This window comes from Pinus tabuliformis, chromosome 1_2, assembly GCF_031772625.1.
Source record: "Pinus tabuliformis cultivar Carrire ecotype Pingquan chromosome 1_2, CPIR1, whole genome shotgun sequence".
In the NCBI taxonomy this organism is placed as follows: Eukaryota; Viridiplantae; Streptophyta; class Pinopsida; order Pinales; family Pinaceae; genus Pinus; species Pinus tabuliformis.
The window spans coordinates 943,222,492-943,366,670 of NC_142298.1; the positions used below are offsets into that span (position 1 = coordinate 943,222,492).

Consider the following 144,179-nt stretch of genomic DNA (forward strand, 5'->3'; position numbering starts at 1 on the left):
TTGTTGTGTACATATTGTATTGTGTGCATGATGGATATGCGATATTGTGTGCATATGGTGTTGTGCGCATGTTGGATATGGGGTGCTATGTACATGTTGCATATGCAGTGCTATGTACATATAGTGTTGCATGCATGTGGTGCTATGTACATATGGTGTTGTGTGTGTGATTGTACATATGGTGATGTGTGTATGTGGTGTTGTGTACACGTTGTACATGTGGTGTTGTCTACAGGTGGTGCTGTGTACATGTTGTGCATGTGGCGACGTGTACATGTGGTGTTGTGTACATGTCGTGCATGTGGTGTTGTGTACATGTGGTATTGTGTACACATTGTACATGTGGCATTGTGTATACGTTGTGCAAGTAGTGTCGTCTACATGTGATGTTGTGCACACGTTGTGCTGGTGGTGCTTTGTACATGTGATACTGTGTACATTGTACATATGGTATTAGTGTACATGTGGTATTGTGCGGGTGTCGTACATGTTGTGTTGCGGACATGTGTTACTCTATATTGTTGAAATTTCTAAGTATTACCTGTTAGAAATTTTATTTGTATCCTCTGGTTTATTTCTCCTACTTGATAATTACAAACAAGTTATTTAAACACATAAATATCGCAATAAACCCAATACAGTCTCAACCATCTACAGATCAACAACTGAAAGAAATAGCAAACACACAAGTGACATCGTTATTTTTGGACAACTCGTCCCTAGAAAAACCAAACCTGGGAAAACCCGTACAACAACTATGAGGGTTATTTTATTATGCAGTCTATCTGAGTACAACTGCGTGCCAAACCGGCTCACCCGATCGAGAAAATAATCTGACAGTAATACCTCTCTATTCGGAAGCAGATATTCAGAAAATCTGCTCCACGAAACCCTCTCCAACAACTTCTAAAGCTTAGCGTCAGCCTGGAACCCTCTGCATCAGTCCTCTGAGGAATTGCATAGCCTCTACAGCCCTCTGCATCAGTCCTGCTGCTCTCTACGTGGATGACGCAGGCCCTTCTGGCCTCTGCGTAGTCCCTTCTGCCTCTGCATGGCTCCCTCTGGCTCGTTGTCTACATCTCTATGCTTCTGCATTGGTCTCTCAATACTATCTCTGCTTTTTTTGTCTCGTACTCACTGCCTCTCGCTGCAAACTGATCACTAATTTGACTTTTCTTAGCAAACCCCACTCTAGAAAATATAATGACTGATCACTCTAGTGTGTTCTCCAACTAACCCTCAAGCCTCTTCTTATACTTTTCCTGTTGGTCCTTCAACAATCGAGATTACATATCTAATCAACAACTAAGATTAGATTTGGCTTGATCCATGTCTTTTGGAACCCCTTAACCCAGTTTTATATTAATACCCATTAATATTTTATTTTTCCTAAGTTTAGACTTAGGAGTTCCATTAAAAATATTAATTATTTAAATATCTCCTAAACCAGGTAGAATATGCCCAAACCATTTATGGGTCTTGGAGATCTCATGTGCTTTAGCCTCTCCGCCAATTTCCATGGCTAAAGCACATCTGATGCTACCCCAAATCAACATGTATGTGCATTATGTAGTCGTGGTATTGTGACATATGTATTCATTGTGTTATACATCACGTGTAGGTGTATGTATTGTGTAGTCATGTACACCGGGTGTAGGTGTATGTATTGAGTTGTGTTGTACATTGGGTGTAGGTGATCTGAAAATCACTCGTGAATGATCTTAGTTAATTAATGAAGGTATTACAGACACATGTGCTGGGGTGTGCCTACGTTATTTTAAGCAACAGATCGATAAGATTGCAAAATACACAGGCACTTGAAATAGTAAGAGAAACACAGTAAGCAAATACAAAAACACAACAAATTTAATAAGGAGTTCACCCAATCCTCCTGGGCTACATCTCCTGGTCCATCCTTCAGTGGTGGCCTTTTCTATTGTGTCTTAAAGCAAATTTTTTACAATAAGGAGCTCAATTTGAGTCTCACTTAACAGATGATGATCAATAGGGTGGTACTTGGATTCCCCAAGCCTCTAAAGTACACAGACTCCCCCTTACTGAGTCTTGACCTCAACTGGTCTCAGTGGTATGAGTCCAATTTGGTACTCAATACTTGACAGGTATACACAGAGGAGTTGCTTGAACCTCTCAAGCCTTCTCTAGAGTTCATAGACTCTCAGACTCTCCCTATTCTATCTGTTCGATGCCGCCTTTGCTCTGCGGGTCAACTCGACTTCTTTGTTCTTTGTAATTCACTTCTTTCTCTACTTCTGTCCTCTTTGCTCTTTGTCTGTTCGTGGCTTAAAGCCAATCTGCTCCCTAACTGTTTGTTTCCACTTCTCGACTCTCTGGATCGCCTGCCTCTGTCCGCTAGAATTCCCCTGCTCTGCGTCATCATCATTGTGTAACACTTCACAGAGACGTGGCCACCTATTTCCTCAGAAACTGAGTGTCAGTTCTCTTTGAACGGTCATTATTTACGTTGATCCAAGATCGCCCGTGAAACTGATTCCTTTGCCAACTCATCAGTCATGTCGGACCTCAAATCTCATGTACCTCAGTCTATTTCCCCATCAAATCCGGTCTTCCATCAGGTTGATTCTCTGCCATTGATCTAGAGCCTCCAGATCCTATGGTCTCCGTCTATATCGCACGGGTAAGTTGCTCGACCGTTACTCACGTGATGTAAGCGGTTTTCTCTCTCATCCGCTGGATGTGTGTCACCCGGTGTGTGGCATCGCGTTGAACTCAACCAAACCCACTTACCGCTCGAAGTGCACACGATATCATGCCGGTTTTGGGCGCGGGACCCGCCTTCTGACGGTTTTTGCATGGTTTCCTGTTTTACTCGTGACCAAGCGCTTGGGGCTTTCCTTCACTGAGAGTTTTGCCCTGCGATATGCGATAATCGCGTATTAGAAACTGCCTTTGTTTTTGGATCTGGGCTTCCGATTGCCAATTTGCATCCATGTGTGGTCTCTATGGGCCAACGGTGAGCGTGCTTTGACAGAGGGTCCTCGTTGTTCTGTGCTGGCCACAAATTGCTATTGTCGAAAGGTCAATTCTGATAAGCTCGTTATTCATAAGATTTTGAAGCCTGACATAATTTGAAACTGTCATGGAAATGTTTAAGGATCCAATTCAGATCAATAGGTGTATGTGTTGTATGTCAGGTGTAGGTGCATGTATTGCATAATGTTGTATGCGTGTGATGCACACTGTGTGTATGTACACATGGTTGAGGAGAAAGAACTGGGTGTTTGTTAGGTTTGGCAATCAATCCAGAGTGCATATAGAATAAGGACAAAGGTAGAAGCTAAGGATTGATTAAAGGATAAGTATCAATATTTTATTTCAATTTTATTATGCATGTGATTTATAATTATGGTCTATGATGATTACATGTAATCTATGATTATGGTTTATGATGGTTACATGTGATTTATGATTTTGATCTATGATGGTTGTGCTTTGAGCTAACCTAATGTGATATGTTTATACATGATGATTTGGTCAAGATGATAGTTTGACTTGTTGTGACAGGAAGTAAACAAGATTGCAAGTGTACCTTATTGACAAGCTACGAATGAGGTATGGGACACTGGTACTTAATAGTGTCCATTGATTTCCATGAGCATGCTATGATCGGTATGATGGTTTTGAGAAAAGTATATGCCTTGGTTGTTTAACCTTCCAATGCGAGGAAGCCTTGCCAAGGGATGGATCCTCCCAGATAAGGGATGTCGGGGAACTTGGAATGTGAGTGACTACACGGAGGGGATGATCAGATTGCCCGAGGGATTGTGAAGCAGAGAAAGGAAGTCTAGGGATATATTTGTTTTGGTCATTAACATTGCCAGACAAAATCAAATGCACATTATGAGTGTGCCCTAGAACAATGAGCCAATAAATGTTCACTGAGAGGACAAGTGGCGTTGGATTGTAGCGTTGGATATTGGATGCAAATTTTACCTTGTATTGGATTATGGACTTCCTGGGAAGGAGGTGAATCCTGGGATTACTTTGAGGGTGGAAGTGTGAGCCTCTAGATTCCCTTGTTGTAGATGCAAATATCTTATCCTTATATTTGTTGGTTGAGCAAATGTACATATGTGTATCACTGTAAATATCGTAACGAGATGGATTTATAAAGCTCCATAGTCAATATGATTATTCGCTGGGTGGAGCAAATGTGTATGTGTGTATATGTGGTTATTATTGTAAATACTGTAATGAGTCATGTTATAAAGTTCCAGTAAACGATATGCTTGTCATGTTTTAGCAAATGGTCATTGTAAATACTGCAATGAGCTATGTTATAAAGCTTCATGGGAAGTATGTTTTGTTTTCAGCAGTCTTGTTGGTTATACGTGACATTGAACATCGAGGATGGTGTTCCCCAAGGGGGGGGGGTTCTGTAACAACCTTGGTTAAAAATCCATGTAAAATATATAAGACCATGGTCATGGGACATGTATTCCAAGTTGAATGGTGGGCAAAACATCTTAGTGAGTGTTCATTTCGCTTATTATGGCTAAGGAAATTGACAAAAGTAATGACAAAGGTTTTGGAAAGGCAAGAGGCATTAATTGGAATTTTATTTATGAAAATATTAGAAATTAGGAGAAAAGGAAGGTGAAAGGTCACATGTTGCATGTGAGGAGGAAATGAAGGAAAATAATGGAAAATGAAGAAAATATGAGCCTCACTGATAAAAAGGCTTCCAAGGAATAGTTGGAAAGATTTTGCTCAGACTTTTACCAGTTCAATTTTGGAGCTCTCTCATTATTCTCTCTCTCTCTCTCTCACTCTTGGACACTTAGAGTTTTCTTGGAGCACTTTGGTATTGGATCAAGAAAGGCAAAGAAGGCAAGAGGAAGGAAGGAGCAAACAAGGAAGAGTAAGATCAAGCAGCTGCAACAAGGTTCTTTGCAAATATCGATTTGCATGTGTGTTTTCCTTGCTAGATTTGGCATGCATGGTGTTGCATGCGATTCTTTGTTGTTATGGCGTGGGTTTTTCCAGGTGTGAAAATGTTTTCAGCATAGTCTTTCCATTTCTGGATAGCCATGGTGTGATGGGTTTCTCATGTTTTGGTTGAGCTGGATTGCCGGATGGATTCGAAGCTGAGTGAGGTGGATCTCCATAATGACAGAACAAAAGGCCTAGCGATCCCTAAACTGGATTGTGGTTTGTGGTAAAGCCAAATTTTGAGTTGCCTCGGTGGGCCTAAGAATCCTCGACTGGTGAATGGTGGGATATACGGTAAAGCCTAGAGGTGGTTGCCTTTGATTAGGCCTAGGAATCCTTGTCGGTGAATGACGGGATATACGGTAAAGACTAGAGGGCAATGTCTTGGTTTAAGGCCTAGTGATCCTTGGATCAGAGTGTGGATTGCCTAAGAGACTGGGAGACATGAAAATTCCTCACGGTGTAGGTGGAGAAATCCGGTGGCATCCATGCTTGTTTTGGCCTAATGATCTGGTGGAGATCATGGTAAAGCCTGTTATTACATGTTTATTGTGTTGGCCTAGTGATCCAGTGTGGATTACAGTAAAGCTTGGTTTCTATTGATGAGGGTGAGGTGGTTTAGCCTTGGGATGCCCTGGTTGGTTCTTTTGGTTTGAGTCCCACATTCATGCTTGGAATATGGCACGAGGGTTAATGGCTAAAGAGAGAATTGGCTTATCCTTTCTATTGTCTGGTGGAACGTGGTAGTCCCATACCGGGTTGGCTTTTGCATTCATTAATAAGAGGTTCTTCCCTTGGTATCTTATGTGTAAATGTACTGGTTTATATGTGGATTTTATGGTTGATGTATCCTCGATATTTCTATTGTTATTATGATGGTTATAAGCTTGTATTATGACGTCATGTTTTAATTTGTAAATGAATGAACAATGTATCTATGACCTAATAGATGATAATGCAACTAATGATATAAGGGAACAATGCTTCTTAGCGATTCTCAAATAAGTATGAGACCCCTATGGTCAAATCTATTGTTTAAACCCGTAGATTACATATTTGTGACATGTTTGATGAAATGACTATCATGGCTAGTAGGGGTATAGTCATGGGCTTGTTTAAGTAATTGCATTTGTATCAACATTCCACTGTTATCTTTCTGTTCTGAAGTTGTCATTGAGTTTTGGGCAGTGACTTAGGCTCTGGGCCTGAAAAAGTGGCTCAAATTTGTAGAATTTTTCCTACAAATCAGCTAGCTTTGATACCATGTAGAACTTTTTCTACAAATCAGCTAGCTCTTATACCATGTAGAAATTTCCCACCTGTAGATCACCTGGTAATGCAATGTACTAAAGAAAAACACTTGATCTACTTCTACAAACAGTATAGTGGAAGCTTAATCAACCATGAGCATCATCAATAAGAACACATATAACTGATAAGAAGGAATAAATCACACATAACACAGAAGAATTTACCCGGGGAAAGCATCTGCCCAAAACCCCATCACTGTATTATCATACAAGTGGAAATATAACCAAATTACACAAAGCCTTAGCTCGGAAGCTATCCAGCTCTTAGTACAATCCCTCTGTTGCTCATAGATAGTGAAAGGCTTCTCACAAACCTTCTCCTATGCTCTCCAAGCCTCCTATTTCTATGCACAATTTTTCCTGGGTCCTCCAGTTGCAACCTGTGTGATTCTCACCTCGCACACAACACTGATTTATGAAATAACTGCACAAACCTGAAGGAGATAAATTCTCATCATGGATGAGCTTCCTTTATAGGGAAAATATTCATCCAACTAATAGTACACTGTCCCTTCTCTGATCTCAGCTGGGTCTCTGACAAAACTAACATGCAACAGTTATCCATGAGTGAATGCTCAGTTATCTGAAATAAGAGTTGTGACATGCATGCAAGCATTAACAAACTATATCTCATTATTTTAGCTACTTGTTAAAATAATCTAAGTGGACTTGACTAGTAAGAACTAAGTCAACTGATTCTCTCATTATAGAACTCATACTTATTCCCTCAATTAGTGGAGGAAATTAAGGATAAATTCCTCAAACAGTGGGGCAACTCATGTGCATGCTCACAAAGACTTCAAATTTGAATTTCCTTAACTAATTAACTCAACTGAATTAGTTAATTAATATTTCCAACTGCTGTTAAGACTAAGATTAATTTTACTTCCTACAGATAGACTAGGGGCTGCTATAAATAGGAAGGGACCCAGAAATGTTATTTTTAGAACTTTCTATTTTTAGCAATTTCACCTCTCACCCAATGTGGCCAATGACCTCACTGGCCAAACTACTATTTTTAGACATGCTATTTTTAGCAGGTCTATTTTTAACACATTCTAGATTTAACATTTCTTGTTGCACATTTTTCAACACTCCCTCTCAACAAGAAAGGCTTTCTCTCGAATCCGATCCTGTAACTCTGGAATGTTCTGCATGCAACACATCTACCCGGTCCACTTGCTCCAACAACACTTGGAATAAAAACACTCCCAACTGACCACTCTATTGGGCTAGGAACATACTCTGATGTTGAAGCTCTACTTGCTGCTGACAAGTGCTCCCTCTCTGACATCTGTGCTACTAAAACATCTCCATGCATATCGCACCATTGCACACCTCTCTGTGCCACCTAGCACTGTGCAAAACACTTGTGCCTCTTGCATTGCTGCAGTGTGCTAGCTATGCGTTGTCCTGGGATTCCCTGCACTATAGCTCTCTCTGACGCTCCATCCGCATCTACCTCTACCCAATCAGTCAGTTCCTGCTACTCCACATCGAGGCTCCCGTAGCAAGGTGTCATCCAAGAGGTTGGGTACCTCAAGGATCCTACCCCTCCTCCTTGGGAGAATCACTCTTTATCGCCCCACCTCCTACCTAGAGGTATGGCTGCATGTGATCCCTCTGCCCACCTGGCTTGAAGTTTCCTCCTACTGGAGGTCTTTGCATGAGTGGATGCCTCCACTCTGTCTCCTCTCAGCTTCCCCAGTTGTGGTTGCTCTACAACCTCCTGAAGCTGCTGCACCAATTGTGGCTCCTCCACAATTGTCTGAGACTTCTTCTGGCTCTACATGTTGAGAGGTAATTTACTCTCCCTCTCAACCACCAAGTATCTAACCTTTGCCTTGCTCCTCAAGGCTTTGCATGCATCTTGTACCTCAAGTGCATATAGGTTCTTGGCTAGCACACAGTTTATTTCCACTTTCCCACCGTCACGAAATTTTCTAGAAAAAAGAGCTGATTTTAAATCAGTAATATCTCCCTCATCCGAACTCCGATTCAGCCGATTTTTTTTTTGATTTTGGGTATTTTTCCGCAAGGAATCCAAATCTGCTATTTACCTATGCAAATTTTGTATAGAAATTTTCAGATCTGTTCTGCAAACTCTCGGCCCAAAGCTCAAAACTTTGAAATCTCCTCTCAGTATACTATTCTCTCCTTGATCACATGTGCTCTGATACCATGTAGAATTTTGTAGAATTTTTCCTACAAATCAGCTAGCTTTGATACCATGTAGAACTTTTTCTACAAATCAACTAGCTCTGATACCATGTAGAAATTTCCTGCCTGTAGATCACCTGGTAATGCAATGTACTAAAGCAAAACACTTGATCTACTTCTACAAACAATTTAGTGGAAGCTTAATCAACCATGAGCATCATCAATAAGAACACATATAACTGATAAGAAGGAATCAATCACACATAACACAGAAGAATTTACCCGGGGAAAGCACTTGCCTAAAACCCCATCTCTGTATTATCATACAAGTGGAAATATAACCGAATTACACAAAACCTTAGCTTGGAAGCTATCCAGCTCTCAATACAATCCTTCTGCTACTCATAGACAGTCAAAGGCTTCTCACAAACCTTCTCCTCTACCCTTGAAGCCTCCTATTTCTATGCACAATTTTTCCTGGGTCCTCCAGCTGCAACCTGTGTGATTCTCACCTCACACACAACACTGACCTCTGAAATAACAACACAAACCCGAAGGAGATAAATTCTCATCATGGATGAGCTTCCTTTATAGGGAAAATAATCATCCAACTGACAGTACACTGTCCCTTCTCTGATCCCAATAGGGTCTCTGACTGAACTTACATGCAACAGTTATCCATGAGTGAATGCTCATTTATGTGAAATAATAGTTGTCACATGCATGCAAGCATTAACAAACTATATCTCATTATTTTAACCACTTGTTAAAATAATCTATCTGGACTTGACTAGTAAGAACAAAGTCAACTGATTCTCTCATTATAGAACTCATACTTATTCCCTCAATCAGTGGAGGAAATTAAGGATAAATTCCTCAATTAGTGGGGCAACTCATGTGCATGCTCACAAAGACTTCAAATTTGAATTTCCTTAAGTTATTAACTCAACTGAATTAGTTAATTAATATTTCCAACTGTTGTTAAGACCAAGATTAATTTTAATTCCTATAGATAGACTAGGGACTGCTATAAATAGGAAGGGACCCAAAAATGATATTTTTAGAACTTTCTATTTTTAGCAGTTTCACCTCTCACCCAATGTGGCCAATGACCTCATTGGCCAAACTGCTATTTTTAGCCATGCTATTTTTCGCAGGTCTATTTTTAGCACATTCTAAATTTAACATTTCTTGTTGCACATTTTTCAACAAAATCCCAGGGATGCGGGCATAACATTAAGCAAAAAAGTCCATAGACGGTGACACACCATGCTGTGGGAGCATCCAGAGCCTGTTGGATGCATGCATGTCCATATTATGGGAGCATTTAGGGGTTAATTAGTCTAAAAACTCAGTGGGGCTCAGGGGCTGGTTACCTGAGAGGTTGGGATGGTTCATGAAAGTCTAGTTGTTGATGTGGAGGGTTTGTATGGTGTGTTTCTGTCGGTTCCACTTCCTTAAGGTGACTTAGGAGGTCGAATCATATCATAGTAACTTCTCGTCACATGTTTATCGTGGTTGGCCGGTTACTTGGGTAGATATGGAGGGTGTTACATTAATTCAATTAAATTACAATAAAAATAAAAATAACTCTATATAAATAAAATAATAATAAAAATAAAAATGGCCCATGGTATTGAGAACCCGTGGTATTGACCCATGGCATTCATGTGGAATGCAACCTATTTAAAGGGGGAAATTAAACCAACCTAGATCCCTCTTAACTCCAAATCTACCAAGCACTAAGATGGATCAAGTCTCTATATGCAAACCTCTTTTACAATGAAAAGAGATTTGATCCCTCTTGATGCTTAGTAGAACGAGAGTTAAGATGGACCTTTGCTAGTGCCATAACCCAATTCTACTATTGACAACTCTCCGTTACATGCACAACGAATTAAGGATGGGTGGTCATGGCTCTTCATACTTACAAGTGGTGACATGATGACACCCTATTCAAGAGAGAATACCAATAATATTATTTTTTTTTTACATTTAAATTTAAGGACAATATATGAAGCAATAAATAGTTAGAAGATAAAATAAAATTGAGATACTATTAGGAGGTAGTCATCCCTAATTTAAAAGATGAAAAGTGTATATGTGTTTTGACTAGCATAAATAAGAAAATCAATATTGCTAAATAAAAACATAGTGAAACTAGGCATTCGACAATTTCAAAAATGCTTTGTGATAATGAATTTGTCATCTCTATAACACTAGAGAGTTCAAAATAAAAAACACCTTTTCTTAAAATACCACACATACCCATATTAAATTACAAATTTAAAATATTTTTCACAATATTAATTTTCTTAACCTTCTAAGTCATGAAAATTATGGTGATATTGAAATGTGCAATGCTTATCATGAAAATTATAGTGATATTGAAATGTGACCCTTAATGCTTATGGAGAATTAAAAAAAATACAAATAATCTCTTACTTTTTAAAATAAACTAATTTCCAATAAACATTAATCATACCACCTACAAAATTTATCATAAAAATATCACATTATTATTAATTAAAAGTAAATAAAATATTAGCATATTAATTTAAAAATTATTTTATTTAAAAATTAAAATTTAAAATAAATTTAATTTTATTTTAAAATTAAAATTAAAATTTTAACCATTTTATTAAGTATAAAAAATAACAACCAAAGTATAATATCATACGATACTATTATCAACATAATATAGTTAAACCGTTATATATATTTTTAGTATAGCATCATAAGTTTTATAAAAATAAAAAATAAGTTTAATAACATAACCAATCAATTTGAGATATTAATATAAATCTTTAATTTGAAAATGTTGTTAAATAAACTCTTAATAATATAATTATTATTATTGTTAAACTCTTAATAATATGATAATTATTAATTTTATTAATTCATTGCCGGAAAAATTAAAGACCATTTCCAAACCATTTCAAACAATGGGGCAATCCATTTTAACCTTTTTTCTAGCTACGTATCACCAGCTATAGAACGTGTCACAGGTGCCTCGGTCCCTGACCTCAGGTCTCGAGATCGAACCTTCTCAACGGCCCCCATCATAAAATCACAAAACCAAGTCGGCCGCCGCCCCGGAGGTGTGGGCCTCCAGCTTGGGTACCAAATCTCCAGGTTCTGAGCCGAGCCCCGCTCTGACCCACCGCCCTTTGGACTATTCTCAGCATCTTTGGTCCTCCTCTCTCACTCCGCGTTTTGGTGAACTTCACAGCATTTATCGATCAAGAAGTTGCGGGGAAACAATTCTTTCACTGAATTCTGCAGAGCCTCACGATTCCAAATCCGTAATTTTCCTTCCATTTGGTGGCGAATCGCCCTCTTTTTGGACAAAATACGCAGAAGCTCATTTTTTATTTTCTTCTCACTTACCGATTTTCATTTTGAGGGTTTGCGAAAGTGAAAACGAACGAATTTGGGCTCGGATTTTGGGTGCTGTTGCTGCAAATCGTGGGATCGTTGAGGAGCGAGGGTTAAGAAGGATGGATGCCGAGCTCTGGGCCGCCCGATTGGCTGCTGCAAAGAGGCAGCATTCCTTGCACCATTCTCAGCCCCAATTTGGTGTGTTTCGCACCCTCACATTTTTTATAAAACGTCTATTTTGTATACGTTAATTACCTTAGCTTACATTTTTGTCAAAAATGAAGGGTTGGATTTTCATGCCATTGAATTCAATGAAAGAAGTAACCCTTTTTATGCCAGGTTTTCTTTGATGATCGGAATACAAGTTGTGAACTTTATTAAACGTCTGAAAGCTAGCAGCTTCATCTTGGGTGGGTTTCATTTGGTTGGTTTTTTGGCTTAAAAGACAAACTGCAAAAGAAAATACCCTTTTCTCTGATGAAGAGAAATATAAGCTCTGAATTTAAAAAAAATTGAAGAAATAGCAAATTTTCTGGTTTGTTTTCGTTCTACAATTTAGAAAATAGATTTAATAGAGGAAGCGACATTTTTAGTGTGGTTTTCTTTGGTGATAGGAGTCGAATATTTGAATTTGTTTAAATTCTAAAAGTAAGCAACTTCATTGTGGGGGTGGTTTTCTTTCTCATTTTGTTGGTTTTTCGCTTTAAAAACGAATTGAAAAAGAAAAAAATTCCTTTTCTTTTATGATATCAGATTGCAAGCTTCGAAATTTCTAGAAATCTGTAAATAGCAACATTTTCTGGCTGTATCATTCTAAAACTTAGAAATTAAATTTGATGAAGTAACCCTTTTTGTGTCAGATTTTCTTCAATGATATGAATGCAAGTTTTTGAATTTATTTAAACATCTGAACGATAGCATCTTCATGGTGGGATGGTCTCTCATTTGACTGGGTTTTTGCTTAGACGATGGAAATTAAAAAAAAGAAAGGTATCCTGTATTTGATTATAGGAATGCTAGTCCCGATTTGATTCAAAAGTCTGAAAATTAGCAAATGTCTGTGTGGTGTGTTTACGATGTAAAATTAAGTAATTAATTCTAATAATGGAAGTATCCTTTCCTATGTCAGTTTGATGTTCCCCTTTTCTCATTTTGTTGGGTGCTCACATAAATGATATAAACTGTAAAAAATAAAAAATCCTTTCCTTCATTATAGAAATGCAGGATTTCATTTATATATATATATTTTAATTTTCCAAATTTTTATCTGTGTATTTTTAGAGTGAAATTAGAAATCAATTTTACTAATGGAAGCAAGCCTTTTTATGTTGGGTTTATGTCGGCCCTTTCTCCGTTGTTTGGGTTTCCTCTTAAAGGACTGAAAAAAAAGCCCTTTCTTTAATTCTGGGAATGCAAGTTCTGCAATCTTCAAAAATCTGGAAATCAGCAATTGTTTTTGTTTTGGGTGCAAAATTAAATAAGCAAAGTAACCCTATTTGTGTCAGATTTCTTTGATGCTACATGCAAGTTCTGATTATTTTTGAACTTCTGAAAGTTATCAACTTCACAGTGGGTGCGTTGTTCCTGGAATGCCCCGAACTAGTGTAGATTTTTGAATATTTTGTCTATAATAAAAATTGTATGGTATCATTTGTTGGGAAACAATGAAGACATATTATGATGATTGTCCCTGAATTGGGTCGTATATGGTTTGAGTGTAGACCGATTGAGTATTGATGATTTCGAGGTTGATGAGGATGTTCGTCCGGATTTCTCATGCCCATACTGCTTTGATGACTATGACATTGCTTCCCTCTGTTCCCACTTGGAGGATGAGCACCCTTTTGAATCTAAAGCTGCTGTAAGTGTTTTCTCATAAGTCTGTTTTGTTTACTTCAAACCAGAGATTTATTTTTCAGGAATGTTGCAAACGTTTGGAGATTACTTGTGGTTTAGATCAGTGTCTATAGAACATATCTGAAATAATGAGCACTTTTAGTATTGGTAAAAGCTCATCATGTATATATAATAGTTTTCTAGGTATAAATTTTATCTTAAAAATATTAGATACGCTCGTAGGAACAGTATAATTTTTTCTTGGTCCAACAGAAAAGACGTAATTTATATTCAAAGAAAGAACTAAAATTACTTTTTTCAGGTGCCTAAGCACTGCTAGCACCCAAAAAGAGATCCAGAACTCTAGATATAAAATCAGTGAGACTGTTCTTCCTCTAGGAAAGATATTTGGATTTTATGCATCTCAAACTATTGGAGATTGAAAACTATTCCTTAATGAGTCACCACAGGGTCCATGAAGATCCATGAAATGTTACATTATAGTGGAAAACACAACTTGTAAGCTGCTCCACAATATGCACCACCCTAGTGAAAAACTAGACAAAAAAACTATGTATGACTGGACATAAAGATGAAGAACAATAGTGAACAAACTTCTCTAATTGGCTTCTAACAGAATCTACCCAGATAAGAGGAAATTATTTTATTGATGTCCAATAAATGACAACTAAAGTAGGTCAATGGGACTGCCAAGTACAGTGGTGTCAATCTGAAGTGGGAGCATAAAGATGGTTCCTAAAAGAAACAAGATGCAGAAACTAATGTGCTGAACCAAGCCAATTCCTGAACCAAATTCAAAAACGGAAAGCAGATATGGGAGAAAGATGCACTATGGGAATGGATCTAGATTCAGAGTACAAATAATTCAAGTGTATTAGGGTCCCATTAGAGAAAACCTCGGATAAAGGATTGTCTTGAGGAGGAACTAGAGGAAGATTTCAATTGTGCACCGTGTTTGCTTCCTGAAGAGGTTGTCCATTGTTGGGGCTTGGGTGATATCATTTGAATATTGATGGAATTTGGATTGGCAATGTTGCTGAGGTCTTCGAGGAGATAGTCGCTTGGCCTTACAATTAGAGTTAGAATTGAGGATTTTATCAATTTGTCTCTTGGTGCTCGTAGCAGATGAGGGCACTGTAAAAAAGGAAGTGATAATCGAGGTGGACACTGGTAGCGAAGGTAGCCAGAGAGTAGTGGAATTGAATTTGAAGGCCTTTTGCATGTATAAGGCTAGTCATCTTTGGTTGGCTACCCAAAGGAATGGGAGAGGTTTTGTGTTAGCCTAAAGAGACAATGGAAGGACTGTTGGAGCTTCTAGTAGATGGGGTAGTGGAAGATGGCGTGCTTATTTGTGTTAACCTTTTGAAGATCATACAATTGGTAGATCTGGTTTGATAGATCGGGTTGGTGCTCCACCTCTACCTAAATTTCTATGTGATGTTGCTCCAACTTGTCCCAAGTAATACAAAGAGCATGCATCCTACGATGACATGTGAATGGAGGTTGGACAATGAGTCCGCCCCTCACCTCCATGAAGTGTTCAACATAAGAAGCCATTTTTGAAAGTAACTTGCATGGTGGGTTTGTTCAAGTGACATATATAAACTTCATGTAAATGTTGTCTTGGGTAATCTTGATCAATTCTTGCCTGGTAGGTAGGAGGTGTTTAGTTACGTCAAGGGAGTAGTTGAATGGAGGAGACCATTCCATCGAAATAACCACATACTCCAAAAGGTCTGAGACTGTTAAATTTTGGAGTTAACATGTTCTTGCTTAGGTCAGATACTTAATTATATCATTAGCAATTCTTATTTCATTAGAAATCACAGAAACTGAAGAGAGAACATTGAACATAAGAGCAGATGACAAGCCAAGACAAGAGAATACAGGAATTGGCTCAAGCCAAGGAAAAACCCTTGGTCAAATCTTCTTATTATTAATATCAAATGTTCAACAGAGAGAGAGTACAATAACTTAAAGTCAACATGACTTGCCAATTTTGTAGATCCAATATCGTTGCCTTAAACAAGTAGATGGCCCAATGTTTTAGAGATCAGATGGCACCTTCCTGAAGTGAGGTCTGGTTAGGTCCTACATTTCTGTCCTAGGGTTCTGTGCAACTTGAGCTCTGGTTAGGGCACACCAGCAGCCCTAAATACTTCTCTAATAACTATGGTTCCCTTCCAAACTAGCTGCCCCTTTTAACTGTCTCTTCTAGGCCTTCTCCAGACAGTATTTAACCTTGGGATCCTCTTCAAGGCTTCCTACAGCCTGCGGTCATGCTACAGCAAGAGGTCCGAGCCTGTTTTCAAAGGGAAATCACCCTCCATTCACCTGTGCTGATCTCTGTGTGGCTGCAGCTAGGATAGTAGGCCTTCATTAGGCCCCTTCGACCCTCCAAACAAGGTCTCACTCACTTCTGCAATACACAGAATCCCTGCAGCCCAGAACAGAAGACAAATACACTACTAACTGTCCACAGAACCAGCCTTACTTACCTCTGAAATATGCGGCCTCCTCAACAAAATAACCTGCAACAGAAACCATCTCAAGAGATGCCAAAAGACCCTTCTTCCTGCCTTCATCTAGCTGCCTCAGTCCTGCGCATATTTCAGAGGGATATATCTTGATGTGATAGCCCATTGGATGTGTCTCATGAGTTTGGAGGATGCCCATATATATATACAATTAGACATGACGTTTTGTCCTTATGGAGGTGAAGCCGACCTTGACACATGGAGGCAAATTCAAATTTCAAATTTTAAATTTTTCCCGCCTTGATAAGGTCATGCCTTATAGAATTCCTTTTGAATAAATAAATATTTTTTCTCATCCAAATTTGGTGATCTTTAGGTTGATTTTGGTCCTCTTGAAAAGAGGAATTCAATGCAATAATCATTTCCAACAGATGAGCTGTCCAATAGTGGAATTTGGCCCTAGTTGCCAATTTTAACAGAGACCCTTGCAAATCAACAACCGACACAACCATGTGGCTAGCCAAAGTAATGGACTTTGATGAATAGGAGGCATTGTATGAGTATTGTCCCTAGCCCTCTACTGAGTCAGCTAAAATTTGAACACAATGTAGAAATGATACTAGGTTAAACATAGTCTCAAGTTGGAGGGGCTGAGCACCATATGTTGGGTTGAGGGATTGTCTTTTTGCATTTAATAATGCATTGAAGGAGGAGGGATGACACTATCTCGACTAGAGCTCAATCAGACCCTATAAGGTCCTAAACTTCTAAACCATAGAGAATTGTGGGTCAAATAAGGTTCTCCATGAGAGACACCTTGGATGAAATGTCTTGAAGATGGTGATTGCATGCCCTCATTGTATTCTTCTATCATCTAGGAACCAACCTCCATTTACAACCGGTCCTTTGAAAGTGTGTCAACATCTTCATTTATTTCTCTATATCTATAGGAAAGATTATTAAGTTGATTGGTGGCAATCACTTACAACTACTTTCCCAAGGGAACTAAATAGTAAGTTGATAACTGACTTTTCTCATTCATCCACTTGACTACCAAAGAGGAGTCATCAATAATTGGATTTTAGAACATTGCTTGTATTTGGCTAAAGACAACAAAAGGTTCAAGGCCATGAACTCCACTAAATGTTTGACCTCGAGCCAAGACCAACTCTGAATTTGAAATACCAAGAATACAAAAAATATCATAAACCCCTAGCATTGCTCAGAATGGCAGATTCTTGCCTTGCTCCATCAAAAGAGCCTCATGGTTTTGACTTGTCTATCAATAAATCCCCAACACTCGAGGGATCCTTTACTTAGGCAATAGTAAATACACTTATCCTAGTAATCATAGACTGAAGTTGAGCTATAATTTGAAAATTAGGCACATACATGTCCTCAAAGATTCCATCATTTCTCACTAACCAAATCCCCCACAAGATGAGACATGGCAACCTTTGCAATTCTTTTTATTCTTTCATTGGAAACCATTGTGTTAGGCATGTCTCCATTAAGGTCTCTTTCCAAATGTTTTGAAAACTTACCAGGGCTTCCATTTTCATACGAGCAATGAATAAGCAAATGAGATACAATTTCTTTACCACTTAGGCCTTACAAATATCCGCTTAGGGCTTGGCCCAGTGTGTTAGCTCTGAAATATGTTCTTGATGGATATCTACAGAAAGACATATGACTTCTTTGGGATGTTATGCTTCTAGATTTTATTCCACCAGAGACAAGGTTCTTGAATCTCTCCCTCCACCAGTACCTTATAACCTAGCTTTGGTGTATATTTCCCTGTAGTTTTGTTTTTTGCTCAAGCAAGAGAATCCATCTCTTCTTTTAGCCTAATATGACTCTTTTCTAAAAATGCCAATAAAAGTTGACCATCTCATTGCACTTGCACTAACTAGTCTTATCTCCTTGGCAAATTCACTCACTTGATGCCAAATGCTTGATGATATAAGATCTCCCTCTTGTTGTCAAGTAAAAATATTCCCCTCCTGAAGCTCCATGGTCAAGAAAACTAACAAAAGAAACTCCTTTCCACATCCCAATATAGAATCGACACAAAATCTTATCTGTTCATTTGAACCTACCCTCAAAGACAAACTGGAAACAATGATTAGAAAGGACCACATCTTCCATTAGATAGATAATTTTTTAATACGATTCCTCAGGTTCCTCACTAAATCTATAAAGTACTGAGGATTAACGTATTTTTGATAATTCTTTTTCTTCTGAAAGCCCCTCGAAAGGCATAGTTTGCCATATTCTTTTTATTGACAAAGCATAACCAAACTGATGGATGGTTTTCATGCCTTAACGAACCCAACTTCTTTGGATGAACAGTGCTTCTCCATTTAACCAAAGGAACTTTTTCTGTATCTTTCTTTTGAGACCATGGAAATTTAAAACAAGTTTCTCTAATCTTCTTGAGAACCCTTTTAAGAAATGTGCTAATGTGTGCCAAAAACAAGGATAACCTCCAATACTAACTTAACCATTGTCAATATCACTCCTACTTGAAGCCATTTGTTACAAGAGATTTGTGAGCTTCCACCTTTCTCAAAAGCCATTCCCTGTCCCTTTTACTAAATCCACTCAACTCAAAAATTAAACCCGTCTTGGAAATTTAATTTTTAAAATGGAAATATCCTTGTAAAATTATACTCACGTTCAACCTCTGTTAAGTTTAGGTATGTTCTATGCTTAGAGCAATTTATTTCAATTTTCACAGTTAGCTCAATATCTTTAGCAATCACATCAGCATTAAAGTAAACTGCAGATAGAACATAAACATAAATTGCAGAAGACAAGCCAAGACAAGAGGACACAAGATGTGGCGCTAGCCAGGGACAAACCCCAATGTGGGGAAACCCTTGATCAATTCTTCTTATATGTTCTTCAATAGTTCAGCAGAGAGAGAGAGAGAGATAGTACATTTACAACAGAAGTCAATACTTCGACTAATATATTATCTCTACATGAGATCAGTTGAAGACATGCTGCTTCAACTAATATATTATCTCTACATGAGATCAGTTGAAGACATGCTGCTTCAACTGATTCTCCAAGGTGACTCATTCACCTATCATGTGCTGCATCTCGTCCATATGCTGCACCTCACTGTGCTGCACCATGCTGCACCCATCATCACAATACTGGACCTCATGCTGCTGCTGTCCCAGTGTTTACCTAGTGCCACGGCTGCACCATGCTATGCCCATGTGCTTGCTGCACCATTGCTGCTTTGTGTCCTAGCTGCATCAAGTACTATACTGCTGTCCCATACAGCACTCTACTTGCAGCTGTCCATGCTTTACCATGCTGTTGCTGTCCATGATTCTTCATGCTTGCAGCTGTCCCATGTTGCATCATGTTTTACCATGCATGCTATAATACCTCATCATTGCCATGCTGTCCCATTGCAGCACCTATGTCTAGCAATACTGATCATATGTATTGCTGCCCATTGCTGTTATGACTGTGTTCAGGTTAGGGCTACCACACAGTCAGGAGATAAGTCCTTTTAGGACTGCAGTTTATCTTGAAGAGCTTTCCCTCATGCCACACTGCCCTTTGAAGGTGCTGTCCACCCTTGAAAGTCCTTGACACAACCTCAGTTGTGTGCTCTCGCTTGCAGCCTAGCACAACAGCTAGCTGTGGCACTCTGCCTTCCGAAATGATACCCAAACAGCAGCGTTTCTTTCCTCATGAACTCGGGCAAACTGACAACACTTACCTGCACTCAAATGCATACATATACAGCCCTGAATCTCTCCGCCTTTTGACTGCGGTTTCCCTGTGTTGCTGCTGTCCATGCCCACGTTGCGTCATGCTATGATAAGGTCCCTTCTGCTGCGGACGAAGTCCTTCTAATGCTGCGGCTAAGGCCTTGACTCAGGGCTCTTCTTGACAACAGTTTAGGGCTTCCTCTTGACAGTGGTTTAGGGATCCCATTAGCTACGTATAAGGGCCTTCCCTTTGCTGCGATTAGAGCTCCCTTTGCTGCGGATTAGAGCCTTCCCTTTGCTGCGGATTAGGGCTCCCTTTGCTGTGCATTAGAACTCCAATTTACTGCAGCTAGGGCTTCTTAGATCTGCAGCCAGATCTCCTCCAAGACTGCGGCTAGGGCTCTCCTAGATGACTGCATCTACAGCTCTTTTAGATGACCCTCTCCATCGTGTCTTCCTTGAGAGAAGACAAACCCAAAACAAGTGGAGAGAGGGAGATCATGAGAGTTGTGTTCTCAAATGATTCAAGGCACCTTTATTTATACAAAAACGTGGAGCACATGAGGGGTTTATTTGGTTGCTGGCCGACCTTGACGAATTGTCCCGTGGGCCGTAACACAAATAAATTCATATCTTCATGAATACTTATCCGAATCGGATGATCTTTAGATCAATCCTGCACCTCTCGATGACATCCATGTAGTTATTCCATAAATATTTAAGGTTTGCATTAATCCTTCTACTTCTATATCATAACTATTAGAAAGAATAACACATCAGCAACGAATAGTGAGTGCATTAACTAAATCCAACCCCCTAATACTAATACCTGAACTAATACCATGCCTCTGTATCATGACTACTAGAAAACAATAACACATCATCAACAAATAGTAGGTGTGCTACCTGAATCCAACACCCAATACTGATACCTGAAATAATACCATGCTTCTTGGCATAAACCCTTTACTAGAAACAGGAAGAGCAAAGGGGACTAGGACATATTTGTTGCAATCCTTGCAAAGGTTTAAAGAAAGCAGCCATTGAGCCATTAGTAGGAACAACAATTGAAATTGATGAAATACGCCCTATAATCCATGAAACTGTTAATTTTTCATCACTCGTTCTATGCTGCAACTATTACTTCAGCAATATTTAATAACATTCAATTTCTCAATTTCACTTCTTCAATTTTCCAATGACAGTAGAGCAATAGTAGATAGAACAAATAAATAAATGCACATAGAAAGACAGCCAAGAGACAAGAAACACAAATTTGGTCAAAGACCAGGGCAAAATATGATGTGGGGAAACCCCTTGCAAACCTCCTTATTAGATTGTTTTCAAATGTTGAGCAGAAAGAGTACATCATCCAACATCCAATGTCAATATTCAATATCAAACTATTATCCAAAGCAGAGACAAAGTAAAGAGATGTAGCCAACAATGGTCAAATCTGAACCTTCTGTAATCTGATTCGGTCAACAGCAGTCAACAACATTAGAGTCAACCCTAACCAGTCAATGGTCAAGGGTCAAAACTGTCCTCCAGCAGCTTGGTCAAAGGGCTTTCAATTTGGCCTCCTTAGCAGGTCAAAAATCTGTCAAAACAGTGCCAATCTGAACAGTCAAACTTGGTCAACGCATAGGTGAAGTCTGCGTCAAATGTCTGAGATAAGTCTGCAGTCAAAGTGCCCAGATTTCCTCGGATTCTGTGCCCTCCAATGCAGCCTCTTGAAACAGAAACAGTCCCAAAGAAAACGCAGTCAAAGCATGTCAAATGTGCCCAAGTCAACGCAGGTCAATGCCCTGAAACAACCCTGCAATTCGGCCCAGTCAAAGGTGTCTTCTGTCCTTCGCACGTGTGAGAGGAGTCCTTCCAAGTCTGAGCTGTACAAACCAATAATAAGAGGAGAGAGAGAAGATATGTTGTGTTGCTTGATGCTCCAAATGAGGTGTGATGTCTCTTGTATTTATACCAATCCGAGTGGGTGAAAAGACATGTTGAATGGGCATCATGAGCCTACATAAATGTGTGGCCGACCTTAACAATTGTACATGAGTGAGAATAAATTAAAATTCCAACTTTTGCTTGTCCAAAATGGGTGATCTTTAGGTTGATTTTGGTCCTCTTGAAGAGAGGAATTTAATGCTACAATTATCTCCATCAAATGAGCTGTCCAAAGTGGAATTTAACCCTAGTTGCATAATTTAACAAAAACAACCATCAAATTGAAACCCACATGCATGAGCATCACCTGCAAATATAGCCAACTCATCCTATCATATGATTTGGAATGGTCCAAGTTCAACAACATACAAGGGAGTTGTTTTTGCTTTGATGGAGTGAAATCCCTCCTAGGTTTCCTACATAGCCTTAAAAATTTGCTTTCATGCTAAGAAATTGAATTTCTCTTGTAATATAACATTAGAAAATATCTTTATAAGTCCAACAAGGAGGATTTTAGCTATGAATTTTTTACACACAATTTCATAACGAGATAGGCTTATTCATTAAGTGAAGATGGCTTGTCTTTTTTAGGGATCAAATAAAGAAAAGTCGAATTGATTGCTCCTAGAACCTTTCTAGAGATTTTCTTCCAATAAATCATAAAAGCCAAATAGAGAACTCTACATCTCTCTTGCACTGGCCCAAATTTATATCTCTTTTAAATGAAGCCAAGACAACTTTAAACTCGTCCTTAGATATCTTTACAATCATCTAATTATTGTCTTCTTATATAATGAAACTAGGGAAATAGGATGTAAGCTTCAATATCCAATATTAATTTGTGTTAGTTCCTTGTAGAGAGTTTGGCAGTGATACACTCCCAAAACAAATAAGCCTAGAAAATTATTAATTAGTTGTGCTTTTTGATTATGACGTGCTCCCAAAGTGAATTTATCCTTTTCCTATGGTTTTCAAAGTTATGGAAAAAAATTCTTGAGCCACATAGCTCCACTCTTCATCTACTGCTTAGTCTCCCTCCACTCTAGAAGCTTTTTGCTCCTTCGTTCCAAATCCTTGAATCTAGCCATCTTTTCCTCTTTGATGCAATTGTTTACATTTTAGATAAACAATTCATAGATTACACCTCCACTAACTTTAGATCTTGATCCTTCTCCTTATTTTTACAAACAACCCATTCACTAGTTATTTTTTTGACCTTCTTCAAGGACTTGACAAATTTATAGCTTGCAGTCTTCCCCGTATTAACGTCAGAGGGCACCCATTCCATTTTAATTAATCTCTAGAAATAATCTTCTTTGAGCCATTGTGGGTTAAACTTAAAGTCTAATAGGCTTGCGGTTTTATCTTTCCATTTGAATGAGAATAAGGCAATCTAAACTACCTTTAGGTTCAACCCAAGTTCGAACTTTGTCCAATCATTATGCAAATTCTTTGAGATAAAAACTTGTCCAACCTCTCTAAGATTCTTGCCTTTCCAACCTTCTTATTCCTCCAAGTGGCCAAGAGCTTCAGAGGTTCCAAATCAAGCAATCCTACTATTAGAATAATGCTATTTTAGTGTTTACTGCTCATCTATGATTGTAATTAGCAGTGTCTTGTTAGAAACTTGTTGTTTCTATATTCTTAGTAGAAACTTGCTGTTTCTACTTTCTTAGTAGAAACTTGCTGTTTCTGTAAATACAATTGTATTATTTATTGAGCTTTACTGCTCATTGTAAATCAATTCAATTCTTCCATTGATTATGGTATCAGAGCTTGGGTATTTTTTTTGAAATAAGTTTTCATTGTTTGAGAAATTTTGCTTCATTTCGAAATAGCTCTCTAGGAGTTTGAATTTTTATTTTATTTTACTGGGCGTCAAAATTTCTGAGCCGCAGTAATCAAAGGATTTTTTTCCCGCTCTTGTTCTGAGATCTCCAGTGCCTCAGTACGACCGTCGATGAACTTGGGAAAGGATCAGACAGTGCACATTCTGTAAGTTATTGCTCGCCCTCGAACCCTAGAGAGGTTCGTGCCGCATAGAGGCAGTTTGCCAGAGGGCTCATTGCTCTGGTGATTCACCGGCTCCATCCACACAGGTTATAAGGGCCGAATCCATCATTTTGATGGCTGGATAGAGTGGTCGAGGAAGCCAAAATATATCAAGACAATTTTTGCTGGCACCGAGTTTCATCATTTACGAGGGCAGAAATAATTAGAGGACGAATTTGCTCAGTGCGAGGATCACCGTGTTCTGTCCAACATCGCAGGCACGTCCGACGCTTCACGCAGGCTCTACAGCGGGCTCCACGTGAATTTTTTTCCCGCACATCAATTCCGGTGGCTGGTGTTGAGATTCGAACCCACCCCCATCGTCTCAGACACAACAATCTCCACGCTTATCCATTCGACGCACCTTCCATATTTCTAGATGGGACATATAGCCGAGTGGAATCGAAACTCTTGGAATTAAATCTGAAGCCATGTACTGTGCAATATATTTATCAGTTTGGTGGTCTATCTCTGCAGCCAAGTTTAGTGTCTTCTTTACAAGATTTGGCGTTGAGTTCTGCCTGTCGAAAGGTTATCTTTAGGAGAAGATCGTGTTCATTTGCAGAGGATAGTTCCAGTTTATTGTCAGAACTCAGAAGTGTGATCCCAGGTTCTTGCATTGTAATATCCCCAGGAGTTGTTTCGTTGATTCTCGAGGAATTGAAATAATAATAAAGAAACGGTCTCACCAGGAATTACTGTATCGTTAGAAGCTGTTCGTTGTGCTGCAACAACATCATCAGTAAATGCCTCCGCAACATTAACACGACCATCCTTCGTGGCTCAATTTTTATCGACCAAGGTATTTTAAATTTCTTCCGATTACAGATTTGATGTGGGTTTTGTGATATTTCAACTGGGTAGTCGTCATAATTTTCCAGGTGCATCGTTTTCCGTGCCTCGATTTTCGAGTCGGCGGATTTGAATTTTGTTTTGAGCACCTGTCAGATTTTGTCTGGATCAATTGGCATTTGCATTGAAATTTGTGCCAGACTTCTTTGTCATTTTTCGTGTCTTGGGAAACGTGCAGATGGCCTCATTAACTAATTTGATGTTGGAAGGCAATCAACGCTTTAATGGCACCAATTATAACATCTAGAAACAAAGAATGTTGACTATTTTTGAATATAGGCGTCTTGATCGGCTTGTTTTGGGCAAAGAGCTTAGTCCTGGTACAACTAGTGTTGATCAAGACAAATTTGATGATCGAAATCGAGAGGCTGTTATGCTTCTCAAACTCTCTGTGAGTGATGATCAGTTACCACAGATTCCTTCCAACAAGACAACTGTTGAAATCTGGCAACATTTGAAGGAACTGCATGAGACATCCGACAAGAGCAGATCTTTCTTTCTAAAGAATCAATTGTTATCCATCATGATGGAAGAACATATGTCTTTACAGGAACATCTTAACAAGATTAAAGACATTCGAGATTAGCTCGAAGCCATTGGTAGGACCATGGAGGAAGAAGATATAGTAGTCATCACTCTGAAAAGTCCACCAAAAACTTATGAGCACTTCATAGAAACACATTACCTACACTAATGTTGATTTGAAGTTTCCAGAGTTATGCACCAAACTCATGTAGCAAGATTGTTGGAAACAGCAGTTTGGTAGTAGTGCTTCATCAGCCTCCTCAGAAAATGCTTTTTCTACCAAATATCAGTCCTCTCAGTGCTTTCAGCAGAAAGGTTCTTCTCAGCCTTATGATCCTGCTAAGAAGAAAAATGTGCAGTGTAATTACAGTCACAAGTTCGGCCACATGAAGAAAGATTGCTGACAGATGATTGCTTCTGAACAGAAGAAGCAGGGAGGGTCTTATCCGCAAGCGAATGTTGCAGAACATTCTGAGCAGAAGGAATTTGTTTTTTACGCCTTTACGGCTAAGAGGTCCTCAGATCATGCCCCGTCTTCTGCTTGGTACATTGACTCTGGTGTATCATGTCATTTTTCTCACAGGCGTGACTGGTTCATTGACTTCTCACCTTTTAGTGATTCTGTGGTATTCGGCGGAGGTGAAGAGTACATAGTGGTTGGCAGAGGTACAGTTCAAATCTAGTTTGGTGGGCGCACACTCATCTTCTTGAATGTGTACTATGTTCCTGGTATGGAATCAATTTGCTGTCTGTTAGCTAGATTTGAGGAACTCTTCTCAGCTTGATGTAGTGTTCAATGTGCACAAGTGTTCCATTATTGACAGGGAGACTCGTCTTACGGTTGCTGTTGGCCTAGAGGATCATGGTCTATATAGGGTTCTTGACACTGGTGATTCTCCAAAAGTGGCTCTAGCAGTTCGTGTTTCTCCCATCAGCACTCTGTGGCATCAACGATATGGGCATCTAAACATTCAGTATCTCTCTCAGCTCTCTCGGGAGGGACTTGTCAGGATTACTTGATATTTAGACTCAGCAGTTGGGAGTGTGTGACGCTTGTCAAGCTGGCAAGCAACATTGGTCTTCATTCAAGGATGGAGAATCTTGGCGAGCATCTAAGGTACTCCAGTTAATTCATGCTGATATTTGTGGTCCTATGAATACATCTTCAGTTACTGGTTGCAAATATTTTTTGCTTATTGTAGATGATTTCGGTAGAAAGATGTGGGTGTACTTTCTAAAACATAAATCTGATGTATTTAGTATCTTTCAGAAGTTTAAGTCCTTAGTAGAAAAAGAGTCTGGCTATAATATCATAACTCTTAGGACAAATAACGGGGGGGTGGGAATTTTGTTCTTTTGCTTTCTCCAACTTCTGTGATACCCATGGCATCAAACGCCAGTTAACTACACCCTACACTCCTCAGCGGAACAATGTTGTCGAACATCGCAACCGTACAATTGTTGAAATGGATCGTTCCATGTTACAACACAGGAGTGTTCCGAACAAATTTTGGGCTGAAGTAGTGTTTACTGCTGTCTATCTTCTTAACGATCACCTACTCAGGCTGTTAAGGGGAAGACTCTAGAGGAGGTTTGGTCTGGCCGTAAGCCTCAGATCAGTCACCTCAAAGTGTTTGGCTTGGTTGCATATGTTTGGATTCCATTTGCTAGGCGCTCTAAGTTGGATTCCAAAAGCCAGAAACTCATGATGACAGGGTACAGTGACCACCACAAGACCTATAGGCTAATAGATATAAACATTGGTCGTCTTAGCTTCAGTCAGGACGTAGTGTTTGATGAAGACAGAGGATTCTTTCAGTCTCCTACTTTTGAGCAGTGTTTTGAAGATCAGCCTCACAGTGTTCTTCTTCCGTTAGGTCCACCTAATGGGAGGGATGATGCAACATCAATATTTAATGATGCACTACCTGAGCTTCCTTCGGAAAATAATCCTCCTCTTGCTGCTCTTGTTGTTCCAGAACCTCCTCCACCCACTCTTGATATTGGTTCTTCTACTCTTTGGCCTAAATGGTGGGCTAAAACTATTGGTGATCTCCGGGATAATGAGCTCCTTGAAGGTAGAACTTCCTGAAATAAGAGCAAACACCAGCCTACAATAAATTTTGCTCTTATGGCTAACTTACACAGTGTTTTTGAGCCTCAAACCTATTCAGAGGCTAAGGGTATACTTGAGTGGGAGCAGGCTATGGAAGCAGAATTCCAGAGTCTTCAGAAGAATCACACTTGGACCCTTTCTAATCTTCCTACAGGGAAGAAGCCCATTAGCTGCAAATGGGTGTATAAAGTAAAATACAAAGCTGACGGGACCCTCGACAAGTATAAGGCTCGCCTTGTTGCTCGAGGATTCTCACAGAAGGAAGGCATAGACTATGAGGAGACCTTTGCTCCTACAACCAAGATGAGTACCATACAGATTGTCCTTGCCTTAACAGCTCAGTTCAGTTGGAAAGTCCATCAGATGGATGTAAAGAGTGCTTTTCTCAATGGTGACTTACAGGAAGAAGTCTACATGACGCAGCCTCCAGGATTCAAGGTTGCCGGTCAAGAACAAAAAGTTTGTAGATTAGTCAAAGCACTCTATGGTCTGAAACAAGCCCCTCGGGCTTGGTACATGAAAATTGATAAGTACCTAACAGATCATGGTTTTCAGCGGAGTCCATCTGATGCAAACCTGTATATCAAACATACTGGTGATGATATTCTGTTTGTGGTTGTCTATGTGGATGATCTTATCATTACTGGCAGTTCAACACATTTGATCCATGAGATCAAACAGGATTTGTGCAACACTTTTGATATGACAGATTTGGGACTTCTTCATTACTGTTTAGGGGTGGAAGTTTGGCAGACTGAGAACAACATATTTCTCTTTCAGTCCAAGTATGCCAGAAATCTTGTGGATAGGTTCAGAATGCAGGATTGCAAACCTACCACGACTCCTATGGAACCAGGGCTCAAACTTTCAGCTCAGTCATCCTCACCACTTGTGGATGAAACTTTATTCAGGCAGTTAGTGGGCAACCTCATCTACCTTACTGCCACTTGACCTGATATTAGTTTTGCAGTGAGCTACATTTCACGCTTCATGTTAGCTCCTAAGGCTGATCATTGGATAGCAGCAAAGCGTGTGCTACATTATGTCAGAGGCACTCCTGATTATGGACTTCTGTACACTCGGAGTTCAGATCCTACACTCAGTGGTTATACAGATTCAGACGGGGCTGGTTTGGTTGATGACCGTAAATCTACAGCTGGGTATGTGTTTAGTCTGAGATCCAGCGCTGTCACATGGGCTAGTAAGAAGCAGCAGGCAGTGGTTCTCTCCTCAACAGAAGCAGAATATTGGGGAGCAGTTAAGGCATCGTGCGAGGTAGTTTGGCTTCGACGTATGCTTGCGGATATGCATGTTTCCCAGGCAGGTCCTACTCCCTTGTTCTGTGATAATCAGGGAGTGCTCAAACTCGCCAAGAATCCAGTCTTCCATGAACGGACAAAGCATGTGGAAACTCATTGCCATTACATTCGACAACTTGTTGAAGACGGATCCATTTAGTTGCTATATGTTCCCACAACGGAGCAGCCAAGCCTCTTGGTCCTGATAAGTTTGTAAAATTCAGAGGGTCTATAGGTGTTGTAAATAGATTGAGCATTAAGGGAGGGTATTAGAATAATGCTATATTAGTGTTTACTGCTCATCTATGATTGTAATTAGCAGTTTCTTGTTAGAAACTTGTTGTTTCTATATTCTTAGTAGAAACTTGCTGTTTTTGTAAATACAATTGTATTATTTATTGAGCTTTACTGCTCATTTTTAATCAATTCATTTCATTCATTGATTACCTACCCCTTCGCTTTCATACTCGAACTAATTTGCCATAGAGGCAACTCTTATAGAACCCCTCCCTGCGACAACTTAGCGTTGCTCAAAGTAAAATTGAGATCTCCTCCGATTGTGACCTTGTTCTCTTAAGTAGTCCAACTCAAAAAAATTCTTGCCCTCCTTAGGGCCATAATAGTTTAAAACTCAAATCTTGTGACTAATATCATTAAAGAAGAACTTGTTCCAAATACTTGTAGGAAAAATAACAGATTGACATAGAGGATAAATATTTCTTCCACCTTGTAAGCATTCCACTAGATTATTCAAATCATCTAAAGCAATGAAGTCTGTGTCCCTAGATAATTTACTTAACCTATTTACATGCTTGTTATTTTGCCCCATTATTTCTTGAATGAAGAATATATATCTATTATGAACTTCCACTCACTTAGATAAAGCCAATGGTTAACCCTCTTGAGTTGTAGGACAAAGCAACCAATTTGAAATCCTTGAGAGGATTTGCCCAGTCTAAGGACTCCCTTAATGGACTTTTGCTTTCCCCATCAAATCTCAAGTAGCGCTTCTTTCTGTGTATGATGCCATAGGGATTTCCTTATAGTAAAGGATGGACCAATATCCTTAATAGGGTCTATATCAATACCCGCTGGCTTCCTTCACCCTTCTCTCTCTATTTACTTTCTCTGGTCTTGGAGAATACCTATTGGATTCTTTGGAGCCAATGTCTATCCCCTACTCAGACTTAGCATGATGTAAATCCTCTTCAGTAGGAGGAGTTGCCAATGAACCATTTGTAGACATTACAATGTTAATTTCTTTTCTTGTTTTTGGGCGAAGGGATTCCTTCCTTTGACTACGCTCAATATCATTGGTCTATATCCCCTTTCAAGACTTTATAGGGATTGTTACCTCTTGGGTAGGTACCCAAGTACTTTTCATGACAACACCATTATAAGACCAAAGAGATTCAAGTTAAAAGGCTTGTAGGCCATGCGATGATTATGTATATGGTATCTCAGGCCTGTGATGGTTGGCCAAGCTCGGTCCCTTTAGTCCCTATTCTCAAGTTCTTTCATCTTGGATAGGATTAGAGGCCTTGACTTGGATCTATTGGGACACATGCTTTAGGGGAGCCATTGGTTTTGTAGGGGTCATAGTACTATGTAGGGCTTGTGTAGCCCATGTCAGAAGTGCACCTGTCTTTTCCACATTGTCATTTGTCATAGAGTCTATATGCATCTCATTTGGCTATGGTACAATGTAATTTAGTTTTTCCACATGGTAGTCTCATAGTTTATGACATTCCATGCTTTATGGGGCACTACTTCGATCCCAATGCATAGGGCTCTGGGGACCAAAATTTAACAGTGGCTGAAAATGTTCATCAAGAGGCATACTTCACATGCCATGTTGAAATTTTGGTGAAAAGAGGTTATTTCAAGCAAAATCGCTCCTTTAACGTGGCTGTATTCTCTCTCTTAGCCACATGGAGAGTTAAAATGGCCAAAAGAAGGTGATTCCTTGACATGCATGGACAAACTTTATGTCAAAGTTGAAGTGAATCACACTTTGGACAAAACTCAGTTGCTAGAATCCATCAATCAAGTAGGGCGGTACACACGCAAGCGAAATCAACCTCCTTTCTATCTCACATGTGGCAAGATTCAAGTGGGTCTAGAGGTAATTTTAGGTCCATATGGGGCAATGGTACAATGTAATTTAGTTTTTCCACATGGTAGGCTCATAGTTTATGACATTCCATGCTTTATGGGGCACTACTTTGATCCCAATGCATAGGGCTCTGGGGACCAAAATTTAACAGTGGCTGAAAATGTTCATCAAGAGGCATACTTCACATGCCATGTTGAAATTTTGGTGAAAAGAGGTTATTTCAAGCAAAATCGCTCCTTTAATGTGGCTGTATTCTCTCTCTTAGCCACATGAAGAGTTAAAATGGCCAAAAGAAGGTGATTCCTTGACATGCATGGACAAACTTTATGTCAAAGTTGAAGTGAATCACACTTTGGACAAAACTCAGTTGCTAGAATCCATCAATCAAGTAGGGTGGTACACATGCAAGCGAAAATCAACTTCATTTCTATCTCACATGTGGCAAGATTCAAGTGGGTCTAGAGGTAATTTTAGGTCCATATGGGGCAAGTGATTGGTTGTTGGAATCCTCGTGATGAAAACATTGGACAAATTTGGTATGGCGTTTCCTCCACAATGCAGTTTTTGTAACTGGTCAAAATTGCATGCAAACTTACATGTGGGAGTCAAAAAAGGGTCAAACTAGTTGTTGGAGCCACCTAAGCTACTATTCCTTTGATTTAGCTCGCTCAAGGTCAAAATCAATCTCACGTGTGGGAGTCCAAGGTCCCAATGTTGCCTCTTCAAGCCAAGTTGAGACTCTTGTGGGTTAACTACTTTCTTTTAAAGCATAAAATTATTTTTATGAAATGTCTTAGTCTCCAACATGTGCATGACAAGTCAAATAATATTATTTTGGTAGGGTCAAACTAATTGTTATTTAGTGATCATCTAGCTGTTACAATAAATATTATAAAAGGCTAGATCGTTCTCCCATCAATTATTGTTGAACTGTGAGATCAGATGCCATTCAATAAAATTATTTTTCAAGTGCAAACAATTTTTGTGGGTTGATTCTTCTATTCCTCTTCCTCTAGACAAACATCCTTTTTTCATATTATCTTCCTGTAGACAAACATCCTTTTTCATATTTTCTTTGAAAAAGATTGACTATAATCTGTAACATTGTGGCTGTAAAATGACAATTGGTACATCTAAGGGGGATTTGATTGTAATACAAAATCTGCATCTGCCAATAACTCACATTACCCACAATGATATCCATGTAAGTTTTTCATAGGTTTCAGATCTGGTTGATGTTCCAATAAAATTTATGCCCAAATTTGAATATTTTCAGCCAATAAATATTTTCATAAACGTGTTTTTTATGAACAAGAACACACAAAAAATATATGCAGAGGAAAATATAAAACCACACGCAATAAATGATGCAGCTTTTACCCTAGAAAATCTCAATGGGGAAAAACCAACAAAAGAAGGTTTATTAGTTTCATCTCTTTTAGAGAAATCAAGAAATTAATTAGAGCAATAAATGAAGCTAGCACAGCTGCTCATAAATTTTTGAGAAAACTGCCTAGGTTCAGCCCAGCAATCTTCCCACTCTGTCCAACCTCATATCTGAGATTAACGCTGCCCTAGCGCGTACTATGGTTGCCTGGGATGCGTGCACTGCTGGAAAATTCAACTTCAATCTGATCTGCAATTTCTCAGTTCCATTTGCTTTTCCTTCTCTAGTTCTTCTCAACCTCAAAACTCATCTGTTATGTTGTGTGTTCAATGTGGCTCACTTTTCCCCCAACTTGCTGTTATCTCTTTGTGACCAAAGGCCTAACCTTAGATTTCCAAAGAGACGGATGGTCAAGATTAAAGCTTGTCCTCTTGAGATCAATGATTGTGACTTAAACTTCCGTTAAGGCAACTTAAGTCACTTTTAGTTATAAATTAAAAGTGACTTTATAAATATAAAGTCATATTGGTAAAAGGCGTATGTTGGGCTACTTCCACATGCGGAGACACCAAGTCTATGTGGAAGCACCTGTCCGAGCTAACTTTAACAATCCATGCTATCCAAGAAACCCATCGCTAAGACCCATTTCCACCAAAATCCTAGCAATTGTCACAAAGGGAGTTTGCATGAAACCGGAAATCAACATCTAGAGTTTTCCCAAATGTTTCCTGAATTCCCTCATTGCATTCTTCAACTAGAATATCAATTGGAGTACAGGGAGCTTCAACCAAATTGGGAATCTTTAGAAGCCTCCGAACATGGGTTGAAGCTGACGGACCAGGCCTTCAAGGCTTAAAAGGTCAAGTGAGGCCCGGGGCCATCTGTCCTCCACGATCTTGCGAGCATCCTCTTTAGTTCAGATCAAGAACCCCAACCATCCACTTGTGAGAACACGAAGAACAATCATCTTGAAGGACCAAATTCTTTGGATGCACTCCTTCGGAGTTTGCTTTACAATATATTGATTGAAAAAACTTTGTATAAGTGCCTTTGTGGAGTAGTCCATCATTTACTGCAACTTCAAGTCCTCCCCCAAAACCATTCACACTTTAGATTTCCTCAAACATACTTCCTTCCTATTGTTCTTAGACTTGTGAGAATCACGCAAACCAGAGAATTGGCAACCTTTTCACAAAACTGCACAATACTTCAAAATCAAGCCCTGGGCCAATAAACCCTGTATCAAGACATCACAGTTCACAAAACTACAATCACAGTTCTGCAAATCACATTTATTTTGGTTCGTTCATCACCGCAATTTTGCTCCATGGGGGCCTGATATTATTGCATTTTGTTTTGTTTGTTCATCACTTGTTTTTCCTTCTATTGCGGAAACAAAATTTTGTACCTGGTTTCACCTTATTGCAAATTTGAATTTTTGCTGTGCCAAGCTGGAATGACCAATTGCAACCTAGAGATCTATTTTGTCATTGTTTTGGCAAGGGCCCAAGCACAATGTGAGTACTGAAAAATTTCATGAGTCAGATTCGACTTTCAAAAAAAATTACCAAAAAAATTTTGTGATCAAAATTCTCATACAGTTTTCAATTTTTAAAATGTTACATTTGACGTTGTTCTGGAAAAACCAGGGGCAGCTGGACATTTTAGCCAATAACAACAATCTTGGGTTTCATACATTTGCAGGCTTGCCATGACATAAATACATTGTGTTGCTGCCATTCCTATATATGTATATATATTCTGATACCTCAGTCTCTTAAATTTTCAATGAAAATAAATATTACTTCTGGATGCCAAATACGTGTTTATGGCTGCCGCTGCATTTACAATTTTGCTGTCATTTAATTCTGGTATGAGGCAATTTGCTCTGATTGGATTATTTGTTTGTGGTGATTTCCTAGTCTGGGATTTGTTTTCATCACACATGTATCTTTTTCTGATATTTAGTTTTTACAAGTCTAAACTTTGTGCAATATACCTCAAATTAAATCTTCAATTTGTTTTACATAACTCTATTTTTGTGGACCATTTTTGGATCAACTGGAGGCACTGTTTTGCATGTCTGATTTCTGGACAGAATTTTGTCACGTTTATGCTGGCTGTGGACTCATCTCTTCTCAGACCTTCATGCTAGCTGTTACTGAACTGAACCGTGTGTAATTTTTTTAAATGCTGGGTGTGTACTATTTGTGCTATACATTCTGAGTATTTTGCTTGTGTTTATGCCCTACTCGTTGCTCAGATGAAACAGATTTCTTCCTTTTTCAAACACAGAATATGTTATGTTCTTCTTTCCCTAGTCGCCATTCTGAACTCCAACTGTGTGTGTAACTCATTTTCGCCTCACGGCTTTAGGAATAGGCATATGTCTGTCTGAAGCAATTGATGTTGGTGCTTTCCATGGTATCTCCCTTACTCTTGGCCACTGTTACCTTTTCTCTTGGAAATCATGAGCTACCCCACATGTTTTTAACAACATGCCATGTTTATTGAAATAAATGAGCATTATGAGTCTTATCTCTCATCTGCAACAAAAACCCCTGCTGGCATTTGTTTCACACCTTGTTCTGCAAAACCCTTGTTTGTCTTCTTCTGCTGCATTTGTCTTTGCCTTTGATGTATTTGTCTTCAGGCAATGTTTCTACACCTCCATTCTATTCATGGTCTGTTCTATATCTATTGTGCAAAAATTCAATGTTAGCTCATGGATGATGATTTTTTACCATAAACATGGATATCTTCAATCGTGGTCTTGTTTTCAATGTTTTCGACTTCAAAGGCACAGACACGAGAGTTTTGAAACACTTAATCTGAGATTACTTATCAGCAATCAATTTATTCCCTAATAGACTTTTCAAAATTTTTCAGAATAAATTTAAACATGCCTTTCTATGTGCATTCTTCTACTTTGAGTACATTTTCTCTCCCCCATTCAGTGAAGCTTTTTTAAATTTTGGGTAGCTCGGAAGGTATTTTTGAGAAGGATACGGATACCTAACAAAAGTTGTTGGTTGGGCAGTTTACACAAAAGTGGGGTTTTGGACCCAAAGCAGTGGGTTTAGGATCTAAAGAACTAAATATTTATTCTAAAGGGTTTAGAGGCTAAAACCCTAAGTTCTAGTGGTTTCCTAAATGACCCAAGAGCATAGAAGAGACCTAAGGTGAGGTCTCACACAATTATAATCTCATCCTTGTGGAAGATGTAGCCAAAGTGGAGGGCCGAGATCCTCAAGGAGAACCCGCAGCTAGGAGAATATGTTTGAATGGTCTGATTTCTGATTTTGGGAGAAGGATTCAAACCTAGAAGAAGAGGCCAAGTTACCTACTGCTGTACTTGGAGGATATGGTTCACTCTGGACAAGAGTTCGTGCTCTAGGAGAAGGCTGAAAGGCCTGAGATCTGCTTTGACCGATGTTCTGCTTTAGGAAATGGGAGGCCGAAGCCCTAGATGGAGGCAGGAGGCCACCGATCTGTCTTAGGCAGAGTAATAGGTCTGTTAGCTTTCTGCGCTATGAACAGAAAGAAGGGCCGCAGGCAGATATGGAGGCCGTGAGACCTCTGGCTGATGAAGGGCAGAACCAAGAGGCATAGGAGGTCAACCATGCCCTTAGGATCACCTAAACAAGAAAATGAGGCTGCAGGCAGTGAGGGTTTCTGAGGTAAGGCGCAGGCCTAAAATAAAGAGGGCTGAGTGGTTCAGAGCCCTAGGGGCAGAGGCTGAGAAGCTTAGGATGGTGGCCAAGCGTGTAAATGTGTCTAAGGTCTATGTAGAGGCCAGCAAGACACAAGAAGATGGTTGCTGTTCAAGGAAGAAGGTGGATTGCAGAGGTATATTAATCATTAATGAAGTCTGTTCACAAATGAAATTGTGAACAACGATTGAAGGCTGGTTATGCAGTCTTATTGAAGGACTAACAGACTGTGAGTAGCTGATGTATTTGAAGGCTGATATGCAGTGCATTTGATAGGTCCAACACATTGTGAGCAGCTGGGTTTGACAGAGACCTGAAAAGAGTCAGATCACTGTGTAAAGGAGGCAAAGGACAGCCAGGTGTCAAGGGCAAATATGGACTGAAAGGGCTGGTGGTGATAGGAAATCTTCAACAAGTAAGTTGTTTGTTTTGTTCTTGTCTTCTTTGGGCAGATTGAAGATTTGAAGAAACGGATATCAAGCCCTGATTGTATACTATGTATACTAGCTGTACTAGTGATCTGGAGGGCCATGATCCTTGGTACTGGAGCCCCATGATTTTTTTATTGATGTACTAATAAAATAATCGAGCTTTGGGCTCAAACTCTGTGTACTTTATTGATTTTGCTGCTGTAGATGTCTGCTGTGCAAAGTGCTTGTAAGTTGAGGGTTCCTAGTGTGTTTGAGTGCGTGATTAACCTTTAGACCAGATCTATGTGTCTTTCTCTTGATGTTAGGAGAACTGAGCTTCTTCATCGTTTTGAAATATCCACGCACCCCAAGTCTGATCTATGACTTAGCTAAGCACATAAACGCACTGAAGATGCTCAACCGAAAAACAACTTTGCACAGTATAATATAACAGCAGTGAAATCAACAATAGTACACAAGAATTATTGCCCAAACATGTTCGTATGAGTCCATCAATCAGAAAATTACAAGGCTCCCTTACCAGGGATCATGGCCCTTTACAATCCCTGTACAGATGCTAATATACAATAAAATACAAGTGTGTCCTTTGACTGATACAATTAGGGCTGAGGCCTTATCCTTTTGGTTCTCATCTGCCCATAAATACAAAGAATAAACAACTTAACTTAGCTGTTGCTGTCCTTGGCAATCGGCCCTTTCAGTCCTCTTCTGTCCACAAGATCTGGTCCTTTAGACCTTGTCTACTTGCTGTAGCTTTCAGCAGACTGCTTCTTTAGCCCACTGATCTATACAGTCACTGTTCAACCCATGGTACACAACACGGCCAGCCTCCTGACAGACCATGGCCTGCTTCAAGATCTCTGTCCAGCCATTCTAGGCCGTGGCTGTCCTACTGTAGGCCTTGGCCAACCGTCAACAACCTTCGTCACCCTCTGTTAAGCCACTGTCCAACCTGCTGCTACCTTCTTGGGGCTGAGGCAGCCTGCAGCCAGCCTCCTTGTCTTCGCTGTCGAACGTTAGTCCTCAAACTTCTTGAACAGACCCTACAGCAGCTCTCAGATGCCCTTCTTTAGCTCTTTCCAGCCTTGGGTGCCCTACTTCAGGACTCTGGCTGGTCTCTCTCTTCCTGCGGCATAGACGAGACACAGTCCAGTCGTCTTCAAGGGTTCGGACCTCTTCTAGGCTTCTAGCAATTGCCTTAAACAAAGAGCAGCCCTTGCCTTGATCACAAAATCCTCTGCCTCCTCTAGGAGAGTCTATTCGGCCTTCAAACAGACTTCTTGACCAGAAACTCCTAACATGGCCTCCTTGGACAGCTGCAGTTCCTTTAGGCTTGCTTCCTTGCACAAGTGAAGTTACATAAGACTTATATGTAGCCTCTCCTTTGGCCCTGTATTTATCTCTCCCTAATAGGTGACTCAGGAGCTGGCTTCATCTTTCAAGAGACCCCTCAACAACAAATTAGAATATAAAAATAGTTTCCTTGGGTTCCAAGCCTACACCTTTGGGTTCAAAACCCCAAACTTGGGTACTTGCTCATTCTTTTGTTGATTTTCTCCTCACAAGTCTAGCACCCAGGACTTGTGGGAGTACCTCCTAAAGCTACCCAATTTCAACACATCGTGTGCTTCCCACAGAATCTACGGCCACGCCCTCTCAGTCCTAGTCACTCCCTAGAGGTTTCATTTGTGTGCTCTGCCCAGGGGCCAGGATCCTAGTCATACAGCAAGGGTGTGTTAGTCCTGGTCATTCACCAGAGGATATCATCTGCCACTGCATTAGCCTTTTCAGAGTGATTGGAAATTCCTGTGGTGAGCCTGCATCTCAGTCCAGTCAGTGGTCCTCAGCTACCAGTTCTAGTGGGTCTTGACATCCCCTCTCTCTCTCTTGCTTAATATCAGATTTTCAGTTTCTAGCTTTTTTACTGTATCAGCGCATAATACTTTTTTTGGGTTTATCGAACGAAATATCTATTATTTAGCCTCAAGTTCCAATCTTGTTCTTAGATCTTAATTTTGTTTGGCTTTTAGCATTGTTTAAGAGATGCTTTGACATTCCCTCTTTGTACTGGCACCGCATGTGCTATCTTAGGCTGATTAACCTAATTTTGTGGTGATTTATTGGACATTAATAAATTATATGATCTTGTCTAGCTTTTCATCTTGGTCTTCTGCTTCTACTTTTTGCTGTTTTCTAGAAGTAGAGTCGCCTCATTAATGTATGCTCAGTGAATGATGGCCTTTAGTTTGAGAGAGATTATCTTTTGCATTTGACCAATGTGGCACTGGACAACTCTAATCGAAGTTGTAGAATCAAGACTGGCCAGATTGAGTAGTCAAAACTCAAAAGTTCCAGTGATCTCTTCTTTAATATTAACAATTTTATGCATTGATTCCTTGGTGTTTGAAGGCGTCTCTGGCCAAGCAAAGAATTGAGAGCAGGATTGATAGACTTAGTCAAAGTTAGAGAATCTATTACTCCTCACAAATCTGAGTTATAGGGCCACATCAATTTAGGTCATACTTGTAAGTTAATTCCTGAGATTCTTCTAGTAAAGTCAATAATATCTGTATTAACTAAGTTTTAGAGAGGGAATTCCTTCTTGATGCAAAACTTGTTTGCTAGTTAGTGTTTGAAGAGTTTTGTTGCGGGATTATCACCAATCTTCGATGCATGGTTTGCTCTTCTTGAAGAGATTATAATTATAGTGGTATTTCTTTTTATATGGAAGTAAGTTCAGACCATTACTCTGAAGCAAATTGCTACAAAAACAAACAAAAACTAGGTTTGTGTCATGTTAGATTTGGGAAGTGAATGGTTTGTTGATTATTTTTGGGATTCCAGAATATTCATTAATCTGTGTAGTTGTTGAAGAACATCTCAGACACGACTAAGTTACTTTGAACGTACAAATTTTGCGAGGAACTTGTTCATTTACAAAGTTACAAATGAGAAATACATTACTTCGATGTTTGATTTAGCAGGAAGCTGCTTTGAATAATTTATGCAAATAATATAGGCATTATGCCAGTTATATTTCAAATCAATGGCATAGTTGTCAACTTGTCATGAATAAAACTATGCTGGTTGGAAAACATATTCTCTGCTGATTTCTCCCCTGTTTTTCATCTTCAGGTGTGTCCTGTTTGCACTCTGAAGGTTGGGAGGGATATGCTGAATCATATCACTACACAGCATGGGCATCTATTTAAAATATCCTTATTGTTGGTATTTCTGTCTGTAATAAATGATAGTTTGCTTGGTTTTGTTCTAATCTTGAAGTTATCTGACAGAAGAGCAGTCTGAGTTTATCTTTAACTAAAGATTACATCCAGCGGCGTAGGAGGCTACGAAGAGTGGCTGTTCCTCATAGTTCTACCCTGTCTTTATTAAGCCGGGAACTTCGAGAGGCTCATTTACAAGTGCTTCTGGGAGGGGGTGCACTGAGGTCAGGCATTAACTCTTCAAGTACAATTGCAGATTCATTGCTTTCATCTCTTGTATTAAATTTTCCAGGGACTGAAGCAGAAGAAATTTCCAAGTCTGCTGCTTCGATTATTGATGCTAAATCTGCAAAGAGTACAACTATATCTCAGCAATGGAAGGCATGGTGAGTACTTTGTCATGTGTTCTGCACCGTCATCAAAGCCAACAAGCTTAGAAAAAAGATACACTGTTTAATTATGTAATTAAAATTTTCCAATTTTTTTTTGGCTATTTTTAGAAAGGGAAGTGTTGAGGTAGATTCCTCAGCTTTTATATGTAACATATTTCTGATATAGTTGTTGAAGTTGCTGTAAAATAAAATTGATAAAGGTAAAAGAGTTAGTTGTTTGGATAGGCACTCAATGCACGTTGGTCATGTGGTTGATTTATTTCCATGACAAATTTGTAGCAATATATGATTTCTGTAAGACCCTGTCAGAAACATTCATTCTTGAGAGATTTGTCATCTGCTTCTCAGTTGCCCAAGAAACTCTTATGACTTTGCTCCATCCATGAGCACCAAATTATATTATCCATATATTATAATAGGATTTAGTGCAAATGGTCTACCTTTATATGCATAGCTAATCCTATCACATATTGTTTCAATGAATCAACTACTAATCTAGTACCAGTTATTTGGGGACAATAGCCCCGTAACGACTTGGGACACTGTTGTAATATGGGATGTACCCTATGCACAGAGCACCCATTGAGAGGTTGTGGTGTGTCATACTTCACCCAACATGCACATGGTGTGGGTTGTTTGCACCTTTGGAGAGTGTGTGTACACCTTTGTTACTTAGGTTATACTGTATGAGAGCTATTATGACAATGACATCTGAAGATATAAATCTAAGTAACATGACATGTCCAGACTCCAAACAGGGCCTGTGTCTCATTTACTGTGTATTGGACTCGGATATGTGAGGGCACATGTCCAACATGCCAAACACGTGTCGGACACATGCCCTTGCCATGTTTCAAAAATTGGGTATGTGCACCCCACAAAAGAAGCCTGTGGCCCATAAAAACGTAATATCGTTTTCACCAAGTATATCTGTGACATGATCAGCCATGTGCTCTTCTTCATCACAATCCTCATCATAGTAACGACTAACGAGTGTCTTTATAACACACAACATAAGATAGAGAATTGCTCTGTTCAGGTTGCATGCAAATGGTAAGGACGTGACAACATGTTTCCTCAACTTCGTGATGCTGTTTGATTTCAACCTCAGAAAACTCAGAAATGGCATTCCCACTTGTATCAAGGGTTTCATCATTCTTGACATGTAACTATTCTTCTAATGCAATTGAATGAGCAGTGTGTTCCACATTTTTGTCATTGTTTTGTAGGTCTGCTGTATCATTCATGGAGAGCTGATGATCATCATCTGGACTGAGGTTTGATCTACATTCATGTAACACAAGAGGGCTTATAGATCCACAGAATATTAAGACAGTATCATACTCTTCATGCCACTTCCCATCATCAAACAGATACGTCGAATCGGAAACACTTTCACCATTACACATCTTTTTCTTCATGTGGGCTAGGGGTGACGCTAGCTTGTTCTCTGTTAGCATGATCAGAAAATGTTGTTTCGACATTAGAAAACTGTTTAAGCTCCATGATCTGAGCCACATTGGTTATGTTATTCTGTATTCACTAATTTGTTACACACACGTCCTCCATGTTGTGTTTCCGAGGTTGCTGTGTCTTGTGTTGGACACTTGTATTTCCATGTATAATTTGTCCACAATCCAGCAGGGATTTGTTGGAATCATATGTTTAAGTTGTGAACACTCCACAATCTGAGTGCCCCAGGGGTTTTTAAGGGTGCTGAATCGATATATGCAGTCAAAAACTGATTTTAAACAACAAAGATCAAGATATGACCGTTCTTTTTTTGTTATTTGTTTCTTTGGTTTTTATTCGCCGTATTCCAGCCAAAAACTCCAAAACATATAATGGTTAGACAACACCTTTTTCTTGCTGACAGGAAAGAAATGATTCACAAAATTTATTTGAAAAGATCTAAATAAAAATATAAAATTTTTACAGATCTTTATTGTAATATAATATAATTAAAATAAATATGCATAAAGGATATGGTTACATGATCATTAATAGTCAATTGGGTGTAGCTTGAGTGGCTGCCAGGAAAGTTGTTGTCCTCTGCTGGGGTTCAAATCCCACTTTTGTGACCTGCTTGTTCTCTTTGTGAGCCAATTTGACTGTTGACATGGCCGTGAGCTGTGAAGAATCTGGTTTACCATGGGTTTCATCCTCAGAATGAGGGGAAGTTCCCTGTGGATTTACCTGGGAAATGCATGATGAGGAACAAATATATGACTCACTAATAGCAGACTCCCTGTGGATTAATGGAGGTTTGATTTATCATCTATAATAGCTACCATGCATTTACAATTAGCTACCCTGCATTTATGTGAGGTGTGACATAGCATTAGCTTTGGCCCTTAGACTGGTGTCAAGATATAGAAAATTCAGAAATTCCTAGCAGCACCATAAGAGCAATTGACATGATATAGTCCTTATGAGTTGATAATATTAATCGTACTATATGAGTTGGTAATATGCATGCTGCTGCATGAGTGCCAGTTTGTAAAGCATTGAATGAGTTGCAAAATTTGTTTCACTATAAGTTTGGATGATGATGGACGTGCCAAGTTGGTAGAGCCATAGATTAGTCCATAAGGACCATGTGATTTCTCAGTCAATGAGAAATGGTGTTGACCATGTGAGTTTCAAGTTTCAACTGCATGCAAGGTTGTTTCAGCATGAGTTATCCCCTCACTTAAGCCATCCACATGTGAAGGATGCATCATTGATGAATCTACTAGGCTGCATTACATGCTTGAATCTGACTTGTGCATAACTTCATAAATACATATATAAAGTTGTAGCTACTGTATGGGTTGCTATTATGAAAATCATTGCACAAGCTGTTAAATTTCTTTTCACTTTAAGTATGAGTGGTGATGAACGTGGCAAGTTGGTGGAGCCACAAATTACTATGTCAGGACACACTACCATGTGAATTTTAGCTGCATGAGAAATAGTGCTGGTCATAGTTTGAACTGACTGGAAGGTTTGTTGTTGGTCATGCTTTAACCCTTCACTCAAGTTGACACTATGTAAAAGGATGCAAATTTTAGTGGAATGTATTACAAGCATGAATCTGACTAGGTTGCAGTACATTATAACAATGCTTGACTTTTTTGTAAGTCAATATTTTTGTAGTTGTAGCTACTAGTGATGGGGAGACTAGAAGCTTAACATTATTTCAATAGCAACATTTTGAATATTTGAGGAAATGAAGTGCACCTTACATATAATCTTCAACACTATGAATATTAGTAATAAGAAAACTCAAAGTTAATAACATGATTCACAATTAGACAGTTTGACACACCACCATTATTATCTTTAAAGATTAGATAACCTTATAGCTAAATTTGATTACTCAAAGTAGGTTATTCCTTTGGCCATACATGAATGACAATAGAATGAATTGAGATACAAAATCTAGACCATCAAGCTTTGTTGTTGCCCAAATTGTACAGGCAAGGTGCGACAATGCTTAGGACAGGGGTTGTCACTCTGATCCCTGCCCTCTCCGTTTTAGCTATCTCCTACAACAAGCTATGGGAGTGCTGGTCATAGTTTGAACTGAATGGAAGGTTTGTTGTTGGTCATGCTTTAACCCTTCACTCAAGTTGACACTATGTAAAAGGATGCAAATTTTAGTGGAATGTATTACAAGCTTGAATTTGACTAGGTTGCGGTACATTCTAACAATGCTTGACTTTTTTGTAAGTCAATATCTTTGTAGTTGTAGCTACTAGTGATGGGGAGACTAGAAGCTTAACCTTATTTCAATAGCAACATTTTGAATATTTGAGGAAATGAAGTGCACCTTACATATAATCTTCAACACTATAAATATTAGTAATAAGAAAATTCAAGGCTAATAACATGATTCACAATTAGACAGTATGACACACCACCATTATTATCTTTAAATATTAGATAACCTTATAGCAAAATTTGATTACTCAAAGTAGGTTATTCCTTTGGCCATACATGAATGACAATAGAATGAATTGAGATACAAAATCTAGACCATCAAGCTCTGTTGCTGCCCAAATTGTACAGGCAAGATGTGACAATGCTTAGGACGGGGGCTGTCACTTTGATCCCTGCCCTTTCCGTTCTAGCTATCTCCCTACAACAAGCTATGGGAGGCAGGCCCTATGAAATGCGAAGATGTAAGATTTGTTGGCAATTGACAAATCTGGAAGACACAACTGAATTGCCAAGCAACTTGGTTGAAATAGCAAGTTAAATGATTCGATTAGATTTATTATGAAGGCAAATGCCGTAAATGGAGTCAACTACTTGCTAAAACAAATTATTGCCAAGTTACCAGATGAACAATTGTTCTCTTCATTGTTTTGAAGCTAGTCTCTAGAGTAGTTTGTGAGAGAGAAGCCAAGGGGAAGCAGGCTAGGGCCTGGTTAATGATACCTCCCCTTAGGTTCTAACCACCTGATGCCTCCGACGATATAGAGACTGTGGCTCTGACGATTGCAAGTCACTGTGTTAACCACTAAATAGGTTCCAAACTCCTTAAGCTAGATGAGAAAGGTGGGCCTATGTCTCTATCGACCAAGCTTATGCTTGGAAGTGAATTAGTTAATGCAAGATACTAATCCTAGTCAATGTTATTGGAATCAACCGGTTTGGGGGCAAAACCCGTCCGAACTGGAAAAGACCTGTTCGGTACTGAACTGGTCCGGACTGGTTCAGAGATCGGTTTCGCCGGTCTGCAAGGCCTGCGGTCGCACGACCAAGGCATAAATAATAAAAACATTTTTTATTTTTACTAGTTTCTAACGCTACTCTAGCCCCCCACGAAAGTTATTTAAACACCCACACCCCCTCTATTTCAATCACACTATTCATTCGAGTCTCTTGCAATTTTTGAGTTGAGTTTGGTGAGGAGAATTTGAGCGTATACACACTAAGAAGATGAACCGTTTGGAGCAAAAGCTGTTGAATGACATGGTTTTTGTTTAGTACAACCTTAGGTTGATGCGCAACCAATTGCTGAATAAAACACCCCTGAATCAAGCAACATTGTCTTGGGTGACTTTGATCCAACATTAGAATGGGTCGTGGAGAGTCAAGCACCAACATTTGACAATGAAGACCTTTCTTGGTTGGACTTGGACCCACCTCCACAAGATGCGGAGGTAGATAAATCAGAAGCACCAGTAGCAACTTCAGGGCCAGGGGAATCAAGCCATGATCCCATTGCAGACTTGTATGCTACTCATTCTTCAAATGAGGATGATTAGGAATTGAATGATGATTGATGATTTGATCATTGATTTGCTGTAGCTGTAGCTTGTAGCATTGTAGGCTGTAGTATAATACTATGATCTATCATGTTATTTTGGACTATAAAGGCCTTTTAGAGCCTGCTTCTTGACGCTTGTAACATTTTTGGTTCAATCTATTAGTTGCTATATAAATGAGAAGTTTTGCATATTTGTGTATAAATGGTTTGGATTCATATGGATGCACATAAATATATTTGTTTTTACTTTAAAATATGAATATTTTATATGTTTTTGGTAAAATTGTTTTTTTTGGTTCTCTCTCTTCGGTTTCCACTGGTTCCTGGTCCACAAGGTTTTCTGGTTCGATGATCAGTTCAGTTCTGATAACATTGATCCTAGTATGCAAGTGCAAGAGATGGATGAGTGCTATTAGGGTGAGATTACTCAATTGATTAAATATTCAATTACAATGATCTTCAATGATGAACAATGAAGTACTTGAACAATATCCAATCTCAATCACAAGAGAAAATGCTTAAGCTTAATGGTGCTAGAAAATAATGCCGATAAGACAATAACTCAAGAGATAAACAATACAAGATCAATGCTTCTTAATCTTTAACCAATCACCAATATCAATATGCCAATTAGATCTATGAGAGAGACAACCTAGATGACTTTTCGCAATGATGATTCAAGATAACATCCACAAGAGATATCCAATTCAACAATGAGCAATGAATCTACTTATTAATGGCAATGAGAAATTTAGAGCATTAATCCACAATGTTACTTAGAGCAAATTGCCAATAACATTTAACACTTATCAACTTGATTAGAGCACTTGTGTGTGTTATTGCAAGAGTGAAACTAGATGCTAATGACCAAATTTAAGCCCAAATCACTTCAACCATGAACGATTATAAATTATGAGAGTTTGTTAGCCAATTTTAGCGACTGAAGAGTGATTTATTGTTGCTGCAACCTTGTTTTCACTGTTCAGAGGTCTGCAATTTTATATCAGCAGTCAAGAATGAATGCAAAATGCCATATATGAGCTAGAAAATCAACACATTCACTTTCCACTGATATCCATTTGATTATAAGATTGTCTAGAAGCTATAGGTCAGACTTTTAATGTTCAGATCAGACCTCAAAAAAGCTTATATCAGACTTGAAATAATTCAGAAAATTAGTGATTCAGTCCAGCAAGGTGCCAAATTATCAATGCCCAAAATGTTCCAATGATTAGCCAATCAAGTTGAGTGATTAGTAGTTAATCTTTAATCAATTTTAATGATTTTTATTCAATTTATATGACTGTATAAATGGCTGTAACAAAACAAAGAAAATGAGGAGGAGAAGAGGGGCAAACCAAGAAGCCTAGAGGCCTAGTTGATGGCTAGTTTGAACTCCAATGGACTTGGGTACCTGCAACCAACAAATTAGCTCTAATATTACTGCAAAACCAATTGTTGGCCCACTAAAATCATACAAAAATCTGAGATGACTGAATACAAGGCTAGGGCTAGAAGGCTAGAAAGCCCCAAGACTAGGGCTAGAAAAGACAAATGAGGTGCTAGAAAGGAAAAACAAGGGCAAAGACCAAGGGAAAAGGGCAAGATGAGGCACGACAAGGGCAAGTAAGCCCTCTAGGGCTGACATAGGGCAAGGGAAGCCCCTTTAGGGGCTGCGACTAAGGTTTCAAGGGGGTCGAGGGCTCCTAAGGGCAGCCCAAGGCTGCGGCCAAGCTGGAAGGGGGGGGGCTGAGGCCCTTGGAGGCTTGCAGCTAGGCCAAGGAAGAGGGCCGAAGGCCCTTGAGGGTGACGTCAATCCCAAAATGGGTTGTGACTAGGGTAGAGAGGGGGGCCGAGGGCCCTAGGAAACTCTTAGGCCTCACGGGTAGGCCAAAAAGGATGGACGGCTACGCCAAGGGCCTCAAAAAAAATCCAAAAACTTGCAAACAAAATTTAATCTACGAATTTGCTGCCAAAATGTTGGATGCCAGGCTTGGAGGATGAATGGAGGCTAGATCTTGCCTTTCCTAGGCCTAGATATGCCTCAAAACCCCAGCAAAATCTCTTGATCAACTTGAAATTCACTTGCAAAAATAATTCAAAGAATGCCCAAAACTCCAAATGTATATACAAAATATCAAACCCCAAAAAATATTAATACCCCAATTGCTGCAAAACAAATGAGTTAGAAATAATTTACCAATTATCTACAAATAATTCACAAATATACAATATCTACAAGATTTTTTTTTTGGAGAAAAATAATTTTGGAGCAATAACAATGGATGAATATATTTTTGAAAAATAAATATTGGTTGAAACCCTCCTGCAAAATCAAATACCATAAAGAAATCTCAAAGCCCAAACATAGTCAGCTTTTCCCCACAGTCTGTGAACTTGGAGCCCAAGGGCTAGCGTACTTGTAAATCTCTATTATATTCTCAAGAAAATTGTTAGAACATATAGTGAATCATATCACCTCAGATATAATATATCAATAGAATGTACTTGTGATCGACAAATGAAATAACCAAGGTTGTACGAAACGGGGAAACGGGTACGAGTTTCCGAAACGGGAAGCGATACGAAACGCGACCTCCCCAAATTTTGGAAACGGGGAAACGCGAATATATATATATATATATATATTAGGACATTTAAGAAATATGTGCAATCATAAAGCATATATGATACATTCTAATTTATTACATTATGATAAAACTGTCAATTGTCAATGCATAAACTATAAGTATCTAAATTTGCATCACATTTACTCATGAATAATCACATAATGAAAATAGAAATATCCAAAATCAGCCACGAGAAATTTCTAATTTCTTGTCTCGTGCTTGATTGAGAGTCTCCTCCTACATAGTCGAATAACCTTAATGCTCTTGATTAAATACAAGTTTCATACCCTAGTACCCTACATTCTCTTGATTATTGGGAGTCTCCCCTGCATAGAGGGCTTGGTTCTCTTGATTAAATACAAGTTCCATACCCTAGTACATGATAAAATCCAATGGAAACATTGCAATCCCCCCAGTCCTGAAATCCTGAAAAACGGATAAGTCTGCTGGATTTTGAGTGAGATCTAAAATTCTACTTTCTCCATATGAAATCCAATGAGGGCGAAACCACTCTCAAACATCCTGAGTCATTTCATGGTAATGTTAAAAATTTAAGTAAAAGGATAAAAATGAAAAATAAAGGAGAATATCACTTTTACTTTAAGAATTTAACATTACCATGAACTGCATATCAACACTAGGGCAAAAGTTCACTTTTATAACTTTAGACAGGCATCTGGAAGCAACTAGAAGTCACTAGGCTAACGTAAGAATAGATTAGAAAAGAAATAAAATAAAATAAAACACAAGTAAATGCTGAAACGTGGGTCATACGGCCCCGAAACGCGTTTCAGGCCGTATTGGCCACGTTTCAAGAAATTGAAACGTGGCCAATACGGCCTGAAACGCGTTTCAGGGCCGTACCAAACGCGTTTCAGCGTTTCGTACCCGTTTCCGTATCGAAACGCCCTTCTGCCCCACATTTCCTGCAACATAGGAAATAACAATAATTCTATCAATATCCAGCTCAAAATAGGATCACACATTGCTAACACATACCACAGATTAGCGGAAGAAAAACACCATGAATTGAACCCCATAGTCTTTATATTACAATACAAATTGTTCCCAACAGAGCAACAACTCAATACTAGCTTTTCAGAATTTACGTCATCCAGAGATATCTCAATAGAAGCAAAATGACTTATATTTATAGAGAAATTCCTTCAAGTGAAAAATAACGGCTAGTTGGCTTGATCCTTGTCAAAATAATCTCGAGTGTCCAAAATAACTTGATCTTCTTTTAATCTCCACCATTAGATTTTTAATTTTGAGGAAAAAATTCTAATTTTTCTTAAAACCCACTTTTAATTAATCCAAAAATTAATATTTTGGATTAATTTCTTAAAAAAATTGACTTTGACTTAACCACCAAGGTCTAAGGGCTCAAATTTCTTTGAAAATATCCATTACCTGTAAATCTCTATTATATCCTCAAGAAAATTGTTAGATCATATAGTGAATAATATCACCTTAAATATAAAATATCAATAGAATGTTCTTGTCACCGACAAATGAAATAACAATAATTTTATCAATATCCAGCTCAAAATAGGATCACACATTGCTAACACATGCCACAGATTAGCAGAAGAAAAATACCATGCACTGAACCCCATAGTCTTTATATTACAATACAAATTGTTCCCAACGGAGAAACAACTCAATACTAGATTTTCTGAATTTACGTCCTCCAGAGATATCTCTATAGAAGCAAAATGACTTCTATTTATAGAGAAATTATTCCAAATGGAAAATAACGGCTAGTTGGCTTGATCCTTGTCAAAATAATCTCGATTGTCCAAAATAACTTGATCTTCTTTTAATCTCCACCGTTGGATTTTTAATTTTGAGGAAAAATTCTGATTTTTTCTTAAAACCCACTTTTAATTAATCCAAAAATTAATATTTTGGATTAATTTCTTCAAAAAATTGACTCTGACTTAACCACCAAGGTCCAAGGGCTCAAATTTTTATGAAAATATCCATTTGTCCCGTGGTGGAGGACCTCCAAAAATTGACTTTCCTTTGATCCACGAATTTTTAATTATTTTCCATTTGGACAGAAATTAATTTCTTTATAATTATTAATTTTCTGGCTTTGGACTTTTACTTATTTTAGCCAGAAAAATTAATTAATTGACACTAGAGGAGGGGATTAATATTTTTTCCACTCTCAAATATTTTAGCCATGGTGTTTAAGTTTGAGGGACCATGCACCAAAATATCTTTTACATCAGATGTTACAATTAGTTCAACCCTCAAAGGGGGAATACACCTTTACATATAGACCCTCATGACATTACCCAACTTTGCGACACAATATGATCTAGCGTAGACCAAGTGGTTTGTAATAAAATGATTTAGCCAAATGTGCTAAAATTATTTCCAAACCACTTTTACAAAGACTCGATATAACTCTAGGACTCACCTAAGACTTTGTCAATGAATTTCACACTAGCTTTGGGGTTTAAGCTAGAAAAAAAACTTTGCCGATTCTCTGTGTTTAGAAACACATAATTCGGAGAGGTTAAAAAACTTTTTAGGATGAAATTCGTCGCCAAAATCAGAGCCTTACCTAGGTATTGTGACATAAATAGATGGTCATGCTAGCATCTTTTACAATATAATTTTGCAGAAATTGGGTTTACAATGATAAAACGATGCTGGTTGATGGTTGAATTTCGAAAAAAATTCTTCATGTCTTCGCATCCTTCTTCCTAGGATTGTTGACAAAATGTGTCAACAAGATCAACATTATCATACATTTGATAGTTTGAGAGCTGGTGGCAACACTACAGAAATTGATGATCCTTCGATAGGGACAAGTGAGGATCCTTCCATCAAGGAACATTATTAAAATGTGCCCACAATTCTCTAATCTGTAAAACATGTTCCTGACATGTAAAATACTCGGAAAATACAGAAATAATGATAACACAGATTTGAAGTCAAAACAATTTTTTTTGAAGGTAAAGATTTTGGAGTTCAAGTCGATGATGTTTTTTTTCTTCCATTTCTTCATTTTGTTATTGAATAGCTTTTTAAAAAATTTCGAAGTCGCGGAGCCCACCCAAACCTCATTTAAAAACCATGGTGATTTGTTTTTATGATATGTAAATGACATTTTCATACTGGAATCTGCTGGAAAACATTTCTAGATTTTTGGAACACAAGAATGTTGGGACACAAATCTGGAATGGTTAGAAGCTTTTCTCAAATATGAAGAAAATGGCATAATTTGGAGTGACAACAACAACTACGATAATAATAATGTAATTTTAATGTCACGACCAAGCTAGACACCAAATGGGTGTATGAGATCCCCTTGTTTGTGGGACAAGGAACCTTGCCTCTGTGAAATGATTTGACTGCTGAAATCTACAAAGGTGTAAATATAAGTTAGAACAATGTTGCATCAAATTTTGGTATGCAAGAGCATTATGTACACGTATCTAGAACAGTTAGAATATTTCCCATATCTAGAACAGTTAGAAGATTTCCCCAAATGTGAGGGAAACGAGGTTGGGAATGACAGTAATATATATTAATAAATATAAAAAATAATTTAAAAAGTACAAATTTAAACTCATCACTACAAGAGAAACTAAAACTGCATTGGATCCACTATACAGAAAGGAAATGCGGGTGGTACAATATTTCCATGTGTCATTGTAATTTGGAAGTACCATTGCAATTTCAGCAAACATAACATGTCATTAAATCATTAAAAATATATATATATATATATATATATATATATATCCCAAGAGTTGATTATCTAGACCAAAGTGCTAGAATTACCAAAATACACCACTATAGTATGGGTTCCATGTGTCTAAACCCACTTTTATACCCTCATTTTATTAATATGACTTAGGGAACCACTTTGTCTAAGTAATTGTCAGTGTATTGTCATAAATCCATTTTATGACTTTTTCCTGTTGAAATTATCCAAAAAAGCCAAATAGATAAAAATAAAACAAAAAATAATAATGTAACGGTTAAACTTGATTTAGTAAAATAGTCATATGTTATTATCTTGACCCTATCAAAGATAACCATAATCTAACACATATTAAGTCCTCTTGGGCAGAAAAAAGTATTGTAGTTAGGTTAGGACCTTGGGGACAAGCATCCAAATAATTTCCCTTTATCATTTCACACTGAAAAATAGAGGTTGACTGTTAGGGAGCATGTAAAAATCCTTTCTAATGGACATTGTTCCATCCTGTTTAGCAACAAGTGCTCCCTTTTAGGGATGGTAATGCCAAGGTTTGGATTTGATGTGTAATTTGGACCCTTAGGCCTTAGCCCTTTCACTATTGAAGATTCCTAGATCATTCAATTCCAGCTTGAAGGCAATGAAATCTGTTGCACATGTTTGTGAAGTTAGGCATCGTTTCCTACGTGGCCAGGAGGGAAGGCATTTGAGGCAGATTCCTTTGGGTCATTTGGATTTCATCACCTTTTGGCTCCTAGTGGAAGACATGTCAGATCCCAAGTTTGATTTTCATCAAGCTCTCATGTTCAAAGGGCCTTTGCCGATTTAGGTCTTCCTTTTTCCTCCCCATAGTACTGTGGCTCATACACTTTCTATATATTAGCCATCAATGCAAAGTTAACTATGTTAGGTTTCTTTTGCATTTTCCTCTTGATGATTGTCCCTCCATCATTTCTCCTATTTAGACATCTTCAATGGTGTTGTTCCATCACTTGGGTCTCTTCTTGGGATCTTTCTCATCCAAGTCAGTATTGCCACCATGACTCGGGCCCCTTGTATATGGATAAGAAATTACAGGTCCAGAAGATGATTCATGCTAGGAATCTTTGCGCCCCCCCATTCCCCCCTCGTCAGGTGGAGCTACCTGAAGCTTGACACCTGAATGCTTCACCACTTTTGGCAACTCGGTAATTTTGAACTTGGAAGAAGTTTGGAAATGTCCAACCTCCCCATCAACAACATCTCGACTAAATTTCACCTTATCAATGTCAATGTCAACCAACTTGTAAGCCTTATGAGTGTCACCATACCTTGTAAGCATCAACTTCTTCCTGTTTGGATCTAACTTGGTTATCTTCTCAGCTGGAATTCAAGTGTGGGCAATAGAACCAAAGACTTAAAGATGACTTACTTTGGGCTTTCTTCTAGAACATGCTTCCTTTGGGGTTTTTTGCTTCACTACCATTATGGGAGATCTATTTAGTAGGTATATTGCTGTGAACACTACATCAGTCTAAAACATGTTTGGAACAAACCTGCTCAACAACATACAATGGGCCATCTATGTGATAGAATTGTGTGGCCTCTCAACCACCCTATTTTGATGTGGAGTGTAGGGTGTAGTATATTGTCTTTCGATCCCATATTTAATACAAAATTTATTGAATTCTTTGGAACATAATTCTCTACCATTATCAGACCTAAGAGACGTAATTTGGCAACTTGACTCTTTTTCTACCGAGGCTTTGAACTTCTAAAATTCATTAAATACCTCAGATTTTACTCAGAAGTACCCTCAATTTTTTTAGTTGTAATCATCATCAAACAGAAGGAAATACTTGCATCAATGATTGACGCGTTGTTCATTTGTCCACAAATGTCTACACAAACTAGTTGAAGGACTCTCACTCTCTGCACTGTCCAAGCTCATCCTTCATTAAATGGTGCGTGATGTTGCTTCCCTATCTGGCAAGTCCATCTTCCAATTTCTCTTGCATCAACCAAGAGAGGTTGCACTGAATTTCCGGAAGTCCATCTACCAATTTCTCTCGTGTCAATTGAGAGAGGTAGGTCAAGTTGTGGTGCACATATGCCTGATGCCATAGGGTATTGACATTATATGCACTCTTAGTGGCTAGTACCAGTCTGAACAACCTTCTTGTCCTTCACACCAAAAGCAATCGTCTTCTTGGTCTTGCTCAACTATGTATAATTTGTGATTAATAAAGTTGACATCTATATGGGGAAATACCTCGTAATCTGACTAACTAGAAGCAGATTAAGTTCCATACGTAGCACATAGTAGTCATTGAGGAACATCAATATAGTCTCTACAAAGGAAATGTGGACATTTCCTCTACTGGCTACTGTATACTCTTCCCCACCACTGAAGATCACTGAATCCTTGGATGAACAAGGCTTATATTCTGTGAACTAGTCCTGCATGTTGGTGAAATGGTGTGATGCACCGAAATTGATGAACTGAGCAGAGGGGCTGGGCTGATCTGCTTGTGTTGTGACCATGAATGCATAGAAGGCTGATTCCTTCTATGTATACTTTGCAACATTAACCTGTGACTGAGGCCCTCCCTGATTGGTCTTCTGGTTAGCCAACTTGTTCTGCAGTGCTACTTTGTATGGCTTGCCTCGCCACAATAATGACAAGTAATGATCTTTGGACCCTTGGTGTCGTCTTCACTGCTACTCTGGCCTTTCTTCTTTGGTTCCTTTGCCTTTCAAATTGGCAGCAAAGGCTTGCTTGAAATCCTCTGTCTCACTGTTGCTACTGAATTGTTCCTTCCATTTATCCTTTTGTAAGAGCTTATTGGAAAGCTCTCCAAAGATCAAGTCAACATCTGTAACGGTGATGCTCAGGGTCTCATTGAAGTGATCATAAGCACATGGTAAGCTTTTCAGTGTGATTACTACCATGTCCTCTTCTTCCATCATTCGACCAATCGCTTCCAACCTATGTTACCCGATCTGTTGACTTGTTGATCTTGGGGGAAGGATCCCCGGATCGGATCCGGAACCGGATTCGGATTCGACTGGATCCGCCCAAAATCTGTTTGATAAATGTTTCATGCGCTGATGGAAAGAAATGTGTCCACTATAAAACGAATCCCGAGATTCATATGTGCATCTTGTCCTTTTTGGTTTTTTAAATACAAAAATTACAAGTTTTCCCTGCAGTTTCGTATTAGCCGAATTTCAATGCCTGTGCTCATTCACAGCTGGACTGTGAATCATGGATGCGTTTAATTCGAAATTCAAATTCAATAGTAATTTTTCAAAGTGTCGTCACATGGTGAGCAGTGTGTATAGGAAAGCCGAATTTCACCACCCCACGCTTTCTTTTCCGTCGGGTTCACTAAAGACCCGAATGTCACCACCAAACGGTGTAATTGTTGATACGTTGGCTTTCTGTCCGGTTCACTAATTTTTCCTTTCTTTTTTAATTTAAACGGTTATGTATATAGTTATTAAAGTGTGTCTATATAGTATATATTAATTAGATTATATAATCGTATGCATTATTTTTATATCTATATTATTTATATTATATAATTATACTATATAATTTATGATTCAATTAAAAATAAAAATTTATATACATTTAAATATTTAAAATATTAATTTACTTTATCCTTGATTTTCTGTCGGGTTCACTAATATAGTTATTAAAAATGTGTGATATAAATATATTAATTTATAGATTCAAATATAAATAAAAATTTATATACATTTAACATTTAAATATTTAAAATATTAATTTACTTTATCCCTGATTTTCTCTGTCGGGTTCACTAAATAATTTTTTAATTTAAAAGGTTATGTTTATAGTTATTAGAAGTGTATAAATATAAATATGTTAATTTTTATTTTTATAATTTAGAAGGTTATGTATATAGTTATTAAAAAGTGTATAAATATAAATATGATACTTTATTTTATGCTTTATTTTCTGTCGGGTTCACTAAAGAAATTATTAAATTAAATAATTTAAAAGGTTATATATATTATTATATATATGTTTTATATCTCTATTATGTATATTATATATATATATATATTTTTTTACATAAATATCATATATTTTATTAAAATGTTTAGATACATACAACATAAATTATACATATTTAATTTTTTTTATTTAAGTTGTATTTTTATACTTAAAAATGTTGATTGGCTAAAATCTTTTTTTCCTCAAAACATAAGGAATCAAGCTAACAACCAAAGACTTTAAGCATTTGATAAGAGTAGAACTTTGCCCCTTATGTAACTCCAATGGATTAGTTTATGTAGCTAGGTTTTGTCTACACATAAAGATGTAGTTGCATGTCAAGGTCATTAAATTGTATCAAGAGAGATTAGGTTAGTAGCCATAAGTATTGTAACTATATATATAGCACTTGCCATTTCCTTGCCGTATCCGGATCCTGGATTTTCAAAAATATGACGGATCCGGATCCTGGTAACTTAGCTTCCAACTCTTCTTGGATGTCCTCGAACTTGAGCAAGTGCTCCTATAATGATGCTACCTTACTGGTTGTGATTGAAAATATGTTCTTCGAAAAAAAGGCTCTACTTTTGTTTGAAGTCTCATGTAGATCTTTCAAGTGCACTTCCAAATTGATGCTGAGGTCTTCCCTGCATGAGCTTCAGGAAGACTTTCATCTGTTGCATACAATTTGATAAACATTACTACTTCTTTGTCTTGGCCATCAAACTTGCCTTGGTGTTTACCTGCAATACTGTGTCGTGTGTCCTTGCCGAGAATGATGTCTGACAAACACATATACTAAAAAATGCCCAACATATGTTGCTTCCAGGTATTGTAGTTCTTCCCAGAGTATTTCTGGTTGTCTTCTACCGAGATGTTGGACAATGAAGCCATAGATACAATTCAAGAGTGTAGAAAAATAGATGGCTCTAAACAGCTGTAGCAGCCATGTAAGACTGAGAATCACCCAAATTTGTGAGAAATATGTCCAAATCAGCCCAAAAATACTAAGATCTGCGTACCAATAGCTGAAACTTCACAGATCTAGATAGATCTACCCTCGAACAGCTAAAAATTTGTTGGATCTGCTAATAACCGTCATCTAAACAGCCAATTTCTCATTGGATCTGTTGAAAAGTAATAATTTTGCAGTAAAAACTTTCAGATCTGCAAATCTGGGCAACAATATACTAAAAAATGACATCAGTCTGCTTCCAATTTGTCCATATTGCCAAGGAAACTGAGAAATAAGATATTTTGAGCTGTGAAGCAACATTTTCTGCACTTTCTTGAGTAATTCCATGCAATTCTGTGCGACCACACTATTGTACGACTGTTTTGTATGACCTTTGGAAATGATGGCAAAAAATGGTGGTTTCAATGAAAACCTTTTGGCGCTTTATTATGCTATGCAAATGATCCCATGATCCATCTCTATGCTGGTATCAGTGCCTTGTTTTTCATGGTTTTATGCACTCATCAATCTAATCACGCTTTTCTGTTTCTCCAGATCATCATATGACGCAAGAGAAGAGCATACTTAGTGAATTAAATTGGCTCTGTTACCATATTATGGAAACTGTGCACATAAAGAAACCAAGAAAACTCTAAAGATTTTTTTGTATTGAGTGAATAATGAGAAAGCAAAAACTTTCTTATATAGGTTTTAATGCAGTCGAGTCAGTTGACTTGATGAATGTGGCATAGACCGAAGTACACACTACAGTGAAATGTGACAAAAAACATAAAATAAACTAAAGTCCAATTGACTTTTGTAATGCCCAAGTCTAGTACCTAATTGGCCATTATTAAACTAATAAGTAATATATACTTTAATAACCACTCACTGTGCGTAGGTGGTGCAAGAAGTGGGTACACAAGTGTTTGAAACAAAGATAATATAGATTAATCGAAGCAAGTTTCGTCCTATCAAAAGAAAATGACTCTAGCATAAAATTTAAATATAGATTAATCGAAGCAAGTTTTCGTCCTATCAAAAGAAAATGATCTTTAGATCAATCCTACAAATATCAACTGTCATAATTAAGATGACCCATGTAGAGTTTGGCCCTAGTTGCCAATTTTAACATATCAGAACTGGATTATTTTTGGTGAAACCAACCTGAACCAATCGATTAAGGGTACGTACTGTTTCTGTTGAATGTTCCATACTGGAAAAGGCTGGTTCCATACTGGAATTGGTGATAAATGTCAAAACTGACCGGTTCTGTATGGAACCATCCAGCTCCATTCTGTATGAAACCATATAGCTCGTGATGGGGACAACTTGAATATTTAAAAAAAAATTGATAAAGCATAAAAAGTTAAACATGGAAACCCTAACACTATTTTAAGAGCTTCCCACCCTGCATTTGATTCACACAAGTCATTGGAGCAATTTGGATTTTTTGAGCTGAGTATCTTGGGTTGATTTGGAGAGCTGATTTGAAGAATTTATTGGGCTGATTTGGAGAGTTTTAGAGCATCTTTGTTGATGTATTTTGGTTCAGATATGGATCGCACTTTGCGTTATTTTGGTTATATGCACCCTTGCTTGCTACATACATGAGAAACTCCTCATATTTTTGTATGATGGTTTGGATTCATATGGATGCACCTGAATTTGTAATTTTTCCAAAATTTGAATATTTTATTTATTTTTTGGTTTACTGGTTTGGTGGTTTAGTTCTGTTTTCGGTTTTTGTTTAGTTTTGATTTCTGTTGTCGGGCAGTTCAATGATTGGTTCGGTTTTGATATCATTGAGAGGAATTAATTGGATATTTTAGAACTGTTTGAAATGGATGAAGAAAGTCTCCAAAATTTTGAAATAACTAGAAAAACACGCCACTGAAAAAATACACCTCATGTTGGGTGAAGTAAATTCCATCAAGGATAAGAAGATGATATTATAATGTTTACCAGCAAGGATGGGAAGTTGATATCATCATATTTACCGGGATGAGAAGATGTTGAGGTAACGCTAGTAAATGATCAATATGGTATGAAACTTTCTTGTTATCTTTCTAGCTCACGTAGCCTTACAAGTAGAGCATTGCTTACATAAGAATAAATACTTATCATCTAAAGAGTGGTACCCAACGCTCCATGGAAGCGTACATCTCAATTTGGTGAATCAGGTGAGAAGGAATATTGAAAAACATCAGCTTATGAATGAATTTTAGAAAATAATACCAATCATTGTGCCCTAGTCAACCAATAAACTATCACTACTGCATTAAATTGAACCAATGTAGTGTTAGGAATATTATCACAAAGATTCCCAAATACTAAGTGTCTCAATCAATCATTGTGGGGGACAAGAAGTAATTCAATTGAATTAGTTAATTAGTAAAATATAAAATATATACTTTTTTTGTCCCCTATATTCTCTATGTAATTAGTAGTTGTGCTTTTGCTTTTCCACATATATTTGTTTATGTTCAATCTAACATATATTCGTTTATGTTCAATCTAAAGTCACAGATCAATTGAATTAGTTAAGTAAAATATAAAATATATACTTTTTTTTGTCCCCTATATTTTCTATGTAATTAGTAGTTGTGCTTTTGCTTTCCCACATATATTTGTTTATGTTCAATCTAACATATATTCGTTTATGTTCAATCTAAGTCACAGATGACACTTACACTGGGACAGATAGACATGAGTTTTGGGCATGTAGACCATTGAAATGGGATGTGTGTATATTTTCTTTTTGTTGGTTAACCTTGGAGGTTGTTTTTGTCTTTTGTTTTGTTTATTATTTATTCTTATTTTTTTTATTTTTTATTTGTATTCTTCTATGTGGTCCATAGACCCTGGAGATCAGTGGCCGCTACATCCACAAACTACTTGTACTAGTTAGATCCACTGAAGGGATCATTTCTTGCTAGCTCAACCACAGACCCTGAACTCGCGGGTGTCGAAAGAATTGAACCCGTGACCTTTCAATTGTTGAGATTTTTTTTTTAACAAAGTTAGTTATGGTATGTGCATTCGAAGAAAAGGAGGCTAGAGCCTTGGTACAACTCTTTTGAACAAATCTAGATGAAAACAAAAGCAAAAGTCCAAGATCTGTGATGCTCTACTTTAACATGAAACTGAAAGATACCTATTTTACCTAGCACATATAGCTTGTAGATTCTTACAAATTGTTGCAACAACAAACTACATTTACAATTCATTAGCCACTATGATCGGATTCAAAGCACTATGATTTTGTTGAGGGTGTTGAAAGAATTGAACCCGTGACCTCTCAATTGTTGAGATTTTATTTAACAAAGTTAGTTATGGTATATTCATTCGAAAAAAAGGAGGCTAGAGCTTTGGTACAATTTGTTTGAATAGATCTAGATGAAAACAAAAGCAAAATTCCAAGATTTGTGATGCTCTACTTTACCTATTTTACCTACTACGTATAGCTTGTAGATTCTTACAAATTGTTGCAATAACAAACTACATTTACAATTCATTAGCCACTATGATTGGATTCAAAGCACTATGGTTTTGTTGAAATTTGTGGTGAAGCTGACTCTGTCTCCTCCTTTACTCTTTGTTGATTGATTTCTCCTCCTTCTAAGGATGAGCGCTGCTTCGATCAATGGAGCTAGAGCTCTCAACAAATTTCTTTTCAACCATGATTTGCAGAGAATGTAGGGCTTGTTCAATATGTGAGCAACGTTGATTGATCTTGTCCAGGGAGTTCCTGAGGTTGGTGCATTGGTGGAATAAAAACTCCATCTTTGAGGAGCAACGCTCCTTCCACTGGTTATGCAAGACTTTGATCTGTTCCAATTCTTTTTTAAGAGAGTTACAGTGGGGACAACCTTGATTTAGATCCATTGGATTAGGAAGGGCGGAGGATAAGAATGCGAAGTTTGGAAATGAAGATGGTGCTGACAACAAAGAGCGGAGGAAGGTTATGCTGTAGAAGAGAGGAGGATCATAGCAGGTACTGAGGACACCATAGGGTAAATGGATCAACGCAGAAGATAGAGTCTCAAAAAGAAGTTGCGTGCTGGGGCAAGAAGGGGACGATGGGGTAGATTTATGGATGAAGGGGAGCAGAGCTACTTCATATGAACCCTGTGAAGGATCGAGTGGAGATATGCGATCATGGATAAATCCAAAGAAAGCGACTTCAAGTATGAGCTCCTATCTGCTTGGGAATTTGAGCTTTGACAAAAGGAGATATGCTTTAGATTTCTGAGGAGTCTGTCAGCCTTGAGGATGGGACATATTTTGGAGTTACCATGATTCCTTTTGTACATGTGAACAAGTAGATGATTAGGGAATAAACTTAATAGAAATCTCCCCATTGATCCTGGCCTCTCTTTGGGGTCTGAAGCATGCTTTGTTTGCTAGTTCGTCTGCCTTACTATTGTTTTCTCTAAGGACATGATAATAAGCAATATCTCCTAGATTCCTCAATTGATGTTGAATTCGAGAGACTATTTGCCGAAGGTTTGCGTTTTTGGTGGTCAAACTTTTGACCATCTGATTGATGAGGATGGTCAAATTGCCAATTACAATCAGATTCTTGAGATTTCGCTCACAGAGCATCTGTGCACCCATAATAAAGCTGTAAGCCTCAATCTTGTTGTTAGGTTTAGAACCTAGCCCCTACTCAGAAGACACTGTTTCTCTTCCCAAATGATCCAAAATGATGCCACAAGTGCCAACTTGGTTGAGATTTGATTTAGAAGCGCTCTCAAAGAAGAGACACGACCTCCTAAGAGTTTTTAGCCAGTCTTTGAATTCCTGAGCTTTAATACACACCTTCCAGTTAACTAAACTGAGGGGATTTCTCTTGGGTAGATAGTCAATGCTGGAGGATCTGTCCAGGGCTAAGTTGAACCAATGTCTCTCTTCATCTTGGTAGAATTTTAATATATATTTTATTGTTCCCTTTTGAGAGAATGGTTTCCATGGAAAGGCTCCAAGTTTTGGCCAAGACTTTTCTGATTTTAGGTTTTTTATTTTGAAAGATATACTTGTTCCTTGCTAACCATAGTTGCCAACATAAGAAGGCTAGGAGGCAGGTCCAGAAATGTTTGATCATGACTTTGCTTTTGAAGGACTAAGGATAGTTTAGTTGACAAAGAATTAAAAATGCTAAGAGTGGGATATACATGGACTTGGAGGGGACTTACCAAGGCTTGCCAATTTTTGTTTGAGAAATCACAGTAAATGAAAAGGTGATGAATGGTTTCCTCGGCTTTGAAACAGAGTGCGCAGATTGAGGGACCATGAATGCCTTGTTTTCTTAGGTTGTCAGTTATGAGAATCTTCCCCTTGAGCATAGTCCATATGAATACTTTGATTTTGGGAAGGCTTTTGGATTTCCAGACAATTTTACAAAGAGGCCAGTTAGGCTGCTGTTCGAGGCTCTCTTAGAGTTTATCATATCCAAATTTTATTGAGTAGTCTCTTCTAGTTGGTATTTATTTGAAATTGTCTTGCTGCTTGAAACGAATAGGGGCCATTCCTTTGAGATGATGAAGAAGGAGGTTCCTTTGTTGGAGGAGCTAAGGAGGGACTGTAGGAAGAGTCCATCCATCCCAAGTATTGTCATGTTGATTCCAAGAAGATATTTGATCTAGATTTGAGATGCATTTATTTTGAAGCCAGAGCATGAGATGTTGAATGTCTTGGTGAGAAGATAGAGAGGGCTTACCCATAATGCTATCCGTCTAGATGTTTATTTGTTGTCCCCCTCCAGGGATTCTAGAGGTATTGGCTTGAATTAGGGGCAGAGCTTTTTTGCATAGCTTCCAAATTTGCGAGCTTGGTCTATTAGGAATCTGAGAGGTGAGAAGCTAGTGTTGAGAGACACTGAGGTATTTATGCTCTAAAACTTGCTTCCACCATGAAGTTTCTCCAGTTATTGGCCTCCATATGAGTTTAGCTCCCAGAGCTGTGTTCATCAAGCCTGGATGCCGGATGGAAACTCCTCCTTTGTCATAAGGTGCGGTTACTTGTTTCCAGCTTACCAAACTATTTTTTTTGTCTCTGTTTCACCTCTCTGCCAGAGGAACCTTCTGATGTTCAGCTCGATTTGTTTTTGAATCCCAGCCAGAGCTTGTATGATTGTGAACTGATATAAGGGAAGGGCGAAGAGGACAAACTTTGATCAAAGTGATCCTCGTAGCCAAATTAAGCCATTGCATTCCCTAGTTCAACATTTTCTTCTTCATTTTATCTAAAGCTTTTGTCCATACCTCAATCTTCATGAGACAATTTGAGATAGGCATTCCTAAATGCTTGAAGTAAGACCAATTTAATTTGAAGGGAATTCCAAGTATTTGAGAGATGCGCTGAAGATTTCGATTAGGGGTATTCCATCCAAATACGCTGCTCGTTGAATGATTGAGAAGTCCTCTCGAGGCCTTCAAAAATTGTTCCAAGGCGGATTTAGATCTTTTGGTAACAATATAAGAAGCATCACCAATGAATAAAGTATCATCGGCAAATTGGGAGTGGTTCATACTTTTTGTTGCTCTGTTGTAATGAATTCTAGTGACGAGCCCTCTTTTCCTGCTGTATTCTTGATTTCTACCGAGGGATTCAACCATTATTATGTAGAGGAAGGGAGAGATAGGAGAGCCTTGCCTAATTCCCCTAGAGATTTGAATTTTTTTTCCAGGTATTCCATTCATTAAGGGGGCGATCCATGTCCCTTGAATACAAGCCTTTATGATGTCAATGAAATATTTTGCAAATCCTAATTTGTCCAGAACAATGAGAAGGAAAGAATGTTTGACTCTATCAAAGGCATTAGCCATGTCTAACTTCAAGATGAAACCTTGCTCATTCTTGGAAAGGCTAGAATGGATAGTTTCTTGGACTAAGAGAATGTTGTCAACTATTTGCCAGTTGGGGACAAAGCCACTTTGATTGTTAGAGATTAGATGTGGGAGGAGAGCTTTGAGATGATTAGCCAAAATCTTTGTTGTGATTTTGTAGGAAGAATTGCACAAGGATAGGGGTCTGAAGCATTTAAAGGAGGTTGGCCTAGATTCTTTCGGGATTAGAGCCAAGAAGGTTGAATTTGTATTTCCTCCAATTTTATGCTTGCGGGTGAACCCAAAGAATCATTTTAAGGAGATCTTTTTTGATGAGTTCCCAAAATGAACGATAGAAAGCAATGGTGAAACCATCCGACCTTGGTGCTTTGTCGAGATGAAGGTTCCAAATCGCTGTTTTGAGTTCCTCTTCCTCTACTGGATTGGTTAGAGCAACATTTTCCTTGTTGGAAACTATATTTGGAATATGTCTTATGAACTCTTCATAGCTATTTGGCTCTTCCTCAGCTGTTAATAACCTTTTGAAATGTTGATATGCCTCCTCTTTGATTTCTTCCTGCCCCTTGATTTCTACATTCCCTTCTCTCCTTATCTCCTCAATTCGATTCTTGATTCTTCGCATTTTAGTGAGATTTTGGAAGAAGGCTATATTCTTATCACTTGCCTAAATCCATAAGCTCTTGGATTTGATTCTCCAACTTTCCTCCTCTTTCCTGTTGATTTGGTAAATCTCCCAGGAGAGTTCCTTTTCTTTGGTTTGCAACTCTATAGTGTCCTCTCTGGTTTCCATCTTTGCCTGGACTTGGTCCAACTCCTTTTGGAGTTCTATTTTCTTTTGCTTTGATTCTTTGTAGTGAGTTCTAGCCCATTATTTGAGAGTGGTCCTGGTCATCTTTAGCTTTGTTTCCCATATATATCCTGGTGATCCACTAATACCAGATTTCCATGTAGAATGCACTAGCTGCTGGACCTCATCAATGGTGGACCACAGAGGGTTGTATCGGAAAGGAAGAGGGCCCAGGTTTATGGATTCACCAAAGTTTTAGAGAAATAGGCTTGTGGTCAAAAACTATAGATGCAAGGATTTTTGTTGACACTGGATCTGATCTGGAGACAACGCTGATGTGAATCAGAAAACGGTCTAGTCTTTCCTTTATATTGCCTGGGCCTATTCTTCTGTTGCTCCAGGTGAATTTGCTATTCTTTGGGATAACATCCATTAGGTTTTGATCTGCTATAGTGCTTTCAAGAGGGTTGTATCGGAAAGGAAGAGGGCCCAGGTTTATGGATTCACCAAAGTTTTAGAGAAATAGGCTTGTGGTCAAAAACTATAGATGCAAGGATTTTTGTTGACACTGGATCTGATTTGGAGACAACGTTGACGTGAATCAGAAAACGGTCTAGTCTTTCCTTTATATTGCCTGGGCCTATTCTTCTGTTGCTCCAGGTGAATTTGCTATTCTTTGGGATAACATCCATTAGGTTTTGATCTGCTATAGTGCTTTCAAGCTTATCTATGTTTGGATCAGGCAAAAAAACACCTCCTCTTTTATCCCCGCCTTCATGGCCAAGTTGAAATCTCCTCCAACTATTATGCTTATATTTTCTTTTGATTCTAACTAGTTTGCTACGGATTGCCAACAAAGTTCCTTATCTCTGAAGTGAATTGGGGCATAGAGATTGAAAATAATGATTTGCTTTCCTGAGATTTTGTTTTTTATTTTTGTTTTGATCCAATGTTGCTCCTTGAGAGAACTGATTAGGCCCCAAGATGTTTGGTTCCACATTGTACAAATTCCTCCCGAAGCTCCTCTTGCACTTATTGCTACACCTTCAAAGTTCTTTTGTTTTTGGATTATTGAGACCATTTCTTCCTCAGTTAATTTGGTCTCTTGAAGTAGAAGGAAATTAGGACTTAGATTTAATAAGGTCTTTTGTTGCATTTACTTTGGAAAAGTGCCCGAGATCTATACAATTCCAGAAGACAAGATTCATTATTTACTATGTGATGGATCGAAAGATCCCTTGCCTCTTGCTGTCTGATTTCGCATGTTCCTGACCCCTACTCCTTTGTCTATGTAGGTGTCCATTGGTTGTTGGGTGCCCATTGCCATGTCTTTTTGTGTTGGTCCATCACGTATTTCTTTATTTGGTTTTCTTCCTGATTTTTTATGATTCTCTAGAGGGGCTAGTGTTTCTTTGGATTTGTTTCTAGTAAGAATCCTATCGAAAGAGGGGACAAGAGGGCTTGAAGGGGGGCAAGGAGAGGTTAGGAGAGGGAGAGGCAAGGGAGAGGGCAGAGATGGACTGCTCTAGCTCGCCCTCTTCGCAAGCGAGAGGAAGGTCAGAGGCAAGGGGGGCTAAGGAAGCAAAAGGATTAGAATCCAAAGGATGAGATAAATATGAGGAGGGAGGAGCATCCGAAGAAGATGGACTAGAATGAGGAGGGTCTGCTGATTTTGATGATTTGTTTCCTGATTTTTTTTACGTTTCACTGTTTCCAATTGGGTTTCTTGTGTTTTAGCTGGTTCCTCTACTGCTTGTTTTGAACATCTATTTGCAAAATGACCATATTCATGACATACCTTGCATTTAAATGGGAGTTGTTCGTAGTCCAACTATTGGATGTGAGCCCAGTTGTCGACCTTGATCTCCACAGCGTCCGGAAGGTCCTTACCCAGATCGACTTCCATGTATATTCGTGCACAAACATGAAGATTTTCTTTAGGCTCGCTCCCGTTTATCTATTTTCCGATTGCATTGCCTGTTGCTCTTACCGAGTCGTCTCCTCAGCAGTGAAGAGGAAGATGAGGGAGGCAAACCCAAACTGAGACTGCATTGGGAACATCAAGCTTTGGATCGAAGTCAGGAGTCCATCTATTCAAGTATAGGCCTTTTGTATCCATGAAGTAAGGTCCATTTCTGAAGATCAAGTCACGATCTTCCTTGGATTCAAAGTAGAAGGTGAAATATCCCCTACCACAGAAGCAGATCGAGATTTGACCTTGGGTTTTTGCAGCCCAGTTTCTTTCCACCCATTTTTGGACTATTTTTGGAGAGGGCCAAAGTCCAGTAAATTGACCAACCAAGCCACGCTCAGGCAGAGAGAGGGTAGCTCTGCGAGGCATAGCAGGAGGAAGATCAATTTCAGGAATTTCTTCAGTCTGCTTGACAAACTTGGAGACAGATAGACGGTTGCGAAGCTCCAAGCGAAGCGATGAGGATGGAAAAGGCGATGGAAACCACATCAGGAGGGGCCGCATGAGCAGAGCGAGCACCCTCTGGATCAGACTTTGGAGGGACCCTCAGGGGAGAAAACGTGGGGGAATGCTTGGTTGCAGCAAGCTCAGAGGAGGGCGTGACATAGTAGGCTATCTCCTCAATTGTTGAGAAATCTTAATGGCTATAACTAAGATGATTTCTCTTTAACTCGATATATTTTTAATTTTCTTGATTATTATCCTCTTCTCTTATTATTATGTTGTTCTTATTATCAAACAACTATCAAAACAAGAAGATCAACAATGCACAAGAACACAAGATATAGGCTGCAAGCTAGGGCCAAAACCTCTCCACTTGAGAGGAATACCCCTTTTTCTTCTCTTATAAATTCTTCAAATGACGAATTCCAAGGCCTCTAGACCAAGACCAATGATTGACCAAGTCTGACCTTTTTGATGATGTGCTTCCTCTATCCCAATCAAACCTAGTCAAATCTCTTCCGGCTGCACAACTTCGACCCCCAGCTATTTAATTGTGGCCTCTACTGCAGGTCTGAAATTTTCAGCTCTTAGTAACAATTGTTGCTTCCACATGTGTGAGCAGATTTAGGGCTTCCAAGGCTTCTCTTGACCTTTTCTTGAGTTTCTCCTCCTTCTAGGGCTTGTAGATGATCCATTTGACCTTCCTTTGACCTTCTTCCTAGAATATCCTCAACCTCGATCTTGCAACAACAAAACCCTAGCTTTCCTTCTTCGCACGAGAGAGAGAGATAACCTAAACAATTGTCCTTCGTCCTTCTTCACAGAGGTCTAGTTCCCTCCAATATATAGGCTTCCAAGGAGGACAAATGCCCTAATTGAGGCTGACTTCTTAGCGGGCAAGCTGATTTGGTCTTGGAGGGTATTTTGACACTTCTATATACAAAAATAATTCTTTTTACAAGTTACAATGTACCCGATGGGGTCGTCTTCATATGACAATAACTCTTTTGACTTCTTGACCTTAGGACAAACCCTAGAATCCCTCAGTGGGTGCTTGACCTCTAAATATTAAACCTTGAGCATGAAACCCATGCTACAAAAATAACAATAATAATTTTTCTTTCATTTTATAACATACAATAATCAAATTACAATTCATATTTATGAAGACCGAACCTAGTTACACATTTCAACATCAATAGCTAAGGTGATTTAACATCGGGAAGTCGACCAATTGAGCTAACCCTTAGGGCTAGACCCACAAAGTTTTGAACCAATGACCTTTAACATTACGCTTCATCATCGACTACTCTACATCCTGTGGGCATGTGTATTTATATATTACAATTACAAAATAAAATATAGGTGTGAAGAAGCACATTTTTAAAACATTTAGAAAACACTGGTACCACTAGTGAGTACATTGAAATGCAAGAAATTATAATTCATATAAAATTGTTGTTTAGAACCATAAACTGCAAGGGTCTTTCAACCAATGACCTATACATAAGGAGTGCTTTAGCAGTACACTCCATCAGTGATTCCAATTACAAAAATAAAGTATAGATGTAAAGAGGCAAATTTTAAAGCATTTAGAAAAGATTGATACCACTAGCTACTGCATCAAATGCAAGAAATTAGAATAAACTTAAAATCAAAGTTTAGAACTGTAACGGAAATTTTCTGAGTCATTTGATGTCATAAAAAATCAAAATATATTATATAGATGATAGATAAGATCATAGATGGTTATGATACCAAGGCTATAGATGGGGATGTTAATGGGAAATGCAAAATAGGATATAACCACATGGGAATTAGTGAAAACTGTATTCCCAAGTGATTCAAAAACAGATCAGGGGACTTTGTAGTAACTTAATTACAAGGAGGAAGCTTTAAAAGCTCAGCTTGATTTTGAGTGAGTAAGTTTAGCTTGAATTTAATAAGTTGATGCTCGACTGATCACTTGGCTAAGGTTGCGGTGTAAGTTTAGCTTGAATTTAATAAGTTGATGCTCGACTGATCACTTGGCTTAGGTTGCGGCTGATCAGGACTGTCTATCATATATTTGTAAGTTTTTTTGTGCAGATCTCTCTTTTCCCACAGTTTGAATATTTGATAAACAACTAAATTTGCCATATTGAAGAATCTCATACCTTGTCATTCGACGATAACTAAAATTATCAAAAGTGACATGATCTAGTATTGGTTCAACTAGATTCAAGTTAGTGCCAACTCAATGTTTTTGTCCAAATCTGTATTATTAGGAAATACATCTCATATCTTAGTCCTTAAATCCCTCTTCCCTCATACAGTATATAAGATATAACTTCGAGTGCACATACACCATTGTAACTGCTATGCATTGCTCAAACATGTGTCATTAAAGAGCATGCATATTCTAGGATGTTCTCTGATTCCTCTCACAACAAGAGGATGATTTAACTTGATATAGGAGTTGCATGAAGCACTCGTAGAATAGTGCATGCTATGCCATGTGTTGCCCACCAAGCACAAGGCATCTTCAGCCCCATATCTTTAGACATATAATAGCCTTTGAATCTGTCAATGCAAGTGGAAAACACTAGGAATCCCAGCTCAACATTGTTAGGGGTGGTTATGTCTTGATATGTCTTGCTAGTTCCCAGATTTTTGTGATTTTGTGTTTATTAGACTTGAGCGAATAGACGGGATTTTGTATTGACTTTGATATATCATTTATGTCTTGACATCCACTACATATATATTGGTGTTTTTTCTTTTCTCCATATTTGTGTACCAATGTGCTTATTTGATTTTGCTATTTGCTTATATTTAAAAAATTAAAAGAATGAATTTATTTTGTAATTTTAATGCTTGCTGTGGTTTACTGTTTTTTCCACCTATTGTCCTGTTCTCTGTAGCATCGGTGATATTTTTGCCACATTTTCTGATGTCCCATTGTACATAGGATATGTGTCTTTTCTTGTCATGCTTAGTAACTATCGTGGCATGCATTTTAGTTTGCTTGTTGCATGATTTAATGGTTTTCTCTATGCTCTTTTGCCCACTATCAATATCCACAAATATCTGCATGTGCATTAACTCACATGCCATGCCTCTTAATGATTTCTGCTGCTTTAAAAATATTTATATCTTGGTTATTCTGATTGTTTTTTCTTTCATTCTTTTGCAGTAATGAGCCATCATTGAGTTCAGAAGAGAGGGCGCAGAAGATAAAGCAGGCAACTTTAAGAGCAAACTTTGTTCAGCAGTTGGTTATGTCCACACTGCTTGCTGACGAGTAAGTACCAGGAATTTTCATAAAACAAGGTTAAACCAATAAGTATATATTCTTGTCCAAGTTTCAGGTTCAGGGCGTGCTGAGAAACACTCATGCATTTCAGGAAGATTAGAAAACAAGGGCAAGAGTAGCATCATTGACATTGTGCTATTTCCTTTGCACCTGACTTTGGATCACTGGCTTAAAATATGGCTGATTTAGCCTTGGAAATAGTAAATACTTGCAAGGAAGTCACAAGGGGCGCTGTTATGCTATGCCCTTATAGTTCCACAATATTTGGTGGTTAGCCTCTTGCATTGCATGTTCAAAGGTTAATAGTCGCATTTGGTAGCCAGTATGTAAGTAGTGATGATCCTTTTCTAATCAATCTTTGGCCATGTTTGGGTGGGTTACCCAAGAACATGGTATGCAACGTTGTATGTTTTTTTCCTTTCTAAGTTGGATTGAAACATACAGTGGTGTCTTTTGCATTTGTGGGTATGGGAATATGAGCTGAAAGGGATTTTGCGTGTCATCTTTCAATTGCATTACAATTTCACATTTGAAGAAAAAAGCGGGATGACTAGAGATGATACAGAGATCTGTTTTAGGCAGAGTTGAATGAAATAAAATATATTGGATAAACAAATTGCCAGATTATGAAATCTATCTGAATGTGCGTTGAACATGAAAATACTATTCAGTTGAAGTAAGACATTTAATTGACCAAGTTTTGATGCTTTTGCATGTAGGAAATTGAATTTTTTTACACTGAAAATATATTTTGCATGGTTATGTCTCTAATCCCGTTTTCTTGTGATCCACCATATTTTGTTTCTGGCAAGGCAGATTTCATGTTCTGAAGAAATATGACCTTGATTGATTATCACATGACTGTTTGAATGATGGACTTATTTTAACCGAAATCCTGTTACTGTTAGTGTCAAGAAGTAACTTCTACCAGACAAGGAATGTTTCTGTTTAAAGTTTGGTGCTTGAGGATGTCATTTCTGGTTAAACTTTTGGCATAAGTGCGAGAATGAATATTTCTATTCAATAGGCACCCAGTTATTGAGTATTGTTTCGCTCAAGCACATTAACCTTAGTCTTTGGGTCAATGATGTGGTATTACTAGTTGGAATTTGAGACGTAGACAACTGGATTGTCTAGATCTCTCCAAGACTTTGGGGTTGTGCGTACCAAAGAGTATACTGTCTTGGTGATAACCCAGCTAGTACAAAAATCAGCTGAGCAGAAATAATGAAAAACGGTTGTAAATGAGCCAACAAGGACTTTCTGGGTTATATATATATAAGTGGGGGCCAAGTTTTTCACATGGTCCATGTCCACGAGTCGAATTTGTTGACCCGACAATGACCTGTCGAGTACTGGCAGGTCAAACTCGTTCCTGACGTGTCAAACTCGCTAGTGGACGGGTTCAATATTCTTGTTCTGGCAGGCCATAGGGCATGACCTGCCAATCCAGGTCAAAACCGGTAGTTCTGGTAATACCGGTGTACAGAAATTACATTGAGTGATAATATCGTCGAAACTTGTGATTACTAGTGAGTTGGTCACTTGGAAGAAATGATTCAGTGATTTGGCCGGGAATGAGCAATGTATTAAGTTCTTCGATTCAAGTTCCCTAGACAGATTAAGAGGCTTTTTGATCTCGAAAAAGGGCTAAGGAGGGTATTTATGTGAAAATGAAACCACATCACAGGGATTTGATCCATATAAGTTTATAACTGACCAGCGTACTACTTTTATGAATAAGTTCCTTAGCTTGATTACTGAAAATCAATAAATTAGGGTTGATTTACACTCTTAGATTCAATAGGCTAGAGTATATTAGCTACACAGGATTCGAATCTTCACATTGCAATGGGATTTTGATAAAGACCAACCCAAAATGTTTAGCAGAAATGATATGAAGATTTTTAAGAATATCGATTAGTGATAAATCGTGCTACAGGCATTAACTTAGCATCAGCCCTAGATTTGACGTTCACCTCTGCCTGCCAGATCTTTTGTGTGTCTTGCGTTTTACATCTCACGCAAATTTGCAAGGCATTTTTTTCACACCTCACCTCCAAAATCCAACCTACATATCTTTTAGATCCTTAGGTTCGTGTGATTTACTGCATGCGAGTTCGTAAATAGCCACACTAAGTACTGAGTGGAGGGTGGCCTTTTTAATCGCTATTACCAAAATGTTCCTTGAAAGGACAGCCTCAAATTTAAAATAACAGCGTTTGGACTCTGCAGGGATCATTTAGCATGGCTCATTTAATCTACAAACTTTTAAAATATTAAAATGGATAAGAAGAAAGAAGAAATAAATTATTTTAACCTCCATGAGGCTAAAGATAGCTTATGAGACAGATTGCTTCTTCATCTGCTTGATGGATTTGGTCTTTTTTCTGTGAAGCTTCAAAATAAATGCTCCGAGCTTCTCGACAAACCCAAGAGCTAGCTAGCTACCAGCGTATCTGCATAACTTTCCCTGTGTCTTTGAAGGCCTCACATTCTAAAATGAGATGTTTTTCTGTTTACACTTTTTCAGAGGAACAAAAAAATGCATATTCTTTCCTCCCACACTTCCTTTGGCCTTTTCCAGCGCCCTGTTATTATCTGTCAATTTAAAATAACAAAAACTCCAACAGAAGTAGAGTCAGCACAATAAAACCAAAACACTGAAACTGAGCTTATGATCATGTCAATCGTTTCTGGTGACCTATGAAACAGAGAATTCTTGGCTAAAGGAAAGGTCGATCATTACGAGGCACCGTGACAAAAAACGGAGCACGTGGAACGGAATCGTGATAATATGCGTAGGACAACATATTCATTTGATTAAATTTTCTATATTCTGTTTAACATACCATTGTGTCTCTGGGAGAAGAAGAATGCTTCAGGTTGGAGAACAAAAGCAGACAAGTCTCATCATACGATGTAGTGCCTCGAAATAAAATTTTAACAGTAAAACATACACCAGAGATTTGAGGTTGATGGTTCAAGCGACAAAGATGCATGCATGGTATGTACATTTCGCGTCAACATCATTCGTGTGAAATTCAAAATTTTATTGTATTGCACAGGAAACATATGTAGCTTTTAGTGCAACTAATGCTTTTCAAGGCCACGCTGGTGTAATTTGCACAGGGAACATAGATAGCTTATAATTCTCAAATAAATTGCAGAAATAAATATAAAGATGCAAACTATATTGACCATACACATTTGCATAGGAATTATCTAGATGCGGCAGGATTGAAAGACTGCGAATTGCGGTGAATAATAATAGTAAGAGAAAATAAAAGAAACATAATAGTTGGGAGTTAACCATTCTTTATAAAAATGACCGTAATAACTGGGTGAGATAACTTGGAAATGAAGAAAAATGGACTTAAAAATCTGCCTTGTTCAACCTTTTTGTGAGGGGAGAAACTGGCAGGTTGAATCTCAACATTGCCGTAATTTTTTCACAGTTGGTGTTGCTCAATAAGATGAGATTGTGAGAATGAATGAATCGATGCGCGAGGAAAATTAAAATGTGGCATAGCGGGGAGAGTAACAACTATAAAAAATTAGAGTATTAATAAGGGTATCTAGATGGTTGAGAAAGGTGTCGGAGCTAGGCTGTAATTGTTAGTTCGGCAAGGTTCATGTGTTAAAGTACATCAACAAGAGGCCCTTCCATCGTGTGGCATTACTTTAGCGAGAAAAGAATAATTATTAAGTTGAAGATATGCTGAAACTAATCTTGCATTCAAGGTAAGACAATCTTTTAAAATCTTACAAATCCAACCTTGGCTTTTTGGGAAACACTACCATGTCATGAGGTGGGTGTCACACTTCAGTTGTGGAAATTTGGATCACTACATTGCACCCTCATCTTATCCTATAGTGCATCTTCATTTTACCCTATGTACATATTGGGTTTTCCCTAACAAAATGGTAGGCAAACAATGCTTCAAAAAAGGAGACCGAATGTATTCTTATGGTAGAAAAACAATGCTTCAAAGAAGGTGACCCAATTTATTTCCATGGGTGGGTAAGCATGTTACGACAATAAAACAAGTACATAGATCTATTTTCATGGGTGGGTAAGCATGTTCCGACAATAAAACAAGTACATAGATCTATTTTCATGGGTGGGTAAGCATGTTCCGACAATAAAACAAGTACATAGATCTAGGACATTGAAATATTCAATTACATGGAATATCCAATTACAATTACATGGAATATCCAATGTGGGCTAGAGCGGAGTAACCAAGTAATCTTACGGGCATTGGAAACCTTGTTTGGATCATGATGGAGGTGGCATCAAGAACATGACAGTGTACCAAAGATTATGATGTGGGTAAAATCCTTTAGCTTAGTTGCCCTCATCTTATCTTATAGTGCATCTTCATTTTACCCTATGTACATATTGTGTTTTCCCTAACAAAATGGTAGGCAAACAATGCTTAAAAAAGGAGACTGAATGTATTTTTATGGTAGACAAACAATGCTTCAAAGAAGGTGACCCAATTTATTTTACCCTATGTACATATTGAGTTTTCCCTAACAATTTTCCCTAACAAAATGGTAGGCAAACAATGCTTCAAAAAAGGAGACCGAATGTATTCTTATGGTAGAAAAACAATGCTTCAAAGAAGGTGACCCAATTTATTTCGATGGGTGGGTAAGCATGTTATGACAGTAAAACAAGTACATAGATCTATTTACAAAATGGTAGGCAAACAATGCTTCAAAAAAGGAGACCGAATGTATTCTTATGGTAGAAAAACAATGCTTCAAAGAAGGTGACCCAATTTATTGCTTCAAAAAAGGAGACCGAATGTATTCTTATGGTAGAAAAACAATGCTTCAAAGAAGGTGACCCAATTTATTTCGATGGGTGGGTAAGCATGTTATGACAATAAAACAATGCTTAAAAAAGGAGACTGAATGTATTTTTATGGTAGACAAACAGTGCTTCAAAGAAGGTGACCCAATTTATTTTACCCTATGTACATATTGAGTTTTCCCTAACAATTTTCCCTAACAAAATGGTAGGCAAACAATGCTTCAAAAAAGGAGACCGAATGTATTCTTATGGTAGAAAAACAATGCTTCAAAGAAGGTGACCCAATTTATTTCGATGGGTGGGTAAGCATGTTATGACAATAAAACAAGTACATAGATCTATTTACAAAATGGTAGGCAAACAATGCTTCAAAAAAGGAGACCGAATGTATTCTTATGGTAGAAAAACAATGGTTCAAAGAAGGTGACCCAATTTATTTCGATGGGTGGGTAAGCATGTTATGACAATAAAACAAGTACATAGATCTATTTTCATGGGTGGGTTAGCATAACAAGTACGTAGATCTAGGACATTGAAATATTCAATTACATGGAATATCCAATGTGAGCTAGGGAGGAGTAACCCAGTAATCTTACGGGTATTGGAAACCTTGTTTGGACCATGATGGAGGTGGATGACAGTGTACCAAAAATTATGATGTGGGTAAAATCCTTTAGCTTAGTTGGGGCCTGGAAATATTGAACTTGTCTTCTTTACGATGATTAGAAACAACCTTACCATGATTAGAAACAACCAAAGGTACATAATTGAACTTTGCTATTCCACTACCAGAGGCTCAACCACCAAAAAGGTCTTCAAATAGATTGAGCTTACACTATAAATATTCTAAGGTACTCTTTTTTGCCCACTTAAGCCCCCCATCTTCAAGCACTGACATACTATACCTCCACCCCCATCCTCAAGCAATGACATACGGCACCACATGTGAATTTTTACAATGCAAGGATGATGGTCTCTGTCTTTGTGGATACCTCCATTCCCATCCTCAAGCAATGGCATGCTACACTAATTGTGAAATGTCACAATGCAAGGGATGATGTTCTTCGTCTTTGTGGATTGTTGAAACTCAGGGAAGCAGTGTTCGTTATAACATATATACATTTTGCAACATAATTTGACACATCGTTTATATAAGGTTGTGAAATTTATGTAAATTATATGTTCATTATCAATTTGATTTTCCAAATACATCCTAAAAGTCAAATGGTGTCCTATAAGACATTAAATTTTAGGATTGCTTATCATTGGTTTCTTGCAACAATAGTGGTGGTGTTTTCTTTAAGGATCAAATATATTATATCGATGTAAAGAATTCTAGTTGTCTATTTTAGTTTGACAAATTTATTGATATAGAGATGAATGTTGATTAAAAACCATTGATTAAAATATATATTTTTTTCAATAGTCATTTTGTGTGAAATTTTACTTCTAAGAAATACTTGATTTTTTTAATGACAATTTTTGTGAAATAGCTTGTAATGAAAATTTGAATTTGATCTCTAGCTAAATGGTATAGAATAAAAAATTAAACTTGATCTTAATCCGTTGAAAACTAAATATTGTTTTATGATGTTGCAATTTTTTTACCCTTTTTTGTCATATTTTGCAATCTAATGTATATATTAATGAAAACATTATTATTGTAGTTTTTTCACTATTAAAAAATGATAATGGCCAGGAAAATATATTTTTAAGTAATTACCAATTTTATTTTTTAAAATGATAATGGCCAGGAAAATATATTTTTTCAAGTAATTACCAATTTATTTTTTTAATGAAAAAGTACAGTCAAGATCACAAAAGCAGGAAACATTTAACATGGTCCATCCATTAAAGAGTAAATATGACAAGTAAAAATATATCATATGCTCTTTATTATTGCAATAATAAAATATCTAACAAAACTAGAGCCATCTCCATAAATGGATGAATTGAATTTAGGCATACATTCACGTCAATTGAATTTGTAACTTATGATAAAGGTGGTTCGGACCATTCCGTAAAGAGTGAAAACATATCACATGCTCTTTATTAACACAATAAAAAAGAACCTGGAAAAAGTACACAATGATTTCCATGTTACATCTCTTATAAAGGAAAAGAGGAAAAATGGATATGTGTGCAATAGTGGCAAAGTCAAGGAGGAGGTAGAGGGGAAAAACCATTTTTAGATGAGTAACAACGAAGTGATGCTAACGATTTCATCGAAATGATTGAGAAGGGCGTGGGAATGAGCATGCGATTGTTTTTATTTATTTATAAGATTATATAGTTAGCTATATCATCAAAGTCCTTTACATTTTCATTACATACACTTGTTTATGAACAAATTAATAATTAAACAAGGGAAGCTGCGAGGCAGCGAGTCCCTGCATGAAGTTAATATTTAAGGTCTAAGCCAGTTCGAATACCAGTCGCAGCAGTTTAGCTTGTTTACTCCGAAGGATTCTAGTTAGCATTCAAGCAAGCAGCACTAGGAACAGAGGCCATAGAGACAGAAGCAGGGGCATACCAGCCATCAGATCCAAATCCCATGCCCGTGGGGGCAATTTTTGGTTATTAAGGTAAAGCCTTAGCCCACAAGCGTATTAGTGACTCCGTGTGCAGGAGTATGGCAGAGTCAAAGATTGACGCTTCATTGATCATGAAGTTAACATTTAAGGTCTAAGCCAGTTCGAATACCAGTCGCAGCAGTTTAGCTTGTTTACTCCGAAGGATTCTAGTTAGCATTCAAGCAAGCAGCACTAGGAACAGAGGCCATATATATATGCTTCGATTGCAGTTGCAAATATCCCCTATCATGCAGATCATCTAGTTTACCGAGATCCAGCAGTAGCAGTTACGGAAGGCAGAGGAATTAGTTGGGTCGAGTGCTCCCAGGGTTGACCTGGGCAACTCACATACTATGGTGAATTTCTATAGAATCTCCTGCAGTGAGCAATAGCAACGGACCTACAGCAATTCCTGCTCCTGTATCTAGGAACGACAGACATAACGTACATTGGGCACACAACTGCAATACATAAATCACACAACTGCAATAGAAATAGTCACATGAGCACTATATACCAAAGATCTGAACATTATTGAATAACTAACTTGCAGAGAATCATCATCAATTCAAGATACACCAGTTTATGTTGCTAGCCCAAAATCACACAACTGCAATAGAAATAGTGACATGAGCACTATATACCAAAGATCTGAATATTATTGAATAACTAACTTGCAGAGAATCATCATCAATTCAAGACACGAGTAACATGAAAACCGCCGTGAAGCGTACATTTGACCTTGAAAATAAGCATTTCTTATGACAGACTGTAACATGTGAAGAATACAAGACAAGCACAAATGCTAACAATTAGGAAATTAGTGCGGCAGCCGAGCAGAGACGATAGAAGCATAAAAAATGCGAGTTGCACCACCATGGCGGACCCAAATGCATATTTGAAGCATCTGTCGTACACCTGTAACAGAGAAGGAAGCGGGGAAATAAGACAATGCGTAAGATAATGCAAAAGAGATGTTATTGTTTTTTTGGTTTCTTTTTTCTTTGTCTTTCGACTTTTACGATGTCAATAATCAGAAGAGTCATGAGAACAAGTGCTAAGAGAAACAATGCCGCGAGTTGAGTAAGTTGGCTTATGCTAATGGATTCCATGTTATGTGAAGCGGGGAGATGTATGTGAATATCCAGGTGCAGAAGAGGCCAATTTATAAAAAAGTTCAACGTGTTTGTAAGGTGGTTTTAAGTGTGAATGGAGCTAAAATACTTGAAGCTCGGATGGAGCAGGGCAGTATTTAATGGTCGGCATAAAACGAAAAGCTTACGTTAAGTGAGCAATCGGTGCAATTAAGTGGTCGATATGACATGGGGAGCAAATGGCATATGGAATGATGTATGTGGCGGCAGAAGTAAATGCGAAATTAGGTGATGTATCTGACATCGGGCAATCTTGGTGGTAGATTGGGTCCGACAGGAGATCTATGTCAATATCTAGGTGCAGAAATCTTGAAGATCAGATTGGAGCAGGCCAGTATTTAATGATGGGCATAAAACGAAGACCTTACGTTAAGCGAGCGATCGGTGCAATTAGGTGATCGATCTGACATGGGGAGCAAATGGCATATGGAATGATGGATGTGGCGGCAGTAGTAAATGCGAAATTAGGTGGCTGTGGCCAGTGTGCCCACAAGAAGAGCATCTTAACCAGCCAAATTTCTTGAAGATAGCCCCTTTGAGCCTGTTGCGGTAGATTAAATATGCTGCTGTTATAGAAGACAGTAGGGCAGCTGCGAGGGGTCTTGGTTTTTCTAAATTGTGGTGCAATGGCTTGCAAAAACCCAACCTCGGTGGAAGAAATGTAGTTCAAAGTCATTGATTTTGATAGAGATATCACAGATGATGACATGCTTAAGTTATGTTTTTCATAAAACATGGAGTACTGCCACATATCAAGAAAAATTTAAGTATCAAAGATGATGAAAAGAAACAAAACAGAGCATAAGAGAAATCATTCAAAACTACACCCACAAAAGAATCTTGGTATCGAACAGAACATACACAAAATCTAGACGCATATACAGAGGAACCCACTCAGCATACCCAGACCGATGTAGAGAGATCTGAACGTATTTCTATTTGCAGAACACAATATTCTGCATTCTCACCAGTATATGAAAATGGCACAATAAGGAGCTTTCTTTCTTTTCATTCCAGTAGAAAATAAATGCCCAAAGGAACAATGCCTAGATATCCTAACTGAATGCAAGGTTTAAAAGTTTGACCTGAGTCCATATTTCAAAGTAGAGTCACCAACTATGCTAGGGGTATGGATGTTTATATTGCTGCTGTGCGATGGACAACTTTGCCATCCTCTCTTACTGGTGCATGTTGCAGGAGTTGAACACGACTTATCATTTAGAAGACAGTTTCTGTGTCATTTGAGCTAAAGCAGCTTAAAAATACATTCTTTAAAATACTCTACAATAACATTATTCATTTATAGTTAGGGAACAACGGGGTCCTGCCTTGGAGCCCCCTATGGACACTTGCTTTAGTCTTAGCCTTCTTGGTCCAGCAGAGAAACTCGCCTTAAGAGAGTCTCCATTGGAGGTTAGGAAAACAGAAGGTAAGGTATAGAAGGTAAAGAAGGGTTTGTTAACTACGGTACTCTCTGAGTTCGCCTAGCTGAATTAGCTATGGCATGCATTGCCCAAAAAGAATGTGGTAATGGATTAAATAATAATAATCCATGAAACAAGATTTGGTTGTCATTTTGCCAAACAGTGAGGGGGCCTTTTACATCCTTCTTTGTGTTCTATCTTTGGCTCATGGATGCCTAGTGTTACAACTTGACACAATCAAATAAACAAATATTTATTTCTAAATGTACAATATATTTCAGTTTACTTACTGCATTTTGAGGTTGAACACTCTTGAAGATATGTAAATTTTTCACGATGAAAATTATAACATGTAATTTTTTTAATGGTTAATCAACAACAATTGAAAAACAAAGGCATGCAGTCAGTCCCTGGCAAGAAACAGAGCTTCAAAAGGAAAAAGTTGGATGTTACATGGCATATAATGCACTAGGGACAATAAGGGGGAAGAGTATCACAACTAAAATCCCAAACGATCTTGTAAATGTACATGTATTACTTAAGCTGATGAGCCAGTGCAAAATAAGCTGGTGAGCCAAGTTCCATTGAGGCCTGGGTGCCTATGTGTATAAAATGTGTTAGGCTAATGGGACAGAGTATTTATGAATTTTAAAGGCCAAAGTCCCTATGTTATCAAGCCAGAGACAGCGTGGTAAAACACCAGTGAGCCTAACAAACAATGTAAATGTACTAGAATTAACACAATAACACCATGGTGAGCCTAACAAACAATGTAAATGTACTGAGATTAACACCATGGCTGTAAAATGAGACAAAAAGAAGAGGGCTAAAAGTCCACAATTGGAAAAGTGTCTTGAAAAATTATAATATACCATGAAAAATATAAAGCAAAGTGTACCATGCCTATAAAAAGTGGTTCTCCCATTCAGAGAGATATACCATGAAAAATATAAAGCAAAGTGTACCATGACTATAGAAAGTGGTTCTTCCATTCAGAGAGATATGGATCGTTGGAAACAAGTGTCCTGTGAAGTCCTAAAAGGTATCTAAAAGCCCCTGAAGACAGTAGAAACTCTTAGAGCCACAGTACTTTCGACATCTCTGACCTGCCGAGTTAGTCACCCTAAAACTAGTGGCACAGCCTGAAGAACTACAAGTGCAAAAAAGAGGTAAACTATTAAGAAGAATGATAAAAAAATAATTACTATATTCCTTAACCAAGTGAAACGCCTGTAAATAAAGGCTAGCAAACCCTCTTCCTGCTTTATGTTCACCCCAGAATTGGAAAATAACAGATCTCTATACCCCAATACTGTTGAACTACACAGAGCAATCCGTTTCCTCACCATTCATCCTACCACTACCCCAACATAAATTTGACTTGGGGTTTCTTCCATGACCTCTATGTTAAGCTAACCTAATTTAACTTGCATCAACGTTCAGGAAGGTTATATTAATCAAAATTGTGGACATCATCTTAGTATTGAAGATAGTGGCAATTTTTAGAATTGTTAGCACCTTACGTCAATCAATCGCACAAAATGAATCTACCTTGGAATTACAGTGACAAAAATTCACCTCAAAATGATCAATGGTTACCATGCTACTTTCTGAAAATACAAGCAATGGGGGATAATGACACCGCAGAGCATATGCTAGACCCAGAAAAAGACTCAACCCATGAATTTATGATGTTTGAGAACTTCAATTGTGAAAAACAGGCATAAGAAATATAGGCACAAACAGATTATATATTATCATACCAAGCAATTGAAACAAGAGGTTGAGAAAAGTACAGATCCAAAAGAGCATCTATGCTCAACCATTGTGATGTGAGCTGGTTGTTTGTCGTATTTTTCCTGGACTAAAAGAGTTGGACTAAGGGTGTTTTAGAATTTCACTTATGAGAATAAGACACAAGGCATATGTGAACAAACAAATAACAGATTATCATACCAAGCCATTGAAACAAGTGGTTGAAAAAGTAAAAAATCCAAAAGAACATCTATGCATAACAATATAAAGCTGCTTCAGCCATGTGATGTAAGTTTGTTGTCTTTTCCCTTTAGAAAGGTTGGACTATGTGCTAGGAATTCAATTATGAAAACAGCACAAGGCATATAGGCACAAGCAGATTACAAATTATCGTACTAATCAATTGAAAAAAGATCTTGGAAAAGTACGAATCCCACAGAGCATCTTCAACCATATGCCATATGCGTGGTTGCTTGAGCCCTGTGATGTGAACTTGTTATGAAATAAGGTACAAGGCACATGACCACAAACAGATTTTCTATTACCATACCAAGCAATTGAAGAGGTTGAAAAAGTACAAATCCAAAAGACCATTTATGTTCAACCATATGCTGGTTGAGCCCTGTGACGTGAGCTGTTTGTTTGTGTCTCTGCCCTTAGATTGGGGAAGTTTTAGAACTTCACTGCTAAGCTTTAAATAGATATTTTTGAGCAAATTTTTATGTAATTTTTTACTCCATTAAATAGTTCTATTGTCTGTCAACATTGTAATCCTATTGCTAGTAATATGGGAACTTGGAAGGTCAATATGTGGAGAAAGTCCCCTGATATGGAGGCCATGTTCAGTAGATAGGGCCGAGAACGGTGTTTATAGGATTCTTGGCTAGAAGACAAAAAAATTTACAAATATCAAAAATACCCAATTGTGACTTTGCTTACATCCTAATATCTCCTACTGGGTCTCTCCAAGATGTAAACAAAAATATGTTATCCTATTAAGATCACCTCAATCTATGAAAGTGTTATCCAATACGATCAGACTTCAAGAGAAGTATTGTTCAATTTGCGTGGTGCTGGAACATGAATATTAATCAATCCCTACACGGTTTGATTGTGTTGGATTCCTGGCTTAGCATCTCATAACATAAATATTCGCAATTTGTTTAGGAAGCATAAGCATAGAGAAAGAAACTGTACCAGAGTCTCCAAAGACTTCTTGTATGTCTCTCCTGTGATGGATGCCACAACACTGATGTTACTTTTTGTCATGTAGAAATTCAGCAAACTATGGAACCTTCTCTTATTTAAGAATTCAAATAGCATTTTTCATGCTCACCTTCCAAATTAGGAAAACGGGTTTGCCTTCTCTGCCTACCAATTTCTGGAGTATTTTTCTTCTCAAACCCTGCATTCAAAATAGCCAACATACAAACCACCGAGTTTTCATCAAATTCTCCTAACAAATCCGTTTGTTGAACAACTATAACATATCAAACTTGTCTCGTTTTTAAAAATCACGGAGATAGATAGAGAGTGACAGGACCTTCAGCTGCTGTGCAATAAGAATCCCTGGATACAGCCTGCACTGCTCCAATCTGCCATTAAAGTCACTTTCAGCTCTCTGGTAAGAACAGAGCATATAGATACAGAGCTTTTAAAGAAGAAGTGCTGGCTTTAATTAGGACTCACCCCTGCAGCTTTCACGAAACTCTCAGTTACACGATTCAGCAGAGGATGACCCAAATCGAAAAGGGATTGCCCGTCAAATTTCTTCAGATCATTCAGAAGACAATATGTGAGCTGTTTGTATCAAGAAGACAAGAATTAATTGGCCGTCTATTAACCGTGTTATTTTTCAACCAAGTAATTTATTATATTTAAACATAAATTGAAGTTCATTAAAATTATTAGTAAAGTGAATATGCCGGTTAGAAGCATGCACAAAGAAACGTGGCCACATGTTAGCAACGTAAAGTGTCTTCTCGTACACAAGACCAACTAAACAGCAAGAACCAACTGCTGCAAGCTGTGGTTTTGTGGACCAAGCATTTGTCACAAGAGACATAAATCCCTCTTGAACTTACGATCTTAGCATCGTTGTTCCCTTTTCACTGTTGTGACTGTGATTACCTTCAGGCTCTGTCAACCTAGCCCTCTCTCTCTGAATGTCTCATCTATCCGGCCTCTGCTCTCCCTGAGGTGTATTTCTAGGCTTTTGTTGAAAGATTCGTGTAGCAGCCACTGTCTTATCTCTCTAATGTCCCATCCTCTGATCTGTCTCATGTCCCAGCTCTGTGATCGTTCTGGGACCGGTTCTGTTCTCGCTTGACAAGCTGCTTTCGCTTGCCTGTAACCCTGCCTGCATACAGATATTGCTGAGGATAGCTCTCTCTGTTCACTCATGCTTGCTGCTTAAGACTCTCTTTTCCCTCTCAGTCCGTGGGCGCTATCGGTTCACACCCTTCCCTTCAGTGATCTTGCAATTCCCATTGCCAAACCCTAATACCCCTTGGCCAGAACCACAACCACTGCACTGAACCGCACACCAGGAACTAAGCTTTCTCATTGCATCCGGTTAAGGCAGGAAAATAGCATGGTTCCATAGCGTAAAGCTTAGTTAAGCCAGCGGAGTTCACACCCCTAGGCTGTGCGCTGCAGGTGGCCCTATCTGTCTATGCGCCCCGGACAGATACAACTGATTTCTTCAGACAGAAAGCATTGACAGGATATGCCCTGCCCCCTGCCTTAGAGGAAGTAATAACCTGCTAGATTCACCGAATCGTCTTGATGTGTTCGGAGATAAAAGACTATCCTATCCTACCAGCGTAGGAATTGGTTTGGAATGCAGCGCCGGAACACAGACATATATAGAGGTAGAGGTAAGGCTCTCCTTTCATCCGTGGTCTATTCACATCTATCAACGATGGATGCCCCTTCCCCTATTGTCCACACGCCCCGCATCTTAGCCATTTTAGCCTGCAGCATCTTATCCATTTCTAGATCCAGAGCTAAAATTTCCAGGGTTGAACCATAATCTATGGAAAAAGCTGTTTACCTCATCGATAAGCCAGGGAACTTAGCTGCCTGTTAACCAGTTGATTCACCATCATCAGAAGCAACAGAGCCAATTTCATTTTGAGATTGATAGCCCCCTTCCCCTCACTGCGTCAAGAAGAACCCTAGTTGCTTCCTATAGATAGAGAGAAGTCAGCTGCCTGCACATATGCTCTGCACATACGCTGGAAACCTGCTTGGTCAATTAAATGCAGGGTTGAACCATAATCTGTGGAAAAAGCTGTTTACCTCATCGATAAGCCAGGGAACTTAGCTGCCTGTTAACCAGTTGATTCACCATCATCAGAAGCAACAGAGCCAATTTCATTTTGAGATTGATAGCCCCCTTCCCCTCACTGCGTCAAGAAGAACCCTAGTTGCTTCCTATAGATAGAGAGAAGTCTGCCAATCCGCCAGCTGCAGGCCCTGCATGCAGAACAACTGCCTGCACATACGCTCTGCAACCTTAGCATATACATATACCTGTTTACGAATTAACGAATTAATGAATTAATGCTAGCATTAACACTAGACCGTTGACGGTCAGGCATAATGAAACTGGGCGTAAATATCAACTTAACCTATGTTCGGGCCTCTTCCGCCTCGGGAAGAGGCCAAATAAGATGGGAAAGCTTCAGCGGGGAAGCAGACATAGGTTATCTGGGGAGAACACCGCACAGACCTTATACTAAGCGCCGTATAACAGACTAGGAAAACGCTAAACTAATGCTAAGTCGGGTCATAACGATTACTATAGTCCCTGCCGGATGCCAGATGGCAGGGACTAATAAAATGATGGGATGGTGATTAGTGAAATTTGTTTCTATTAATTCAAAAACAAAATTTGAATATCATTTTCTAATTTATTTGATTTTAATGTTAATAATATTAATTCAAATTAAATATTTGATTAATAATCATAATAATTTCAATTTTAATTAAGTTTTTGAATTAAAATTTATATTTCTTAATAATTTTCACGTTTATATATATGTTTGTGATTAAGTTGAATATCTATAGGTTAAGTCTCTATAATACTTGTGATTCCTCTATTATTATTGCCATTGTAGTTCTTATTGTTATTACTGTACCCCTATTGTCCCCATAGTGTTATTATTGTGCCCCATAGAAACTCACTATTGTTATTGTTGTGCCCTTATATTATTATTGTTATGTCGGCTTTGATTAAATTGTGAGACTCTTATATGTAGAGATGAGGTTTTGTCATTTGTATCATTCAGGAATGGTTCATTTGTGTAATGTAAAGGAGGTTGCCCCCTCGAAAACGTTGATTTCGAAGTTGTTGATCTATCTTTTCTATCTTTTTGTGAGCTGATTTCATAACATTTGGTATCAGAGCTTTGGATTCTAGGGTTTCGCTTCTCCAAAACAGGTCATCGTGACATTTTCAATATATTTTTTTGTTTGTTTGTTATGCTGCGACGTTTTAGAAGCTAAAAAAAACCCATTTGATTTGAAATCTCAATGATCCTCGGTTTTGAATTTCAGATCCTGTATCGCTATATTTTCGGAGATATGATCCAAGGAAGCTAGGGTTTTTGTAAGCTCCTGAATTACATCCCAAACATGTGACATTGGGAAAATCGTCATAACTTTCTATTTGAGTATCAGATTGAAATTTCGTAAGAAGTTATAGAAAGATGACAGACTTTAGTTTTCTGTGCATCGTTTTTCAGGTCTGAAGGTTGAAACAATGGCGCGTGGCACTTCATATAGGTTCGTTCTACTGAAAAAATGTATAATGAGGTCATCTTGGGAGATTGTGCATAACACTTTCTTGGAGAATTCAATTTCGATCAGACTGGTGGCATTGGAAAGATGATTCATAGGTCTACCACATTTCACAATTTTAGACCTTGGAGATCCGAAATTTTAGAGATACATCAAATTCAAAATTGAGCTCCTACAAAGTGAAAAAAGGTGTAGTTTTTTTAGAATTTTGTATAAATTTGGTTTGAAAAATTAGTTTGAAGAAATTCAAAGGGCATAATGAAGAATAATGATCATTAATTGATGCCCCGAAGAAAGAAAATGGAAACACTTAGTAAGCAATCTGAAAGCTCTAACATGACTCATGAAGAAGAAGAAATGCAACATGATATATCAAAATTACGAGACCAAGTGCAACAAATTTCACTCACAAAAAGTAACAGAAGCTAACATGGATGGTTTAAAAAAAGGCGTGGAAGATAAGATGAATGGTTTAAAGAAAGACGTGGAAGCTAAGATGGATGGTAAGAAAGACAACATTGAAGATTGGAAGAAGAACATGGAAGGTTGGAAGGAAAGTTTGACAAAGTTGGTAAAAGAAAGGGTTCCTAATGGCGAAAAGGTCGTAGAGAAAACTCATAATGAGAACAAAATAAATGTTAATCACGATTCAAAAAGTGACAACATTTAAGATTTGAAGAAAGACGTGGAAGGTTTGAAGGAAGGTTTGGCAAAGTTGCTACAAGAAAAACTTCTTAATGGTGAAAAGGTAGTAGAGAAAACTTATGATGAGAACAAAATAAATGTTAATCATGATTTCATAAACTCTAACGGTGGATTGAAGACCCACCATGTTTGAAAGATCGATATGAGGAAAATTGATGGCAAGGATTCCATAACATGGATACTACAGATGGAGCAATATTTCTATCTCCATAATGTGCAAAACACACAAGAGGTACGCATTGCAACTTTATATTTGGAACCAAATCAGTTTGTATGGTATCTGATCTGAAATGCAGAAAATTTTAGATTGTTCTCTCAATGTGTATGATGCTGAAATAGAACTTTGCTAATTATTTGTTCAATATGAATGACTTCATCACATTTGAAATTAACCGTAAATAACTTTAAACAAAGATACACAATTGACAAAATAGAAGCACCAATGTTTGGGGACGGAGTTCATCCCTCCTGGGCTACATCTCCGGGCCATGCACAAAAAGGCTAGGCCGCTCGTATTTCAATGAATAAGAGATAGGTTACATTTGCTTCCATAGTTGTGGCTATTTCCCTAGAATGGAAATGCTCTTGGACAGAGAGTTTTCACAACTTCACATGGACATTCTACTAGTGAACTTTTAGCATAATAGCAAAACAAAAGAGTCTTAAACCGCTGACTCAAACCTCGACCGAAAATGAGAATATCTCAACAACAATGCGAAAACAAATCAAACCTCCTTTACTTGACTTAGTAGTCAGATTGTCTCAGTTTCGAAATCTGGACTTTCGGTTGCTTCATTTATTGAACAGACCTCGCCAATGTCTCCGGAGCGCCTTAAAACTCTTGTCTAGGCTTTTGAGTCACTCCAATTGGTTTCCGTATGACTCTGGAAAGCTCAAACCTAACTGGCTCATGAATCCATGCTTCTCAATGCTCTGCTCTGGCGCAAAAGTTCTCTATCTGCTGCCTTCGGAAAAGCTTCAAGAAACACCTTCACACTGAATATATGTTCTCACAAGTGTGCCCGTCCTATGCTTAAAACATTCGAACCATTTATAAGATGGTGAATGCTACATTTAGCATTATTTGTTTTAACAATTTTGACGTCGGCCAATGAAATGGCTCGGCCCTTTATGACAAACCATACGATGATAAAACCACTAATCTAAACTTATCCTAAGTTCTGATTACATGGGCGCATAAACACAACTCTTATCCCAAGTTCTGTTACATTGCATATCGTATTTTACTGTTGTTTGATTATTGGACTTGCTAGAACCAGAACATAGTTTGTTAATTGTTGTTCTAACTTGGGCGAATAGAAAACCAAAGTTTGATTTGTCATGTATCGTGGCACATTTCCCATGGCCCGATAGTTGAATTGTTACTCCTCATCGCAGTATTGATAGCTTCCCTTCTGTGTTGAGAGAGTCCATTGGACCGAAAACTTGATGGCGTTGACACACCATTGCTCCGGTATTGTGAATTTGTTGCAGGCCCGGGTAGTGCTTTGTCGTGCTGCCTCATCTACAATTCGGATGGTGCCAACCTGCGCTAGTGAAGGAGCATTGTTGAATGCATACAACCACGTTGCATTGAATCTATAATGTTTTAACCGTTGTAGCGATCCCTCACAACATCGTATTGCATTGTCCTCTCTGTGTTGGCTTGGTGCCATAACCATGCTGCATTCCCGCGTTCATGGTGATGACTAACCTTCTGATGCCTTCGTGGCATTGCTGACACTGTCCAATCTCTAACGGTGATGGCCAAAACCTTGCCATATTTGGACTGATCCCTACTGACTGGGCCACCACCTCTGCGTAGACCTGTTTGTTACAACAATATTGACTTTGCCCTTACACTGCCGTGACTTTGGCATATTCATCCCGCCATATATTTTCCATTTAAATGACATAACCATACGACATTTGAATGTTGCACATGATTTGAAAACTAACATATATTTTAACAAAATGCACTATATAAAAAATAATACAACGTTATGCCAAGGTTTTGCATATGTGCTCATAACCGTTTGTTTTGAAATGCCATACATCGTATAAATGCCTTAGAACTTAGTTTCATGGTTTTTGTAATGCGACATAAATAATGAATTTAAAAACCCACCATTGGTTTTATTTGCGCTCATGCCTAATGTCACTTTTTCCATAGGTTTTTAAATCATAGTGACATGTGTTCATAACAGTGTTAAATACATGGTAATGTTTTGACATTAGGAATATATTACCATTGTTTTTTTTCGCAGGTACCCGAGAATGGACTTTTTCCTTTGAACACAATCAAGTCACGTTGTTGAGGAGGCCTTCCTTGACACATTAATTTTGCCGGATGATTTCTCCATCACTGGGAGTCCAAATGAAAAACCGTAAGAAGCGCCGGATTCAGAACAACAGACATTTCAACTTGATGTGGCTTTTGGGATGATCTATGATGACTCATTTTCTGCACAAGTCGATAACCAATTGCTACAAGGGACCATCTTGGTCATTTGAGTAAAATGTCGACTTAACTAAAATATCCAGTTTGGATCAGTATCGATGGCTTTTGTCTCGTAAATAAATTGTCACTTGGCAATTTTTACGTAAGAAATGATAACACATTATGAGGATACAAAAAGCAACTAGCCAATTGATAAATCTCAAACAAAAAGGTTCAATGATGGAGCACATTGAGGTCTTCCAAAAATTGAATATAAGGGTAAAAGGTATTCTAGAGGAACATATGATTGATGTGTTCATACGGACTTTAAATGATAACATCCAACATGAGGTTCGCCTTTGGGACCCTCATTCATTGGAGAAGGCATTCAAGTTGGCAAGAAAAATGGAAAGCAAAATTATGGCAACAAGGAAGCCTAACACTCACAACTATAAATATGGAAGTGTTGTTGCCTCTAGCCTTCCACAACCTACAAGGTTGAAACCACAACAATTAAAAGAAAAAAGAGCAAAGGGGCTTTGTTACAGTTGTGATAACAAATACACTAAAGGTCATAAGTGTGCCGAGAAGAAATTATTTTACATAGATTGTAAAGTGGAGGAAGAAAATGAACAAGAAACATCAAAAGACGAGGATATACACTAGGAACAAACCCTAGAGAAAAGAAGAAATGAATCCGACCATATCTTGTAATGCATTGGCCAGAATTAACACTCCTCAAACTATCAAGATAGAAGAACATATCAAGAATAAAAAGGTAATAATGTTGATTGATTAAGGAAGTACCCATAATTTTATTCATTGTAAGGTAGCCAAGGAATTGAATTGCTTCCTATATCCAACACCAGAGTGTCAAGTGATGGTTATAAGTGGAGAAACCATACATTTCTATGGAAAGTACCATAATATCAAGCTATCCATGGGAGAATATGTATTGAATATCCCAATGCTTTCCATTCCAATGGGTGGTGCTGATGTTGTACTAGGGTTCCAATGGCTACAATCCTTGGGTACAATAACTTTTAATTTTCAAGAACTTTTCATGAAATTTTCTTCGGAAGGAAAGGAAGTTGAATTAAGGTGTATCACAGAGAAACTGGGAAAGATAATCAATTTTAACGGAATGACAAAGCTTCTAAAGAAAGAACAACGAGGCATAATTGCACAATTATGTTCGCTAGAGGTTCCCACATCGAAATCATCTATTTCTCAAGATCTCCAAAAAGTCTTGGACACTCATTCCAAAGTATTTGAGACTCCCAAAGGCCTCCCACCTATCGGTGATCATGATCACGCTATTCATTTGATTCTAGGAAGTGTTCCTCCAAACATCAGGCCTTACAAATATCCCTATGCCCCAAAGAGTGAAATTGAACGTGTGGTTGTAGAAATGCTAGAGGCTAGTATAATTTAACCTAGTCAAAGTTCTTTCTCTGATCTAGTAGTGTTGGTGCACAAGAAGGATGGGTCATGGTGCATGTGTCCGGATTATAGGGAGCTCAACGAGCTCACTATTAAAGATAAATTTCCTATTCCTGTCATTGATGAATTATTGGATGAATTGCATGGATCAATTACTTCACCAAGTTGGATTTTCATTCACGATATCATAAAATCGTAATGAAGTCTGAAGACATTCCAAAAAAACACTTAGAACTCATGAGGGTCATTATGAATTTTTGGTCATGCCTTTTCGCCTTGCCAATGCACCTTCTACATTTCAAGGTTTGATGAATTCCATTTTCAAACCCTTCCTTAGAAAATTTGATTTAGTAGTTTTTGATGATATACTAATCTACAAGAAGTTTTGGAAGGATCATGTTCAACATGTTGATAGGGTGCACAAAGTATTGGAGGAGAAACAATTATATGCAGAAAGCTCAAAATATTTCTTTGGAGTACAAGAGGTGGAATATCCGGGTCATATTGTATCTCATGAAGGTGTTAAGGTAGACCCTAGAAAAATTAAAGCCATTAAGGAATGAAAAACCCCCACATCCATAAAGCATATGCAAGGATTTCTTGGGTTTATAGGGTATTATCTCAAGTTTGCTAAGTGTTATCACTGAAAATGCTGTTGCCAAAATTTTTTAGCCTAGCTTAAAGATATGGTGTTTTCGCAGCGCCAGAATTCTTTTAACAGCTTCGCAGCGCTACATGTTTAGGCGGTTTCGTAGCGCGCTACGAAATTGGGGATTGGTTCGAGCTTTCAGCAGAAGGTTCATATACTAAATTTTGATGATAAGGTTCCTGCCCGAATGGTGCTTACTACTATTGACACTGCAGTGTTTAGAGCTATACCAGAGCCTTTTTGGTCCATCACAAACAGTTGTTCAGTTGCCAGCTTATAAGTTTCTCAGTACCCTAGTAAATGGTAGAAGTAGAAAATCATCCAAGGAATCAGTTTCCTATCTCGACAATTCTGCCTCTGTTCCTAAAGATATTGCCATTGACAATGGAAGTTTTGTAGAGACACAAGATAAGGATGTTATATTGGAAGGCCTGGGATCAGTTGCGGTTTATGACCAGTGGGTTTCACTGTCAATAACTGTCAACAACCGAAATCCCGCTATGAGCATGCAGCAGCAGTAGTGCAAGAGAGAAGGTATGTCTTTGGTGGAAATCACAATGGGCGCTACCTAAATGATATACAGGTGTTCGATTTGAAATCTTTGACATGGTCCAAACTGAATACAAAGATGGCATCTGACTCTTCTAGTCTTATCGTGGTTGGCTTTGAGCAATCTGGAGATAAAAGCATGGTTTATGGCCTCTTATTCCATGGCTATTATTGTTCATTACTGGGCTGCTTATCATAACGGACAGCGTCATGCCAGTTTTCCTGATCTGGTGTATTTTTGTTCTCAAAAGCAATGACTTAGTCAATTTCGTTTCTCCTTTTCAGTCTTGAAAAGAGGTCTGCACCATCTTCATATCATTTTCTTTTGAGAATCGGTCTCTTGGTTCCGTGGCAAATTCATGGAATAGCATTTATGTCTTGGGCGCAAGTGTTTGATGAAGTGCCAGAGAGAGACGTAGCTCATTATCATCGTGGCCTAGCTTCATAAGAACTCTTTTTCTACGCAAACAGGTGGCAGAGAAGGTTGATAGTCACTGCTGTTGTAATGAGGCATCTGGCAATTCCGATTTCAGGAATTCGTTCACTTGAAATAAGGACCCTCATTGGAGATATACACACTATATATCTATTTGTAGCTACGCAACAGTTAATTCTTATCATATAAAACCCTGCATTTCTTCGTGGATAGTTTGGCAATATGGCGCGCAAGCAGGTTTCATTTGCACAGGAAACTATTGAAAGGGTTTTGGTCGTAGAACTGATGAAGTTTTTGAGAACGTTGAAGAGAAGCTCGTCGCTTCTGGTAGTATTGCCCAGTTGCATAAGGCTACTTTGAAATTTAAGTATTCTAGTCTCACCTTGACAGCAGGAACAATGTGATCCAAAAGAGGCTCGAGCGGGGGTTACTGAGATTCATTTCTTATCTTTTAATCCGGTTTACCAACGTACAACACTTACATATGTTGATGCTCATGGAAAATGGCATCGTGCTAGTTAATTCGCCAAACAAGGCAATTCCAAGGGCGCAGAGGATTTTTCGAGCATGAGCATGTATCAGAGCAGAATCAGAGGAGATTATATTATTGACAGAAAGCATGCATGGGGGCCTTAACAAGCTTGATGTATGGGGCAGGAGATTCATAAAAGGTAGGGTTGGTCCTTGATAGTCTTTCTGCAAACTTAGTTGATCGGATGATGGAGCTGGTTGATGTGTACAAGATCCGCCTCCCAAAGTTCACTGTTAAAAGTTGCAGCTCAATATATGCGAAAGGTGATCCAGAAGAAGGCGCATTCTGATATCATGGATCTTGATGTTGTTAAGATAGCAACAAAGTCTTTTATTCCTGCATTATTCGGACATGGCACAGGGGACCTTTTTATTCAGCCTCACCATTTAGATCTCATATATAATTCATATGCTGGTGATAAAAACATCATCAAGTTCGAGGGTGACCATAACTCTCCACGACCACCATTCTATTATGATTCAATAAACATTTTCTTTCATATTGTCTTGCATCCTTCAGATGATTTGATTGAATAACATGTTTATGAAAGTTTATATGACTACTTCGATGAATTGGGAAATCTGAATGAGAATGTTTTGCATGAAATTATTGGAGGTCCAGGATTCACACAAAATGACATCACTGAAGATGCCATTGATCATTTCCACTCTAGGTTGCAAATGAGATAAAAGCAGTGACAGCATCCTTGACAGAAATTGTATTGATATTGTAGCAGCATTTCTCACAGGCGACCAAGTTTCTGACTGTCCTTTGGATAGATTTGCTCGAGTTTCAATTTCAATAGATGATGAAGAAAGAATGGTCATGGAAGCAATCATTGCCTCTTTTCAAGATTTGGAAACTGGAGAAGTTTCTCAAAATGAAACCTCCCAACTTTCAGATACTATATCCTGTAAGAAAGCTTCACTTGACAAAGTCAAGGCACAAACTGAGACTTGTTATGACTCATCTGCTGAAAGCAACACATCAATAAGCATATCTAAAGGAAGCCACCAACAGGGTAGTTTCTTCATAATGACCAATAGCAACAGCTGCAACCAGTGGGTCTGTCTACGATGGCAGTGTCCTTCAAATGGTGAACCGTGAAGCCTAGCAAACAGCAACTATTTGATTTTGTGAGCAGTTTAGAGGAAGACTGTGTTTTTTAAGTCACACAGCAGTTTCGTAGCGAGCTACGAAACTGCTGTAGATGACTGTTTTATGATAAAAAATGAAATTGATGCTGAGGTCAGCTAATTTTGAATGAAATGTTTTCAGAGCATAAAGGTGACTATTCAAAACTATCCTAGCTGTTCAAAAGATGACAGATGTGCCTTGCAAAAAGGTGAAATGTTTTGTTTCCAGCTAAAGTCTCGTTAAAGGTACTTTATGACCGAATTATTAGGGTTTTGGTTTTAGTCTTCGGTGATCCGGTTTGTACACCTGTTCAGCTCATAAGGCTTCCAGCTCATTTGAAAGGTGTGGTGATATGCGTTGTTTGGGAAGAATTAAAGAGCAGAGGACATGTTTTTAAAGTGATGAAGAGTGATGGGAGACAAAGGCCGTGAAAACAGAGCACCTCCCTTGGTTAATTAATGAAGCCATCTACGTGACTGGAATCCAAGGCCAACTCATTCAGTGAATGTTCCTCCAGCATGTCTTGGCTATTACTGAAGTGATACAGGTGTCAAAGTTCAAGAAAGCATCAATGCACACGAGGAGATAGACTTAGAGTTTCAATGGGAATGGGACTCTATGTTTTCACAGCGCAATACCTTTGTAATTAATTAGTTTGTTTAGATATGGATAAGGCAATTAATGATAGGATTTCGAGCTCCCTTCATGCTTGTTGAGGAGTCTCAAGTAGTTGTATTTTGGTTTTCCTATATATAGAAATGACTCTGATGTAAAAAAGGTTGGATATTTTATACAAAAACAGAGTTTATTTGGGCCAATGTAAAGACTTATTATAGTAATAGTAAAACAGTGGTTGTTTCTTCTCAAGATTCTCAATGGATTATTTTGTTCAAATGTGATGGTGGTGTATTCTCTCAATGTTCTTTTACAGCCTTGTTATAGCATAATCACTCAGAATTCATTTTTAATGCTCTGACTTCCTGTATGTTTAGCAAGCTGTGGTTTATGTGAAATATGTTTGAACATCTGATGCAAAGAGCCTTGACTTCTATGAAATGACTGTACTTTTGTTTATTAAATGTGTGAGACTCCATAGCCCAATGAAGACCAAATTTGATGTGTGTCCAACCAGCTTTATTTTCATAAGTGTGTGAAGAGTTAGCCATCTGTTGTTGTGATTGACTTCTATCAAAAGTCTGTGAGAGAGCCTTCTCTGACTAGGAAGGCTAATTCCTAGTCTAAAGTCTGGTTGAAAGAGTTACATAAGATCTTACTTGGTTGCAGCCCTTAGTACTGATTTTGTGATAACATTTTGGTGCGTTTGCCGGGAGCCTGATGATTACTCATTCCCGAAGTTTTAAGATTGAATTTCTGAAGGTAGCAGGAGTTCAAAGTGGTTTTCGAGGCTGCAAACCTACCTTGGCGACTCCATTGTTGAAGAATTCAAAGTTCATACATTCATGGTGATTCCACTGGAGTTATGAAGGATCCAGAAGCTGCCATTCTTAGTTCAAGGTATGCATTCATAGATTTCTCAGGAATTCATGGCTTCCCAAATCATTTTCCCAAGGATGCATATTTTCTAAGGAATGGTCCCAAATTTAATGGAGAAGATTTGAGTTTAACCTTGAAGCATATAACAGATTTTTGTCATTTTGCTGAGCTTCTTAGAGTTAAACATGAAGATGTTTGCATTATGTTATTCTATGATTCACTTCAAGGGAAATGCAAACAATGGATTGAAAGTTTTCCTATCAAATCCGTTAAGTCATTTCAAGACTTATGGCTTATGTTTTTGGAGGAATGGATAGATAGGTCAGAGTTGGTGGCAGACTCTCCCTCAGTTGAAGGTTTCAAACAATGGAATGATGATCATAGTAAAGAAGAAACAAATGAATCTTTTTCTTTGTCATTATCCTCATATCTAAAATCTTTTGACTGCAAGGCAGAGGATAGGATGAGATTTTTGGATGAATTTGCTGAGGACCTTGAAAAAGAAATTGAAGGTTTAGAAGGACAAATTCAAGCATACAGTTTTCATGATCATGATTATTATTCTCAGAAGCTTTCTATGGCAGAACGCAAGGGGACTATGCTGGTTCCTTTCTCTTTCACGATGGAGGAACTGAACACTGTGGTTGAAGATCAGTTTGCACAGCTGGAAAGTTACAAGGAGAACCAAGCTGATCATGTATTCTGGGATCCTGTAGCTGATTACATGGAAGAGTTTTACTCTCCAGTATTTCAGTTTTTCAAAGAAGATCAGAGACAATTTCAGTGGCAGCGGTCATCACACTATCATATTGGCTCTGAACTCCGATGCAGTCAAAGAAGTCAAATATCAGATAAAACAGAGGATTGGCTACATTGGAAATTTCATATTGATTGAGCAGAAAGAAATTGAAATTGTTAGGGTAGGTAGGTAGGTAAATACAAATAAGCTCAAGGTCAACTGAGCATTTTTCAGTAGATGTAGTTTTCTTTCTCCTACAGTCATGCTTGTTAAGCAAATTTCTGTTTGTCATAAATGGGTAAGGCACTGGACCTGCGAGTTCTTAGTGTACCACAAGGGCACACTATCCCAAGTGGAGCCACTGTTATCACTGAAAATGCTGTTGCCAAAATTTTTTAGCCTAGCTTAAAGACAGGGTGTTTTCGCAGCGCCAGAATTCTTTTAGCAGCTTCGCAGCGCTACATGTTTAGGCGGTTTCGTAGCGCGCTACGAAATTGGGGATTGGCTCGAGCTTTCAGCAGAAGGTTCATATACTAAATTTTGATGATAAGGTTCCTGCCCGAATGGTGCTTACTACTATTGACACTGCAGTGTTTAGAGCTATACCAGAGACTTTTTGGTCCATCACAAACAGTTGTTCAGTTGCCAGCTTATAAGTTTCACAGTACCCTAGTAAATGGTAGAAGTAGAAAATCATCCAAGGAATCAGTTTCCTATCTCGACAATTCTGCCTCTGTTCCTAAAGATATTGCCATTGACAATGGAAGTTTTGTAGAGACACAAGATAAGGATGTTATATTGGAAGGCCTGGGATCAGTTGCGGTTTATGACCAGTGGGTTTCACTGTCAATAACTGTCAACAACCGAAATCCCGCTATGAGCATGCAACAGCAGTAGTGCAAGAGAGAAGGTATGTCTTTGGTGGAAATCACAATGGGCGCTACCTAAATGATATACGGGTGTTCGATTTGAAATCTTTGACATGGTCCAAACTGAATACAAAGATGGCATCTGACTCTTCTAGTCTTATCGTGGTTGGCTTTGAGCAATCTGGAGATAAAAGCATGGTTTATGGCCTCTTATTCCATGGCTATTATTGTTCATTACTGGGCTGCTTATCATAACGGACAGCGTCATGCCAGTTTTCCTGATCTGGTGTATTTTTGTTCTCAAAAGCAATGACTTGGTCAATTTCGTTTCTCCTTTTCAGTCTTGAAAAGAGGTCTGCACCATCTTCATATCATTTTCTTTTGAGAATCGGTCTCTTGGTTCCGTGGCAAATTCATGGAATAGCATTTATGTCTTGGGCGCAAGTGTTTGATGAAGTGCCAGAGAGAGACGTAGCTCATTATCATCGTGGCCTAGCTTCACAAGAACTCTTTTTCTACGCAAACAGGTGGCAGAGAAGGTTGATAGTCACTGCTGTTGTAATGAGGCATCTGGCAATTCCGATTTCAGGAATTCGTTCACTTGAAATAAGGACCCTCATTGGAGATATACACACTATATATCTATTTGTAGCTACGCAACAGTTAGTTCTTATCATATAAAACCCTGCATTTCTTCATGGATAGTTTGGCAATATGGCGCGCAAGCAGGTTTCATTTGCACATGAAACTATTGAAAGGGTTTTGGTCGTAGAACTGATGAAGTTTTTGAGAACGTTGAAGAGAAGCTCGTCGCTTCTGGTAGTATTGCCCAGTTGCATAAGGCTACTCTGAAATTTAAGTATTCTAGTCTCACCTTGACAGCAGGAACAATGTGATCCAAAAGAGGCTCGAGCGGGGGTTACTGAGATTCATTTCTTATCTTTTAATCCGGTTTACCAACGTACATCACTTACATATGTTGATGCTCATGGAAAATGGCATCGTGCCAGTTAATTCGCCAAACAAGGCAATTCCAAGGGCGCAGAGGATTTTTCGAGCATGAGCATGTATCAGAGCAGAATCAAAGGAGATTATATTATTGACAGAAAGCATGCATGGGGGCCTTAACAAGCTTGATGTATGGGGCAGGAGATTCATAAAAGGCAGGGCTGGTCCTTGATAGTCTTTCTGCAAACTTAGTTGATCGGATGATGGAGCTGGTTGATGTGTACAAGATCCGCCTCCCAAAGTTCACTGTTAAAAGTTGCAGCTCAATATATGCGAAAGGTGATCCAGAAGAAGGCGCATTCTGATATCATGGATCTTGATGTTGTTAAGATAGCAACAAAGTCTTTTATTCCTGCATTATTCAGACATGGCACAGGGGACCTTTTTATTCAACCTCACCATTTAGATCTCATATATAATTCATATGCTGGTGATAAAAACATCATCAAGTTCGAGGGTGACCATAACTCTCCACGACCACCATTCTATTATGATTCAATAAACATTTTCTTTCATATTGTCTTGCATCCTTCAGATGATTTGATTGAATAACATGTTTCTTAAAGTTTATATGACTACTTCGATGAATTGGGAAATCTGAATAGAATGTTTTGCATGAAATTATTGGAGGTCCAGGATTCACACAAAATGACATCACTGAAGATGCCATTGATCATTTCCACTCTAGGTTGCAAATGAGATAAAAGCAGTGACAACATCCTTGATAGAAATTGTATTGATACTGTAGCAGCATTTCTCACAGGCGACCAAGTTTCTGACTGTCCTTTGGATAGATTTGCTCGAGTTTCAATTTCAATAGATGATGAAGAAAGAATGGTCATGGAAGCAATCATTGCCTCTTTTCAAGATTTGGAAACTGGAGAAGTTTCTCAAAATGAAACCTCCCAACTTTCAGATACTATATCCTGTAAGAAAGCTTCACTTGACAAAGTCAAGGCACAAACTGAGACTTGTTATGACTCATCTGCTGAAAGCAACACATCAATAAGCATATCTAAAGGAAGCCACCAACAGGGTAGTTTCTTCATAATGACCAATAGCAACAGCTGCAACCAGTGGGTCTGTCTACGATGGCAGTGTCCTTCAAATGGTGAACCGTGAAGCCTAGCAAACAACAACTATTTGATTTTGTGAGCAGTTTAGAGGAAGACTGTGTTTTTTAAGTCACACAGCAGTTTCGTAGCGCGCTACGAAACTGCTGTAGATGACTGTTTTATGATAAAAAATGAAATTGATGCTGAGGTCAGCTAATTTTGAATGAAATGTTTTCAGAGCATAAAGGTGACTATTCAAAACTATCCTAGCTGTTCAAAAGATGACAGATGTGCCTTGCAAAAAGGTGAAATGTTTTGTTTCCAGCTAAAGTCTCGTTAAAGGTACTTTATGACCGAATTATTAGGGTTTTGGTTTTAGTCTTCGGTGATCCGGTTTGTACACTTGTTCAGCTCATAAGGCTTCCAGCTCATTTGAAAGGTGTGGTGATATGCGTTGTTTGGGAAGAATTAAAGAGCAGAGGACATGTTTTTAAAGTGATGAAGAGTGATGGGAGACAGAGGCCGTGAAAACAGAGCACCTCCCTTGGTTAATTAATGAAGCCATCTACGTGACTGGAATCCAAGGCCAGCTCATTCAGTGAATGTTCCTCCAGCATGTCTTGGCTATTACTGAAGTGATACAGGTGTCAAAGTTCAAGAAAGCATCAATGCACACGAGGAGATAGACTTAGAGTTTCAATGGGAATGGGACTCTATGTTTTCACAGCGCAATACCTTTGTAATTAATTAGTTTGTTTAGATATGGATAAGGCAATTAATGATAGGATTTCGAGCTCCCTTCATGCTTGTTGAGGAGTCTCAAGTAGTTGTATTTTGGTTTTCCTATATATAGAAATGACTTTGATGTAAAAAAGGTTGGATATTTTATACAAAAACAGAGTTTATTTGGGCCAATGTAAAGACTTATTACAGTAATAGTAAAACAGTGGTTGTTTCTTCTCAAGATTCTCAATGGATTATTTTGTTCAAATGTGATGGTGGTGTATTCTCTCAATGTTCTTTTACAGCCTTGTTATAGCATAATCACTCAGAATTCATTTTTAATGCTCCGACTTCCTGTATGTTTAGCAAGCTGTGGTTTATGTGAAATATGTTTGAACATCTGATGCAAAGAGCCTTGACTTCTATGAAATGACTGTACTTTTGTTTATTAAATGTGTGAGACTCCATAGCCCAATGAAGACCAAATTTGATGTGTGTCCAACCAGCTTTATTTTCATAAGTGTGTGAAGAGTTAGCCATCTGTTGTTGTGATTGACTTCTATCAAAAGTCTGTGAGAGAGCCCTCTCTGACTAGGAAGGCTAATTCCTAGTCTAAAGTCTGGTTGAAAGAGTTACATAAGATCTTACTTGGTTGCAGCCCTTAGTACTGATTTTGTGATAACACTAAGAATTATGGGAGAATAGCAGCACCTCTAACAACATTATTGAAGAAAGATGCATTTTCATGGGATTCAGAAGCAACGAAGGCCTTTGAATATTTTAAAGAGGCAATGTGCCAAGCATCGTCTTTGCTATTGGACTTCACAAAAACCTTTATTGTGGAATGTGATGCCTCAGGAAATGGAATTGGTGTTGTTGTAATGCAAGAAGAAAGACCCATTACTTTCGAAAGTTGTCCAATCAAAGGAAAATATTTACACAAAGCTATTTATGAGAAGAAAATGTTGGCAATACTACATAAACCTAAGAAATGGCGACCCTACCTAATGGGAAGACACTTTAAGGTAAAAATGGATCATGATAGTCTTAAATACTTTTTAGAACAAAGATTATCTTCAAAAGAGTAGCAAAAATGGGTGACAAAGATGTTGGGTTATGAATTTGAAATCATCTACAAAAAATGGAAGCAAAATGTTGTGGCAGATGCACTCTCAAGAAAGGATGAGCCGATGTGGAAGCATTGCTTTGCGCCATTTCTATTATCCAACCAGATTGGATAAATGAAGCAAGGGATGAATGGAAGAATGACGAAGAAGTGTGGGCACTCATTCAAAAGGTACAACAAGATCCCAGTACATCTGTTACATTTAGTTGGAAAACTAATTCGTTATGGTACAAATATCGCTTATACCTAGGTAAGAATTCCCAACCCAAACAAAAGATTCTTATGGAATTGCACACTTCTCCCTTAGGAGGGCACTCGGGATTTTAAAAACTTACCATAGGGATAAGAAGAAATTTTTTTGGGATGGCCTTAAATCGGATATCCAAAATTTTGTGGTGGAATGTTTGGTTTTCCAACAAAATAAAGTCGAAACAATTAAGACTGCGGGTCTATTACAACCTTTATCCGTTCCAATCCAACATTGAGAGGAGGTTTCAATGGATTTTAGCACAGGTTTACCCAAGTCCGAAGGAAAGAGTGTCATCATGGTGATAGTTGACAGACTTACAAAGTATGCACACTTTTGTGCATTATCTCATCCATTTAAAGCCAATACAATTTCCACTGCATTTATGGAAACATTTCAAAAGCTACATGGAAACCCAAAGATTATTGTAAGCGACATAGATCCCATTTTCACTGGAAATGTTTGGACATAATTATTTTCTTGTCTTGGTACTTAGTTAGATCATAGCTCATCTTATCATCCTCAACCTGATGGGAAAACTGAGATAGTAAACAAATGTTTGGAAGGATATCTTCGTTGCTTTGTCTCTGATAAACAAACACAATGGGTGAAATGGTTTCCTCTGGATGAACGGTGGTATAACACTTCCTTCCATACTTGAGCAAAAATGACCCCATTTATGGAACTTTATGGATATCATCCACCATCCATCACATCATATTTAAGAGAAAATTCTAAGGTTCAAGCAGTGGAACATCACATCGAGCATCAACAACAAGTTCTCCAGCTCTTAAAGGATAACTTCACTTTGGCGCATAATAGAATGAAACAATAGGCAGATCAACATCGCAACGAAATAAGTTTTGATGTAGGTGACTGGTATTCCTACAGCTACAACCATATAAACAACTGTCCCTCAAGAAAGCTAAGAAGGATAATAAATTATCACCAAAGTATTATGGTCCATACAAGGTGTTGCAAAAGATTAGTACTATGGCATACAAATTGGAGCTTCTTGCAGCTTCCTGAGTGCACCCAATTTTCCATGTTTCATGCTTAGAGAAGATTATAGGTGACAAGCTCCCAGTTCAAAGAATATTGCTAGAACTTGACGAGGAAGGAAAAATCATATTGGAACGTGAAGTAGTCACAGAAGCAAGAACTTGATAGCTATACAATCGATCAATTTCAGAGTATCTCATCAAGTGGAAGAACTTACCCGCTGAATATTCCACATGGGATGACGAGAATTTTGTACAGAAACATCTAGAACTACTCAAGTGTTGAGGACAACACTTTTGTGAAGGAGAGGGGCATGTTAGGTCCCTATAATACTAGTGATTCCCCCATTACTATTATCACTGTAGCTCTTATTGTTATTATTGTGCCCCTATTGTCCTGATATTGTTATTATTATGCCCCATAGAAGCCCACTATCGTTATTGTCGTGCCCTTATATTATTATTGTTATGCCGGCTTTGATTATATTGTGACCCCTTAGACTCTTATATATAGAAATGAGGTTTTGTCATTTGTATCATCCAAGAATTGTTCATTTGTGTAATATAAAGGAGGTTTCCCCCTCGAAGAGGCTGCTTTTTAAGTCGTTGATATATCTTTTCTATCCTTTTGTGAGCTGGTTTCATAACATTATATTTAAATTAATTATTTTAACAATGAACACATATACTATTGCTTAGTTTGAGGGGTTATTTCATTCAATTTTGGTTTATAAATTGTCGTAAATATTTTATTGGAACACTTTGTCGCAATACAACTACCAATACTTTGAATTTTTTTATTATTCAATTTATTTCTTAAATTCCATATTTGTTATTACTAGCTTAATGCTCAAATTTATGAAAATAACTAAAATACAAAAATAAAAGAATAAGCAGATGAACATACTATCCATACCAATGAACACAATATGCATCTTATGAAGCTTGATACTAGATAAAACCTAGCTAGAAGGTGAGGCCTATACTCCACTCTCTTTTCTTCTGTGATAAAAATGTAAATGAAAAAAAAGGGGCACCCGTTATGGCGTTTCCTATGCTATTGTGACCTCCCTTGTTATAATATCAAATCCTTCTCCTAGATGCTTTGCTTAATTAAGGAAAAATATAATACTAAAAGCATGGAACTCCCTCTCTTGATGGTTTAGTATTTGACATATTTTGATAGTTTCATAGGGTTAAGGTTTTTGCATGCCTAAATTTTCAAGTATTGTTAAGGTTTTGGACCTTATAAAATCTTCTTGAAAGTCAACACGTGACTAGCCTCACATGTGAATAATGGGGGCTAATTTGGCACCTACTTGGTACCATGGTGATCAACAAGGTAGGTCAGCTTGTGTGAGGAATAACTTCCACATATAAACTCCAATTGAGGTGATTTTTTCATTCTATGTAATCACTTAGGGTTTGCAAGTTATGCTTGTAAAATTGTGATCCCAAAAAGTGGTATTTGATGTCTCAAAATGGGTTTGGAAGGTTTCAAACCCCAAATCTCCAAAATCAGACCTACCACTGTAATTGGAACTACAAGACAATTCCTAAGATAGACAAAAAGTTATATAATGATCCATTCTATATCATATCTTCCAATTTATGAAGGATTTTGGTCCCTTAGAGCTATTATTGAATAAGGTGAGAAAATACTTCCTATACCTCCTCCCTTGAGCACCATTTTTCCTTGATTGAAATTTGTCCCTTCAACTCGATTTACCAAAGATCATGCTGCCCCTATCTAGTAGTTTCATACTTATTTCTCAAAACCATACCCTTTGTCAAATCTACCTAATACTTTGGTGCTAATTTCTCTATAATAGGGTGGGCCTACTCCTTAGTGTCCTCAAAAGGGAGATACAATAAATCCCTAATTATTTCTCACCTTCTCGAATACCTCAAAATGGCCATATGACCAAGCCACAATCTTGTTACTAGGATATCATAACCTTTCTATGTTCAAAGAACATGTTTGTTTCCCAAAGTGCACCCAAACCCATTTAAGGAACATGTTTGTTGTTTCTTGTCCTTTGATGATTGTTGGCGAGGTAAATGCCCTCTGTGGACAGAGGCGATCCCCACTAGCCCAAAATGGGTCTAGCAACAATCAAACAATGCTAACACGCAGGTTCCTAATTACAAATTAAAGGTAGATGGTGAGAGCCTACTTGGATTCCAACGCTAGTGTTGTAGAAGAGTCGACACTCCCGTTCCTTTGCTCCGGCCGGTCACGATCCTCACGATCTTCGTGAATGGACACCTGCACATGCAAAGAACGACACAAATACAAGCATAAAATCTAATAGATGCAATTATATATCGGTCAGAAAAGATATAACTCAAACATCATTACAATGAACAACAAGAGTGGAACCATAATGATAGTCATCTATTATTGATAAACAACAAAGGAGAATACAACCATAGTTCTGACGTCAAATCCTCATTTGGCTGGGTGATCAGCTACATATGCCTTGCAAAGCTTGTTGGGATTGGGAACAAGCCTCTCTCTCTTTGATTATGAATGCAAAGAAGACTCTTACAACAATCTCTTAGACTTCTGAAAGTATAATTCTCCCTATGCTCGAACTAGCTTGTCAAAGGCAACAAAACAAGCTTTTATAGATGGAGGAGAAGGAGATAAGATAAATCACACCATCTATGGGATTGGGTTTATCCTCAAAAAGCTATTATGGATAGAGGAAAGGGAGATAAGATTAATCACGACATCCATGGGATTGGCATTATCCTTAAAAAGCTTCATGAGTCGAAAGGAAAGAACCTTCACGCGTGCATTTGTTAAAAAGCTTTCCCAAACTCAGTTGGCGCGAGTATATCTCTGAGATAGAGCACCAACTGGCGCGTCCTCTTTGGAGGATTTCCCCTATTGGCGCGAGTAGTACACTGTGGATCCACGCTAATGGAAAAAGGGAACTTTTTAAGGATATTCTGCAGGAGATGTCTTCAGGGCATATGAAGTCCATACTTAGAGGAATATAATGCAAGTAAATGGTGACAAATGGTGACAAATTACTGTGTAACAGATGCAATGGACTTCATATGCCCTGAAGACATCTCCTGCAGAATATCCTTAAAAAGTTCCCTTTTTCCATTAGCATGGATCCACAGTGTACTACTCGCGCCAATAGGGGAAATCCTCCAAAGAGGACGCGCCAGTTGGTGCTCTATCTCAGAGATATACTCGCGCCAACTGAGTTTGGGAAAGCTTTTTAACAAATGCACGCGTGAAGGTTCTTTCCTTTCGACTCATGAAGCTTTTTAAGGATAATGCCAATCCCATGGATGTCGTGATTAATCTTATCTCCCTTTCCTCTATCCATAATAGCTTTTTGAGGATAAACCCAATCCCATAGATGGTGTGATTTATCTTATCTCCTTCTCCTCCATCTATAAAAGCTTGTTTTGTTGCCTTTGACATGCTAGTTCGAGCATAGGGAGAATTATACTTTCAGAAGTCTAAGAGATTGTTGTAAGAGTCTTCTTTGCATTCATAATCAAAGAGAGAGAGGCTTGTTCCCAATCCCGACAAGCTTTGCAAGGCATATGTAGCTGATCACCCAGCCAAAGGAGGATTTGACGTGAGAACTATGGTTGTATTCTCCTTTGTTGTTTATCAATAATAGATGACTATCATTATGGTTCCACTCTTGTTGTTCATTGTAATGATGTTTGAGTTATATCTTTTCTGACCGATATATAATTGCATCTATTGGATTTTATGCTTGTATTTGTGTCGTTCTTTGCATGTGCAGGTGTCCATTCACGAAGACCGTGAGGATTGTGACCGACCGGAGCAAAGGAACAAGAGTGTCGACTCTTCTACAACACTAGCGTTGGAATCCAAGTAGGCTCTCATAATCTACCTTTAATTTGTAATTAGGAACCTGCGTGTTAGCATTGTTTGATTGTTGCTAGACCCATTTTGGGCTAGTGGGGATCGCCTCTGTCCGCAGAGGGGATTTACCTCGCCAACAATGATATTTTTAGAAGGCATCAAAATTTACATCTTGTTGAACCTATCAACTATTATAGACAAATAATAATATGCCTTCCTAGTTGTTGGAAAATCACAAACAAAAAATATGGGAATGATTTCCTAGGGTTGAGTGGGTGCAGATAATGGATTATATGAACCTTGCACTCTATTAGTGGGCTTTTTAGCACATAAAAATATGCATTCTCTAATACTTGAACTACAAATTCTTGCATTTTTTTTATCAAAACATATACATTTTTAAATTGGCAGTTGTTTTCCCAACACCAAAATGTCCTACAACCTTAGAGGTGTGAACCTCTTTAATAACCTGCAATCTTTTAGGAATAGAGAGATTTTCTAGCTTGTAGAGCAACCCATTCTAGAGATGATAGTCAATCTCATTGTGACCTACTTCTACATGAAATTGGCTTTGTAGTTTTTGAAAAGCCATTTTAAACTCCCCATCTTCTGTGTATGTCTCTTTCCATACATCATAGGTAAAAGGCTCCATATGCATAAGAGTTCCTAATGGATGTGGGTGTCCTTGAAATCATGTCCACTAAATTATTAGTGTTCCCTTCCTTATATTTGATGACTAGATAAAGCTACTACAAAGATCCCATCTAATTGTAGTGTTTCGTTTACTAACACATACTAGCCCCTCAATATTGTGGTGGTTGGTGATTGTTATGGATAATGGTTTCTTTTCCCATCAGATTTTTCTTACACTTCATAATAGCTTGAACTAAGACATAGATCTTCTTATAAGATGTAGGGTAGTTCAAGTTCTCGCCATGAAACATTTTAGAATGATAGCATATCGACTTACTTCCCTACATCAAGAATACTCCCATAACATATCTACTTGCATCCGACTCAAATTTGAAGAGCTTGTGCAGGTTAGGAAAAGTTATATAATGATCCATTCCATATTATATATTCCTATTTATGAAGGATTTTGGTCCCTTAGAGCTATTATTGAATAAGGTGAGAAAATAATTCCTCTACCTCCTCCCTTGAGCACCATTTTTTCTTGATTAAAAGGTGTCCTTTCAACTTGATTTACCAAAGATCATGCTACCCTTGTCTAGTAGTTTCATACTTATTTTTCAAAACCATACCCTTTGTCAACTCTACCTCATATTTTGGTGCTAAGTTCTCTATAGTAGTTAGGGCCTACTCCTTAGTTTCCTCAAAAGGGAGATACAACAAATCCCTAATTATTGCTCACCTTCTCGAATTCCTCATTAGATCCATATGACCAAACCACAATCTTGTTACTAGGATATCATGACCTTTCTATGTTCAATTGCAACCTAGCTTTACCTTCCACTCTAGATGCTTTTTCAAAGAACATGTTTGTTTCCCAAAGTGCACCCAAACTTGTTTCAAGAACATGTTTGTTGCTTCTTGTCCTTTGATGATATTTGTAGAAGGCATCAAAATGCACATCTTGTTTCCACCTATCAACTATCATAGACAAATAATAATATGCCTTCATAGTTGTTGGAAAACCACAGACAAAAACTACAGGAATGATTTCCTAGGATTTAGTGGGTGTAGATAAGGGATTATATGAACCTTTCTCTCTATTGTTGCTTATTTTCCTTTGATGATATTTGTAGAGGGCATCAAAATGCACATCTTGTTTCCACCTATCAACTATCATAGACAAATAATAATATTCCTTTGTAGTTGTTGGAAAACCACAGACAAAAACTACATGAATGATTTCCTAGGATTTAGTGGGTGCAGATAAGGGATTATATGAACCTTTCTCTCTATTGTTGGGCTTGTTGGCACATAAAAATATGCATTCTCTAATACATGAACTACAACTTCTTGCATTTTTGATCAAAACATATACATTTGTAAGTTGGTAACTGTCTTCCCAACACCAAAATGTCTTAGAACCTTGGAGACGTGAACCTCCTTGATAACCTGCTATCTTTCACCTTTAGGAATAGAGAGATTATCTATCTTGTAGAGCAACCCATTCTAGAGATCATAGTCAATCTCACTGTCTCCTACTTCTACATGAATTTGGCTTCGTAGTTGTTGAAAAACCATTTTAAACTCCCCATCTTCTGTGTATGTCTCTTTCCATACATCATAAGTAAAAGGCTCCATATCCATAAGAGTTCCTAATGCTGTAATCTTGGATGTGGGTGTCCTTGAAATCATGTCCACCAACTTATTAGTGTTCCCTTCCCTATATTTGATAACTATATGAAGTTGCTACAAATATCCCATCCAGTTGTAGTGTTTGGTTTGCTAACACATACTATGGCCTCTCAATACAGTGGTGGTTGGTGATCACTATGGATAATGGTTTCCTTTCCCATCACATTGTTCTTGCACTTCCTAATAGCTTGAACAAAGACATAGATCTACTTATCATATGTAGGGTAGTTCAAGGCTCCCCCATGAAACATTTAAGAATGATAGCATATTAACTTACTTCCCTGTTGCATCCATCTTAAATTTAAAGAGCTTTTGCAAGTTAGGAAATGTAATAATTGTTTCTTAACTGATTTTAAAATTTAGTTTATCAAAATGCTTTTGTTGATTCCTTTCCCACTGGAAACTCTTACCACTAAATGTTATGGCGTGGACTAGCCAATTATTGCTAAAAATGATGCTACAAAATTCCATAGGTATTACACTACCCAAATAAAGTTGATAACTTCAGTGACATTAGTAGGAACTGGCCACATGAGGATGACTTGCATCTTCATGAGATGTATCTTTTCCCCTCCGCCAATCACATACCCCAATTATATCAATCATTGTTGAGTGAACTCACATTTCTTAAGGTTAGCTAGTAGATGATGTTTTTTTAGTCTCATACCTACATGAGATATGATATGTGCTCTTCCCAGGTAGATCTATAAACCCATTAGAGGAAATTTTAGCCTAAAAGTGCCAATGAATTTTTCATGTAATTTCCATGTCATAATATGTAAACCAATCAAAATCTTTTAAATTTAAAAAGATGTACATGTAAATATTTTGGAGGTAAAAGAAGAAAAAAATACATTTTTTAACTGTATTTTTGGCTTATCTCTATATAGGTTTACTAAAATTTCAAGTGTAGACACTCGCTGGATACAAAATTAAATTCCACATCCAACAAGTAACCATTATGCATATTTTTTAAAAGAACAACATTGATAAAAATTGAAGATGCATTAAAAAAACATGTTGAACATGTTTTTTTTTAATGTATCTTCATTTTTTTATCAATGTGGGTCTTCTAGAAAGTATGCATATGGGTAGTCATTGGATGTGGAAATTAATTCTGCATCCAACGAGTGTCTACACTTGAAATTTGAAAAAACCTATAAGAAGATAAGCAAAAAATACAACTAAAATAAGTAGTTTTCTTCTTTTCTCTCCAAAATTCATATCTCTTATTTTATTATTTTAACTATTATTTTAATATTTTTCCTTAGGAGGCCACTTCTAGGTTGAAATTTCGTCTAATGAATGTGTTATCCAAATGTTTACGAATGAATCTAAATAGGGGGGCAATACATCATTTATCAATCACATAAATGTGGTTGGTGCATTACATAAACCAAAAGGCATGATCAACTATTCATATGTAGCTTGTCTTGTCTTGAAGGCAATCTTCCAAGTGTTTTATTCTTTAACATATACCCAATGGTATCTTGATTTTATATCCAACTTGGCGAAGTACTTGATATGTTATAACTATTCTAACAAATCATTGATCTTGGGTACAACATATTTATTCTTTAGTGTGATCTTATTCAAAGTTATATATTTGATGCACACTCACTAGTTCCTATCCTTGTTGGGTACTATAATGATAGGTGACCCATAAGGTGAAATGTAATGTACCCAACCACCCTAGGTTGGGTCACACTATCCTCGACATAGGACACCTGGGATTTTTAGATTTTCTTCATATGCATGGCTCTTGGTTACATAATCATAAATGTTGATACCATTGTTGATATGTGGTTGTTATTGATGTCAACCCACTCAACACTAGAATATGCCTCGCCTTTGTTGACCAGTATGCCACAACACATCATTACTTTTCGAGTCAAGGTCATATTTGTTGGATTCTCTTCATTGAGCTCATTTTGATGTTATTGTTGAGAAATGGAAACAAGAAATTACAATTTAAATTTGTCCTTGAATTTAAATTGTGAATTAAAATCGACTTCTATTCTCATAGTAACTTGTAAATAGTTAATTAAGTTTAATTAACTTAATTAGCTTAGGAATTTCAAGTTGGAAGTCCTTTTGAAGTCATGTATATGTTCTCCCTAAGTTTTAGGGGTCCAAGATGAGTTTAATTGTGAGTTGTAATTATATAACTCAATAAATTTCTGAGTTATGTTCAATTAAATTAGTTCCAAACTGTTTGAGGAACTAAAGAGAGTTCATCCACAAGTGCCACTCTAGTTAACTGAAGATTCCTTCATCAGAAACTCATGCATGTCGATTATGAGAAAGAACTAGTTGAGACTAGAGTGTAGGGACAATGTACTATCAATTTCATGATTGATTGAGTTGTATAGATAATGCATGCAATCAAGAAGTCAACCTGGATTAGAATGCACAATTTTGAAAGCACTGGATTCCCATTAATATGGGTTATTCAGCCATAGGAATTGCGCAAGGAAATAGGGGCTTGGAGGGCATCATAATTGGAGTATTGGCCAAGAGATTTCTTGTGATCTGAGAGAGTTGAGCATACTTTTGCAGAATTGTTCTAGTGAGAACAAGCTTTGTATTTTCACTCGTATTTCTAATATATGCAATACAGATAGAGGGGTTTTCAGTAGTAGCTTTCCCCAGATACATCTTGTGTTATGTTCCAATGATTTATCTTCTTCATGTTCATATTATTTTCATTGATCTATTGGCTTATGCTGGTTGAAAGTAGAAGTAGATTCTTTCCCTGTGCTTTAGTACATTGCATGAGCTTGTGAATCTACAAGATTTTCTATATGGTATCGGATCTGAGAAAAATATACTAGAGGATATTTTGAAGTTTTGAGTTCTGGGTTATAAGCGAAATTCAAATTTGTAAGACATACTTCAGGATCAGCAAATGGAATTCTATGGTTTACGGCTCGAGTGTGCCTTGGAAGGCAACTCAAATTTTACAGCCTGGAGGGACATAATGGAGGTTGTGCTAGAGTATAATGGCTTGAAGGAATTCGTTGATCAAGAAATTCCTAAGTTAGCAACATCGGATGCACATAATTTGGCTGAATGGAAGAAGTGTGTGGTGAGGGCAAGGAAAATAATCCTTGAGGGAGTTCGAGAGCACATTGTCTTGAGTCTCCATGGAAAACATTGACAGACTTGTATCAGAACAACAGTGACCAAAGGAAATTGGCATCTAAGGACAAATTTTGAAAAATCAAAATGGAGAAAGGCGGGGTGATTCCAAAATACTTGACCAAGTTCACTCAGTGTCGTGATGAACTTGGAAGTGTTGGAATCACAATTTATGAGGATGATATGGCGAGTATTACTCTTCTAGGACTCTCGAAGAGTTGGCATAGTTATCGGGACTCTATCAATGGTCGGGAGAAGCTAACGAATTGGGAATGACTATGGTCGTATTTGATGCAGGAGGAGATTAGGAGGAACACCAGGGATGGCTCTACATCAAAGACTGATGATTATGAGAATTCTGCCTTAGCGATTAAGGCGAAGAATGGGAAAGGGAAAGCTTCCCATTCCAAATTGGATTCTTATCATGGAGGTAAGAAGAAATACATGATGAAAGTTAAGTGCTTTCATTGTCATGAGTTGGGCCATTTTGCTACAAATTTTCCACTCAAGAAGTCCAAGAAGAAGTCCTTAGGAGGAGCGGTGGGTGAGGCTTTGGCCTCTCAATTCGAATTGGAATTTTCCCTCATTGCATGCATGGTGTCATCAATGATGGGAAGTGTATGGTACTTAGACAGTGGAGCTTCATTCCACATGACTGGCGACAAAGAGTTATTCAGTGACTTGGAGGAGAAAGATCTCCAGATGCATATCGAGATGGGTGACGACGGGAAGTATAGTGTTACTGGATTGGGTACGATTAATTTTCAGAGGTAGCGTGGGGCTCCACTGACCTTGAAGAATGTTATGTATGTGCCTGGGTTGAAGAAGAACTTGGTATCTGGTTTCATGCTTGAGGATAGAGGCTATGATGTGATCTTATTGAAAGGAAAGGCATTCCTTCGACACATAGCAACGACTTAAGTAAAGAAGATAGGGATTCAGGTGAAGAATCTCTATAAGTTGGAGGTAGAGGAGTGTGCATCTTTGAGCACAAAAGCATAAAGGGTGTAAAGATGAGACGTTGGCAAGTTGTGGCACAGGCGATTGGGCCACCTCCATCATGGGGCCTTGAAGATATTGCAACAGATCTCTACCGTTCTTCCCAAAGGTACGCTTGAGCAAGTTGATGCATGCAAGGGGTGTACTTTGGGAAAATACACCATGTCTTCCTTTCGCGACAAAGAAAGTCGAGCAGAGGCTATTCTAGAGTGATTCCATTCAGATTTGTGTGGACCATTCTCGACAACATCCACAACCAAACACAAGTATTATGTTATATTTTTTGATGACTTTAATTGAAAATGTTGGATATTTTTCATGCAGAAAAATGATCAAACCTTAAAAAAGTTTTGTGAGTTTAAAGAATTGTTGGAGAAAGAGTCAGGCAAGAAGGTTAAATCTCTAGGAAGTGATAACGGTGGTGAGTATGTCACAAACGATTTTAAGAACTTCTGTGTAACGGAAGGGGTTAAATAGGAGTTGATGACACCCCGTAACCACTAGCAGAATGGGGTGGCCGTGAGGAAGAACACAAGCATAGTAGGGGCAGCGATGGAGATGTTACATGATTAGGGCCTACCACTACACCTATGGGCTGAGGTATGCAACATAGTGGTTTATGTTCAGAACTGTAGCCCACATCGGATACTTGAGATGAAGACACTAAAGGAGGTTTATTCCTGTAAGTGGCTAGATGTTGGTCACTTCAGGATTCTTGGGGCATCGATATATTTCCATGTGACCAAAGATGCACAAAATAAGCTTGAAATGAAAGAAGAGTTAGGGATATTTGTGGGGTACACTAATACACCTCACAACTATCGGGTGTACTTGCCAACCAACATGATGATAGTGGTTCACAAAGATGTCAGATTCGATGAGGATAAGGCCATATGAGCTTCCCTTGAGAGGTAGCTTGAGATACATGCATATGAGGAGATTTTAGCTCCTAAAGTTGAGGACCCTCAGATTGATGTGGAGCAGCCAAATGTAGAGGATCTGAGAGTGGAGACATCCACTCAGGTAGAGTCTTCCAGAGAGGGAAGAAAGTGCACTAGAGAGGCTGAGAGATTGGGAGCACCCACTTCTTAGCGCAGGAAGAGGAGGTCACTTGAGAGGTACACTAGATACATGACTGTTATGGGCGAATGTGTTTTGACAAAGCCATCTTCCTTTAAGGAAACAATGCAACAACCAGTTTGGGTTGATGCCATGGTGGAGTAGTATAACTCCATAGTTTGTAACAGTGTTTGGGATGTGGTCTTGACACCTAAGGACAAGTTAGTGGTGAGCTCCTATTGGCTTTAAAAATTAAAGCAAGCTACAAATGGTAGTGTGGAGAAGCATAAGGCTATATTTTTGTCCTGTGGATTTTCACAGGTAGAGGGGATTGAATATGATGAGACCTTTGATCCTATTGCAAGGTACTCTTCAATCAAACCTATATTGGCACTATCAGTACAGATGGATTGGAAGATACATTAGATGGATGTAATGACAACCTTCCTTAATGTCATGATTGCGGACGAGGTGTGCATAGAGCATCCTAAAGGTTCTGAGACCTTAAACCATGAGTCACATGTGTGCCAGCTCAAGAGAGTGTTGTATGGCCTGAAGCAAGCACCTTGTGCTTGGTACACTAGGATAGATAGCTACTTCATTGGGTTGGGCTTCACGACGAGTGAAGTGGATGTGAAATTGTACCACATTGTATTTCCTATCACAACTTATGACCTTTAGTGTATTTGCTATCACAACTGTAACAAAGCCCTTCCGCTCTTTTTTCTTCCAATTGTTGTGGTGTCAACCTTGTAGGTTGTGGAAGGCTAGGGGCAAAAACACTAACATCTTTGTAGTTGTGAGTGGTAGGCTTCTTGGTTTCCATAATTTTGCTTTCCATTTTTCTTGCTAACCTGAATGCCTTCTCCAATGAATCAGGTTCCCAAAGGCGAACCTCATCTTCGATATTATCCTTTAAATTCCCTATGAACACATCAATCCTATGCTCCTTTGGAATATCTTTTACACTTATGTTCAATTTTCGGAAGTCCTCAATGTGCTCCATTATTGAACCCTTTTGTTTGAGATTTATCAATTGGCTAAATAAAGTGTTGCTTTTTGTATCCTCATAATGTGCTATCATTTCTTCCTTAAAAATTTCCCAAGTGACAATTTGTTTACGAGAGCAAAGCCATCAATACAATACAAACTGATTTGGCTCCAAATATAAAGTTGCAATACGCACCTTTTGTGTGTTTTGCACATTGTGGAGATCGAAAAATGGCTCCATCTGTAGTATCCATGTTCCGGGATCCTTGCCATCAAACTTCCTCATATCGATTTTTGGAACATGGTGGGTCTTCAATCCAACAATAGAGTCTGTGAAATCATGATTAACATTTCTTTTGTTCTCATCATGAGTTTCCTTTACTACCCTTTCACCATTAGTAACCATTTCTTGTAGCAACTTATTCAAATTTATCTTCAATTCTACCATCTTAGCGTCTATGCCATTCATCTTAGCTTCCATGCCATCCATCTTAACTTCTATGCCATCCATCTTAACTTTCATGCCATTCATATTAGCTTCCGTGCCATTAATCTTGGCTTCAGTTACCTTTTGTGAGAGTGAAATTTGTTGTACTTGGTCTTGTAATTTTGATATATCATGTTGCATTTCTTCCTCTTCTTCACGAGTCATGTTAGAGATTTTAGGTTGCTTACTAGGTGTTTCCATTTTATTTCTTCAGGGAATCAATTAATGCTAATAATTCTTCACTCTTCCCTTTGAATTCCTTCAAATTGATTTTTCAAACCAATCTTATGCAAAATTTGAAAAAAACTACACACCTTTTTTTCAATTTGTAAGAACTCGATATTGAATTTGTTGTATCTCTGTAACTGTGGATCTTGAATATCTAAAATTGCATCTTGCAGCATCCCTTTGAGTCCTATTTCTAACCCCACAAGTCTGATCAAGATTGGATTCTCCAAGGAAGAGTTATGCCAAATTGCCCACGGTGATATGATTATAGACTAGTTTAGTAGAGCGAACTTGTACGAAGTGCCACGTGTCACTATTTCGACCTTAGTACTTGAAACTTATATACAGAAAACTACAGGCCGTCCTCTTTCTGAAACTTGGAGGAGAAAGATCTCCAGATGCATTTCAAGATGGGTGACGACGGGAATTATAGTGTTACTAGATTGGGTACGATTAATTTTCAGAGGGAGCATGGGGTTCCACTGACCTTGAAGAATGTTATGTATGTGCCCGAGCTGAAAAAGAACTTGGTATCTGGTTTCATGCTTGAGGATAGAGGCTATGATGTGATCTTCTCGAAAGGAAAGGAATTCCTTTAACACATAGCCACGGTTTAAGTAAAGAAGACAGGGATTCAGGTGAAGAATCTCTATAAGTTGGAGGTAGAGGAGTGTGCTTCTTTGAGCACAAAAGCATAAAGGGTGCAAAGCTGAGACATTGGTGAGTTGTGGCATAGGAAATTGGGCCACCTCCATCATGGGACCTTGAATATATTGCAACAGATCTCTACCGGTCTTCCCAAAGGTATGCTTGAGCAAGTTGATGCATGCAAGGGATGTACTTTGGGAAAATACACCAAGTATTCCTTTCACGACAAAGAAAGTAGAGCAGAGGCTATTCTAGACCGAGTCCATTCAGATTTGCGTGGACCATTCTCGACAACATCCACAACCAAACACAGGTATTATGTTATATTTGTTGATGACTTTTCTCAAAAATGCTGGATACTTTTCATGCAGAAAAAGGATCAAACCTTAACAAAGTTTTATGAGATTAAAGAATTGGTGGAGAAAGAGTCAGGAAAGAAGGTTAAATATCTAGGAAGTGATAATAGTGGTGAGTATGTCACAAATGATTTTAAGAACTTTTGTGTAACGGAAGGGATTAAACAAGAGTTGATGACACCCCATAACCCCTAGTAGAATGGGGTGGCCGTGAGGAAGAACACAAGCATAGTAGGGGCAGCGAGGGTGATGTTGCATGATCAGGGCCTACCACTACACCTATGGGATGAGGTATGAAACATAGCGGTTTATGTTCAGAACTGTAGCCCACATTGGATACTTGAGATGAAGACATTAGAGGAGGCTTATTCCTGTAAGAGGCCAGATGTTGGTCACTTCAGGATTTTTGGGTCATTGGTATATTTCTATGTGACCAAAGATGCACAAAATAAGCTTGAGCCGAAAGAAGAGTTAGGGATATTTGTGGGGTACACTAATACACCTCAAAACTATCGGGTGTACTTGCCAACCAATAGGATGACAGTGGTTCGCAGGGATGTCAGATTCGATGAGGAGAAGGCCATACGAGTTTCCCTTGAGAGGTAGCTTGAACTACATGCAGATGAGGAGATTTTAGCTCCTAAGGTTGAGGACCCTCATATTGATGTGGAAAAGACAAATGCAGAGGATCCGAGAATGGAGACATCTACTCAGGTAGAGTCTTCCAGAGAGGGAAGAAAGTGCACTAGAGAGGCTAAGAGATTGTTGGATGATGCATAGGAGAATGTGGGAGCACCCATTTCTTAGTGTAGGAAGAGGAGGTCACCTGAGAGGTACACTAGATACATGACTGTTATGGGTGAATGTGTTTTGATAGAGCCATCTTCCTTTAAGGAAAAAATGCAACAACCAGTTTGGGTTGATGCCATGGTGGAGTAGTATAACTCCATAGTTTGTAACAGTGTTTGGGATGTGGTCTCAACACCGAACGACAAGTCAGTGGTGAGCTCCTAATGGCTTTACAAATTAAAGCAAGCTACAAATGGTAGTGTGGAGAAGCATAAGGCTATATTTGTGGCCTGTGGATTGTCACAGGTAGAGGGGATTGAATATGATGAGACCTTTGATCCTATTGCAAGGTACTCTTTAATCAAATCTATATTGGCACTATCAGTACAGATGGGTTGGAAGATACATCAGATGGATGTAAAGACAACCTTTTTTAATGTCATGATTGAGGAAGAGGTGTACATAGAGCATCCTAAAGGTTCTGAGACCTTCAACCATGAGTCACATGTATGCCGGCTCAAGAGAGCATTGTATGGCATGAAGCAAGGACATTGTGCTTGGTACACCAGGATAGATAGCTACTTCATCGGGATGGGCTTCACAAAGAGTGAAGTGGATGCGAACTTGTGCCACATTGTCATGGAAGGTAAACTGTTGATCATTGTACTTTATGTTGATTATCTCATATTGACATGTGATGATAATTTGATTAAGTCTTGTAAGGAGGACCTTGCAAGAGAGTTTGAGATGAAGGACATGGGGCTCATCATTACTTTCTTGTCATGGAGGTATGGTAGGGAGATGGGAAGTTGTTTGTATCTCAGGGAAAGTATGCCAACGAGATACTCAGGATATTCTGCATGGAGAGTAGCAAACCCATGGAGAATCCTCTAGTAGGTAACTAGAGGAAGGATGATGCTACTTCAGGGGAAGTAGTGGAAGCTATTGTTTATAGGTAGCTTGTGGGTCCACTCATGTACTTGGTGAACACACGTCTCGATATATGCTGTGAAATTAACCAACTTAGTCAAATGATGGTTAGGCCTACCAAGCTGTATTGGAAGACGACAAAGCATGTGTTGAGATACCTTAGGGGCACTTCTTAGTATTGGTTATGGTACAGATAGACAAAGGGAGTGAAGATTCAAGGCTTCACCAATGTAGATTAGGCAGGGAGTACATCCAACCAGAAGAGCACATCAAGAGGGATCTTTAATATTGGGTCAGCGCCAGTTTCTTGGTACAGCAGGAAACAAAGATCAATTGCACTCAGTTTGGTAGAGGCAGAGTACATAGATGCGAGTCAGGAAGCATGTGAGGCCATATGGATGAGGAAGATCCTGATTGGTTTGTTTGGTCAGTAGATGGATCCAACTGTGATTTACTACGATAATCAGATTTGTATCTAACTCTCTGAAAATCAAGTTTTTCATGATCGGTCTAAGCATATGGATATTCAATATCATCATCTTAGAGATTGTGTATTGAGGCAGATTATGTTGTTAGAGTACATTCCCACAGAGGAGCAAGATGCTGACATTTTGACAAAGGAATTGTCAAGATGTAAATTTGAGTTTCAAAAAGACAGGATCAGGGTAGCTAATAATCCCTTTCTTGTTGAGAGGGAGTGTTGAGAAATGGAAACAAGAAATTCCAGTTTAAATTTGTCCTTGAATTTAAACTATGAATTAAAATCGAATTCTATTCTCATAAAAACTTGTCAATAGTTAATTAAGTTTAATTAACTTAATTAGTGTAGGAATTTTGAGTTGGAAGTCTTTCTAAAGTCATGTATATGTTCTCCCTAAGTTTTAGGGGTTTGGGATGAGTTTAATTGTGAGTTGTAATTAGATAACTCAGTTTACTCAATTATGTTCAATTAAATTAGTTTTGAGGAACTAATAGAGAGTTAACAGTCAGTTGGTGCACTAGTGCATCCACAAGTGCCACTCTAGTTAACTGAAGATTCCCTCATTAGAAAGTCATGCATGTCGATTCTGAGAAAGGCCCAGCAGAGACTAGAGTGCAGGGACAATGTACTACTAGTTGTATGATTTATTGAGTTGTATAGATCATGCATGCAATCAATAAGTAAACCTAGATTGGATTGTGCAGTTTTGGAAGCACTGGATTCCCATTAATATGGGTTATTCAGCCATAGGAATTGGACAACGAAATAGGGTCTTGGAGGGTAGCATAATTGGCTAAGTATTGGCCAAGGTCTTGCTTGTGAGCTGAGAGAGTTGAGCGTACTTGTGCGAAATTTTTCTAGTGAGAACAAGATTTTTATCTTCACTCATATTTATGATATATGCAATACATATAGCGGGGTTTTGAGTAGTGGATTTCCCTAGTTACATATTTTATATATGCCATTGATTTATCTTCTTCTTGTTCATATTGTTTTCATCGATCTATTGGCTTCCGCTGGTTGAAAGTAGAAGTAGATTCTTGTCCTGTGCTTTAGTACATTGCATCAGCTTGTGAATCTATAGGATTTTATACAGGTATGTGGCACCCCACAAGAGTCCTCATAGTTTGAGGGATATCCTTGATTGAAGTTGAATCCCCTAACTTGTGGGAAAAAACCCCATAGGGAAATGATGTGGTAATCCCTCATTAGCCAACAAATCATTTAAGTCAAGAGAGTTGTGCTTTCATCAAATTTTATGGCTAAAATACTTTTTGAAAGGCTTTACATACTATTTTATATTCATAAAGGGTCTTTAACTTCAAAGTCAAATTGAAACCCATCTCCAAAAATATATGGTCTCATCCTTAGGCTACACATATAAATTAAAATACAATCTAAAAAAAGGATTATTATCCTAAAATCCGTCCAATGGCTCACCCTTTGAAGCCCCTAAAATATCTATAAAAGGAAAATTTATTTGCTGTTATGAAACCAACCCACAAAAAGATAGAAAAGATAGATCAATGCCTTAGAATTCAACCTCTTCTAGGGTGAAACTTGCTTTACATTATACAAATGAACAATTCTTGGATGATACAAATAACTAAACTTCCCCTCTATATATAGGAGTCTAAGGGGTCACAATATAATCAAGCCGACATAACAATAATAACATAAGAGCACAACAATAACAATAGTGGGTTTCTATGGGGCACACTAATAACAATATGGGGACAATAGGGGCACAATAATAACAATAAGGGCTACAATGACCATAGTAATGGGGGAATCAGTAGTATTATAGGGACCTAACATTCCCCTCTCCTTTCGGAAAGTGTTGTCCTCAACGATTGAGTAGTTCTGGATGCTTATGTATAAAATTCTCATCCTCCCATGTGGAATCTTCAGCAGATAAGTTCTTCCACTTGATGAGATACTCTGAAATTGATCGATTTCGTAGTTGTCGAGTTCTTGCTTCTGTGACTGCTTCCGATTCCAATATGATTTTTCCTTCCTTTTCAAGTTCTGGAAATATTGTTTGAACTGGGATCTTGTCACCTATAACCTTCTTTAAACATGAAACATGGAAAACTGGGTGCACTCGAGAAGCTGCAAGAAGCTCCAATTTGTATGCCATAGTACCAATCTTTTGCGACACCTTGTACGGACCATAATACTTTGGTGATGATTTATTATCCTTCTTAGCTTGCTTGAGGGACATTTATTTATATGGTTGTAGCCGTAGAAATACCCAGTCACCTACATCAAAACTTATTTCGTTGCGATGTTGATCTGCCTGTTGTTTCTTTCTATTATGTGCCAACGTGAGGTTATCCTTTAAGAGTTGGAGAACTTGTTGTTGATGCTCGATGTGATGTTCCATTGCTTGAACCTTAGAATTTTCTCTTAAATATGATGTGATGGATGGTGGATGATATCCGTAAAGTGCCATAAATGGGGTCATTTTTTCTGCAGTATGGAAGGAAGTGTTATACCACCATTCAGCCAGAGGCAACCATTTGACCCATTGTGTCTGATTATCAGATACAAAGAAACGAATATATCCTTCCAAACATTTGTTTACTATCTCAGTTTTCCCATAAAATTGAGGATGATAAGATGAGCTATGAGCTAACTGAGTACCGAGACAAGAAAATAATTCTGTCCAAAAATTTCCAGAGAAAATGGGATCTTTGTCACTTACAATAATCTTTGGGTTTCCATGTATCTTTTGAATTGTTTCCATAAATGCAGTAGAAACTGTATTGGATTTAAATGGATGTGATAATTCACAAAAGTGTGCATACTTGGTAAGTCTGTCAACTACCACCATGATGACACTCTTTCCTTCAGACTTCGGTAAACCTTTGATAAAATCCATTGAAACCTCCTCCCAAAGTTGGCTTGGAATGGATAAAGGTTGTAATAGACGCGGGGTCTTAATTGTTTCAACTTTATTTTGTTGGAAATCCAAACATTCCACCACAAACTTTTGAATATCCAATTCAAGGCCATCCCAAAAAATTTTCTTCTTAACCTTGTGGTAAGTTTTTAAAAATCCTGAGTGCCCTCCTAAAGGAGAAGTGTGCAATTCCATAAGAATCTTTTGTTTGAGTTTGGAATTCTTACATAGGTATAAGCGATCTTTGTACCATAACGAATCATTTTTCCATCTAAATGTATCAGATGTACTGGGATATTGTTGTAACTTTTGAATGAGTGCCCACATTTCTTCGTCATTCTTCCATTCATCCCTTGCTTCGTTTATCCAATCTGGTTGGATAATAGAAATGGCGTACAACAATTCTTCCACATCCTCATCCTTTCTTGAGAGTGCATATGCTACAACATTTTGCTTCCATTTTTTGCAGATGATTTCAAAGTCATAACCCAACATCTTTGTGACCCTTTTTTGTTGCTCTTAAGAGGATATTATTTGTTCTAAAAAGAATTTAAGACTATCATGATCCGGTTTTACCTTGAAGTGTCTTCCCATTAGGTAGGGTCACCATTTCTTAAATTCATGTAGTATTGCCAACATTTCCTTCTCATAAATAGCTTTGTGTAAATACTTTCCTTTGATTGGATGACTTTTGAAAGCAATGGGTCTTTCATCTTGCATTAAAATAACACCAATTCTATTTCTTGAAGCATCACATTCCACAATAAAGGTTTTTGTGAAGTCCGGCGTAGCTAATACCGGTGCTTGGCACATTACCTCTTTAAGATGTTCGAAGGCCTTTTTTGCTTCTGGAGTCCATGAAAATGCATCTTTCTTCAATAATGTTGTTAGAGGTGCTACTATTCCCCATAATTATTAACAAACTTGTGATAATACCTTGTCAACCTGAGAAATCCTCATAGATGCTTTATGGATGTGGGGATTTTCCATTCCTTATGTTAGCACTCAGGTTGTTCCCTTTGACTCCTAAGGGAATACGGCCGAGGTAACCACAGACCAATCTTTGGATCACAGGTTCTAGCCTACCTGCAATCAGAGAGGGCTCTCTCTTTAGAATTTAGCTTTGTTTTAGTAATGTTTTAGGCTAGTTATGATGCACTGAATTTTGTTTAAAGTTTTGGTTGAATGATGTCTTCTAATAGCTAAAATGTAATCTTCAGGAGTTTCAGTCCATTGGGCATTGGAGTCTGTGATTATGTGTTGTTTGAGGTGTTGAGTGAGAGTGATGAAACTGCAGGGCCATATGGGTACTCATGAAACAATCTTCAAATTGTGGAATATGGACTATTTCCAGCCAGTGAGAAGGCAACTAAGAATCTTTCACTAAGCTGGTGATATGGAGAAATGAAATATTACTCAGGAGCAGGTCAGAATTCCTGAACAATATTTACTATGGAAGATTCAGTGTAAATGTGAGCAATTAAGAATTTCACATTCATAACCAATTTTGAAGAAAACATTCATAACAGTAGAGATTGAGTTTAGGGTGTTCAATGAACAAATCCTGAACTATTCTTTTTCTCTACTGCTAAACCTATGAAACATACAACATAAGTGGATTATGAAAGAGCGGAATACATAATAACATGGTTCAGAAAACTTATTGTGACATGAAATAGCGCAGGAATCCTGTAGCAGCAAGCAAGCCCATCACAACACTCCAAACAACTCAGAACTTCAGAAATTCCATTAGCTTCTTGTATTAAAAGTCTGAAATTACAGTATAGCTCTTCAGAAGAAAAATCAACAACCCCAATAAGTTTATGCATGGGGATATATATACAATCGTTTTACAAAATATCTTAACGATGAGTCATTTGCTCAATAACTGTCTTTACCAACTTTCAAAAATAGCAGATGCAATAGTTATTGCTACTTTAAATGAACAATGAATGACTGTTCACTTCTGTCAGAAATCTTTTGACTTTTGGAGGCAACCGGGTCGGTCGGGTGCATCGCACTGATTTGAGGAATCTGCCCTTTACTGCCTTGTCATGGTATGGCTGCCTTAGCCCCGTCATCTGCATATGTAGGCATCTGCTTTGGTTACCAGATTCGATTGCTGAGTTGGCCCTATCCACTCCTTTCCCAGTCAGAGCAAATATATTAATTTTCTGAAAATGATGACTTGTGATCGATATACAAAAATTTGGTGAAAAACCTGTTTCTTCACAGCAGTGTTTGTATCATGCCCATCCACCATTCCTGTGTAGGCAATTGGTGTCTTAGGATTATGCCAAAAGTCTCATCTGCCTCCGAATATTTGTAATAGTTTGGAGGCACTTCAAAAAGATGTCTAATCTCATTCATAATAAAAAATAAATTCTCTAGCTTGTCATAGAGACTCTGCCCAGATGGAGGCCTTGCTTCCTCTGGGGCACTTGCTGATGCAGTGATCTGGTTTGTGGCATATGTATTGAATCTTTTGGCATAGTTTTCATGAGATAGTAACCTTCCTGCACTGGTTACCAAGCTGGGAAGACCTCCGTTATGTAGTGTTGTAATTTTCTCAATGAATTTGTTCATATCTGCCTGCATCTCTTGGCACCTTCTGTCCAATGTCTGTACATGATTTCTCAAGGTAAGCACTCTCTTTACTAGTAAAATGGTATCAGTTCTGTTAGTGATACCCATTGCTGCCAGCTGGGGGCCAGTGCGATTGTTAAGGACATTGATCATCCTGTTGGCTATTTCAGGCATATTGCCTAGAGATGCTCTTGCTCTTTGACTTTCTAATTGGGCCCTGCCTATGAGATCCATATGTTCATGGATAGTTTCAATATATTGCCACTGGTCTGTAATAGATTGACCAATATTGGCCCACAGGATTTTCTTGATTTCAACTACAACCTTATCAAGAGAGAGCTCTTTCTCCAGTTCCTTTATTTTCTTCTCAAGAGCCCTTACCTCTCTTGTTTTTTCAGCTACACTCTGCTTTGATTTATCATACTTTTCTTCAATGGCAGCCAATTTATCCTTGGTCTCTTTTAGTTCAGCCATCTGTGCTTCTAAAGCCTCAAGCTCCTTCATCATGTTCTGCATGCTTAGGCTGGGTTCCTGTTCTGGTGTTGTTGCTGGCGCTGATATTCCTGTAGTTGGCGCTGATATTCCTGTAGCTGGTGCTGAGGTTGAAGGGTCTGCCTCTGATGTTTGTCCGGTGGGAGGACCTACTGCAGATGTCTGTGCTGGCTGCATTGGTAATTCAGCTTGTCTTGTTTTCAATGCTACCTCCAATGCACTCTCTGTTTCCATCAATCTTTTGTATAAACTTAGGAGTAAAGCCACCACATCCTGATCCTTCTTTTGCTCTGCCACCTCTCCAGTCTGAGGGTGAAGGGTAGCTGGCAGCTTGATATGCTTTCTCATAGCTGCTATGTCTTCATCTCTTTTCTTTAACAGTGCCTGCACACCCCTAGGGTCCTTTGGATCATGACCCAACTCTATAATGATCTCTTCCAAGGACTTGATTCTGTTGTCCTTGGCTTGAGATGATGCCTTTTCTAATTCAAGCTGGGCAGTAGTATTGTGTAAAGAATTTTGTAATTGGTGTGCCAGTAGGGTCTTATCAGCTAATGTGGAATAGAGCATCTCCCCGGTTTGCCTGTGTAGCTCAATCTGATCCATGGGGTGGATGTCTTTGGCAAAAATTTCCAAATTAGTTCTGATATAATCGGCAGCTGTTTGAGGTTGCTGCATAGTAGGCCTGAAATGACTAAGAGTCATTTTTTGTTCTTGAATGTCATAAGCAGACATTAATCTCTGCTGATTAGTTGGTGCCATTTTCAAGAGTTGGTTGTAGATTTGGTATTTGAGGGGCTCATTCCTTTTCTTGATATCTATGAACTGCTGCTTGATGCTAGAGTCCGCCTTAGATCGCTGCCTTGAAGAGCTCACCTCTGCCCCATGTGGCATGTCCTGTCCTTGCTGTAAGGAGCTGGCTGATGTTTCAATGCTAGGAGGGGGCATAGTATCAATTGGTCTCTCTGGTAATTCCTCTTCTGAAAAGGGATTTAGCCTTTGTCTTTTTTCGCCTTGCTGGTTCGTTGAAGTAGTAAGAGGAGTGTCCTCTTGCCTATCCCTTTTCCTTGTTCTTTCCTCATTAGCAGGTGTTTGTAAAACCGAGGATTCAACTGTTACCTCCTGTCTCGGAGGGATTTGCTCTTGTGTTTACTTTTCTGTGGAGGCAGGTTCCTTGGCTGCACCTTCCTGCTGCTCTACTTGCTGTTCCACATTTGGAGGTGAATCCTCTTGTTGTAATGCTTTTCCTTTAGCCATGTTTGCTGCTTGATCAGTTGTTTTGGCAGGCTGCTGGGGAACGGTGGATGCAGAGGCAACTTCTCCAAGATACTGAGGGCCCGAAGACCAAACCTGTCCAAAATATTCCAAGTCAACTGCCTTTTCTAAAGTTTTAATGGCCCTTTCTGCTAATTCTTCTTCAGAATAATCCTCCACTAAGGTGCCTTCCCTCCACTCTAGTTGGTTAGCATGTTTTTCAATTTCTGAAATGCTAAAATGATCATAGGTGGCAAGCCTATACTTGATTCTTCTGAGGCTTATGAAACAGTTAGGGTCATAGGGTGCCCAATAGAAGCTTGTCTTGAGGAGGAGGCCTTTTAGCATTTTGTCTGCCTCTTCCCAAGCTTCTTCCCTCTTGTTAAAGATAAATGGACCCAATTGATGCTTAATTTTCAGCTGTGCTTTCTTGTTTCTACTATGGAAGTGAATCATATCTGCATTGCCAAACTGCCTGAAGTATTCTAGTGCAAAGAGTCTCATGGGAACATACTTTGGTAGCCTGTATGGTGCTAAATCACAACCATATATTCTGATCACTGTGTGGTCTTGGTAAAAGTACCAATCTCCAATACTATAGTTCTTAGAGAGCTGGAGGACTTTTTGCATATCATCAGCGAGTCTAGGAGGAGGGGAACTCTGCAGTAGTGACAAGGCTAGGTGAATGAAGAGGTCAATAAACTCACAGTAATTGTATGGTGAGTAATGAATATGATGGCAGACTGATGTCCAGAACATTACAGATCTTCTATTTCCCTTTGCATCTAGTTTCTTGAGAAAAAGAGGAAAGCCATCAGGCTGATTGTACAATAGCAGATGATATATATAGGAGGTGTACTTGAATACCCTCTCTCTCTCCAAGTTCATGAACTGTTCATGAATTTTGTTGGCTATAAATGTAGCATAGTCATACTGGACAGCAGGGGGCTGTCCTGGGGTAAAAATGGATAGCACTACCAATGTTGTCTCATCCACAAACTCACTGGTTTTGAACCCTAGGATGGAGGATATCATGTCTACTAGCAGTCTCCCTATGTCATTGAACCAGACATGCAGATAAGGGGGAGGTTGTCGGGGCTGGAAATCTGGAAGCATAAACAATTGGCCAATTCTTGTAATTTGTGAGTTGGAGAGCTTGGCACCCTGCTCTAGTAAAAGCTGCATAGTAAGAGGAACCAGTGGCTTTGTAGGTTGAAACTGTAGCATTTGGTTGATGGCTTCAGGAGTAATATGGAATAAGACAGAGCCTGAAGGACTCAGAACAAACCTTTTATTGGGGTCATAGGTTGTGCAGCACTGGTGAATCAAGTCAGGGAACTCATTGACCTGAGGGAGATAATAGATTGACAAATGGGATTTCTAGATTCCCAGGAGGTTTGTACCATCTCTGTGTTTCTTCCTTAACTCACAAACTGTTTCTATGTGGTATTTGTTACATAGCTCTACAGTTTCTCTCATCTCATAATCTCTTTCTGCAAGGGCCAACCATTCCAGGTCCTTATGTGGGGCATTCAATGGTGCAATGTTTAATGCCACGGGGGTCTCCATTGTTAACTGATACTTGGAATTGTATTTGAACTTGATTTTTGGGCACAACAATACAGAGCAGTGGATTTCAATGAGCAGGGCAATTTGCAGAGAGAACAAGGTAAATTGGGGTGAAACTGAGTTGAAATGCTCCTGGGAGAGATTTAAAGAGCGAATGCTGGGACTGAGAATTGCTTTTTCGGTGGATTTGTCTGGCAATGGTTTAGATTTGCAAATGCACAATAAGCTGTGAATTTGTGATAATTGTGCACAATGGGGGACCTCTGTAGGCGATTTTAGGATTATAGTGGGGAAATGAAGCTCCAGTTACTGAGGATTCCTAGCAATTCCTGTGTTTTCCCTCTTTTCTTGTTTGCTTTAGTGAATTATGCAAGGACCAAGGCATGCAGAGGGAAACTGATAAATACCTGGGCACAGTATGACGATGGTGTTGAAAGTCAGGTGGACACACGGCGCCAGCAGCGAGGGAGCAAGCTTCAGAGTTGGCGGATAAGCAACGTAAACACTCATGCAGGAGTACAGTGCGTATTTCGGCGAAAAAAGGGGAAAAAACGATTTTTGCGCACTTATATAAAAAATTTGGTATTTGGCGCCTTTTTAGTGGATGATGTCATCATGACGTCATTGGTCCGACAAGGTACGGAGGAGTGACGTGGCGGCTGGTGGTTGGGAGTGACGTGGACGGGCGATGTGGCGGACAGGTCTGAGGAATGGCGGGGAGTGGGGTGAGGTAGAGCTGATGTGGAGATGACGTGGGGCGGGAGCGGGACAGTGGTAACAAAAGCGGTTAGTGGTATTTATCGGACCGCTAAGAGTACGGGCCCGGTAATGGTCAGAGGTCACCCGCTCCAATAACAGGCGGGCACGCGTCCCTGGCCCTACGTCACCCTCTGACAAATTTCGGGCGGTAAAGGGCGGACGGAGGGAACGGTCCGAAATCGATGTGGGCCGTCGGATGGGAGGGCCCGGATCCGACGGACGACGGGCTGCGGATGTGCGAAGGCGATACGGCGGGACCCGGCGGGGATTTTTTTAATATTTTTTGTTTTTTGGTGGGGCGCGCCGAAATACAGACTTTGGAAAAGCGGAAAAAAGTGGGTTTTTTAACAAAATTTATACAATGGCGTGGATAATGCAATGTTGTGGGTTTGCAAAGCGGATAAGGGTAGGAACGGGTTATTAAACTAACCAAATGTTAATCCAATCCCCAATCTTTAAAGTGACCCAAATACAAGAACCCTTTGATTCTGTATCATTCTCCAAACTTTTGAAAATATGGCTATAATGCCCAAGGGGGGGGTATTTACATATTTTTTGGGCTTTTTTCACAATAGTGCTATAGTAGTAGGGGAAAAGGGGCACTTAGGGATTTAGATAATAAAGTTAGAAGTCAATGTGAATTGGGGATATGAAAGATTGAAAGTGAGGAATAGAAAACTAAGTTTAGTGAGTAAACCTAGATTTTTAGAAGTAGATGGGGAATGATTTTACACAAGAAATGTGGCTTCTTTTTGGAGAAGAAGGTGAAAACCTGTCATGAATTTTTCCAAGGAGAAATACAAGGAGGACTATTTTAGGAAGGTCCTAAAGTCCTCCAGGGGATGTTAGAAAGAGAGTCTTTGGGGGAAAACAGGGGGAGTTAGTCATGCTTCTATACTTTGCCTTCAAAATGCTGCATAGATACCTCTGCAATTGCTAAGATGTGCCTTCTTGATCAAGGCCAAAACTGAATAGGATCAGGATTCTGCAACTTCTGGCTACCTACCCAACCTAGTACCTAGCATTTTTTGTTACTTCAGGGAGGGTGCACTTAGACTTGCAAACCCTCATATGCTCTTTTCTTTTTGCTGCCCTCCTATCTAAATCTACCCTTATATCTTCCAAGGGCCCAGATTAAGCTAGTGGGCTCCTTCCTTTCTCTATCCAGCTAGTCATCTGTCAAACTTGAACTGTTTGAACAGGTACTCATTACCTACTCTAAAACAAGCAATTTAAAACATGGCATGGCCCAGCTTGAACTGTTGAGCCATACATCAAGATAGCAGTGGCATTTTGATTGGCCACTTTCCTGGTCTTTCTTTGGGGTTCATTTCAATTATTTTTTCTTTTGACCAGTTCATTTTCTTGCCTTTTGATTATTCTTTTAAGGCATACCCTCTTTACATTTTTTAACTTTTTGCTTTGTCCACAAAAAATGGAACCTTTGTATCACCAAAGATGAACATTTTTAGCACTTCCACTGTCAATCATGAAATATGAAACCCTATTGGTATAGGAGGCTAACACCTTAATGGATTTAATTTTGGTAGGGTCTACCTTAACACCTTCATGAGATACAATATGACCCAGATATTCCACCTCTTGTACTCCAAAGAAACATTTGGAGATTTTTGCATATAATTGTTTCTCCTCCAATAGTTTGAGCACCCTTTCAACATGTTGAACATGATCCTTCCAAGACTTGCTGTAGATTAGTATATCATCAAAAAATACTAACACAAATTTTCTAAGGAAGGGTTTGAAAATGGAATTCATCAAACCTTGAAATGTAGAAGGTGCATTGCTAAGGCCAAAAGGCATGACCAAAAATTCATAATGACCCTCATGAGTTCTAAATGCCGTTTTCAGAATGTCTTCAGTCTTCATTCTGATTTGATTATATCCTGAACGAAGATCCAACTTGGTGAAGTAAATTGATCCATACAATTAATCAAATAATTCATCAATGACAGGAATGAGAATTTTATCTTTAATAGTGAGCTTGTTGAGCTCCCTATAATCTGGACACATGCGCCATGATCCATCCTTCTTGTGCACCAATACTACTGGAGTAGAGAAAGAACTTTGACTAGGTTGAATTATACTAGCCTCTAGAATTTTTGCAACCATACATTCAATTTCACTCTTTTGGGCATAGGGATATCTGTACAACCTGATGTTTGGAGGAACACTTCCCGGAATCAAATGAATAGCATGATCATGATCACGAATAGGTGGGAGGCCTTTGGGAGTCTCAAATACCTTGGAATGATTGTCCAAGAATTTTTGGAGATCTTGAGAAATAGATGATTTCGATGTGGGAACCTCTAGCGGACATAATTGTGTAATTATGCCTTGCTGTTCCTTCTTTAGAAGCTTTGTCATACCGTTAGAGCTGATTATCTTTCATGGTTTCCCTGTAATACCCCTTAATTCAGCTTCCTTTCCATCTGCACAAATTTTCATGAAAAGTTCTTGAAAATTAAAATCTATTGTACCCAAGGATTTGTTGAGATTGCAACAAGATGATGGAGCTTAGTGAAAAGAGTCGCCTTCACTAAGTGGGCCCGCAGGCAAATTATGGCGCAAGTTCTATTTTTGATCACAGTGTGGATGATCACAGTGTGGGTGACCACAGTGTGAGTGATCACAATGTGAGTGATCACAATGTGGGTGACCAAAGTGTGGGTGACCACAGTGTGGGTGATCAAAGTCTATTTTTAGACTGGCTGTCTAAAATAGAAAAGTCAAATATTATTGTCTCATAATAATATTTGGACTATAAACTTGATCTTATTCTCTTGGAGCACTTCAGTTTGAGCTACAGATGTGGCCCATGCAGCTGTCAAAAGGAAGTACACTTTTCTTATGAGTCAGTTGAGTTGTTTCATGCATGACTTCAGTTAGAACTCAATCAGTTGAGTTTGGTGGAGTTGATTGTGGAGTTGATGGAGTTGTGTTCAGTTTGACTTGGTTAAACTAGTTGTAGTTAGTCTAACTGCAAATAGACTAATGATGAGTTGTTAAAATAATTATTAACTCATAATACAACTATAGAATACATCAGTTAACTCAGTTGCATGTCAGTGCATGTTCAGTTCAACAGGAATATGTGTTATAGAATCAGATTGCTATCAGTTGTGACTATAGTTGTGCATCAGATCTTGCACAATCAAGGGATTGAGTATGCCAATGAGTTTGCTCATGTATTTTCCCAATTTGTAGCTTCTGCTCACGTCTTACACATTGTGAGTGATTCTTTGGAGGCGAAATACGAGTTTGGTAGACCATTCTCATTCATTCTTGAGCAGGTATTGAGCAGTGGAGGTAGGCAAGCAGTGGAATAGATTTGGAGATCAGATCTGAGCTGTATTGTGTGTAACAGGTGGAGATGGTACTGGATTGCTTGTGATAAGCATTGTACTTTGTAATGTTACATGGTCTCAATCATTAATATACAGATAGTGTGGGGTTTTTAGCGAGATGCTTTCCCCGGGTTACATACTGTGTTAATGTGTGAATGCTCTTGATGTTCTATTGTTATTGATGCTGCTATATTGATGATCAACGTAGAGGAGCTTATGTATTGTGTATGTATTCCGAAATAGTACATGATCAGGATAATCTCTGTTGAATATGTGTTAAATTATTCAAAATTTCTACAGGATTGTAGCCATTGGACTCCTAGTACAACATCAACAACACCCATTGGAATGGAAATCATTGGGCTATTAAATACATATTCTCCCATGGATAGCTTGATATTATGGCACTTTCCAGAGCAATTTATGGTTCATCCACTTGCAACCGTCACTTGAAACTCTAGTGCTGGATATAGGAAGCAATTCAATTCCTTGGCTATCTTACAATGAATAAAATTATGGGTACTTACCGAATCAATCAACACTATTACCTTTTTCTTCTTGATATGTCCTTCTATATTGATAATTTGAGGAGTGGTAATTCCAGTCAATGCATTACAAGATATGGTCGGATTCATTTCTTCTTTATCTAGGGTTTGTTCCTGGAGTATATCCTCTTCTTTTGACATTTCTTGTTCCTTTTCTTCCTCCTCTTCACAATCTATGTAGAATAATTTCTTCTCAGCACACTTATGACCTTTAGTGTATTTGTTATCACAACTGTAACAAAGCCATTTTTCTCTTTTTTTTCTTCCAATTGTTGTGGTGTCAACCTTGTAGGTTGTGGAAGGCTAGGGGCAACAACACTAACATATTTATAGTTGTGAGTGGTAGGCTTCTTGGTTGCCATAATTTTTCTTTCCATTTTTCTTGCTAACCTGAATGCCTTCTCCAATGAATTAGGTTCCCAAAGGCGAACCTCATCTTGGATATTATCCTTTAAAGTCCCTATGAACACATCAATCCTGTGCTCCTCTGGAATATCTTTTACACTTATGTTCAATTTTTTGAAGTCCTCAATGTGCTCCACCATTGAACCCTTTTGTTTGAGATTTATCAATTGGCTAAAAAAAGTGTTACTTTTTGTATCCTCATAATGTGCTATCATTTCTTCCATAAAAATTTCCCAAGTGACAATTTGTTTATGAGAGCAAAGCCATAGATACGATACAAACTGATTTGGTTCCAAATATAAAGTTGCAATACGTACCTTTATTGTGTTTTGCACTTTATGGAGATTGAAAAATTGCTCCATCTGTAGTATCCATGTTCCGGGATCCTTGCCATCAAACTTCCTCATATCGATTTTTGGAACATGGTGGGTCTTCAATCCAACATTAGAGTCTATGAAATCATGATCAACATTTCTTTTGTTCTCATCATGAGTTTCCTTTACTACCCTTTCACCATTAGTAACCATTTCTTGTAGCAACTTATTCAAATTTATCTTCAATTCTTCCATCTTAGCATCCATGCCATTCATATTAGCTTCCATGGCATCCATCTTAGCTTCCATGGCATCCATCTTAACTTTCACACCATTCATATTAGCTTCCATGCCATTCATCTTGGCTTCAGTTACCTTTTGTGAGAGTGAAATTTGTTGTACTTGGTCTTGTAATTTTGATATATCATGTTGCATTTCTTCCTCTTTTTCACGAGTCATGCTAGAGATTTCAGGTTGCTTACTAGGTGTTTCCATTTTCTTTCTTTGGGGCATCAATTAATGCTAATAATTCTTCACTATTCCCTTTGAATTCCTTCAAACTAATTTTTCAAACCAATCTTATGAAAAATTTTAAAAAAACTACACACCTTTTTTTCACTTTGTAAGAGCTCGATATTGAATTTGTTGTATCTCTGTAACTGCGGATCTCAAATATCTAAAATCACATCTTGCAATATCCCTTTGAGTCCTCTTTCTAACCCCGCAAGTCTGATCAAGATTGGATTCTCCAAGGAAGAGTTATGCCAAATCTCCCACGATGACCTGATTATAGACTAGTTCAGTAGAGTGAACTTGTACGAAGTGCCACGTGTCACTGTTTCGACCTTAGTACTTAAAACTTATATACAGAAAACTATAGTCCGTCCTCTTTCTGAAACTTCTGAATAAATTTCAATCTAATTCTCAAAAAAAAGTTATGACGATTTTCCCCAGGTCACCTGTTTGGAATGTAATTCGCGAGTCTACAAAAATCCTAACTTCCTCAGATCATATCTTCGAAAATATAGCGAGACAAGCTCGGAAATTTGGACCTGAAATTTAGAATGATTTTGGCTCAAATGGGTTTTCTTTTTAGCTTATGAAATGTCGCATAAAAAAATTTATAGCGAAAATTCCATGACCTGTTTGGAGCAGCAAAACCCTAGAATCCAAAGCTATGATACCAAATGTTATGAAACCAACTCACAAAAAGATAGAAGAGATAGATCAATGCCTTAGAATTCAACCTCTTCGAGGGGGAAACCTCCTTTACATTACACAAAGGAACAATTCTTGGATGATACAAATGACTAAACCTTCCTTCTATATATAGGAGTCTAAGGGGTCACAATATAATCAAGCCAACATAACAATAATAATATAAGGGCACAACAATAACAATAGTGGGTTTCTATGGGGTACACTAATAACAATATGGGGACAATAGGGGCACAATAATAATAATAAGGGATACAATTACCATAGTAATGGGGGAATCACTAGTATTATAGGGACCTAACATTTGCCCTTGTAGGCATGCATTTGAATGAATATCTTTTGTGATCAAGATGTACAACTACACTCAACCCTATGGAGAAAAGGATTATCTAACGAGAGGCTATGGTTTTGTTTTGTTTTGGCTTTGGTTGAGGGATTTGTTGGGTGATTAATTATAGGTGAAGGTTATGTGATAATTCTTCTGTAGTGTTGGCCCTTATTAGGGCATCAATTATAAGTCTATTGGTTAAAAAGTAGCAAGGATCTCTGGCTCGATTAGCATATGTTTTGTATTTACTTTTTGTAGACCTAGCCACAAATTCTGAAGAAGAATCTGTCAGCATAATCACCAGAACATTTATAGCATAATATTTTTGGCTCAAAGGGATACATCAGGAAATTCTCTTATAGGTAGAAGACCGTGATTTATATGTTATCTCTTTGAGATTCTACCATCATTAGGGCAACAAATTACATATAACTATGAACACAAGAACCAACAAGGAAATTTTCTCTGTCCATTAGAGAATTTTTGAGGTAAAAAATGAGACTCAAAATAGAAATGTACAACAAAATTCAATTTTATAAGAACCAAAAGGATTCAATATGATGATGTCAACCATGGGGGATGATTCACCATTTTTGGAGTAAAAAGGTAAAAGATAAAAAAATAGAAAAACTACTTTTTTCAACTCATTTTTTCAACTTATCTCCCTACGATTTTTACTCAAATTTTGGGTGGGAGCACTCGTTAGATGCAGAATTTATTCTTTCATCCAAGGAGTACCCATGTTGCATACTTTCGATGAGCACTACTACATGAAAAACGTGATTGTAATCACTTTTTTTTTTCATGTATTTCACATTTTTTGTGTAGTAAGGCCCATCGAAAGTATGCAACCTAGATACTTTTTGATGCAAAATTAAATTATGCATCCAATGAGTAATATTGCTCATAATTTGAGTAAAATCATCGGGAGATAAGTTGGAAATACAGGTTGAAAAATGAGTTTTTTCCTTTTTCCCTCTAAAACTTGATGAGGTAATCTAGTCTTATTTTATTATTTCCACTATTATTTTATAATGTTCCTTAGGAGGCCCATTTTAGACCTCAAAATTTCTCTAACGTCTGTGGCTTTTTTGAGCAATAAAAATAAGGTTACCTAAGATCATTTGTAGCCTATACCTCTATGATTTTTGAACATTTATATCTGACCTTCAACTCCTTAAAGATATGCTATCCAAAAATAATGCCTTAGCTTTCCTGGAACCTCAAATTATGGGCATGAAGTTCTGTTTAAAAAGAAAATTGTAGGCATCTGAAGTCTTGACTATCTCTATGACATCATCCCATATGCAAAGAATTGAATCTTTTCACTAAGGCGCTCCTAAAATAAGTGAAGCCAAAGCATTATTGTGCCAAGTGATTTCTCCTGTGGTCTACTAACTAAAATTGCATCTCTTATTAAGTGTGAAATAGAAGTAAGATGCATCATTTCAGCAAGAAGTATTAGTGGTACAAACTACGGGCTTAAAGATTTCAGTGTAGTCATACAGTGGCTTGTTTCTTCTCTAAATGTCCTGAAGTCTTGTTGATCGAAGCACAAACGCGCACACACGCACACACATATGTATCCTCCCAAAAGGAAGACAATATGACATATGCAAGTACTTATAGTGAGGCAACTACAATGTGCTTATTCTTTAGAAGTTACGATCAATTCTCAGTCCAACATTGAAAAAGGAGGTATGAGAATACAATTTTGAAAACCTTTTTGGCTTCTAGTACATTGGAGTTTGAACCTACTACCTATGGTTGTTAGCCTAATTTGAATTGAAGGTTAAGCATCAGCAGCAAGGGTTTTCACAACTATGGTTTTCTTATCTTGAATAATTTGGGTTATATCATCAGTTTGATCATCTTGTAGCAGTGCTTTAAGAAGCATACAATTTTTCATGTACATTAGCAACAATAAGGATTTTTCCATAATTGAATCAGTTTGGCTTTACTGACACATATTTGTACAACAATATTGTCATCTTATAGAAGTGTAATTCAAAAAAATTGTAGTAGAAATAAGTAGTTCACTTGTTCAATTGAAGAAAATTTTGTAGTAAGGGTTACACTATTCTATTGTTGAAGTTTTGCAGAAAGGGTTCTTGTCATTTTGGCAGTAAGGTTTATGGGAATAAGGGTTTCCTGGTTGGGACATAGTTGTTACATATTTTGCAGTTGTCTAATCATTGTAAGTGGGCCACTTTCCTTGGTATGAGAGCCCAAATAGTTGTAGTAGTCTACTTATTGTAAGTGGGTCATTATCCCTGGTATGAGAGCCCACAAAAATTGTTAAATTCATATCAATTTCAGGGTGGTTGAGTGGTGCTAGGCAGGTGGTTGAACTCACCTTATTGAAAACACTTCAGGGTGGTAGGGTGGAGCTAAGGAAAGTTGGAGTTTGCTAAGGTGTTGGAGCATACTTTCAAAAATTGCTGGTAAAACTAGGGCATTGGAGCATCCTTCCAGTTGGAGCTGGAACATTGAAAGTTTTTCTAGAGTACTAGGGAGTTTGGAATTCTCTTTCAGTTGGAGCTGAAGCATTTGATGTACTCACAAAATTATTAGAAAAGTGTTAGGTGGTTTTTGTCCCGAAGGGGGTTTCTACCTAAAAATTTTGATGTCTACTGTATATTGCTTCTCTATGATTTGGATTATTGATGAAGATTAATTTATGCTTTGAAAAATATTATTATATTACTAATTGCTAAGAAATAATGATTCACCCCCCTCTATGTATTTCAAACAATTGGTATTAGAGCTAGTTCCTTCACTAGTAGTTTAACAACTAGAAGGAGATCATGGAGTGGAATAAGCCAGGAATTCTGGTACTTAATGGGAACATATGCATTTTGGATTGTCAATATGAATGCATATATTCAAGCATAATTATTTCATGTTTGGAACGTTGTGTTGACCGAATACAAGGAACTTTCAACTCCTCCTTCGGATGCTAATGATTGAAGGGTTTATGAAAGAATGGTATAGCTAAAAATGGCCTCATGAATGACATGTTAGGTTTTGTATATGTCAAAGATGCACTACAAATAAAAAAAATAAACTGGGACAAGATTAAAAATATATATGAAGGAGAGAAGAAGGTAAAGGAGGCCAAGCTCTAGACCCACCGAGGTTACTTTGAGTAGCTGAAAATGAATGAAGAGGAGAAATTAGAGCTTAACTCCTCCATGATAATGCAATAGTGAATGCTATAGAAGCATTAGGAGAACCAATGGATGTCAAAGTAGTTATCATAGAGGTACTAAGATCACTTCCAGAGAGGTTTAATGATAAAGTCTCTGTGCTAGAAGAAAGAGATGATTGAGAAAATCTCAACTTGGATCAATTGCATGGAGTACTTACAAATTACAAAATGAAAAAAGAACAAGAGATTCCATCTAATAGAGAATCAACATTCAAAACATCTAAGAAGACTGGGAAAAATAAAAAGGAATTAAGACCAAGATCCAGTTGTTGTTGTGAAGAAGAATACTTAGATGAATAAACAACTAATTTTGTGAGAAAGATGAAAAATGGAAGGAGTAAGTTCAAAGGTAAAATTCCATTAATATGTTTCAATTGTGGTGAGATTGGTCACTTTATAGCTAAATATCCTCATAAGAACTTTGGTAACGAAGATGAAACACCCAAGAAATGGAAGAAGGGTCAAAGAAGATTCAACAAGCAAGGTAAGAGGAAAGGCTTTAAGAAAATATTTTTCTCTAAAGAAGATAGCTTTTCATCTAAAGAAGAAAGTGACGATGATGAATAAAATGACATAGGAAGAGTACTATTCATGGCTAGGGACAATAGGAAGGAAGCTCCTGAAGAAGAAGGAGCTGAAGAAGAGATGGAAGAGATCGAATTTCAAATGAGATGGTCAAAGTTATAACGAATCTTAAGGTTGAAAGTGTTGGAAAATCAAAGTATTTGTAGATTAGATTTGACTTTCCTTACTTGATAATTACTTGTGATATTAGTTGGCCTTTTATTTCATTTAATTCTTCTTCATCAAGAAATTACCAAAACAAGAATATAAAAAGACACAACAAACACAAGATATAGGCTCCATGCCAGGGAAAACCCCCTCCAAGGGGAACCCATAAAGAATACTTATCTTCTTATAGAATCAAATCAAAGTGAAACTTCCAAGACCCAAAGAATAAGATCAAGACCTCCTTCAAGCCCCAAGTCAACCCTCCAACAATTCCTTCCTTAAACAAGCTCAAGTCAACAAGGTAAAAGCTCAAAATTTTTGGTCAAATCAGAGTTTTGACCCTCTTTTTCATATTTACAGTTCAGACCTAGAATTCTCGGCTTCCTGTTGTTACCCATAAACCCTAATCTCACACATGTGAGATAATTCAATCATAAAAATCAGATTTTCCTTCTTTTCTTTGAATATCTCTTTTCTTCTTGACCTTCACTCTTCTTGCTTCCTTCTTCTTGTTTTAGATCAAACTTGTGGTGTGTATTTCAAATTAGGATAAAGTGTCCTCTACATATAGTCATCGAAGAGAGAAAAAGGGTGCCTAGCAGAGGCAAATAGTGATAACAAGGCTGACTTGGTCTTGGAGGATGAAATGCCTATTTTAGACTTAACGAAATAAATTTTCTTTTGTTACAAAGAGTCCAAATGGGACTATAATGCATGACAAATGTTCTTCTTTGACTTAAAAATGTTATGAAACCAGCTCACAAAAAGATAGAAAAGAGAGATCCACGCCTTAGAATTCAGCCTCTTCGAGGGGGCAACCTCCTTTACATTACATAAATGAACAATTCTTCGATGATACAAATGACAAAACCTCCTTTCTATATATAGGAGTCTAAGGAGTCACAATATAATCCAGCCGACCTAACAATAATAATATAAAGCCACAAAAATAACAATAGAGGGCTTCTATGGGGCACAGAAATAACAATATGGGGGTAATAGGGGCACAACAATATAAATAAGGGGTATAACTACAATAGTAATGGGGTAATCACTAGTATTATAGGGACCCAACATGCCCCTCTCCTTCAAAAAAGTGTTGTCCTCAACGCTTGAGTAGTTCTGGATACTTCTGCATAAAATTCTCATCCTCCCATGTGGAATCTTCAGCGGATAAGTTCTTCCACTTGATAAGATACTCTGAAATTGATCGATTTCGTAGCTGTCGAGTTCTTGTTTCTGTGACTGCTTCCGGTTCCAATATAATTTTTCCTTCCTCATCAAGTTCTGGCAATATTGTTTGAATTGGGAGCTTGTCACCTATAACCTTCTTTAAACATGAAACATGGAAAACTGGGTGCAATCGAGAAGCTGCAGGAAGCTCCAATTTGTATGCCATAGTACCAATCTTTTGCAACACCTTGTACGGACCATAATACTTTGGTGATAATTTATTATCCTTCTTAGCTTGCTTTAGGGACATTTGCTTATATGGTTGTAGCCGTAGGAATACCCAATCACCTACATCAAAACTTCTTTCACTGCGATGTTGATCTGCCTGTTGTTTCATTCTATTTTGTGCCAACACGAGGTTATCCTTTAAGAGTTGGAGGACTTGTTGTTGATGTTCGATGTGATGTTCCACTGCCTGAACCTTAGAATTTTCTCTTAAATATGATGTGATGGATGGTGGTTGATACCCATAAAGTGCCATAAATGGGGTCATTTTTGTTGCTGTATGGAAGGAAGTGTTATACCACCATTCAGCCAGAGGCAACCATTTGACCCATTGTGTCTGTTTATCAGATACAAAGCAACGAAGATATCCTTCCAAACATTTGTTTACTATCTCAGTTTGCCCATCAGATTGAGGATGATAAGATGAGCTATGAGCTAACTGAGTACCAAGACAAGAAAATAATTCTGTCCAAAAATTTCCAGTGAAAATGGGATCTCTGTCACTTACAATAATCTTTGGGTTTCCATGTAGCTTTTGAACTGTTTCCATAAATGCAGTAGAAACTGTACTGGCTTTAAATGGATGTGATAATGCACAAAAGTGTGCATACTTGGTAAGTCTGTCAACTACCACCATGATGACACTCTTTCCCTCAGACTTGGGTAAACCTGTGATAAAATCCATTGAAACCTCCTCCCAACGTTGGCTTGGAATGGATAAAGGTTGTAATAGACCCGGTGTCTTAATTGTTTCAACTTTATTTTGCTGGCAAACCAAACATTCCGCCACAAACTTTTGAATATCTGATTTAAGGCCATCCCAAAAAAATTCCTTCTTAACCCTGTGGTAAGTTTTTAAAAATCCTGAGTGCCCTCCTAAGGGAGAAGTGTGCAATTCCATAAGAATCTTTTGTTTTAGCTGGGAATTCTTACAGAGGTATAAGCGATCTTTGTACCATAACGAATCATTTTTCCAGCTAAATGTATCAGAAGTACTGGAATCTTGTTGTAGCTTTCGAATAAGTGCCCACACTTCTTCGTCATTCTTCCATTCCTCCCTTGCTTCGTTTATCCAATCTGGTTGGATAATAGAAATGGCACACAACAATGCTTCCACATCCTCATCCTTTCTTGAGAGTGCATCTGCCACCACATTTTGCTTCCCTTTTTTGTAGATGATTTCAAAGTCATAACCCAACATCTTTGTGACCCACTTTTGTTGCTCTTCAGAGGATAATCTTTGTTCTAAAAAGTATTTAAGGCTATCATGATCCGTTTTTACCTTGAAGTGTCTTCCCATTAGGTAGGGTCGCCATTTCTTAAGTGCATGGAGTATTGCCAACATTTCCTTCTCATAAATAGCTTTGCTTAAAAACTTTCCCTTGATTGGACGACTTTCAAAAGCAATGGGTCTTTCATCTTGCATTAGAACAGCACCAATTCCATTTCCTGAAGCATCACATTCCACAATAAAGGTTTTTGTGAAGTCCGGTGTAGCTAAGACCGGTGCTTGGCACATTGCCTCTTTAAGATGTTCAAAGGCCTTTGTTGCTTCCGGAGTCCATGAAAATGAATCTTTCTTCAATAATGTTGTTAGAGGTGCTGCTATTCTCCCATAATTCTTAACAAACTTGCGATAATACCCTGTCAACCCAAGAAATCCTCGCAGATGCTTTATGGATGTGGGGATTTTCCATTCCTTAATGGCTTTAATTTTGCTAGGGTCTACCTTAACTCCTTCATGAGATACAATATGACCCAAATATTCCACCTCCTGGACTCCAAAGAAACATTTGGATCTTTTTGCATATAATTGTTTCTCCTCCAATAGTTGTAGCACCCTGTCAACATGTTCAACATGATCCTTCCAAGACTTGCTGTAGATTAGTATATCATCAAAAAATACTAACACAAATTTTCTAAGGAATGGTTTGAAAATTGAATTCATCAAACCTTGAAATGTTGAAGGTGCATTGGTAAGGCCAAAAGGCATGACCAAAAATTCATAATGACCCTCATGAGTTCTAAATGCCGTTTTTGGAATGTCTTCAATCTTCATTCTGATTTGATGATATCCCGAACGAAGATCCAACTTGGTGAAGTAAATTGATCCATGCAATTCATCCAGTAATTCATCAATAACAGGAATGGGGAACTTATCTTTAATAGTGAGCTTGTTGAGCTCCCTATAATCTGGACACATGCGCCATGATCCATCCTTCTTGTGCACCAATACTACTGGAGCTGAGAAAGAACTTTGACTCGGTTGAATTATACCAGCCTCTAGCATTTCTGCAACCATACGTTCAATTTCACTTTTTTGGACATAGGGATATCTGTACGGCCTGATGTTTGGAGGAACACTTCCTGGAATCAGATGAATAGCATGATCATGATCACGCATAGGTGGGAGACCCTTGGGAGTCTCAAATACCTTGGAATGATTGTCCAGGACTTTTTGGAGATCTGGAGAAATAGATGATTCCAATGTGGAAACATCTAGCGAACATAATTGTGCAATTACACCTCTTTGCTCCTTTTTTAGAAGCTTTGTCATACCATTAGAGCTGATTATCTTTCCTGGTTTCCCTGCAATACCCCTTAATTCAACTTCCTTTCCTTCCAAGGAAAATTTGATGAAAAGTTCTTGAAAATTAAAAGCTATTGTACCCAAGGATTGTAGCCATTGGACTCCTAGTACAACATCCACACCTCCCATTGGAATGGAAAGCATTGGGCTAGTCAATACATATTCTCCCATGGATAGCTTGATATTATGGCACTTTCCAGAGCAATTTATTGTTCCTCCATTTGCAATCATCACTTGACACTCTGGTGCTGGATATAGGAAGCAATTCAATTCTTTTGCTACCCTACAATGAATAAAATTGTGGGTGCTTCCTGAATCAATCAACACTATTACCTTTTTCTTCTTGATTTGTCCTTCTATCTTGATGGTTTGAGGAGTGGTAATTCCCGCCAATGCATTACAAGATATGGTTGGATTTATTTGTTCTTCATCTAGGCTTTGTTCCTGGAATATATCCTCTTCTTTTGACCTTTCTTGCTCCTTTTCTTCTTCCTCTTCACAATCTATGTAGAATAATTTCTTCTCAGCACACTTATGACCTTTTGTATATTTGCTATCACAATTGTAACAAAGCCCTTTTGCTCTTTTTTCTTCCAATTGTTGTGGTGTCAACCTTGTAGGTTGTGGAAGACTATGGGCAACAACACTTCCATCTTTATAGTTGTGAGTGGTATGCTTCCTAGTTGCCATAATTTTGCTTTCCATTTTTCTTGCTAACCTGAATGCCTTCTCTAATGAATCAGGTTCCCAAAGGCGCACATCATGTTGGATATTATCCTTTAAAGACCCTATGAACACATCAATCCTATGCTCCTCTGGAATATCTTTTACCCTTATGTTCAATTTTTGGAACTCCTCAATGTGCTCCATTATTGAACCCTTTTGTTTGAGACTTATCAATTGGCTAAAAAAAGTGTTGCTTTTTGTATCCTCATAATGTGCTATCAATTCTTCCGTAAAAATTGCCCAAGTGATAAATTGTTTACGAGAACAAAGCCATTGATACCATACAAACTGATTTGGTTCCAAATATAAAGTTGCCATACGTACCTTTTGTGTGTTTTGCACATTATTGAGATCGAAGAATTGCTCCATCTGTAATATCCATGTGGCGGGATCCTTGCCATCAAACTTCCTCATATCGATTTTTGGAACATGGTGAGTCTTCGATCCAACATTAGAGTCTATGGAATCATGATTAACATTTCTTTTGTTCTCATCATGAGTTTCCTTTACTACCTTTTCACCATTAGTGACCCTTTCTTGTAGCAAGTTCTTCAATTCTTCCATGTCTGTCTTCAAATCTATCTTCAAATTTACCATCGAATCCTCCACCTTAGTTTCCATGCCCTTTATCTTAGATTCCACACCATTTATCTTAGATTCCACGCCATTTATCTTAGATTCCACGCCACTTATCTTAGCTTCTGTTAGCTTTTGTGAGCGTGACATTTGTTGCACTTGTTCTTGTAATTTTGATATATCATGTAGCATTTCTTCCTCTTCTTCATGAGTCATGCTAGAGCTTTCAGGTTCCTTACTAGGTGTTTGCATTTTCTTTCCTCGGGGCATCAGTTACCGATAATAATG

At 38.2% G+C, this 144,179-nt stretch overlaps 1 protein-coding gene and 1 long non-coding RNA gene across 2 annotated transcripts; one reads left to right on the forward strand and one right to left on the reverse strand.

Annotated features, from left to right (window-relative positions):
- Positions 1-11,642: 11,642 nt before the first annotated feature.
- On the forward strand, positions 11,643-70,502 carry LOC149209055 (protein DEHYDRATION-INDUCED 19-like). Its single transcript, XM_089396274.1, has 5 exons — positions 11,643-12,020; positions 13,544-13,683; positions 39,469-39,546; positions 39,663-39,943; positions 69,751-70,502. The coding sequence occupies exons 1-5, from the start codon at positions 11,942-11,944 to the stop codon at positions 69,860-69,862; spliced, it is 690 nt and encodes a 229-aa protein (XP_089252400.1). The 5' UTR covers positions 11,643-11,941; the 3' UTR covers positions 69,863-70,502.
- A 12,274-nt stretch (positions 70,503-82,776) lies between these two features.
- Positions 82,777-83,442, reverse strand: LOC149209056 (uncharacterized). The gene is made up of 4 exons (XR_016252177.1): positions 83,291-83,442; positions 83,145-83,196; positions 82,938-83,006; positions 82,777-82,830 (listed from the first exon to the last, which is right to left on the reverse strand). It is a non-coding gene; the product is annotated as an uncharacterized LOC149209056 (long non-coding RNA).
- Positions 83,443-144,179: the final 60,737 nt, after the last annotated feature.

Bases quoted from the DNA above. Each gene is read 5' to 3' on its own strand.
- LOC149209055 (XM_089396274.1), top strand. From the start codon at position 11,942: ATGGATGCCGAGCTCTGGGCCGCCCGATTGGCTGCTGCAAAGAGGCAG. The intron at 12,021-13,543 runs GTGTGTTTCGCA...GTTTGAGTGTAG, and splicing joins CCATTCTCAGCCCCAATTTG to ACCGATTGAGTATTGATGAT. The intron at 39,547-39,662 runs ATATCCTTATTG...ACTAAAGATTAC, and splicing joins AGCATGGGCATCTATTTAAA to ATCCAGCGGCGTAGGAGGCT.